This window comes from Malus sylvestris, chromosome 15 (genome assembly GCF_916048215.2).
Source record: "Malus sylvestris chromosome 15, drMalSylv7.2, whole genome shotgun sequence".
In the NCBI taxonomy this organism is placed as follows: domain Eukaryota; kingdom Viridiplantae; phylum Streptophyta; class Magnoliopsida; order Rosales; family Rosaceae; genus Malus; species Malus sylvestris.
Window position 1 is genome coordinate 8028071 of NC_062274.1, and position 143250 is coordinate 8171320.

The 143250-nt window shown below is 36.2% G+C and overlaps 12 protein-coding genes and 1 long non-coding RNA gene across 21 annotated transcripts; 6 read left to right on the top strand and 7 right to left on the bottom strand.

Annotated features, from left to right (window-relative positions):
• Positions 1-22: 22 nt before the first annotated feature.
• On the bottom strand, positions 23-5118 carry LOC126604380 (E3 ubiquitin-protein ligase At1g63170). 3 transcript variants are annotated; one of them, XM_050271611.1, is made up of 6 exons: positions 4935-5118; positions 4150-4190; positions 2296-3045; positions 1321-1446; positions 936-1230; positions 23-551 (listed from the first exon to the last, which is right to left on the bottom strand). In XM_050271611.1, the coding sequence occupies exons 3-6, from the start codon at positions 2901-2903 to the stop codon at positions 360-362; spliced, it is 1221 nt and encodes a 406-aa protein (XP_050127568.1). In that variant the 5' UTR covers positions 2904-3045; positions 4150-4190; positions 4935-5118; the 3' UTR covers positions 23-359. The 3 variants fall into 3 exon arrangements, with proteins under 3 accessions (XP_050127568.1, XP_050127567.1, XP_050127569.1); XM_050271610.1 differs by having other exon boundaries at positions 4150-4268; XM_050271612.1 differs by lacking the exon at positions 4150-4190.
• Positions 5119-10249: 5131 nt separating this feature from the next.
• Positions 10250-13102, top strand: LOC126604377 (serine/threonine protein phosphatase 2A 57 kDa regulatory subunit B' kappa isoform-like). The gene is made up of 2 exons (XM_050271605.1): positions 10250-12085; positions 12328-13102. The coding sequence occupies exons 1-2, from the start codon at positions 10904-10906 to the stop codon at positions 12682-12684; spliced, it is 1539 nt and encodes a 512-aa protein (XP_050127562.1). The 5' UTR covers positions 10250-10903; the 3' UTR covers positions 12685-13102.
• A 781-nt stretch (positions 13103-13883) lies between these two features.
• Positions 13884-18636, bottom strand: LOC126604378 (cyclin-A2-2-like). The gene is made up of 11 exons (XM_050271606.1): positions 18474-18636; positions 17189-17548; positions 16756-17029; positions 16318-16451; positions 15974-16066; positions 15608-15741; positions 15272-15347; positions 14977-15087; positions 14734-14883; positions 14507-14641; positions 13884-14368 (listed from the first exon to the last, which is right to left on the bottom strand). Exons 2-11 carry the CDS (start codon positions 17486-17488, stop codon positions 14306-14308), a joined length of 1470 nt encoding a protein of 489 aa, XP_050127563.1. The 5' UTR covers positions 17489-17548; positions 18474-18636; the 3' UTR covers positions 13884-14305.
• A 4058-nt stretch (positions 18637-22694) lies between these two features.
• Positions 22695-25404, bottom strand: LOC126604392 (photosynthetic NDH subunit of subcomplex B 3, chloroplastic). The gene is made up of 6 exons (XM_050271628.1): positions 25143-25404; positions 24947-25060; positions 24021-24074; positions 23815-23877; positions 23513-23575; positions 22695-22996 (listed from the first exon to the last, which is right to left on the bottom strand). The coding sequence occupies exons 1-6, from the start codon at positions 25335-25337 to the stop codon at positions 22961-22963; spliced, it is 525 nt and encodes a 174-aa protein (XP_050127585.1). The 5' UTR covers positions 25338-25404; the 3' UTR covers positions 22695-22960.
• A 10198-nt stretch (positions 25405-35602) lies between these two features.
• Positions 35603-51476, top strand: LOC126604379 (protein TIFY 8-like). Of its 2 annotated transcripts, none has more exons than XM_050271608.1 (6): positions 35603-36354; positions 37191-37381; positions 37487-37929; positions 38025-38112; positions 50906-51134; positions 51261-51476. In XM_050271608.1, exons 1-6 carry the CDS (start codon positions 36057-36059, stop codon positions 51347-51349), a joined length of 1338 nt encoding a protein of 445 aa, XP_050127565.1. In that variant the 5' UTR covers positions 35603-36056; the 3' UTR covers positions 51350-51476. The 2 variants fall into 2 exon arrangements, with proteins under 2 accessions (XP_050127565.1, XP_050127564.1); XM_050271607.1 differs by lacking the exons at positions 50906-51134; positions 51261-51476 and adding exons at positions 39606-39834; positions 39961-40214 and having other exon boundaries at positions 35618-36354.
• An 8616-nt stretch (positions 51477-60092) lies between these two features.
• LOC126604383 (gibberellin 3-beta-dioxygenase 1-like) lies at positions 60093-62332 on the top strand. Its single transcript, XM_050271615.1, has 2 exons — positions 60093-60958; positions 61342-62332. Exons 1-2 carry the CDS (start codon positions 60489-60491, stop codon positions 61907-61909), a joined length of 1038 nt encoding a protein of 345 aa, XP_050127572.1. The 5' UTR covers positions 60093-60488; the 3' UTR covers positions 61910-62332.
• Positions 62333-64290: 1958 nt separating this feature from the next.
• Positions 64291-67854, bottom strand: LOC126604390 (uncharacterized). Its single transcript, XM_050271624.1, has 8 exons — positions 67681-67854; positions 67443-67556; positions 67180-67350; positions 67012-67091; positions 66427-66574; positions 66148-66228; positions 64992-65114; positions 64291-64697 (listed from the first exon to the last, which is right to left on the bottom strand). The coding sequence occupies exons 1-8, from the start codon at positions 67705-67707 to the stop codon at positions 64635-64637; spliced, it is 807 nt and encodes a 268-aa protein (XP_050127581.1). The 5' UTR covers positions 67708-67854; the 3' UTR covers positions 64291-64634.
• Positions 67855-71821: 3967 nt separating this feature from the next.
• LOC126601634 (loganic acid O-methyltransferase-like) lies at positions 71822-73361 on the top strand. Its single transcript, XM_050268368.1, has 3 exons — positions 71822-71893; positions 72115-72783; positions 72999-73361. The coding sequence occupies exons 1-3, from the start codon at positions 71822-71824 to the stop codon at positions 73359-73361; spliced, it is 1104 nt and encodes a 367-aa protein (XP_050124325.1).
• Positions 73362-87400: 14039 nt separating this feature from the next.
• On the top strand, positions 87401-91021 carry LOC126604382 (fe(2+) transport protein 1-like). The gene is made up of 3 exons (XM_050271613.1): positions 87401-88106; positions 88683-88832; positions 90513-91021. The coding sequence occupies exons 1-3, from the start codon at positions 87498-87500 to the stop codon at positions 90816-90818; spliced, it is 1065 nt and encodes a 354-aa protein (XP_050127570.1). The 5' UTR covers positions 87401-87497; the 3' UTR covers positions 90819-91021.
• A 4232-nt stretch (positions 91022-95253) lies between these two features.
• Positions 95254-97876, bottom strand: LOC126604386 (2-oxoglutarate-dependent dioxygenase AOP2-like). Its single transcript, XM_050271621.1, has 2 exons — positions 97370-97876; positions 95254-96034 (listed from the first exon to the last, which is right to left on the bottom strand). The coding sequence occupies exons 1-2, from the start codon at positions 97744-97746 to the stop codon at positions 95395-95397; spliced, it is 1017 nt and encodes a 338-aa protein (XP_050127578.1). The 5' UTR covers positions 97747-97876; the 3' UTR covers positions 95254-95394.
• An 8189-nt stretch (positions 97877-106065) lies between these two features.
• LOC126604394 (transcriptional corepressor LEUNIG-like) lies at positions 106066-108559 on the bottom strand. The gene is made up of 8 exons (XM_050271634.1): positions 108333-108559; positions 108177-108252; positions 107685-107794; positions 107395-107544; positions 107155-107307; positions 106936-107052; positions 106477-106683; positions 106066-106292 (listed from the first exon to the last, which is right to left on the bottom strand). The coding sequence occupies exons 1-8, from the start codon at positions 108378-108380 to the stop codon at positions 106149-106151; spliced, it is 1005 nt and encodes a 334-aa protein (XP_050127591.1). The 5' UTR covers positions 108381-108559; the 3' UTR covers positions 106066-106148.
• An 817-nt stretch (positions 108560-109376) lies between these two features.
• Positions 109377-117607, bottom strand: LOC126604393 (transcriptional corepressor LEUNIG-like). Of its 5 annotated transcripts, none has more exons than XM_050271632.1 (19): positions 117445-117607; positions 117101-117211; positions 116541-116638; positions 116290-116399; positions 114538-114948; positions 114373-114458; positions 113938-114016; positions 113785-113860; positions 113509-113558; positions 112883-113185; positions 112551-112751; positions 112128-112373; positions 111901-112018; positions 111215-111324; positions 110866-111015; positions 110449-110604; positions 110228-110344; positions 109902-110108; positions 109377-109750 (listed from the first exon to the last, which is right to left on the bottom strand). In XM_050271632.1, exons 2-19 carry the CDS (start codon positions 117130-117132, stop codon positions 109607-109609), a joined length of 2694 nt encoding a protein of 897 aa, XP_050127589.1. In that variant the 5' UTR covers positions 117133-117211; positions 117445-117607; the 3' UTR covers positions 109377-109606. The 5 variants fall into 5 exon arrangements, with proteins under 5 accessions (XP_050127589.1, XP_050127587.1, XP_050127588.1 ...); XM_050271630.1 differs by having other exon boundaries at positions 111901-112045; XM_050271631.1 differs by having other exon boundaries at positions 114373-114461.
• A 9457-nt stretch (positions 117608-127064) lies between these two features.
• LOC126602032 (uncharacterized) lies at positions 127065-137734 on the top strand. Of its 2 annotated transcripts, none has more exons than XR_007615954.1 (2): positions 127065-127387; positions 137530-137734. It is a non-coding gene; the product is annotated as an uncharacterized LOC126602032 (long non-coding RNA). The 2 variants fall into 2 exon arrangements; XR_007615953.1 differs by lacking the exon at positions 127065-127387 and adding an exon at positions 135970-136398.
• The last annotated feature ends 5516 nt before the right edge of the window (positions 137735-143250 follow it).

The following is a 143250-nucleotide window of genomic DNA, read 5'->3' on the forward strand; positions in this document are numbered from 1 at the left end:
GTGAGGAAAAGGAGAATGTATATACAAACAAGAATCCATCTATTATTATCTAACTAAAAATCTCGGAACCTCTGATCTTTACATCCATCTGTCCTTGAAATTCAAAAAAAAAAAAAAAAAAAAAAAAAAAAAATCATTTTTACTTACACCGACGACGTAGGAAACTGTCTGTATATCCACCTAGCTATTCTCACCCAAGATAAAAAGTTAAAAGAATGGGAAGGGATGAGAACTTGGACAATCATCCATCCATCTTAAAACAGAATTCTAGCATCGACGTAGTCCAAGCCACAAAGGAGAAGGTAGTTCACTGCCTAAAACACAGTGTTGGCCACTTCATTGCCCACCCTTCTATCGCCCTATTGATGAATGCTGCTATTGATTGCGGAGAGGGAGCCCAAAAGGCTCTCGCCGACCTCGCTCTTGCAAAGGGGACATGATGCATTGATCTTTAACCACTTATCCACGCAGTCCTTGTGGAAAAAATGAGAGCATGGCAACTCTCTCAGCTCGTCGTTGTTTGCGTATTTAGCCAAGCAGATGCAACAAACCTGTTCAATTTTACGACATAATCAGTAATTATCAAGTATATTAACAGGCAAGCAGATAGGGAAAAATCTAGAATCAAACCACCGTCCACCTAAGTTGTCACTTGTCACTAGAAAGAAGTTTCAAGCATTTAAAATCCAGTCAGCAAATTCATCAGGATCTTGGCTGACTGGATAAAGCAGCAGTACACTCAAGTGAATACGAGAGGAAGTAGGTTTCAAATGGCGTGTTATGTTATGCCAAATATGGGAGGAAGATTTGTAATCACCAAGCTAGTAATATCATGCATTCATTACTCAATTATCACACTAGTACTAATCCGGCAGGCATAGGTTCTACATATTATGACGAAAAGTAATATGCTAAACTCGCTGGATCAAACATACCGCATCCTCTCCAGAGATTGCACGCTCCTTCTCAGTTCCTGCAGCCACAACACCACCTTCAGTGGCACCTGAGCTGCCGCCATCTCTGTTATCGCCATTTTTGTTTTTCTTTATCTTGAACTTGTATGTTGGCAGAGAATTAATTGATTCAGGTGTGGCTCCCCGTGCCTGTGCCAGGTCCTCTCGAAACCCAAGGACTGATATAATGCAAGGAAGACAACAGCAGATTGTTGCACATAAAATGAAAGGCATGGCGTATCCAATACAGCTGAATGTAAGAAATACTATACATAACCTGCACACAGAAAACATGGTATGATATCCCCCACTCTCAACAGCAATGAAATGGTTTACGTAGAAAAACTAATCAAATTGGCAAAAGTACCTGTACAGGTTAGGAGCGTCTGCTGCAGATGAGTGCCCACCAAAAATCCAAACATTGCCAACGACAAACCAAACCGCAAAGAAACAATCCAATGCCATCTTGAAGTATTCCACAAGTGCCTTGATTCTGTAAATGAAAAATGACCTCATGTATCAGACAATTTTTCAAGTACTAAGTTCCAACTTGCAAGTTGCAACTCAAGTTACTTTCTTAAGTTAAGGCACATAGGCTTAAAAACATAAATGATTTCATAAATCGAACAAGATTATGATACAACTGCTAAAGTAGAACTTGAACGGAAAAACTGAAACGTAATTGCCAAATTGAATATAGGATTATACTAAATTGAACAAAATTCATCACTGTCTTTTAGAATTTGCCAATAATAACCACCCTGGAAGATCTTGAAATTAATTTATATTGACACAGACCAAATGGATTTGGCTCAACAAATAGGTATATTCTTTCATGGACAAAAAAGAATTACCAAAAAGAAAGCACCCGTCAATGAGACAGCTACATTGGAACATTGATAATACGTTGTAAACTTGTAATTAAGAGAAGGGAAAAGAAAATTCCAGATACCAATACACTTTCACATAAAGGGCCAGTTTGATAACCATTTTGTCTTAGCCTGCAGCTGTGTTGTGTAACTTCAACATGAGCGATTACAGAATCTTAAACTATGCACACTAGAGTGTTTTCCTCTCTAAAAGGTTTAATGAATCTCTTAAGGGTTGGGAAAGGTGGTTGAGTAGATGTACATAAACCGCTGACCGTTTTAACTTCCAAAGTGTATAGCCACAGCTAATAAAATAGTCTACTGGAATGCCAAGAAACATGCTATGTCCATAATATCAAGTCAAAATGGAGCTTCAATCTTCGTCAATAAAACAAACTGTTTTAAATATGATCGGTCATCATGATGCAACTTAGAAAGAGCATCCAAATAGAAAAACAGCAACAGAAACATACCTTCTGCTCTGTACTGCGGAACTTTGACTGCTTCTTGAAGATGCAGTGCCAGTTTGAAGATCTTCTCCTTCCGCAGCTCTAGAAAAAGAAAAAGAAAATGGTCTTGCTGGCACATTAACCTGAGAATTCTGACGAGCTTGAGCAGAATCTTGTTCTGCAGCCTGGTTGCGGTGACGATAGCGCCAGTAAAGAAGAGGAAGAATAGCAACACATCCAGACGCATAACCAATAATCCAAGCAAACAACGGGGTGTGAGGACGCTCATGCCTTGACAAAGACAAAACAACAATAGATGCAACGATTTGGCTCACTGTAAGAACAAGTTCAATGGAAATCCACAATCCAGAATTCAATGGACTTCTGCGGCGGCGAGTCTCCCCTCTCCTTACCATTGAAGTGTTCCTAGAGTTTGGTCCATTAGATGAAAAGATTGAAGGTTGGAATGCAGGTCCTCTTGGACTAGTTGAAGGTCTGTCCTCTTGCTGTGATGCATTTGAGTTATTTAAAGATCTACCATGAGGCAAGCTAGATGGGGAGGCATCACTACTCCCAGGTATGTCAATAATAATCTGAGTGTGGTTCATATCTTCAGGTCGTGATTGATCCATTAACAAGATCTTCCAAGATTGATATTGGCAACCGTGGTGACAGAAGATTGTTTGACATGCTAGATCAGAACATCAAGTTTCCTGACGCTCCCAGTTCGCTTCTAGCCTTCAAGAGGTGTAACTCCAAAGCTAAACATATAAACTGCGATAGAAGAGAAAAGAAACTGATCAGGACATGTTCTTCCTTTAACAACTAAAAACATACAATGAAAACACAACAAAACTCAGTTCACTAAATTCACAGCAATCTAGACATCAACAATATATAGGACAATACGAAAGAAGAGCAAAGATAGAAATGGAACTAGTGTATCTAACCATTAGGTAGATCTGCAAACCTAATGCATAGCAACCATTTAGAGTACCAAGGGGACACTACTTTCAAACAGTCCTTCCTAATATTATGTAGTTAATAACACAGAAAAAACAGGAACGCTGCTTGTAGTGCTCATATTGAGAGGCTCGATAGGTTTCAAGTCTACAAAATGCACAGGGCTCACTGAACTTCAAGCCTTATAGTAGGAGAACTTACAGGGACACGACCAGAAACATAGTTGTGATTAAGCAAAAATATTAACTCAAATAATTACATCTTTCTGTATCAATCAAATCTTTGAGACTTTCATTCTGTATTCACAATGAACAATACATGTTTAGAACTGATTAGTGCTTTCCTCACAACAACTTCACAACCAAACCGCACAGGGAGAAAAGGTCAGATTTCACACAGTACCCAAATCAAACGATGATGGAAGTTGAATTTAATCTTTCAAAGAAACTTCATGTTGAAGCTATCGATTGTGTATGATAAAACCTCTTTGTAAAACAACCTAAAAAATTGTGCATAAGAAAACTTTCTTTGAGTTTTATATATATCCTCCAAACCTAAAGTACATCTAATTAATTAATGACTTATATTCCCCAATTGCAATGATAGATAATCTATTGCATATGTATTTGAACCCGGAATAATCTTGTAGTGGCTGGGGAATCTGGGCAGCTCAGTAGACAATTATGCTTATTCACATTAAAATTTGAAATTCCATAAACATTCAATTTATTAAGCTGGGATTACTAGTTTTACAAGTTCTCTCTGTTCTCTTGGGGGCCTAAGCACAGGCAACTATCAACAGGGGTGGAAGCCCCCTTACAACCGGTGAAACTGAAACAATCACAAATCCACCGGAGAAAAGACAAGTATTTCAAGCCAGTGGAAAGAAAAAAATCTAGAAGCAGCAAGACCAACCTTATACCAGTTTAGGCAGGGTCTTTTAGCACGCCAGTTTCCTGTGAATCCAAACACACAATTCTTAATCCTTTAGCACAGTTGGCAGAAGAATAATTCAAGCCCCACGGATCAAAACCCTGTGTATCGAAACACTCAATTCTTAATTCTTTAGCGCATTTGGCAGAAGAATAATTCAAGCCCCACAAACCGAAACCAAAATTCAGAAGAACTGATGTAGATATTAATAAGATTAGAGACCAAAATCCGTCCTGAAATCCAACTAAAATATACAATTTATTCGGTCACTCGAATAACATGAAAATACAATCGAAAAAACATCTCGGTGATTTCTTATCAAAAATTGGATTTTCAAACACAAGAAGCTACAATCCAACACTTTCAAAACAAAAATAAAATGTTCCAGAACAGAATTCTACTCCCAGTTCAAACTTCAAACCCCCTACTCTTTTCCCTAGATTTTCTCAGGCAACCAAACAGCAGGAATCAGTCCACCCTTTATTTCTCTATATCACAAAGCTTCAAGAATTTCCCAACAGCAAAGTCAATCTTCACTTCAAACCTTGATTTCATACCATCCCAATAATACATACCAACAAAAATCCTAAAAATTCAAGAACTACCCAACAGTCAAAGAATCCAAAACCCACCAATCCACTTTCGAATTTCACCCCTTAAACCCAAAAATGAAAAATTAAACCTTTTTTTATCAAATCAACAGATATAAATTATCAATTTCCAATCTGTAACAATTATAGATACGTGAAGAGACAGAGAGAGAGTACCAGATTGAAGCAGAGCGAGCGAGAGAGAGAGACGATGGTGAAGAAAACGAGGAGAGCCGTCCTGGGAATCGAGTGATTGCTGTGGAATTTGGGTGGATTTTGTTGTTGAGATTTGGAGGGAGGGAGAAACTTGAGGACGAGCTTTGGACCTTCACTGCGTGCTAAAGAAAAGAATTTCCTTTTTGCTTCTTTTTATTTATTTATATATAATTATCAGCTAATTATATTTCTTTCGGTTTAAACTATTAATCTTTTATTCGTATGATGCAAATATAGCTACGTATCAGACCATATACGGGTTTAAAAGCATTCCCAATAGTATAACTGAGTAGGCAAATTTATTTTGATAAGTCACGTTGGTAAAATTAGCTCCAACAGTATAGACAATTGAATTTGCAAATTTTGATTTTTGCATACTCGTCCAAAGTAGGCAATTTTTTCTTCCGTGGGCAGTTCGGGCTCCCACCTTTTTATAATAAAATATTCTATGTGGGGAAAGATGACAAGACTAAAAGATAAAAGTAGATGTTATAGATGAAAGAAAATAATAAAACATAATTCTGTACACTTGGTTTACGTATACATGATCTATTGGAGCGACAAATTTTTCACAAGGTAATTGAGCCTTTACAGTACAATTTTGCTTGTTCTAAATTTAATTGCTTATATCATTCGAGACGCTCTAACTCACACTGTAACTTTTTTTTATTGAAGGATCAAGCTGACAATAAGACTAGAAATACAAACGGATACAATTATAATATTTTATAAAGAAATATAAAATAAATAAATTTTGTGATTCATTTAAAAAAAGAAAAATTAATGAAAATGGTTTGAAGATTTTGAGTTTTAACATAAAATAAAAACTAAAAATAATATTATAATGATTAACTTTTTAATGTAAAAATATTATTTTTCGTTAAAATAAACAGTACCGAAAACTTAATTTTCAAACAGAATGTGAATTCTGAAATGTAAATAGACTTTATATCCTATTTGCCTTTGAAAAAAAATAAAGATGAACTTGTTAAAAAAAAAAATTAAATAAAGTTGGGTCAGTGTGCAGATACCAGAGCTTCGGTTTCCGTGTGGTCCTTTTAGCAAATATCAGTTTCCACCCCGAACTTTACTGAGACTTGTTGGCTTGTTTGCCCTCCGCATTCCATACTCTCTTCATGCTTTTTTATTTTTGTGATTATAGTTAAGTTACGTTAATATTTTATATTCTTATTATTATTTATCTTATTATTTTTATAAAAAAATTAATATAAAATATTAACGTATCTTAACATTAACAACAGACATGAAAAAAGCTTGAAATGGTGAGAGCAGACAGTTCAAGTCCAAATTTAATATTGCGGCATGCTTATTGCTTACATCAACCTCCACCTGTATCAAAGACTCAAAAAATCTCAAAATCCAACGTGCCTTCCTTTTCTATAAAAAAAAAAACTAATATTGTATATACGCAAATAGCACTCTACCAAATAATTGTTTCGTCCAAACGCATCCAACTATTTATAAATCTAAAACACTACCACTGAGGAAATGAATGTCAACCAGGATTTTAAACAATTATAATGTTCGTTAAAGGCAATAATAATTCATATAAATAATATAGGGTGCCAAATCAATGCTTAGATGAAAAATATTGTCAAAAATTTTCAAAGTGCAAGAAGCGTCTCACACCAGAATTATTTTTTATTGTATTTTAATGAGAGATATCTACAAGCCTATCACGAGTCCACTAAACCAAACTCTTCAACATTAGCATTAACTCCCACTTCAACTTTCATAAATTCAACGATGGGTGGTATATACTTTTGTTTTTTTTAAGAAACGATATAATAATATCGGAGTAACTGAAACAAGACATGAGATCCTCGTCATCAATTGAAAACTGATAAAAGAAATATTAGACGAGCTTAGCTATCCATTAGGTTTAGTCATTGGACTATTCAGTAGCAGTTTACTATCTAACGCACTTAAGGCGTTTAGAAAGAGCCAAGATGCTAAGACCAAAATTGCGTACAACTGGCCTAGTTGGGAGGGCCAGGACATGGCATATTCACGTAGTATATACATGTATAAAAGCTTTTCCCCAAGTGTGGATTCTATGTTCTGGGCCAAAGTATTAGATTGTCCAGGTTGCTGTCCAAGAAACCCAGTCCCTGCTAGTCCGAAAGGCCTAGGCCTGAAACAAGTAAATGCATTACTCATCAATTACATAAGTTATATTTTTGGACTCGGAGCGACTAAAAATGATTAATTCCCCGATAGAACGACTTTCTGTCTCAAAAAATCTTTTTACATTTTAAGCTAAATGCGTCATTCTACGACACACATATTTTTTTTTATTTCGGACAAACAGGAAGCACGACACACATTTTTTCTATTAAAGAATAAATTGACTGCAATCACCTTCCTACAACTATTACCTTTACATCAGTATTGTAATTACCATCATTATTGTTGTCGCCACTGTCGCTGCTACAATCGTCACCACAATCACAACAATCACCGCCACCACCACCATCAATATCATCACAATTGTCACCACTGGCAGCACAACAATCACCACCATCAAAGTTGTCATCACATCAGCCATAATCTACCATCGCCCTCACCACCACTACGACCACAAGCACCACCACCGTCTGCACCCCAACCACTACACCTTGGTATTGGTTCCAACCCCATACGCCCACAACTGTCGAAGCCATCACCTCCATTGCCCCCGTCACCGTTGTTGTTACCACTACCCTGATTATTATGTCCATTTTTTCATTGTATACAATTATTATTTTTACATTAAAACCTATCAAACACTTTTACACTGCTCTTCATACTCACAACAATTTAAATTTTTAGTTTATCAACGCTCAACTACTTTATTTTACATTCGATTATTCTTAAAGCACATTAGAAACATTTTTTTTCAAATAACAAACAATCACAAAATGACCTAAGTGAGGAAGAAATCGACTACAAAAAGGGAATAAAATACACTACATAATCATTACAAGGGCATGTAGAAGAATTTGTAAGTGACTAATTTCTATTTGTAAATCTCTTTCACATGTCTTTGTAATACGCATGAAGTGCATTTTGAATCTCATTTAACATTTCATGATCAATTTCTCCTACTAACGTGGCTTCAAGTCCTCGAGAATTAGAAGTCCTTCACCCAAACATAGTTTAAACATATTTTAGGCTATGTTTCGATGATAGAACTTTTAAGTTTCATTTGATCGAGGTCAAGCTAAAAATGAATGGACTACAAGTCCCCCTTTTATAATTCTTCTGATCCTGGTTAGCATAAATGCCTCGGAACTTAGAAGTATTTCACCCGAATATAATCTTGAAGAGTCTATACTAACATTTTATGACATCTATAACTACTGGGTGGGTTATTATTTTATTTTTTACTAGCAATAATGTGATTCGAATTTGCTTTTGGCGATAATTGAACCTAATATCAAAATAACTGAAATACTATGAATTATATTTATCATGGAGAGTAATTGTTGACCCCATTCTTAACATTTTAATTTCAAGTAAGCAAATATGTTGTTTGCGTAACATTCTTTACATGAAACTTAGACATTCTTCAACCAACAAATAAAAACTGAAGTGAAGATTTTTTAACGTGATTATAAAATCGAGAAATTTTAGAACGATCGTTATACTGTTATTTTGTGTAATAAACCTAAATTTTTTAGTATCATAATCACATTGAGACAGTTTGTTATTAATCCACTGCTTATAATATAATTGGCGATATTATTAACACTTCATGAACTTATGATTTACTATTAATAAATAAATATACATAGTAAATATGAACAAACTAATTAAACCGTGTAATACTATGATGATCCTACCAAAGCCTTTATTTATTTTTTTATAAAGAAAGTACGATATTTATTAATACAAATAAAACGTACTAGAAGATGATAGGATGCTTATATAGGTCTCGATAAAAAACTTGCCGGGAATTTCAACCAAGTTGAAGGGAAAACAAGTCCCGCACTAATAACTATCTTCAACACAACATCATTTACAATTGATTATCTTCTAACAAAGCATCGTTAGCTTGTGATGCGCAAAATTCAGCATTGTGTCATCTGATGTCATAAATTATAGGTACCAAGAAAGAACAGTCGTCCTCAGAACGACTCACCGCTGCAATCACCACCCTCAAATCTCCCTCCAACACCATATTCGAACTAAATCTATGAAGGCCATTTATAAATTCCACTGCTCTTCGAGCCGCAAGCATCTCAGCATGTAGTGGTGAACTACTACTACATGGCAAAAATGCCCAGAAACTGCAGCAATAAAGCTGCCTGAACAGTCGTGCACTACCACACCATAACCTCCCCTCTTTGATCTTTCGCCCCACGCGCCATCAAAATTGAACTTAAACCATCCCGAGCTAGGCTTAGTCCACCGTTGTTTTGCCTTTGCTTTACTTAAATTCAAATTATAACAATACGTGACAGTATGACTTATCTAAAAAAGTTCGTCCTTAAAAACAGTATGACACGTCGCAATCTCCTCTAGTATATTACAATGGGGATATTAAAACTTGTCTCAATTTTATTTATATTCGCAAAATTTATTACATTTTTTTAAAGAAATTTTAACGAAAAACTCATGGTATTGTTCACTTTAATGAAAAATTATATTTTTACGCTAAAAAGTCAATCTTGATACTATTCACTTTACCATTTATTTTGTCTTTATCGTTAAAATTCAAAGTTTTCAAATTTTTTTCATTAGTTTTTTTTTATAGATATATTTCGAAAACCATTTTTTCAGAGAAAGATAATTCCCAAAATAATTCCCAAAACATCATCTGGAGCCGGATCTCTCCCCACCAAATCCTAAGGATCCAGAGATCCGGACTATTGAAATTTGATCAAACGGTAATAAACAGAGGGATCCGTCTAAAAATGATAATAATTGTAATCGTTAGATCAAATTTCAAATGTCCGGTTTTTTGGATCCTTAGAAGTTGGTGGGGTAGATCCGGCTGGATCTCTGTCCCACAAATCCACCTCTATCTGCCTGTCAAAAAAACAGAACGAAGAAACAAACCAAATCAATTCATATTCGTGTTACCACTTTATCAATCCCCTAATCCAGCTCACACTACACGCCAAAACCCCTGTTTTTCACCCACCATTTTTAAAATAAAAAACTATTTTTACCTGTTACTTTTTACTAATTACTACTAATTTCACTTCGTTAACTTACTGTCCTAAAGAGAACACCCTGCATTTCCCGAGAAAATGCCATAATTTTCTCTCCTATCAAACAAAAAAGATAAAAAAATAATAATAATAAATTACCGAGAGAAAAGAAAACAAAAAAAAGTAAAAACCCAGAGATGGGTCCATTTCTCTTTCATGGAGATCACAAACAATAATCTGCAATTCTGCATCCCATAATCACAAACTAAGAAACCCAAAGAATCTCGGTCCTTTCTCTTCATTTTTTTGCGACAAAAATAAAAGGGTGTTCCTTTTTGTTTCAAAGTTCAAATCTTTCCTTCAAATTTTCAGATTCAAACCTTCATCAATCTGAAACTTTGCCCCCACTTTTCAAGTACATTTACATTGCCTCCTCTCTGTCTTCACAGTTATTGGGAGGTTTCATGTTTGATTGGTGAGGTTGCAAATGTAGTTTGAATCCTATCAGAGTTTTGCATTGTTGCTGTTCTTGCTGGTGTTGGTTTTTGGAATCAGAATCCGAGGACCCACATTGCCAAGATTTGATTTTTGATCAATGCCCTCCTCAATTTCAAACATTTCCCTCAAGAAATTTCAGACATCGTCTCTGTTTTACCCCAATTCGAGCTCAGATTTATGAAATGTATATAAATTAAGGGTTTGGTCTTCCCTAATTTCATATGGGTTTGATCTGAAGTCCGTCTTTGATTGATATTTTGATAAATTTTCACAATGCTCAAGCAATTCCTCAGTAAACTGCCGCGGAAGGCCTTGAAATCCGACGAGCGGCCCGAGTCGCCGCGGACAAACACGCCCCGGTCCGGGAGTCGGACTGGGCCGTCGGGCCTGGGCGGTGGCACCCCTCGATCCAACGGCGGAAATAATTCGGGCCCAGGTAAAGCGAACGCACCGAAACGCATGTCGTCCGCGGTGTTTCCGGCGAGCGTGGTGGCCGGAATCGAGCCTTTGGTGCCGTTCAAGGACGTGCCGACGCCAGAGAAGATGAACCTCTTCGTCAGCAAGGTGAGCCTTTGCTGTGTAACGTTTGATTTCACAGACCCAACTAAGAATTCGATAGAGAAAGATGTTAAGAGGCAGACATTGCTTGAACTTGTAGACTTTGTAGCAATTGGGTCGATGAGATTCAGCGAGCCAGCCATTTTAGCAACCTGTAGAATGTGTGCCATTAATCTGTTTAGAGTTTTTCCGCCAAATTACCGGTCCCATTCCAACGGCGGGGCGGGTGAGAACGATGATGATGAGCCCATGTTCGACCCCGCCTGGCCGCATTTGCAGATTGTGTATGAATTGCTGCTTAAATTCGTGACATCTTCGTGTCTTGACGCGAAGGTTGCGAAGAAGTATGTAGACCATTCGTTTATTTTGAGGTTGCTTGAGTTGTTTGATTCCGAGGACCCTAGGGAGAGAGACTGTTTGAAGACCATTCTGCATAGGATTTATGGCAAGTTCATGGTTCATAGGCCGTTTATTCGCAAGGCTATCAACAACATATTCTATCGGTTTTTGTTTGAGACTGACAGACATAATGGGATTGCTGAGTTGCTGGAGATATTTGGGAGTATTATTAGTGGGTTTGCGTTGCCGTTGAAAGAGGAGCACAGGGTATTCTTGTGGAGGGTTTTGATTCCTCTTCATAAGCCGAAGAATCTAGGGTCTTACTTCCAACAGTTGTCCTATTGCGTCACGCAGTTTATAGAGAAGGAGCCGAAGTTGGCTAGTGTTGTTATAAAGGGTTTGTTGAAATACTGGCCGATAACAGGTAGTCAGAAAGAGGTGATGTTCTTGGGTGAGTTAGAAGAGATTTTGGAATCGGTTAACATGGTGGAATTTCAGAAGATCATGGCCCCTTTGTTCTGCCGGATTGCATGCTGCATTAACAGTTCCCACTTCCAGGTAATTTTCCCTCCGAGTTTAGTTTCTCGTTTAATAAGTATTGTGTTTATTCTTCACTTTGCCCTGTATCATGTTTATTTTGAAGTATATTTTGGACCTAGAAGTTTTAGGATGAACTTTTAGGAATGCATAAAGTGGAATTCGATGATTGCTTCTAGTGTTTGTCGTGGATTGTATGAATGCTTGTGTAAGTTCATTCTTGGGAAAAGAATTTGAAACTTATGTATCTTAAAATGTTTCAGGTAGCTGAAAGGGCCCTTTTCTTTTGGAACAATGACAACATTGTGAACTTAATCGCACATAACCGTCAAGTGATTCTGCCGATCATTTTACCAGCCTTGGAGAGGAACTCCCAGAACCACTGGAACCAAGCAGTTCTTAATTTAACTTTAAATGTCCGAAAGATGTTTGTCGAGATGGATGATCAGCTATTCCTCTCCAGCCACGCGCACTACATGGAGGAAGAAGCAAAGCAAAGCTCGGCTGCCAAGAAGCGAAAGGAAGCATGGGAGCAGTTAGAGAATGCAGCTAGTCTCCAGCCAGTAACCGGAAACACTGCAGTTCTGGTAACGCCTATAGCAACCTCAATCGCCTGTTAAAAATTAACTTCCGAACTGATGCTATTGCAACCGATGTTTTCCCTTATTTCCTCTTTTTTACGGTGGTGGGGAGTGACGAGATTAAGAGAAATGTATGGAAAATGGTTGTAGTTTCAGGGGTGGGATTGTATTTTTGTAATGGTCCTTTGACAGCCACTGGTTGGAACCATGTCTTTTGCTTCCCCAGAATGGTGTTTCTTGGGGAGGACGGACCTTCCCACAATTTTCTGTACTACTACTACTAGCTTAATTGGCTAATTCCTTTTTTGCCCTCTGTAACCTTTGATGTTCGAGAACAACTCGCATGTAACGGGTTTACTGCCATGGTGACGTTCCGGTCCATGCAAGTCGTTCTCTTGTTGTTCAGCTTCAGCTATGTCTTTATCAAAACTAATTTATAGATCAATGTTTTTGTCAATGCCAAATTATAGCAGGCACTTTTCAGTTTTAATTATTTAGATCTTCATGATTTAATGGATCCCTATATGCTGCCTGGTATGATGAAAGGGAATAATATTATGGGTAAATATGATTCCACCAACAAAAAGTATGGGCATGATCAGATGTATGAAAAATAAAAGAGGGAACTAGGTAAGGTTGTCACATCATATCCATGATGGGTTCTCCTGTTGGTTGGCATGTGGTTTGAAAAAAATAATAAATTCGCAACGAGAAAAACTTTCATGCACCGTTGCATGAAACATGAGTTGCATTCATTATATTTTGTTACTAGTGTATGATCTTGAATGTGAGAACTATTTTATGTAACAGGTGCATGAAAGTTTTCTTCTCAATGAGGGACACCGTTGATGTGTCCATTGCAATTGCATTAGGTTAAAGGCTCGTAACACAAGGATTTTCAACACCTTGAATTGAGTAGTTGGTTTGTATGAAAAGTTGTTGGATTATATGACTTGTTTGAGATTACTTGTGTGAAAAACACTTATGCTCATAAGTATTTTTGTTAGAAGCGATTTAATTAGAAATATGTGAAACTTTATTTAAAATTCAAGTGCTTTCCAAAAGTACTTAAAAAACAAGTTCATTGAAAGTACTTCTTGAAAAAGCATATAACAGTTGTTTCACCATAAAATGATCCGACAACACAAAAACTCACATATAACCTGCAAACATGTTACCTCAGTTGCTTATTTCGATGAAGATATCAAATAGAATCACAACAGAACGACAGACAACTATTTTTCAACATTTTTCTTTTTCATATATGAAGTTTGTAGATACAAACAATGAAGGAGCTACATTTCATGTTTAAAACTTGCAACCCAAGGCACAGTCGCTCTTAAAACTTCCCCCATGCGATGAGAAGTTTTGGTAAATTATTTTGCCAAGACACCAAATACACAATTGTTTGTCCTAACGGTGTCTTAATCTAGAAAAATTTGAGGCTACAACGACAGATCTGGAAGCACCAGAACGAGATAACATTTAGCAACGAAGGGCGGGCGGACAGACAGACAGACAACAAAGTTAGATGGAAGGTTAAGGAACTTTCATATCGGAGATCTGGATGTCTCTCAAACTCGAAGCACCTGAATGGAGGGAGCTTTTCCTAGCTGATAAACATCCATCCCGATTCAGCTCTTATAGAAGAGTCAGCGAATTATTGATCTTCGAAAGAGTGAACCACCCGTTGTTTGGAGGTCAATGTAGCCACGGACTTGAACTGTCAAGACAAGAATTTGAATCAGAATACTGCATTATCTGTAAATAGACATGACTTTGAACACTGAAGTGCTGTTTATAAGAATCGTCTTCCGACAAACATGACCAATCAGAAAACAAACTCATACAGTCATATTACCTTCTGGTGTTTATACTTCTCGCGAATAGAGTTTAGGGGACAACCGGTGGTGTTCAATTGCAAATCTTCCAGTGCAACTACTGTAGTTTTGAGCTGTGATGTTTTGTACGAGGTGTAGTGCTCTAAAGTAGGGCTCTGCAAGACATAAGCATGACATTTCTTCAGACAATTTTCAACAAGAACAAACGTAAAAACTTCAATTACAAGAGAGGCACAGAATTGCAGACCCATGGATGGTCTGACTGATTGAGTGTCCATCTGGCAAGGAACACAGCAGAGGCGGCTATGAGGGAAGGTAGGAACTTCAGGAAGCTGTATTCAACAAGAGTCAACTCTGCTAAATAATTTGCCAATAACTCCAGTTCAAGACAAGGAACCTGCATAACAAAGTAATTGAAATAGAACTGTTTTCTTGTATGGTAATTGATTTTTCAGAAGCTAAAGTGCGGATGACATTTAATTTAGAATACCTTATAAGAAGCTTGAGCTGCATGAATGAATCTCCTAAGAAATGTTTTTGTGGTGGGAACAGCTAACTGGAAGTGCGAGAAATTTAGAACTTGAATCTCCATTTTTAATACCTGCAAGATTTAATCAGGAAGTTTGTGTATCAGTATGTAACTATACCAATGGAAAAGAGGAAAAATGTAAGGGCATTGCCATGTGAACGAAAGACCAAGTTTTTGCTTTCGAATTATGCTACGGAAACAAATAAAAGTTTTATGAGTCTAAAATAGGCAAAGTCTATGGAGCTTAAGAACATACCTCCTCTCTTGAGTAAGTATTGTCAGTGATGAAGCAAAATTCTTCCACTCGCGGTGCACAAATTTCTTCATACTTCCTTTGAGCCATAACAAAAAATACATACACCTCAAGTAATGTAATGATAAAATAATCAAGCGAGGAATATTGTCATTGTTTCCTCATCTACACTCATATGCCAATGCACATACCACACACATATGTAAAAAAGTTTGTCCATGTCTACCAAAGATGATTCCATCAAATAGCCCGAGTAAGCATCCATAAGGATTTTTTTTATTAAAAGATAAACTATGGTACACTAGAAACCACCATCTATACACCTAATATAGCACTTACGAGGCAATTAACATGCAAGTGACTCCAAGCAGCTGGAGTTTTTGCTTTTCAACATAATTGTGAGAGAGAAACCGATCAATGAGATTTACTGTAAGGTAAAGTGTGTCTGGAACCAGCTTATATTCTTCAGAAACCTGAAAGAGACGTAAGAGATTATCACTAAAGCATCCATTTTATATGGCACGAAAATGGCTCATACTCTGTAAAAGAACAAAAGTTGGACTTTATTCTTTGGGATTGGGACTGATATCCAGGTTTTTCAGTATCCCATTTAAGAAGACATTAGCATGGATGCTTTCAAGCAAAGGCACACCATAACGTCAGAATATTAGAGCCATTTGGATAACGACATCCGATGATACTGACCTCCACAAGCCAATCAACCAAAATTCCTCGCATGCTGGGAGTAATATCTCGCTGCAATCTTTCCATATAATCAGTTGATGGTCTTCGCGCTACCTGAGGAAGAATAAATTTCCTCTACAAGTCAGAATCAATAATGTTCCTGATGTTCTTTTACCAAGTCCAGGGAGCACTTTCATTTACCAAGCTCCACCATAATTGAATAAATTCATCACAGAAATCAGAAACTATTTCATGTTTAAAATTATATAGGAAACTTTTAATTTCTATGTCCTGTCGACACAAGCGAATACGAAATATTGTAATAGTCTTATTAAAATTGATAATGTCATGGCTCAGATACTAACCTCTGCAAGGCATATATTACTGTAAATATCAGGGGCGTACAGGCTGCACGCCAGAGGATCCTTTAAGTTTGAGTCAATATTCACAATGTCTGGGTCATTTGAGGACCCCACTATCTCCCAGGCCACACTTCCTTCTACACAGTCCAATAAAAAAAAAATCATTACGCATTGCTAATATGAACATGAAAACACAAGCCAGTAATTAATTTTTCACTTTCCCTTAAAAGACAATCAAGTTTCCTCATTTATTAATCAATCAAAATTTCAACATTACAGTCGGAGGGCTCAGAGCAAAAAGAATGATTTCAACTTGTCATCTTAAACATTGCAAGCATCACTCTAACCAAGTATAGGCACAGCACAGAAAATTAGCCACTTCAAGAAGATAAGTCATATACTGTTGCACTCTCCTGAACAAAATGAAACAGAAAACTATACCTTTCTTTTTGGGGTTACGAAGTTCAGCCGATTCTGCAGGAACCTGTATTGTAGGCATCAAATCTGCTCCTCTATGCTGTCCCAAAGTACGACATATACCCTGGGGTACTGGCGCTTTTGGCAGAGTGGGCTCTAAGGGTTCTGCCACCCTTATTTTGGATAATTCCTCAGCTAACTTTGCTTTTGCGTCATCTTGAACCATTGGAATTGCTTCAGAGACATTTGAGGCCACCTTAACATTCTTTCCAAGTCCTCTTTTAGCCTGCTTGTTAGTCTGTCAGTACCAACAAATTCTAAATTAGAATTACTTAGGAAGTACAGAGGTGCAGTTAATTAATTCGAAATCATGTGAGATTTCTTGATAAACATTATATTCGTTGACAATTCAGAACTTTTGCATGTAGGGTTAGAAACGGAAACATTCAAATAATACCTGAATCTGAGATGCATTAGTGCAGTTAACATTTGAATCCTCACAGGCGATGTTTCCTACATCTTTAAGCACTGCCCTTCTTTTATGCTGCAAGCCAACAGTAGCAATTGCAGATGCTTTGTTCTCATCTGATGCCGCTCTTTTGGAATTCGCTCGAAGACCACGCTTCTGTTCTTGTTTAGTGAAAAGTATCGAGGAGGAGAGTTCCTCCCCGGATGCGCCAAATGCTTTAGCCCGTGCTCTTGTGATTCGGACATTAGGCTCTTCAACTTTGGAAGCATTTTCATTTTCCTTGTTCATATTTGCCTGCCTTGTAGAAGACCAACAAATGAATTCAGTCCGAATCCTTGTTCATTGAACCTGCATTTTCAAATCAGTTGATGTCAACAAGTGGTACCGTCCAACTCAACACAAACAAGCATAGCAAATCAACCCAACATAGTGTTCCACGCAAACTACGAAGGGATCCAAAAAGAGATGCCCCTTATGGTCATCTACAGAAATTCGATTCCCTTTGACACAACAGAAAGATAAATCTAATCATTTTTCAATTGAAGAAGAAAAATGTATGGTCTTTTACTCTGTTTTCCTTTGACAAAACACACAATAACTTGCAATGTGAAAGCGAAACAGGGGATTAACATGAAACTATCTCAAAAGGGTAACCATAAAACAATTTTCTAGCCTTGCTATTACACTTATTATTTTTGTAAACTAAAAATTTGAGAAAATGGGGAGAAAAAGAAAAGTTTTTTCCCCTAATTTCTAATCAGCCATTGGCTGTTTTTAATTCAATTATGTGAGAAACGTTTTTTTTTTTTTTTGTCAGGTCCAGAATGCATGAAAAACAAATGTTTAGCAATCTTCTATTCCTCTGACACATTTTCCCAGCAACCAAACAGAAAATTAAAACAAAAATTACTACTTTACCAAAAAAGGAAGAGGCCGAAAACACCGCAAAATCCAGCCCCAAAAACCCTAATTTCTTCAAAATTCCCACCTCCCATCCCCATCCGATCGTCAAAAAGCACAAAACAAACAAAATCTCAAACGCATTTAATAAAAAATGCACCAAATTTCTTACGTTAAAAACGTAAAAAATCGAAGGACAAAAAAAAAGACTCCAGCGCCAGATCCATGTAGCGAACCAGCGAGGCGTAAAACGACGTGGTTTCATGAGAATCTGGCAGTGGATAACAGAGCGACGAGGCTCGAACATCTAGAATGCATGAAAAAATTCTCCCTTCACGCAGAGTGGGAGTGAAAAAAGAGTGTGGGAGCTGACCTTGCTCTGTTGGCGGGAGCTCCGACGACGGCGACTGCCGGAAGAGCTCGGAGGAAGAAGGAGGGGTCCGGATGCTCAGCTTCGGACAAGGAATTGTGTAGAAGTGACAGTGGAAAGAGAGGGAGAGAGAGAGTTGATATAAAGGGGGAGGGGGTGGGGAGCGTGAGCGGGACTGGGTTTATTGTTTGAACTTCCAAAATTCCAAACGGAAGCCAAAAAGCAACAATATTTTATGATTTTTTTTTTATTTTTTATTTTGACTTCTTGCTATTTCCTTTTTAACACGATATTGGCAATGACATTCATCGGATTTGCGTTATGAATTTTGGGTCTTTTTTAATACATGGTATGTTATGTTTTTACGTTGTCAATCAGACTTATAACGGTCTAGACATAAATGTAAGACGAAGTATTTTTTACTCTAATTTTAGACATTCACGTCTAAGCGCAAAAAATTATTACCGAAATATTAACCTTATATTGATGAGTTTTATTAACGAAGATATATACATAAGGTAAAGAGTTAACGTGTTTGCATTAGACATAAGAGTATTGAGTATCCAAACAAGTTATACTTTATTCAACAATAATAATATTCTAAGCACATCTTTTAAAAATAAAACGAGTACCACGATTCACGTTGCATTACAAGCACAAAGAACATTACCCAAAAGTTGTTTGTGAAGTCTTTTTCTACTATGTTATAGTCTTTGTTTTTTATCTATGGATTTGTAATATTTAAATAAGGAGTATTAAAATATGATCTGAAATTAGTTAATGTATTTATTATGCTTTACCATATTGAATAACTTCGAACCAATTTGAATTGAGCATTTGAGTGTTCATAAAATAATCAACATTGATCCAAGTTATATTAAATAACATTGACCCTACTACAAGCAACAATGCAAGGGCACGCTGACCTCTAAAAACGTGTCCCACATATGAAATTCAGATTCCTTTGGTTCTCTCGATATGAGATGACAGATCAAGTAATTCAAAACGTTCAAGAAAGAAATAAATATTTAAACTGCATTTATATGAGATGAGTCAATGTAATGAACATACGAAAATTGTAAAACTTCAAACGTGAGATTAAGAGAGAATCTTGATTCTTATGTATGAAAAGGGTTGGAAAGGTCTCAATCACCTGTAAGGTTGTGTGTGCTAGTATGCTAGGTGCCAAGATAAGGGGCAAAAGCCTGCCATCCCCAACTTCCAAGTCGGACTTTGAATTGAAGGAACCCTAGCTACCCTAGTGTATTTTTGGGGACCTCACATACCCATAAGTAGTTGGATTGGAATTCAATGGTTACCATTCAAATGTTCAAATCTCCAAAAAAACATCTTCAAAAAATTAAAAACAAAAAATATAAAATGACGTCCAATTTGAAATTTTGACTCTCGACGATTTATTACACCAAATTTTAGTTACCGATTGATATTGAAATATCTTATTTTGCAATAAATAAGTTCCATAATGAACGAAATATTGTTGCATCAAACCTTTTTTTTTTTTTTTTCGTCGCATAAGAGAGTAATATTATAAAATAAAACCCTTCGCACAACTTACCCAATTAGTATTTTAAAAGTAGGTGCTTCTACAAAAACTACATCCATAATATATATATAAATAAATAAATAATTCTATAATTGCTTACGGGTACAATCTCTTTAGAAAGATCGCCAATAAAATATAGCCAAACAAACATTTGTATTGTCAATTCTATTAAAAAGCAATGAAAAAGTGAGGTTTCACAAAATGATTGATCTTAATCAAGACAAACTGGCATTGTCCATACATTTTATTATTAGTTTCATCTGAGTAAATAATGGTGCTTTCGACAATAACAACAACAAAAAATTTATTCTACTAAGTGATGTTGGCTGTATGAATCCTAAAACACCATTACGCTTGACATTCAAATTTTTTATCCCTTATCCCCTTGTGAAGGAGGAAGTCGACAAGAGTCAAATGAATTTCATATGAAAATCTAAACATTCAATTTCCAGTCTGGTTTTCTTCAACATTGACAAATCAATCAATTAAAACTTAATTAGAAAAGGGTTTTATTGAGATAAGTCCAGCTTAGCACCGTGTTTTAGATCAGGTCCGAATCAATCCAAATCAAATTGTTAATTTTACCAGAAAAGGAAAGTGTTTGAGACGTTTTTGTAATTATTCCCACAAGTTCAGGTGGAAATGTCTCGAATTAATTGCTTAATTATGATAATTAAGCTCATTTATTTGTAAGAAAAAATGGGATCCAATTTATGTTAGTCTAGGTTATGTGTATGATTCTCCATTGAGCCATTTATGGAAACTAATTTATGCTAATTTACTGTTTTTGTCATTTTATCCTTAATGATTAATAAAATTAAAGTAAATAAGGAAACGTTAAACATTCATGTTTCAAATTATAAAGGCAGAAAATATGAGAGTAAGAAATACATTGAAGAATAATATGAGATAGATGATAGGAGAAGAGACTGATTAAAAATATAGAGATAGAGCTACTTGTTCAAGCTTTATTGGGTTAAGTTGTTTTTATGTTTCTGGCTTAAACCGTCCAACCCTGTTGTGTCACAAAGAAGAAAAACATTGTATCGATTTTGAAATTGTTAGTATACATTCTATAAAAGTATTATTAATGGTTTTTTCGACACTGAGGCTTTATTGCAGTTCGTGCTACTGAATCAGTTGCTTGATTTTTGGTACCAACGTTTAAGAATTGAAAAAAAAAATTATTGGTAGTTTTTTATTTATTTATTTTTCTAAATGATAAACTGATTTATTAATGATCACAGACGAACTGATACATTAATATCAGAAGCTAGAATATCGGACAATCAAATTGGCTCCCAATCATCCCACTAAAACACACCGTTTTCGTTACAGACATGAGAAACCACCATGTGAGACTAGTCTTAAATTTTGAGTTGACACGGTCCATATATAATAGCTCACGAGAAAATTTAGTGAGAATTTCCCCCAATCTAGTGAATCAGAGATTTGACAAATCTAATGAAAAGTTACCAAATATGAATAATGCAAGTCATACAGAATATACGAAAGTTTGAGATGGGAAGTAATATCTTATTGTCAACCCTCAACAGATCAGTTTGATTTTTAGTTCTAACAAAAAAAAAATGAAACCGAACCACTCTTACACTAAAAAATCAAATATTCGGTGAAGGTTTATTTATTTGTATTTGAAAAAGAAAATAATAATAATTGTTTGTCATAAAGCCAAACCAGCCCATTTGAAAGTTTGCAGATCTAAAAGCCTAAGTGGTCCACTGTGGCCCTCTACGCTCTTCCGCAAGGTGGGCCCAACAACTTTTCATACCATGAAAGTCGAAATCCAAATCTATATCGGATAAATGTGCTTCCAAATTTCTAATAAAATATTTATTTTTTTGTCAAAAATATTAATTTATTTGAGTGAAGAATGAATAATGAGACCAATACTGACTTCAAAAGGTGGCAATAATAACGAAGAATTTGGATCCCACCGGATGCGCAAAAAGTGCAAACAAAAGATACCAAAATGTTGCAACTTTACGCAACCTAAAGAAACCATGCGTCTCTCCTATTTATCACCTAGAAAAAATATGTATGACGTTATTACGCTCCCGTGACAGTGTTGAGTGATCGTATAGTTTAATTATCAAATGACGTGTGATGGAATTTAGTGATTAATTTCTATTAGTTTCCTGCGGTTTAATAGTGTTGATGAGATGGGTGGGTTCCAACAAGGTGAAGCATGAAAGTGTTAAAAAAACATGGGACATAAATTAGTTTGGAAAAACTAAATTAAATCCTCAGAGATCTACGTTGTTACAACATACGAGATCACATGTAACCTTTATTGATTCTTCTAATAGTACAAATTTATATGTAATATAACTCACATGGCATGTAACGGGATGTATCCTCCTTTTTTCTCTATCTCTTATCTCTCGTGATTTGGGAGCAGCCTCTCCATAAAATGGGGGTAAGGCTAGCCGACATTCACCTCTCCCAGACCTTGCGTAAAGCGGGAGCCTTGTGCACTGGGTACGACTTTTTTTTCTTATCTCTCGTGATAAGTCACAAGAGGAGTGAGATATAGAGAAAGAAAAATATGTAAATCCACCCCGGTCTCAGCAAGTTTTCTACTTACATGACTCGCCCTCGTTATTGGTTTGTTGTATCGTGTTGCAACGTACGAATAAAAGTCAGCACAACAAAGAACTACCTGGTTCCTTTGGATAACTTCTAGGAAATTTGAAGACAAGATATTAACTCTTATCCCCTGTTTAGCATCAAGTAGTCTACAAATGGTATTACAGCAATTAACATACGCGAGAGATATACATATTAATCTGTTCTAAAGCATTTCGAAGTGATTACCGTGAGTTTAGGGAGGAAGCGTCATCATAATTCTCGATTTGCTATATGAATTTATATTCATCAATGTACCATGGCGCCATTGCTCGATCGATTACTTTTTCCACTGGGGAATCCTCTGAACAACAACCTGCAGCAATCCAAAATCCGAAAGATATCTGTTAGAAAAAAGAATGTTTGAGTGCAGAATCGCCGTGCCATCCTATTCTAAGCCGATACAACTTAAGTTTGGTGTCTATATGACCTAATTTCTGAATCCAAGACACAAGCAGTAACATTCTAAATCCTTAAGTTAATAGCATCACATTTCCCACCTGTTTGGGAATCAACTTGATGCAGCAAAACTACATGATGTTGGACAAAGCATCACTGTTATCCGGGAGATTAAAACTCTGGTACACAAAAGAATGTTGGTTTCTTCTACGCCAGCAACATGAAAGGAAAAAGCGCTACATGTAAAGAAAACTCCAAAACCAAATGGAAATGTAGGATGCGACCCAGCTCCTTATACATGCTCCTCAATGAGGATTATACAAGTTGTGAATAAATTATGGATCTTTTAGTGCACCAATCACCACAATAACCAGTACGATTACGATAGCGAGAGATTTGTAAAGAAAAAAGAAAGCAGAGGAGTGACAAGTACCTTGCCAGAATTTTCCTTATTTCCCACTATAGTTTGACAAGCAAGTCTCCAAGATTCCGGTTTCTGCATGTTCAATCAATGTCAAAATAAGCGGACATTTACTAAGTATGTACTTCAAATGGGAACTGAATAAAAACTGAAACGAAGTAATTCAAGCGATTTGAAGTTAAAGAACACTCCGACATACTTTACATGTAAGCAATGGGGTTTGATATTAGTAACCAGTGAGTATGGGAAAAAGTATAGTGTATTTTTAGAGAGAGAGAGAGAGAGAGAGAGAGAGAGAGAGAGAGAGAGGTTGCCTTCTTCAAATATTTGAGTTCAGTATTTGTTCTTTCATTCAAAAGATCCTTCCCATCAATAATCTGCACAAAAACCACAAATGCTTGAGTTCAGTTCTTGCTATTCCATTACTAAACTGAACAAAGAAAATTGACAGCTTTCCTCCACCTTCAACCGAAGAAACTCGAAAAGACGGTTAAGAATGCGGATGTTGGAAAGTTCATACCTCAACTATACAAGTCCCACAGCTTCCACCACCTCCACAGTTCATCAGTTTCCCCTATATTTTAAATTGCAACACCATTTCAAAACACATTCAATCACTTGTATTGTACTTTTCGCAAATTTATCATTCTACCAATATGGTGTGAGAGAGTCAAACTACATTTACAATCCGCACGTAGTTTTTTGGATCTTTCACTTAAGAACCTTGTAGTTTCAGTTCTGGCAATTGAATTCCTGTAGTTTGCTTAAGAATTCAATTAATGATAATCCGCTAAATAAAGCATTCGAACTTGACGTTCTTGTCACATGATAAACATTGTGGAGAGCAAAATTAACCCTTTGGGGCTTAGTAAGTTCACCTCAAATCACCAAATTGTACTCAAATCCGACATGAAAATTCTCGAAATAGTGTTCCAAAGCTGAAGTAATGAAACTGATATTTGGACACACATTTGATGGCCAATTTGCTGATGACTTCTGTAATACAAGTGGGTCCCACATAACGTGTTCAATTAATACGGTCCATAAGCACTCTTGACAAAAATTTTAATTTCCATTTTATAATTAAAAGATTGTCCACAATTGAATATTTAAGCAAACTATGAATTCTGTGACAGATCCGTAAAATCACGTGGTCTGTAAATTTAATTTGGCTATGTGAGAGTATGACACACGGAATTTTAATAATGTGTTAAGTTAGGGAATGGATTTCTGCACTCTCGTTTTCTCTTTTTGCACTCCGTCATTTGTTTTCATCTCTTAATTTTCTTATGTCTTCTTATGTGACCATTTGGTGTTTTTTTTTTGAGTCAGGGTGCACTGATATTGGGCCACAATTAGAAAAGCCCAACATCAAAACGCACGGTAGAAACAGAGGAGAAACAACTAAAGTGCGCAGGATGCAGAGTGAAGTGATAGGAAACTCACATACGTGGCGTAGAGCTCGACCTTGTTATCCGACATGACATCCCTCAGCAGCTTCTCTCCACTTATCGCCTTCGCGCTCTCCACCGGATACGACCCGTCGTTTCCCGGCTTCGGCTAACCAACCAACACAACATCCCAAATAAATATGGGAAAAAAAGGGCAAATAACTGTAATTTAATGGGATTAATGCGCGTACCCCGATGAATTCGAGCTCGATTTCGGGCTTTCCGGGCTGAGTCGGAGACGAATCCGCCGAAATACCGGCGAAACAGACCGAAACGCACTTCCTTCTAGGGAAAAACTCGGTGGGCTGTTGGTAATTTCGGGGGCCGGCGCCGGAGACTTGCGCTGGCCGGAAAGACGCGGCGTTTGCGAATTGCAGGGAAATCATTGTTAGATGCAGCTCAGTCCACACTCGCCTCCCTATAGCCTTTTCATATCGTTCGTTTTACATTGGGGAAAAATAGTTTTCGAAAAGTTTATCCGGGTTTACCACTTTCGTCCATAGAGTTTCCTTTTTTTGCATTTACACCTATATAGTTGCAATTTTATTTTCATTTTGGTCCAATCCGTCTTCTAGATTAATTCTTCTGTCCATTTTTTACTTTATACTTAAGGTTGTGCTATCCACACACCTCTTTTTACTTCTCACACACCATTTGTTAATTTCTGTCCGTTGATCTTCTTCAATTCATCTGATCCAATGATCGAAAATTAAAAGAGTGTGTGAGAAGTAAAAAATGATATGTGTATATTACACCCCTATACTTAATGGATTGACTAATAGTGGAAACAATCATTTAATAGTTTGTCCATTAATCTTATTCAATTCATTCAATTTGATATTTGGAAATTGAAAGAGGTATATGAAATGTAAAAAATAGTGTGGATAGTACCGTCCTTAGAAAAAGCTGAACTTTATATGAAAATCCCCAAGGCAAACGACCTTTACAATGTATATAAGGTCCTTAGAAATTTAAAAAAAAAAGTTTTTCTTAGAAAGTATACGCACGGCTAAAGTTTTGGTACAGGGGAAATGACCATGAAGATAAAGAGTAGCTAGCATGCCATGAAATTGTGACTCCTTTACTTATCAGAAAGAGCTTATTCCATGATTTTGAGTGAACATGTCAGTATTTCAGAAAGTATGAATAATAGTGTGTTAGTTTTACATAATGCCATAATTTGAACATGTGACTGTAACTTTATACGTTTTTTTCTTCCATGTAAGTTAACGTACGAATTGGAGGTAGCTTACTATTGTTGGGCCATGCATGGACTCGTTCCCTAGTATCGTTTGGTATGAAGACGGGACGGGACATGACGGAACGAAATGGGACGGGACAGGACGAGACGGAACGGAAATGGAGCAAAGATGCCCTCGGATGGAAACAAGGAGGAAGAAGAAGGAGGAGATGGAGAGGTTATAATTTTGTGTTTCACAGATGTGGAACGAGTCATTTCAGAGGGGTGAGGCGGAACAAAAATTCACCCAAAACTCGTCCCGTGGAACAGAGCGTTCCATCCGTTTTAGACGCACCAAACGTGGGAAAACGTGGGACGGAACGTCTTGTCTCATTCCATTCCGTCCCGTCCCACGTACCAAACGGTACCTTAGTCCTTCCCAATCTAGATATCAGTAGCGTATTTTGTATGTTTAGTAGTTTTCTCGGCTTACTTTCCAACTTTTGTTGAAGATGTTGTGTGAGGAGAGGCGATTGGATTTGGCAAGGAAATGGGGTCTAGGGGATGGGATATGGATTTAGCTACAAGCTCCATGTCGATTCATTAGCTTTGCAATATGCATAAATTCAAAGAGGCTTTTGAAGAGCGTGAGGACATGATACGGAGGGCTTTAGTTCCTCAGTATCTTACTTTCCAAGGAATGAATGAAATGGCGCGGAAGCTGTGCAAAATGATGTCCTCTGTTCCTCGTTCAACAAACTTGCCGGATACATACGTCAGAGATTAAGACACATCTCGTGCAAAGGGAGAGTCTACAGTTCGCCTGAAAATCTTGTATCAAGAGCAAACCAGTTGATAGAGGATTTTAAGAGAAAACTTCTTACAGTACTTTAGATGTGCAGCATTCTGGATCCTAATGGGCATCTGTTATAAAGTCAAAGTGGTTTGAATACAGGTTCACTACCGGTACAAACTAAATTATGTCTGAATGACCACACTGATTTGTGACACTCATTTTTAGAAACTACGTTGATCCATTTTCAATTTTAAAGACAATCTTGATGAGGTGAGTCAATTTCATAGACCATTTGTGATTAAAACCCTTTTATTTTAGTAATTTGTGCTTGTCAGAGCATTTTCATCATTTGATAAGTTTGGTGTTTAGTGGATTTGTACAATTTGTAGTACTAGATGTTAGAAAAAGTCTCATGCTTGTGGAAGTTTCCGCCAATTTGGATGGATTTCAAAGTGATTTTGCACTTATTTTGATCGTGCTACTCAATCATGCTTGAAGAGACCCTTGTATGGACAATTGGATTGGATATATATATATATATATATATATATATATATATATATGTATGTATGTATAAATATATATGTATGTATGTATGTATGTATGTATGTATGTATATCTCGTCACAATGTGTGATTGCTTAAAATACATCCCATAATGGCATCGCCAACTTATACATATTTCTAAGTTTTCATTGCCTTTCTCTTTGCTTAGTATTTGCTTTAAGGGAAACACAGGATCTTCCCTATTCTGAGACAACTACTTGCTCATTACGGATATTGGTGTTTGAGATCACCGTCATATTAAGTTCTGTTAAATTTAACTTTTGAGATTAGAGGGGTGGAGTGGAATAAGTGAATTAGTTTTTGGTGCGTGGTAGCAAAGATTCCTGAATTTTAGGTCATGTTTAGTTTTTGTTCCTATATTAGTTTCTCTTGTTCTCCAACTAAACTCTGCGTTGCATGAATGGTCATTCCGTCAAATATGCCTTCTTTTTTGTCAAATTTAAGGAGTTACTACTCAAAATACTGTATGGCTTATTTACAGAATTTTGTATTGATGATCAAAACCGTTCATATTACTATTTACAGATCATCTTTGCAAAAATTCAACTAAAACTAAGATCATTTAGTCATTCTTAAGAAATTGCTATCATAAGTACGAAGTTCCGTGACTATGTCACAAGATATTTAAGGAGAAGTTTCATGTTAATCCTTGAGGGACTAAATATTTCTCTTTAAAAAAATCAATCCCTCAACTTAACGGAAAAGTTGACGGAGTTAACAAAAAGGAGTATTAATGCAACAAATGACATAATTCGAAGACGATAGAAACTATTAGTAGAGTTCAAAAATGAAAACTAAACTTGTGGTATAGATCAGGGCCCTTTGTTACAATTTAGCCTAAACTCTTTTCACTAAATTAGTATTTGCAATGATAAAATTCCTATTAGTACTTGTTTTCATTATAACGATAAAGAGAAACGCATAATATAATAACTATTTTAAAGTGTCAATAATAATTTCGGACTTAATTTTTATAAAGATACAGTTGTATTTCTTCTTGACATAGCTTGTAAACAGCGTCTATCATGTATACGATAGTCTACAACAGCATCGAGGCCAACGAGTGAATCTTTGTGTCAACTCACTCACCAGTCACCATTCCTCCATTCAAGATAAATAAGAGTGTGAAGAAAAAGAGAGGAATTGTTATGTCGTTGCCATCACAAACAACTGAGAGAGACGAAGAAAGAATGATAAATAAGTATCCGTTTAATGCACTAATGCATCTTATACACCGGATCGTTGTAAATTTTATCGGAGATGGTTTGAATGAAGAATCTTTTCAGTGAATTGGGGTGGAGCGTCCGGCACGATGCTCGAAGTCGGAAAACGACGGCATTGGGCTTTGGTTCGATGGTGATTTGCTGACAGTAACAAAATTACTCGAGAGAGAAAGAGACAGAGAGAGAGAACCTGTGCTTCAATATTCTTCCCCCACTCCACTCGTCACCTTTGGCTTCCACCACCATTTCAATTCCCTTCTCTCTCCCACTCTTGACTCATTTCTTTGTGTTTTGATTAAATAATGATATCAAGTTCACAAAAAAAAAAAAAAAAAATTTATATCAACCTCAAATATATTTTAGGCAGCAAAAGTGAGTTTTGATGTTTTATTTTATTTTATTTTAATTACACATAAGGATTATACTTCATATCATAATATGATTGAGACATGCATTTGTTTTTTAACCACCAATATATACTTAGGTGCACTTCAATGCGAATCTCTTTATTTATTCAGTTGGACGTAATCTATAAATTGTTATGTTACACATTTATCAGGATTATTTATTTTGTCTATCGCAATTTAAAAATTATGATTGTAAAAAAATTAAACAAATTAGTGATCGTTTAATCATGATGTCACTTAGTATGACAGTCTAGTAGTATTTCTCTTCACTTATAAATAAGAAGTTTTAGATTTAATTTTCGTCAAAAACGAATTTGAACCAAGTTATTATGACTAGTTCATTGTGAAGTTTAGCTTGCTCCACCACCCTCATAATGTAAATACTATTGTATGTAGTAACAAAAAAAAATCATATTGATGATTGTTCATTTATTTTGATATGGACAACTAAACCACCTTCAATTTGATTTTTTTTTTCTGTAGGTATGATTGTCAAATGGTGATTATAAAATAAATGGTTTTGATTGTTACATGCGTATTGTATTAATTAATTAACTACAAATAGGTGAATAAGGAGTGCCTTCGAATCAAAACCTAAGTATTTCACATTTTAATGAATAATATTGTCTTGTTTTGTAGCATCACATGTGACAACCCGTCCCAAATTTTACGATTTTATAAATTTTGAGTGTCGTTATTCATTATTCTATTCATTTATTATGGTTATTGTTATTTTTACTAAGGGAGGAGTTAGAAAGAATGAGGGGAAAATAAAAAGAAGAAAAGAAAAGAGGATGGTTGCCTGATGGTAGCGAAGTGGAGAGGGAGAGAAAGGGATGGGCAATGCCCAATCAGGAAAGGAGGAAAGTGAGAGTGAGTCAGTGACAAATGGAAGAGAAGAACTAGGAGGGAAATGAGGGAGGTGTGGAGCACCCAACCCAGCCGACTCGTGCACCTAAAACAAAACTGGTTTCGACCCCGTTCCAATTTCGGCTAAATCCCACCACTTCTCCGACGAAAGTCACCCATTCTTCACCTTGAAATTATCCCTTGACCTCCCCTCTTCCATTTCCACCCAAAATTAGAAGGAATTTGGTTGAAGTTTGGTGGAAAAACCACCATGGGTGCCACGGGAAAGGTTACTCGAAATCCACCCATTTGTGAAACGTTTTCCTTCAATTACCACTACCAAAACACTCCCCTAGAACCCAGGAACAAAGCCCAAGTAGTGGTGGAGGCATCAAAGCAAGTTTGGAGGTCGAATCGAATCACACCCAATTCTAGGGTTTCGTATTGTTTTAGCAAAATTGGAGCCTTTCTAGGCCAAATGGTACTTGGCCACAGGCATAAAGTTTACTCTACTATTTGAGATCTTCAATTTTGTAAATTTTGAGAATTTTTAAAAATAGTTAAATTTTCCTGCGAGTCAGGACTGCCGACTGCCGACTGCCACCCGTAACGGCACGTGGCCTGTAGGCCAATGATGTTTTTATTTAAGTACTATTATATGCCCTGGGTTCATAATTGATATCCGTATGACGTAATTTCATTATTTGGGCTTAGTTTTATTTCGACACGTGAATAGGTCAAAATATGAATCGACGATCCGATCCTTAGTTCCTCACCAAACTTTAATACCTTATAGTGCATAATATTTGAAGATCATAGGAACTTATGGATGGGGAATCCGACGTACGGATCTTCCCAAATTGGATTTGTAAGTTTATAAAATAAATGTTAACCGTCACTTAATTTTGGGCAATTGACGGAAATCCGACCGTTGGATCGTAATAAAATTTTAGTATGTTATTCTAGAAGCATAATGTGGATCTTTGGAATTTTTGGATTAGAAATCTGATATGCGGATCTTCTGGAGCAAGTTTACAGGGTTCTAGATCCAACCGTCGATCTTTGATCGACAGTTGACTCTTGGTCAATGGGTCTCAAATTATTCTTGAAGGTCCTTGAGGATATGTTTTATGTAAATTAGGTATTCTATAAGTAAGAACTCTGAGACGTGATTTGATACTTGACCACAGGCGACGATAGTTTGTGATGTCTCGACATTTGTGCGAGGGAGTCGTATCGCGGACCTAAGGTGAATAGGTCTTTTCTCTTCTATTATATATATATATACACACACACACGATTGACATCTCCTCAAACGTTTATAAATTGAATATTTCATATAATTACTGTCAATGCTTTGAAGTACTAATGCGAACTACGAATAGCTTGATCCCTGTTTAGGGTACGTAGGCAGTCTAACAAGACGTTAGATGCATCCATATAATAAATGAAACTAAATAATTGGGACAATAGCCTTATTTGGGGAATTGAACAATGTGAGGGACATTGGTGGAAAATGTGAGAATTAACCTTATGATTTGGTAGTTAATTGTTGTTCATAAATCAATGTGTGAAGAATCAAGGAATTGAAGTAAGGAAACGTAAGTAATGTTAGTTAATTAAACTAGTGTCTAATTGGGCTTATCACCAATAATTATTCCCAAAAGTAAATGGTTTGACAGTGGGGCGTTACGGTTATTGCATTTTAAGCCATTTGTTTATGTGTTTATATATCTGGAAATATTATGATATGGTTGAAATTCAGATTTACATCCTGATACATCCATATGTATATTCCTTGCACATAATTATTGCGAACGCTTTGGAGTGCAAAAATGAACAAAGAACACACAGGTAAGTTCAGGTAAGTATACGGTATTAGTTGAACTGATGGGGTTATGGTATGACTACATTTATGTTTTAAGTAACTCCGACACGGTCTTACAGGTTGCAATAGTAGGCAACTCCGACATTGTCGTACATGTTGCTTATGAGTCGTACATGTGGTATTAGATGCATTTAAAGCTCATAAACCTGCACCTCGGTGTTAGTGCTCCCGCCTGTGGCCAGGGCACAGTCCTTCACGTAATGTTCACCTCCTGCACTATACGCTCACCTTGAATTCAAGGTAGGTGCACATGCCTGTTGTACAGACCAATAGAGGTGGTTCCAACTTGTATGTGACTCTTTACGTGATCGTAGCACTTGAGTGTATTCATTTACACCCAGTCCTGTCGTACAGACCACTACAGTGGTTCTGACTTGTGAGATATGGGTAAGTCCTATCGGTCACCATAGGTGACTTCGACTTGCGTACTAGTATGAGTTATTAATCATATGATTATTTAATATTGCTGACGAGATGCTGTATTGTGGTATATTTATGATATTTTCTGGAAATTATACAGGTGTTGTAGCGAGGGGTTATAATGTTTTATATGGGTTCTATTAAAATTTTATTTACAGGGCCACTCACCTTTGTCTTGTCTTCACCCTCCAGGTCTTATTAGTTAAGCTTTCTTATCGTTGAAGATTCGTGCGATTCTTAGTATTGAAGATTATTTCGAGGATACGATTCTTAATTCACTTTTCTGTAATTGCTTATGCTCTAACGTCACGTGTGAAGTGAGTTCATTCCCACTCACCGGTGCACTCTGGTACTTAGGCACTTTTAGGTTTAAATTTATTCACATTTTTCCACATCATCACACTTTATGGCTTCGTCACCTTCCAGGTGTCGGTCAGCACAGCTCGATTTGGAGTCCTAGTGAACATTCCGGATCGAGGTGTGTCATCACATATTTGAGTGGTTTTATCATTTGACTTGATTTCATGTGTGAGCACAACATGGATGTGAATTATATGCATGCCAAATAAAACTGTAAGTTGGAATGGTTTTTCCAATTCCAAACTCAAAAATTCTGATTTCGAATATTTTCTGAAAAATTTGGAAGAGAATTATAATGCATTTAGAGATTTCGAGAATTCTAAATTTTTGACCCAAATTTTTTCGAAGTGTTCCAAACTTATTTTGATCTTTTGAAATATTTCGATTTTATAATTATTTACTCCAATTATATATTTTGTAATCAACTTTTGTATTTTATTGCTAGTTTCAGATACATTTTCTTCATTGTTTTTTTTTTATATTAAACATACACTTATATATTAAAAAAAGAAAAGATAAGCATACTATTATACTACAAAATTTACTTGAATTTATACATAAGCATATACCAAATATTAAGAAAAAAGAATAAATTTCATGTACGAAAAAGCTTGAAAACATTCAAAAACTTGTAAAATATATGAGTTTTCGAAATTTCGAATTTTAAAATTACGATTTGATCCGACCCGATGCCAAAATTTGGGTACATAAATCGAAAAGGTCATTTCCAATTCGATCCTTTCCGCCCCCCCCCCCCCCCCCCCCCCCCCCCCCCCAACACACACAAAAAAACCCTAACGTCAAACAATTTTATGGCTGCAATTGGTTTGTGTTAAGTGTTTTAGGATTATAGTTTCAGTCTTATTTCCAAGAAGCTAAAACCTAGTATTCATCAAATTTTCTTCTTCCAGTGGGTAGAAACAAAAATTGATAACACGTGAAGGAATGTACAAGGTTAGAACCAAACACATTTGCAAACTTTAGATTGCCATAAGGACAACTCATATGCCTGTATTGATACAATTTTTGAAGGTATATGTGGAATTACTTGCAAATTGTTTAGATATATGTCACTTAATACTACGGTCTAATGATATTCTGTACTTGTAAGTGAGAGGTTTGAAGTTCTTTTCTCGTCAAAAACGAATTTGAATCACATTATGGCTAGCCTATTGTAAGGCTAAACTCATCTCCTCTTCTTAGTGTAGATAATGTTTGTTAATATATATATATATATATATATATATATATATTTTTTTTTTTGAAGCTATAACCTATTTCATACTCACTATTTTATAATTAGATAATATGCAGCGAACATTTTGTTAGGTATGCTCTTCATATAGTGAATATAAAATAAATGGTGTTGATTGTTACATGTACGTACGATAAAAATTAATTAACTACTGAACAAGGATGTGCATTCGAACCTAAACCAGAGTATTTCACATTTTTAATGAATAATCCTGTCTTGTTTTGTATCATCACATATCTGAGTGGTTTTATCATTTGATTTGATTTTTTTTTTTTTGAAAGACTCATTTGATTTGATTTCATGTGTGATATAATCACAACATGGTTACATGGGTGTGAATTATATGCATGCCGAATAGGGCTGCAAGTTGGAATGCTATTTCCAATTCCGAATTCAAAAATTCTGAATTCGAATATTTTTATTATTATAAAAAGAACGGAAATTAGAAGAAAAAAAAGAAAAGAAAGAACGGAAATTAGAATGTATTTAAAGAATATTAAAAAACTTATAAAATATATGAGTTTCTGAATTTTTGAGATTAATCCGATTCCAAATTTTTTTAATATGCCAAAAATTTCCAGTTTAAAAATTGTGATTTGATCCGATCCAATTTCAAGTTTTTGGAACTCCGAAAAACACCCCTAATGTCAAACCATTTTATGGCTGCAGTTGGTTTGTATTAAGTGTTTAAGGACTAAGTTTCACTCTGTTTTTTCAAGAGCTAAAACCTAGTATTCATCAAATTTTCTTCTTCCAATGGGTAGAAACAAAAAATTGATAACAAATTGATAACAACTTAACAAGTGAAGGAACGTGCAAGGTTACAACCAAACAAATCCCAAATACATCTTAATCCTTGTCAACTTTAGACTGCCCTAAGGACAACTCATATACCTATATTGATACAACTTTTGAAGGTAAATGCTAGATATTTGTAATGGAGGCAGATTCTCTACCCTCTTACTTTCCGTGCCTTTTTGTTTTGTGTAGTCATGGTTAAGTCACGTTAATATTTTATATTATTTTTTTATAGAGATAATAAAACAAAAATGAATAATAATATAAAATATTGACATGGCTTAACTGTGACTACACAAACAGCAGGGCACGGGAAGTGGGAGGGTAGATAATCTGCCTCCATTTGTAATTACTTGCAAGTGATTTAATGTTTTTTATAATTTTATTTGAAACTATAATCGATTTTTTACTCACTTTTTTAATTAGATAATATATACTGGATCTTTATTTTTTACTCTATTTATTGAGAAAAAATTCAAACTTTGGTGCAAGAAGACGGAGACATGCCATCACATGAAAATTGTACCATCAAAACATGTACTTTCAAAACATTAAAGAAGATATGGGTTTTTGTTGAAGAAGATATGTTTTATTAAAGAGAACTTTAATGAAAAGTATCCGGTACTGTTCATTTTAACGAAAAACCACATTTTTACACTAAAAAGTCAATCCTGGTACTATTCACTTTACCATTTATTTTATCCTTATCATTAAAACTCAAAGTTTTCAATCCATTTTCATTAGTTTTCCTTTTATTAAATGCAAAGAACATTTATGAAAAACAAAAAAATACAGAAACAAAAGGATGCTTCATTAAGTGGCCATGAAAAGGTAGGCAGTGGGAGAGAGCCACGTTAGTGCATACACAAAGAGACAGAAAACCCATCATCAGACTCTATCTGAGCTCTCGATTGCTTCTTTCTTTTCCTCTCCCTATGCAATAACACAACAGAAATATCAAATAATTGCCAGAAAAAAACACACCTTCCAACCCCAACATATATTCCCACACAACCAAACAACCAAACAACCAAACAACTCAACACCCACACTCAGAGACACACCCATTCAATCTACAGAGAGAAAGAGAAACTCAAGCGCGAGTCGCAACACTTGCTCAAGAACCTCCGCTTTTATTTGCTCTCTCACTCTTTCTCTCTCTCTCTCTCTCTCTCTCTCTCTCTCGGTCTCTGCTCATAAAAGAGCCCCAAAGATTCTCTCTTTTTCTTTTCAAGTCCTCATTCTTTTTCCTTTTCTGAAAATCGAGCTCTCTTTTTCTTCTCTTTTCACAAAAACACCATCTCTCTCTTGCTAGCAGATAAGTAGCAGCTATGCAGAGTGGTGGAATGGGGATGGAGATGGAATGGCTGTTCTGAAAATGGCCCAGCAAGGCATCCCCAACAGCAATGCCACAACTCTCAGCAGCCAACAGCAAAAGCAGCAGCCGCAGAAGCAGAAGCTAGAGGAGCAGCAGCAGGGGAAGCACACCATCTTCCATGATTTTCTGGGCATGAAGCCTGGAGATTCCCCTGTGGTTTTAGCCCCTAAAACCTCCACCGATTGTAGGCTCTCTGAGCCTTCTCCCTCCGCCTCCGCTTCCCTTGGGGCTTCCTCCGGCGGTGGCCGTGGCCCCATCTCCACCACCTCTGATCTGGGTTCCGGTGAGTTCCTCCCCATTTATGCTGTTTTTTACTACCTATGATTTTAGTTGAGTTCATAACAAAAACCCGTCATTTCCTATTAAAGATAAGTGCTTTTATATAATTTTGTAATCAGCTTGAAAAAGTTCATATCTTTACTATTTTTTGTAGAGGGTTTTTTTTTTATTGTTGTTTTGGATTGCTTGTGTAAATGCAAATGAGAAAGATGGGGGTGGGATTATATTCTCTATGTTATGTGAGTGGATTTATCTTTTTCAGTTTTTGATGCAGTTAGTGATGTTAGTAAGGAGTTGTGTACTTTATACTTTTGTATGTTATGGATTAGTTAGTGAAGGAGTTTGGTAGCTGTTGTGGTCTCTCTCTTTTTCCTCTATGCATTTGATTTGTTAAATTGTTCATTTTTATGGATAGATTGAATTAAGGGCAAGCTTTTCACTTGCTTTGTTGGCTCTCTTAATTTGTGTATTATTGGAGCATTTGGAATTAGGCTTGAGAAATATGATGCTAAAATGGTTTTGTGTATTTGTTGTCATTTATAATGTGGCGGGATCTTTTTCCATTTTTGATGCTGTTAACGATTGGGTAGTGCAAAAGTTGAGAGTGTTTGTCAAAAGTTATCATTATAAAGTGAGACTTTGAGCATTTGTTTATGACTTTGTGTTGATGTTTATGTTATATTATTGGCCTTTTTGTCTGTGACTTTGGTGAATGCACATTAACTACTAATCTTGGTTATCTGTTATGATTGTTTTACTGAAAATTCAACACGCTTACAGTGTGTCCTTTGTTATCTGGATTAGATATGAGTTTGATTATTGTCTCATTAAATTTGGTAGAAAGACAGGCTGGAAATCATCTTGAGGGGGTTCCATTCTATGGCCCGAGGAGTGATATTTCTGGGCCTGAGATAAGTAACAGGTTACTAGGAAGTAAGCGGAGTAATTCGGACTCGACTTTTATGGGTTCATCCAGAGATGGTGTCCCTCATATGGGTCCTGATCACCTTGAGAGGTCACATTTGATGAAGGTGTGAGTGTGACATGATACGATACTGATATTCTATTCTTGCATAAGGAAAAAGCCCCACCCTATGTTTTATTAATCTGATGCATTTTAGTTATCCTGAAATCAGATGCTTCGACATGGACCAGGGGGAGAGCGACCTCGAAGGTCCAATGACGATGAAGCAGTCTTTGCTACACAGCCACCGAGGCCAACTTCTGGTTCTCTCATTTTTCAGTCTCCACTTGGTGGTAGAGTTGATACCAAATGGGAACGACCTACTCCCATGAATATGGGTGCTGCAGTACAGTACCCTCCACGAGGGGGTCATTTTGTACCCATGGTGCATCAATTACCTTCAAACCGATTTAGGGATGCCAATGCCAGTCCAAACAATATTTCTCAATCAGCAGCAGATGAGGGATCTAGAACTGGAATTAAGGGCCCGGGAATTTTGAGTTCTATTAATGCCGGTAGTGATGCTCCAGAAAGAAACTCGTCTGGTGTGCTGCCAAGTGGCAGCAGGCAGAAATCTGGGACTCATATTGTAGAGTCAGAACCTTCTAATCCAAGGTACAAGATATAGTACATGTCTGTTACTTTTTTTTCGCTCTTCTTTCAAGTAAGAGGAAACTTGATGCCTCATCTTTTTTATTCTGTTGTGGCAGTCAACATGGATTTATATCAGCTGGTCGGCAGATGACCATATTTTATGGTGGTCAAGCTCATGTTTTTGACGATGTCCATCCGAACAAGGTTTGTTTTCTTACTGTTTGATTGTAGTAGAGCGGTCTTCCTTGATTTATGAGCTTATTCCTATTATAGCAAACATATGAGGACAGTCTCTTTAAAGAATATATATATTATGGATGTCAACATTGGCTAACTCATGTAGTCATTGCATATGGATGAGTAAATTTGGTGTTGCCTGTAAATTGCAGGATTAGTGTGATCTGATCTTATCGTAGGTATAGCGAAAGTGTTCTAGAGAATGTGGTTTTGGCTTACTGAATTATTTTCTAGTCATAAAAGTTTCTTGATATTATTAAAAGCTTGACCTTTAGATGTCTATATGGGGTCATTATAAAAGAGTCGATTTTAGTATTTGAGAATGTGCCTAGCTAGGATTAGCACGGTAGTGTTTTAAGATTGTGCGGAAGTTGCTTTCTCCGTCAGTCCCTGATTGTGGGAGGTGACGAGTTAATAACAAGAAGTCCCTGAAATTGGGTATGAAGATATTTATCAAGGCTGTAAAAGACTCGAATTTGTTTTCTCTTGGTATGCAGCAGTTTAGAGTCACACTTTCTTGTTCATTATGGTCACACTTGACTTTATAGTATACGACTGCATTCCTGACCTATTTAGTTTTTATCTGCTCTTTGCCCCTGAACCGGAGTTGTTGTGACTATTTCTTCCTCATTGGTGCTGGTTTCACTTGTCATTGTAGTCAGGTTTACCACTTCCATTAATACTACGACTTTGGTTGGATCAGTGATCATCATTTTGAGTGCCTTCAAAAGTCAAACAATCTTTGTTAGCAATAAAAATGTAACATGGTCTTAGATTCCTTGTTATTATATCAAATTGGTGGAAATTACAATGTGGATGGGTGTAACAAAGAAAAACTATATCATCTTATGGTGCTTGTCATGATTGATGTGGGGAAGTTCACTTGTACATCATTTTCATTTTGTGTGGGGAGGTTCTTCGGTTGCTGTTTCTCATTCAGGTGGTATGGAGTAGCCATTGGTATTTTTCACATGAAATATGCAGCAGTGGTTTTCCATGCCAATCAGTTATGACGTAATATTTGCTTTCAGTTATGTTAGTATTGGCCCTTTTATTGTCTTTTGTAGTGATTCATATGTGAAATTGAGTTCCTAATTAAGAAAGAGACAGAAAAGGGAGGGAGTGTTCTATGTTTGGTTTGACTGAAGACGTGTACACCTAAGCTTTGTGATTGTTCTTTTGTGATTTTACTTAGGCTAAAGTCTCTCATACACTCGATTATGTCACATAGGCCATGGATGGTGTAGGGGAGGGAGGGAGGGAGGGAGGGAGGGAGGAATTGAGTCTGTTCTTGTAGAGTTGAATTGAAAACTATGAATGTTTCTTTGTCATTGATGTCTGAAAAATTGATAATTCCCTTTTCTTCACGATCTTTTCGATCAGCAACATAGTATTCAAATATCATTTCCCCTTTCGCAGTTTATTGTCATGTGACATTGTTGTGACTTGGTACTTTTCAGGCAGATGTTATAATGGCTTTAGCTGGATCAAATGGAGGATCTTGGTCAACAACCTACTCGCTAAAACCTAATGTGAGGCCAGGCAGTGAAAGTCGCATGCCTAGTGGAGAGATTGAAACCGGTACAGCAATTAACAACGCATTGTTGCGAGAAAACCGTGGGAGGTTATCTATTCCTGGGAATTCTAGTCAAGCCGCGGGTTTTGCTGATCAAACATTGACACCGGCAGGTAATCTTCTAACTCCATTATGGTTGCATGCATATCCAGTGGGGTGTTTGACATCTAGAGATCGATGAGGACACATATGCCCACAACCTTGTATTCAATGGTTCCTTTGGTTTCTTTGTGTTGTAGGTGGCCACCAAGGCAGCAATTTAGCCAAAGATACAAGAAACATGATTCAACCAGCGGAACCCAGTCCAAAAGAGAAAAATGAGCTGTGATGTTAGAGAGTTTTCATATTTCGAATCCAGGATACAGTATTTATTCGCAATTGTAGTTTCCTTGATGTTTCAGTTTCGTCTCGACTTCTCCAATTGAACAATATTTAATCCTATAATTTTGAATATCTGTCGAAGCCTTCGGCTGAACGACATCCCGCCATGAAAGCCAGTGATAGCAGAGCTTCTCCCCTCAAGTTCACTTATGGGTCACGGCAAAGGGAATGCTTGGGAATACCTTTAACAAAAGTGTGTTTTAAGGATAAATATTCATTTTTTTAGTGCTTTTGTTAAAATCACTTTTTATTGCTCAGTCAAGAAGCGCTTCCAGATAGAAAGCAATTGGGTTCTTAATAGTTGGGTCGTGGGCTGGGCACCACCATATCCCTTGCATAATGTAAGCAATGACACTTTTAGGGAAGTCTTTAAGTGTAGACAGGGCTACAGCTTATAGACACAATTTTGATCACTTTAAGCGGGTTCAAGCACTACTCAAGGTGGCATTGAGTGACTACTCTGAAAAGCTTTCAAAATAAAGGGGTTTGATTTATCGACACCAATATGGTGAACAAATAAAATTTAGCAGAACCTCAATAGGGCTACAACTTATAGACACAATTTTGATTGCTTGAAGAGGTTTTGACAATTTTGAAAAGAACTCAAGGTCGTAACGAGTGACTATTTTGAAGAGTTTTCAAAATAAAGGGGTTTGGTTTATCGACATCGATATCGTGAGCAGTCAAAATTTAGTAGAACCTCGACAGGGTTATAACTTATAGACAAAATTTTGATCTCTTGAAGGGGTTCGAGCACTACTCAAGGTGGCATTGAGTGACAATTTTGAAAAGAACTCAAGGTGGCAACGAGTGACTATTTTGAAAAGTTTTCAAAATAAAGGGGTTTGGTTTATTGACATCTATATGGTGATCAGTCAAAATTTAGTAGAACCTCTACATGGCTACATCTTATAGACAAAATTTTGATCTCTTGAAGGGGTTCGAGCACTACTCAAGGTGGCATTGAGTGACTTTTTTCAAAGTAAAGGGTTTTGGTTTATCGACTCCGATATGGTGAGTAGTAAAAAATTTAGCAGAACCTTGACAGGGCTACATCTTATAGACACAATTTTGATCACTTGAAGGGGGTTCGAGCACTACTCAGGTGGCATCGGGTGACTATTTTCAAAAGTTTTTCAAAATAAAGGGGTTTGATTGGTTGACACCGATATGGTGTGCAGTCAAAATTTAGCTAAACCTTAAAGATTTAGGTTCCATACAAGGCAACTGTTTAGACCAATGTAGTGATCGCTTGACTAGAACAAGAACTCACCCTTGGTGCTTTCGGGAAAATTACAACCAGTCGGAGCTAGTTCAAAGATCGGTCGGACTGTGATTTGAACTTAGAAATTTTCATACCTTTCAGTGATATGATGGTGTCATTTTACCTCGAAGGTTTGACATGGAATATGTTACATTGAAATAACTTGACAAACATGTTCGAAGCATTTGAATTATAATTATCAAGTAGAAAAAGGACACTTAATCCTTTATAATAGAGAAGGAATTCCCGCAAGAAATAACCACTTCATTCACACAGATCATAGATAGTTGTTTTACATAAAGGCTTTCCTATTTCCTTCACATTTCCATACAAAAACAAATAACTAAGAACAAATTTATGAGCTTTACTTGAGTCACCTTGTTCATTTCTTGGTGTGTTTGAGATTTGTCTTTAGATACTACGTGCCTTAAAGCAATCATATATCCTACATAGCTATAACGCTCCCACAAACTTCATATCAACAATTATATTTCTATTTATTTAAAAAATGGCTAAAAATCTTTAGAGTGCGATTGTTGCATCAGACTATCTCATACTGGACTAGCTTCAAGGAGTAAACTGGATAGTCTTAGACTAGACTAAGCTGGACTAATTTAGTGAAGCGTTTGGTGACACACCCCGACCCGGAATATCCACTAGGATTCTGAATCGAGCCATACTGGCCGACACCTGGAAGGTGACGAAGCCATAAAGTGTGATCATGTGAAAAAATGTGAATAAATTTAAACCTAAGAGTGCCTAAATACCAGAGTGCGCTAGTGAGCGGGAATGAACCCACTTCACGATTGGCGTTAGAACATAAGTAAATATAGTAGAGGTAAGATAATAATTATACCATCACAAGGAGCCACCTGAAGTGGGAGCGCCACACATCCTCGTTGATATGGAACTTTGCTACTAGAACCTGAAGGGGTGCAAAATAAAAAGTGTGAGTGGGCAAAATAAAGACTTTCAAAATCATTTCAATTATCAGAGGTAGTAACCCCTCGCCGTAAAACCTATATAGTTTCTAGAAAATCATACTATGTATACGTATGAAATCAAAAGTATACTAACAGTAAATCCAGAAGTATACCACGACACAACATCTCATTAGCAATATAAATAATCATGTGCTTAATAACCCATATTAGCACGCCAGTCGGAGTCACCTATGGTGACCTGTACGACTACAACCATATCTCATCAATCAATGCTAGTACATAAGTCGGAGTCACCTATATGACTCATTCATATCTCATCAATCAATGCTAGCTCATAAGTCGGAGTCACTTATAGTGACCTGTACGACTTATTTATATCTCATCAATCAATATCCTAGTAATATGTCGGCCGGATCCATCTCTTGTGGCCTGTACGGCTGAACCCATAGCTCATCACATATCCTTGCACACGAGTCGAAACCACCTCTAGTGGTCTGTACGATAGGCTGGGTGTAAAAAATTACGCTCAAGTGCTACGATCACGTGAAGGCTGTGCGAAGTATCGCAAGTCACCTACGAGTCGGAACCACCTAATGTGGTATGTATGACAGGTTGGCACCTACCTTGAATCCAAGGTGAGCGTGTGGTGTGGGAGGTGAACAATCACGTGAAGGCTAGACCCTATCCTCAGGTGAGAACACTAACACCGACGTTTAGGGTATGAGCTATAATTACATCTCAACATAACCATACCCACTGCAATCACTATCACCAACATGTACTCATCTGAACTTATCTGTGCATCCTGCGTTCACCTTCGTACTTTAAAGCATTCATAATAATTATGCGCAATAATATATTTATGGACATGCCCTGATGCAATCCAAAACTTAACCATATCGTAGTGCTTCCAAATATATATATACATCAATAATGTAGCGTAAAATGCACAATCTATATCGCCCTACTCCCGAACTATTAATTTTCGGGAATAATTATCGTTGAAAAGCTCAACTAAACACTAGTTTAACTATCAGTACTTATGATTCTTTACTTCAATTTCTCAATCCTTCACACACTGATTTATGACCATCATCTAATCACTAAATCATAAGGTTAAATCTCATATTTTTCATCAATGTCCCTCACATTGCACAATTTCCCAAACAAGGCTATTGTCTCACTTATTTAGTCTCATTTATGGTACGACTGCATCTAACGTCTCATTAGACTGCTTACGTCCCCTAAACAGGAATAAAAAATCAAGTGGCGATCAACATTTTATTTTATGAACTTACAAATCTAATTCGGGAATATCCGTACGTCAGATTCTCAATCCGTAAGTTTCTATGGTTCTCAAATATTATGTACTATAATGTACTAAAGTTTGGTGACGATCCAACGGTCAGATCATCAATTCATACAATGACCTATTAACGTATCGTAGAGAATTTAGGTTCCAACCATCAACCTATGACATAGAATTACCAAGACTGAACTCAAGGCATCTAATTTAGCTTAAAAATGACATCAACAGCCCCTTGGCCACGCGCCGCCGCATATGCCGCCGTGGGTGGCGGTCGGCCGCCCTGACTTACCGGAAAATTCAACTATTTTTAAAAATTCTCAACAATTCCAGAAATGAAGATCTTAAAGACTAGAGCAAATTTTATACCTGCGGCCAAGTCCAATTTGGCTTAGAAAGGCTACCATTTGCCTCAAACCCGTTAGAAACCCTAGTTTTGGGTGTGCTCGATTCAACTCCAAGGATGCTCCGACGTCCCTAATATTGTTTGGGATTTGTTCCAGACCTCAAGGGGGTACTAAAGGTGGTGGCAATTGAGCAAGAACATTTCAGATTTAATGGATCTCCACCTAAGGCCGACGCACCCACTGTGGGTATTCTCTTCAAAATTAAACTCTTCTTCGTCGTTTTTAGTGTAAAAATGGAAGAGGGACCGATTGGCCACGAGGTAAGGATCATTTTGACACAAAGATCACCATCCATGGTGACTGGAGTTGGGAGATAGACTCAGGTTGGGTCACGGTTCCTTAAAGGACCCGGCCGATCCCCTTCATCTTCTCCTCCATCATTTCTCTCCTGGTTCTTCTCTCCCATTCGTCACACTCTCTCTCCTTATTTCCTGATTGGGCAGCGCCTATCTTCTTTCTCTCCCTCTCATTCGCTGCTGTCACAACCCGTCCTGAATATTTAATTATGACAATGTGAATTGACTATGATACCCTTGAACGTGAGTGTTGTGGTGTGTATTACGCATGATAGAGGTGGTTCAAACTTGCATTTCTCCTTAATCATTGGACAAAACTTGGACTGAGTTTATGTGATTTTGGTTGGTGAACCACGTGGACCACTCATACACACACACCCTTCTTCTTTCCTATGTTCTCTCATCTTTCGGACTCTCTCTCTCTCTCCTTCCCTCATGTACGGACAACATCAAATTCAGAAGAAAACTTGCGGATCAAAGGTTTAAAGGACACCAGTGTGTTCCTGAGGTCTATACGAGTTGAATGGCACCATTTTTAGGTAAGGACTCATTCGAAAACCTTAGTTTCCTCAATCTCCGATTATAGCACTATTCATGCAAATGTAAAATCTTATGTTTTTGGGAATTTGGAGCTTATAGTAGCTTAAAGAGGTCCTCACGAGGCTAGGAGTGGTTCGTTGGAAGAAATTGGACGTCGGAATAGCGAGAACGGCGAGTTGCAGGTTTTGGCCGGAATATCAATGAGTTTTCGGGCGAATCTCGTGGGATTTAGGTCCTAAAATTGGTATGGGTTTGCTCTAATTGTTCTAAGCTTCATTTTGACATAAAATTCGTGAAATTTGGTTGAATATCGAGTGAGATATAAAGGTTGCAAGTTTTGCCCAGTTTCTAGTGCCGACGACAGTCGTCGGAGGTTTAAGGTTAAGGACGACGGAATATTCCATGGCGTCAGTTAACTTTAACGGTTTCTGTTACTATTTAATGGAATATTCCACGAAATATTCCTAACGGCGTCACTGTTGCCGTTGGTGTGCCAGGCACGTGCCAGCGTGTGGGTGGTCAGAAAATTATTCTAAAAATATGGGGGATGTTCGTGGAGTTGTGTAGATCACATTGGTATATTCAAACACACCATTTGAGCATTGTATGAGAAGTTATTAGCTAGTTTTGTCTATGTGCTTTAAATAACGTTTTTATAGTTAATTCGCATATATGTGAGACTTATCCCGAGGACGAGCGTGTTCAAGGACGACTCGGGGGCTACAACCCTTCGACATACCAGTGAGTGGGCTTTTGGTTTTAGTATATATTAATATACTTGATATTTTCCCAGAAAATATGTTTAAATAAGAGTATGCCTTGAATGCCATGCATATAAATTTATAATTCGTATATGAATTGATATATGATGCATTATATATATAATTGTGGAGCTGTGGACGCTCAGGTAAGCTCAGGTGAGTTATGTTTGGTTATGTGAATTATCAATGATGTGATATGTGATTGAATAACGTTGAACTCATAAAACTGCACCTAGGGTGATAGTGATTTAGCCAGAGATATGGCACATGCCTGTTTATAATGCCACATTACACACCATATGCTCATATTGGATCCAATTTAGGTGCACAGTCTTGTCGTACAGACCTTTACTATGGTTCCGACTTGTAGGTGACCGACGTTTTATCGCCCAGCTATTATGTGAGAGTAGTATTGAGCATAATTATATTACACCCAACATTGTCGTACAGACCTTTTCATTTGGTTCCGACTCTTGTGCAATATAGTGCTGTATAGGTCATTGTAGTGACTCCGACTAGATTGACTTTTGAGCTATGAATTCAGTCGTACAGACTACCATAAGGGTTCCGGCTAATATATTACATTTCTATGAAATTATTCTCACCTGAATTACTTACTCTGTTATATCTTGGCATGACATAAATATGAATATGATTATGTGAAGCATTATTTGAATTGAGATATTTACATATATATTTATGTATATGTTTATATTCTGATTCTGGGAACAATTATACATGTTTGACAACGAGGGGTTAGAAATGTTGATAAATGAATTGGTTTTGTAAAAAATTTGTTTTTGCCCACTCACGTTTTCTGTTTTGCGCCCCTCCAGGTTTTAGGTAAGCTTGCTGTTGGTGGCCTTGAGGATTTCGGCGGTTCTGACATATCAAAATAATTGTAGGACATCTTATGGTACTGTATAACTAGTACTTGTCCTACTAGACTGCACCTAGACTTTCTATGCTCTGATTAGGAGTACTTACTTTTGTATCTTACTCCTAACACCTCTCGTTTTCTAGTGCACTTTAGTAGTTTCAATTTTTAATTATTCGTATATTTCTTATCCTTAATGCTTCTGCACTGTGTACATGGCTACGTCACCCTCACGTGACGGCCAGCATGCCTTGATCTCGGTCAGGGTGTGTCAGCTGCCATCAGGCGGCCTTTCCTTCTCCCCCCCCTAATTTTTTTTCTTTTTTCATTACTCTCAAATAACCTTATATCATAATATAGTTTGAATGCAAAGATATAAAGAAAATATAAAATAGTAATATACCCATCTTGGATCGCTATAGAAATATATCGTATGTCTCACTAAACGTTGGTCCACGAAAGTCATTACCCTCGCCTCTAAGGCCCTTTTCATAAAATCACGCTTTTAAAATTTGTAAAAACATAGAATTAGGGACGGGGCATCACATTCGATGCTGTATCAGACTAAAAAATAGGACTCATATATTATATTACTTAATCTATATTTACAATATTTTATTATTCATTTAATCTATATATACTAATATTTTATTATTAAATGGCTTACTATATTAGCACCTCACAAATTGTTGAAGAAACCTCACATACTTAATACACCCCACATTTGCTTTTTTAATTAAAAATTATCTTAATACACTCCACATGCTTTCCCATAATACCCTCACACCCCACATTCTTAATATACACCTTACATTTTCTATATGCAATGCACCCCATATTTTCTATACACCCCACATTTCTCAAATCTTACAAAGCTTTTAAATTGGACAAATAATGCCTACTAAAAGTTTGACAAAAGATGCGTTTGGGATTTAAACCATATGTGGGGGTTTTTTTTAATTCCACCATTAAAATTCATGTCGTCTATTTTTAATATTTGGTGGTAATTTTAGATGTTTAATTCTTCATGTAATCCCTGTGATCCCTAAAAGATGAATACGAACAGAGAAGCTTGAATAACGCATCAAAAGCAAGATTAAATAATTATCGATGTTGTCAAAATCACTAAAACAATAAATAATATGAAGTCTACCGCATGTGAACCTTCCGAAACATCGCTTTCGTGTTTCATTCCTCAAAAATATTTTTTCTCAATCAACATGTTTGTAGTTTCATTGGTTAGAGTTTTATTCAACAATGGAGGGTCGGAGAGGTTTTGATAGTTGAAGAAGATAAATAATACGTTAAAAGTGATTTGAGGTGTATATAAAATTTTTATTATTTATTTTAACCTAACAAGGTCAAAATTGTCATTGCATAGTAGGATAAATAAGTTATTTAATATTAAATTTTAATGTGGGGTGCATTTAACATTTTGTGGGATGCTAATATAAAAAGCCTATTAAATTATCTTTTTCATTTCTAAATCATTTTCCATCTTTTTATTCTGGGCAAACTTTCAATCATCTTCCTTCTCATTTTTTTTCTCCGGCCATTGCATCCCTCCCTCTCCCCTTTCTCTACCCTTTTTTGTACCACTGTCTCTTTCCCCTTTCTCTTTTCTGTCCCGTTTCACCTCCAATCACTTACTCCTACCCATTTTTTTCCCGACTGACTTCAAATTACTTTGGCCTTCTTCTTTTTCTTCAAATTATGAAACTTTGTATTTATTTTGTTTCACATGAAACGGCTTGGCGCTGGAGCTACGGTATAGCAGATGAATATGAAATTGTGGAGATTGTTTTTGGATTCAAGTCCTTGAGGTCGAGATCGTTATCTTTGTTTTCTGGGTCTGGTTCGAGTGCAATTGACGAAAATGGAGAACCCAATTCCGCATATCGAATCAACTGTTCCTTCTTGAAGCAAATAGGGGAAATCTGGGTTGTGGGTTCTTCGGGAAGTAAGTAGGGAGTTGGGTTGTGGGTTCGTCGGCGTGAAGGCAGAATTTTGGTGACTGGGTTCGCGGGACGTTGGTGACTGGGTTCCTGTAGTCTAGCAGGACGATGAGAGAAGAAGAGAGTGTGGCGGTCTGGTGGTGTGATTTCGTGAGGACATAAAGCTAGCAACGCAAGCAGTAGCAGAGAGAGGTTTTAGCAGTCCCATGGTTATTGGGGGGTCTCGCTAAGACCTCTTAGCGAAGGGTTTTGTCCATGCGAGTCCCATTTAGTCTCATTAATGTTAATCCCATCACGGAACAAACAGGGTATTGGACTAACAGTTAGTCCAGTCTAGTCCAGTCCGACTTAGTGTTTTCTTACTGTTTGATTGTAGTAGAGCGGTCTTCCTTGATTTATGAGCTTATATTTCCTATTATAGCAAACATACGAGGACAGTCTCTTTAAAGAATATATATATTATGGATATCAACATTGGCTAACTCATGTAGTCATTGCATACAAATGAGTAAAATTGGTGTTGCCTGTAAATTGCAAGACTAGTGTGATCTGATCTTATCGTAGGTATAGCGAAAGTGTTCTAGAGAATGTGGTTATTTTCTAGTTATAAAAGTTTCTTGATATTATTAAAAGCTTGACCTTTAGATGTCTATATGGAGTCATTATAAAATAGTCGATTTTAGTTTTTGAGAATATGCCTAGCTAGGATTAGCATGGTATTGTTTGAAGATTGTGCGGAAGTTGCTTTCTCTGTCAGTCACTGATTGTGGGAGGTGACGAGTTCATAACAAGAAGTCCCTGAAGTTGGGTATGAAGAGATTTATCAAGGCTGTAAAAGACTCGAATTTGTTTTCTCTTGGTATGCGGCAGTTTAGAGTCACACTTTCTTGTTCATTATAGTCACACTTTCTTGTTCATTATGGTCACACTTGACTTTACAGTATACGACTGCATTCCTGACCTATTTAGTTTTTATCTGCTCTTTGCCCCTGAACCGGAGTTGTTGTGACTATTTCTTCCTCATTGGTGCTGGTTTCACCTGTCATTGTAGGCAGGTTTACCACTTCCATTAATACTACGACTTTGGTTGGATCAGTGATCATCATTTTGAGTGTTTCAAAAGTCAAACAAACTTTGTTAGCAATAAAAATGTAACATGGTCTTAGATTCCTTGTTATTATATCAAATTGGTGGAAATTACAATGTGGATGGGTGTAACAAAGAAAAAGTATATCATCCTATGGTGCTTTTCATGATTAATGTGAGGAAGTTCACTTGTACATCATTTTCATTTTGTGTGGGGAGGTTCTTCGGTTGCTGTTTCTCATTCAGGTGGTATGGAGTAGCCATTGGTATTTTTCACATGAAATATGCAGCAGTGGTTTTCCGTGCCGATCAGTCATGACGTAATATTTGCTTTCAGTTTTACGTTGTAATATGTTAGTATTGGCCCTTTTATTGTATTTTGTAGTGATTCATATGTGAGATTGAGTTCCTAATTAAGAAAGAGACAGAAAAAGGGAGGGAGTGTTCTATGTTTGGTTTGACTGAAGACTTGTACACCTAAGCTTTGTGATTGTTCTTTTGTGATTTTACGTTGGGATGGTTTGGTATTGCTGTGCTTTGAAAAAAAGCTGCTTCTGCTGTGCTGTGAGAATAAGCAGCTGTGAAATAAAGCAGCAGAGTGCTTGGTAAACTTTTTTGTAAAGGTGATTTTGAAAAAAAAAAAAGCAGTATTATAGTGTTTTGTAAACTTTTATGTAAAACAAATGTGAAAAAAGTCAGTTTTCAAAGCTGGGTTTTGCAACTTTTTGTTTTTGGCTTTTTTTTTTACTCAAAACTGTGAAAAAAAACTGAAGCTGAATGTTTACCAAACACAAAAAAGCTCCAAGGTTTTTTTGATACCCACTTTTTTCAGAATCACCTCAGTATGAAACCAGGTCTTAGGCTAAAGTCTCTCATACACTCGATTATGTCACATAGGCCATGGATGGTGTAGGGGAGGGAGGGAGAGAGGGAGGGAAGACTTGTACACCTAAGCTTTGTGATTGTTCTTTTGTGATTTTGCTTAGGCTAAAGTCTCTCATACACTCGATTATGTCACATAGGCCATGGATGGTGTAGGGCGATTATGTCACACAGGCCATGGATGGTGGGGGGGGGGGGGGGGGGAGGGAGGGAGGGAGGGAGGGAGGGATGGTGTAGGGCGATTATGTCACATAGGCCATGGATGGTGTAGGGGAGGGAGGGAGGGAGGGAGGGAGGGAGGAATTGAGTCTGTTCTTGTAGAGTTGAATTGAAAACTATGAATGTTTCTTTGTCATTGATGTCTGAAAAAATGATAATTCCCTTTTCTTCACCGATCTTTTCTATCAGCAACATAGTATTCAAATATCGTTTCCCCTTTCGCAGTTTATTGTCATGTGACATTGTTGTGACTTGGTACTTTTCAGGCAGATGTTATAATGGCTTTAGCTGGATCAAATGGAGGATCTTGGTCAACAACCTACTCGCTAAAACCTAATGCGAGGCCAGGCAGTGAAAGTCGCATGCCTAGTGGAGAGGTTGAAACCGGTACAGCAATTAACAACGCATTGTTGCGAGAATACCGTGGGAGGTTATCTATTCCTGGGAATTCTAGTCAAGCCGCGGGTTTTGCTGATCGAACATTGACACCGGCAGGTAATCTTCTAACTCCATTATGGTTGCATGCATATCCAGCTGGGTGTTTGACACTGAGAGATCGATGAGGAAACATATGCCCACAACCTTCTATTCAATGGTTCCTTTGGTTTCTTTGTGTTGTAGGTGGCCACCAAAGCAGCAATTTAGCCAAAGATACAAGAAACATGATTCAACCAGCGGAACCCAGTCCAAAAGAGAAAAATGAGCTGTGATGTTAGAGAGTTTTCATATTTCGAATCCAGTATACATTATTTATTTGCAATTGTAGTTTCCTTGATGTTTCAGTTTGGTCTCAACTTCTCCAGTTGAACAATATTTAATCCTATAATTTTGAATCTCTGTCGAAGCCTTCGGCTGAACTACATCCCGCCATGAAAGCCAGTGATAGCAGAGCTTCTCCCCTCAAGTTCACTTAGGTACCGTTTGGTACGTTTGGTGCGCCTAAAACGGGTGGAATGTGCTGTTTCATGGGACGAATTTTGGGTGAATTTTCATTCTGCCTCACCTCTCTGGAACGACTCGTTCCAAATCCGTGAAATACAAAATTATAACCTCTCCGTCTCCTTCTTCTTCCTCCTTGTTTCCATCCGAAGGTATCTTTGCTTCCTCTCCGTTCCGTCCCGTCTGCATACCAAACGATACCATGGGCCACGGCAAAGGGAATGCTTGGGAATACCTTTAACAAAAGTGTGTTTTAAGGATAAATATTCATTTTTTTTAGTGCTTTTGTTAAAATCACTTTTTAGTGCTAAGTCAAGAAGCACTTTCAGATAGAAAGCAATTGGGTTCTTAATAGTTGGGTCGTGGGCTGGGCACCACCATATCCCTTGCATAATGTAAGCAATGACACATTTTTAGGGTAGTCTTTAAATGTAGATAGGGCTACAGCTTATAGACACAATTTTGATCACTTGAACCAGGTTCGAGCACTACTCAAGGTGGCATTGAGTGACTACCTTGAAAAGTTTTCAAATTAAAGGGGTTTGGTTTATCGACACCGATATGGTGAACAAATAAAATTTAGTAGAACCTCAACAGGGCTACAACTTATAGACACAATTTTGATCGCTTGAAGGGGTTTTGAGCACTACTCAAGGCGGCATCGAGTGACAATTTTGAAAAGAACTCAAGGTGGTAACGAGTGACTATTTTGAAGAGTTTTCAAAATAAAGGGGTTTGGTTTATTGACATTGATATGGTGAGTGGTCAAAATTTAGTAGAACCTCGACAAGGCTACAACTTATAGACAAAATTTTGATTGCTTGAAGGGGTTTGAGCACTACTCAAGGCTGCATCGAGTGACAATTTTGAAAAGAACTCAAGGTGGCAACGAGTGACTATTTTGAAAAGTTTTCAAAATAAAGGGGTTTGGTTTATTGACATTGATATGGTGAGCAGTCAAAATTTAGTAGAACCTCGACAGGGCTACATCTTATAGACAAAATTTTGATTGCTTGAAGGGGTTCGAGCACTACTCAAGGTGGCATCGAGTGACCTTTTTTTTTCAAAGTAAAGGGGTTTGGTTTATCGACTCCAATATGGTGAGCAGTCAAAATTTAGCAGAACCTCAACAGGGCTACATCTTATAGACACAATTTTGATCGCTTGAAGGGGGTTTGAGCACTACTCAAGTGGCATCGGGTGACTATTTAAAAAAAAAATTCAAAATAAAAGGGTTTGATTGGTCGACACTGATATGGTGAGCAGTCAAATTTAGCAGAACCTCAAAGATTTAGGTTCCATACAGGGCAACTGTTTAAACTTTAGACCAATGTAGTGATCGCTTGACTAGAACAAAAACTCACCCTTGACGGTCGAACTGTGATTTGAACTTGAAATTTTCATACCTTTCAGTGATATGATAGTGTCATTTTACCTCGAAGGTTTGATATGGAATATGTTACATTGAAATAACTTGACAAACATGTTCGAAGCATTTGAATTATAATTATCAAGTAGAAAAAGGACACTTAATCCGTTATACTAGAGAAGGAATTCCCGCAAGAAATAAGCACTGCATTCACACATATCATAGATAGTTGTTTTACACAAAGGCTTTCCTATTTCCTTCACATTTCCATACAAAAACAAATAACTAAGAACAAATTTATGAGCTTTACTTGAGTCACCTTGTTCATTTCTTGGTGTGTTTGAGGTTTGTCTTAGATACTACGTGCCTTAAAGCAAGTCATATATCCTACATAGCTATAACGCTCCCACAAACTTCATATCAACAACTATATTTCTATTTCTTGAAAAAATGGCTAAAAATCTTTAATGTGTTAGAACATCTCCAACCTTTGGATTAAAACCTAAAATTTTTAACCAAACAAATTTAGGTTTTAACCTACAAACAATTTTTATCCTCCAACCCTTATGGGTTAAATTTTTAGCCCGAGATTATTAAAGAATGAATTTAGGATATTTTTTTTTCTTAAAGTAACTTAAAAAAAATATGTGGATCATCCTAATTTAATTTTTTGAACATTTTAACCAAAAAATATTAGATTCCGATAAATATTGAAAAATCACTAAACCGACATCATGAAACTCGTGAAACACTATGAAAGAATATGAAACACATACAAGAATTTCTTTTAATTGCTTTAGCTGTTTGGACCATCAGATATATATTTTTTTACCGTTGGATTTGGTCATATCTGACCTTAGCCGTTGAATTTAATGAATTTATAAATTTAAAACTAAAAACAATATACATATATGGTAGGCCAACCCCACTAATCCAGAGGGGAATCCTGGCTTAAATTTTCCCTAGAAATGAGTTTGGGTTAAAACTTATATTTGCCCCAAGGATTAGAGCAAGTTGGGATGAGTTTAGTACCTAAAATTTGAGTTTTACTCCAAGGGTTGGAGTAGATCTTAGAAGAAAAAAAGAAAACTAATAAAAAGGGTTTGAAAACTTTGAGTTTTAATGATAAAGACAAAATAAAGGGTAAAGTGAATAGTATCATGATTGACTTTTTAGCATAAAAATGTGATTTTCCGTTAAAGTGAATAGTACCGGAAGCTTTTCGTTAAAGTTGTCTTAGAAAAAAAAGAGGTATATTTCCAAATTTCCTTAGATTCTGGACATTTTACATTAAGTTATTTTTGTCGATGCAAAGGAGAGAATTTGAACTCAATACACCTTTGAATAGATAATTACCACTAGATGAAAAGGTGGTTGGTTAATTAAAATGATTCATATTATATATAGGCAGAGGGATCTGCCGTCCATATGCTCTTATTGAAATGAATCGGCTCCCATAAAATGATACTAAAGCAAATAAAAGGGTGGGGCTAGTCTTGACGTAACAAAAATGTTGTTTCTTTGTGACTAAAATGTCACATGTTCGAGTCGTGGAAACAATTTTTTTGCAAAATAAGGGTAAGACTGCATAAGATAGACGTTCCCCTTAACTATCACAAAACAAAAGAACCTTGTTGGTTTGGGATCACATTTGTTTAGAAGAAAGGGTTGGTTGAATTAAAGTCTGAATATATATTTATTTCTTTGATTAATGATTAAGTCCCTTGAAATCGAACTTGATTATACAAAGTTATCTCTCTTCTCATTATTCCTCGCTTGACTTGAGCTTCACATTTTATTTTTTTCCGTGAGATGATTGGCACGTGGTGGGAATATTGTAATTTTGGAGGCATTTTTTCCATTTGCAAAATCTTCAAAACCTCCAATGGAACGTGGTCAACTAGAGAGCTTCTAACTTCATCAACAGCAATGGGCCACCGACGACTAAACGTCTGGTTGACTGTTCCCCGCATGGAATTGGAATTAACTTCTGTCAACCATCTTCTCATTTATCGTCGGCAAACAAAGAAAATAAGCACAAATTTTTGTGTTAGTTCTACTCAGTGACGAACTCATGAACTTTTATTTACGAGTGATAGGAAAAGAAAACGTGTTGATAATGTATCTTACAATTTTGGAAGAAAAATTTATGCATGTGTTTATAAGTAAGTTGAGTTATTTCCCATATTGCCAATTAATTTTATGGTAGACCTTCAACATCCTTCATTGTATCAGAGCAAGTTGTCCTACATGTGCTCTACGTCATTTTATTTGTGTTATCCACGTGTTTGACTTAAAAATTCGACACACGTGAGATGACGTGTTGAGAATGACTCACATTGATGGAAGAAAATACCTTGTATGAGCTTATATGTAAGTTGTGCTACTAACCATTTGCCAATTAATTTTATGGTAAAACATCAACTTCCATCAAGAAGGTGCCATATTTTTCTAGACTTTGGTAGCTAATTATATATGTTAATTACATTAATTTCCCATGAAGGTTCAATTTCAAAAGATGCAATCATGCAAATATTACAGCACAATTAGCAAAAGGGTATATCAAATCCATCTTTACTCTACCGACGCAAGTTTTGGATGTTATAATGTCAATTGTAACACAATATTGGCCTGCAGAATGTTAACATTAATTTCACCTCAAACTTGATTTCATGGTTTTAATTATTTGATTTTCAGTATCTAACCTACTTTTGTTCAATATTCTCACCTTGTATTTTGGGAAAATCAGAAAAGGGCACAAAATATTAAAAGGAAAATTTTATTTAAAGCTAAATAACCTCTCTTTACACCTAATTTAAACTTTAAATGTGAATTGTCTTTTTTATTCTATTGCATAATTATCATAAAGTACAAGATGAAGTTAACAAAAAAACTAAAATTTATGAATAAACTCACACCCTATAATTAAGGGAACTTTAGCGAAAAGCACCTGGTACTGTTCACTTTAATGAAAAATCATATTTTTACACTAAAAAGTCAATCCTGGTACTATTCACTTTACCCTTTATTTTGTCCTTATCATTAAAACTCAAAGTTTTCAAGCCCTTTTCATTAGTTTTCCTTATAATTAAACCATACCATTACTTCTTGTTTATCCTACATTCATTTCAGCAAAACCCCTGATAGCTCTTATAATAAAAACAAAACTTTAAGAAAAAAGATCAAATCATGAAATCTTTCTGCAATCATTGGTATCTGCTGGGTTGGGTTTTCAAAAATCCATTTGGAAATTTGAAACTTCAGGAAAAAGATAAAAAAAAAATTCATTAAAGCAATTGATGGTAAAATTAAAAAAAAAAAAGTAGAAATCTCTATTTTTAAAGAGCTAAAAACTCAAAGAAATTTTAAACCCATAGAACCATAGATCTTCCAGCTCTAAAAATGACATTAAGTTGAAATAATTTGAAATTTTGAAGGAGGACCTTTTGAAGTTTTGTTGTGGGTTTGATATTTGAAATAATTTGGGGTTGCCTTGCCTGTAGATGCAGATATTGGGCATGAGGCAGTGCTACATTGATAGGTTATGCAAAATTGAAGGCAGAGATTTTGGCAACTGCATTGTAGATAAATGGGCGTATGGCTAAATTTACAATTGAATTGGGTTTGTAAGAACATTTTAGGTAATAAATTTGGGTTTAAAGAAATATTTGTATCTTAATTAAAAGTAATATGAGTATAGAAAGAGGTTGTATGAGTTCAAATAAAATATTTGATATTAAAAAGATTTGAAGCCATGCATGTTCCTTTTAGTTAAGTTTAAAATTTTCTGTTCATATTTTTCGTTTGTTATATATTCAATTATGACTTTTCTCTTCCCATTTTGTTATCTTTCTAATGCAAAACTAAACAATAAGCTCTACATTACATTCTCAACTGAATATCTATAAGCACAACATAAATTATTAGAGAATCATATTTCCCCTTAGTTCTAGAGAATAGTTCTTGATAGAATAATAAAAACGAAAAAAGAGGTTAGGCTTAGGATCAAAGATTTGACTCCTCCGTTGAGACCAAAAAAAAAAAAAAAAAATAAAATAAAAATCATTAAAATGATCAGAAACTAAATCTTGATTGTCAAATTGATCAGATACCATTATAGACCCGGAGGAGGATTGTCTGCCCTCCAAGTTTCGGTGCCCTTCCATGCCCTCCTGTTTTGTGTGGTCACGGTTAAGCCACGTTAATATTTTATATTCTTTTTTTATAAAGATAATAAAACAAAAATAAATAATAATATAAAATATTAACGTGGTTTAACCGTGACCACACAATCAGAAGGGCATGGGAGGGCACGGGAACTTGGAGGGCAGACAATCCTCCTCCTATAGACCCACCATATCACCCATTTGTTAGTTTAGCACGGACTCAGATCCTCTCCGGATCATTTCCGTGGGATCCTCCTGACCGATTAATCTCATCCATTGATACTAATCCTTGCGCTCTTCCCCTCAACTCCTCTTTCTCACTCAATTCGAAACACCCGACGCGCCGCCACCAAGTTACGAACTGGATTTGAACCAGCATCCCAAACTTCGCCGTAAAACTTCCATTTTTCTTTTGATCCTGACTATGGTCTTCCAACGAGTGTTGGATCCTTCTACTAGCCCTTAAAGAAATAGTCATTTGAGCCAATTCTAAAGCTAATCTCCAATAGATGTATAAATCTTACACAACCCAGCAACCCCCAACCTCCCCTGCTGCAAATTGAATAAAGTCCGAATTCAAAGGACCTACAAAAATATCACTGAACATACTGCAAAAATTAAAGATTCAGAGATAAGAAATACAAAAGTTAACAAGGAATTTAATTGGGGTGAGCTGGGCCTGAAGAAGATTGAGAAGATGCAGGTGTGGCCGTGGTGGGTGCTTCTAAGTGGAGGAGAAAGAGGAAGAGTCGAGGGGAAAAGAGAGAGAGAAACAGGTGAAAATACTTTGGCCGTTGGATTTGTACCAACGGTTGATATCAATTGGTCAGAGGATCCTTATGGAAATGATCCGGAGAGGATCTGAGTCTTAGATGTTGTAGAATCTTTAGAACAGTGGCATGAAAAAGACACTTTTTTGGCTTATTTGAAATTTCAAAATTTCGAAATTTCGAAATTTGAAAATGAAAATAATTTCTATTTCTTTAAAGTTTGGAGCAAGGTCGTTATCTCTGCCTAATGAATTTTTTAGGGCAATGAACTATAATGATCCAAAACTAAATTTTGATTACCAAATTAATTTCTTTTTATTTTATTTTATAAAATTGATTAGTTCAGCACTTAAACATATAAAATCATTTGTCCCCAACTTGATAATTATCAATTGCTAACTCGTTCGGTGTTGATTTTATCATAAAATAGCTGAATTTTAATTAAAATACGGTAATCATATTTAAACTCTTATTTCTTTCTTTCTTTCTTTCTTTCCCTCACCGATATAGAATACCCAATGACAACATGTTCCTCAATCCAATCTCTCTCCTTACTCATTTATTTTTTTCCCACTTGTGGACAAGGCATAATTTCATTTGTCCACAAAAGCAAAAAAGAATGTCCTCCTTATCATGGGACAACGAAACTGTTCAATTTATAATCTTTGAATATGTTACGCCTTGTTGAATTGTTGTTCCTTCTTTTGTCTCCATTCAACTATAAATATTATCCCACAATACCTCCAAAACCACAACGGACATACTTCGTGAACAACAGCCGCCCTTACCACTGTGCATCATTGGACGTAATCCCCTCCAACTCCAATTTTTAATTCTAGTATTATTAGTTTGTGTCATTGAACCCTTAATACGACAAAAACTTGGATTATGTAAGCAAATAACTGAGTGGATTTGAATCTCATCCAGATCCTTTTTGTAAAGATCCTAAGCATCTTATTCGTTTATCATATAGTGCGACCATAAATCATTTAAATTTTTTTATTTAAATTGACCGAACGATGCACGGTGAACGAATTGGATGTGAGGACCCCTGAGATCCTCACAAAGAGGATTTAGAGAGCATCCTCATCCTAAGTGATTGAGTAACGTTAGATGTCACATCCTGGCCCGGGCCCCCACCACATCCTGGGCTCGATTCCACCGTAGCACGATATTGTCCGCTTTGGACCCCAACCACGCGTTCACGGTTTTGTTTCTGGAAACTCACACGAGAACTTCCTAGTGGGTCACCCATCATAGGATTGCTCTCGTGCGAACTCGCTTAACTTCGGAGTTCCGATGGAACCCGAAGCTAATGAACGCCCAAAAGACCTCGTGTTAGGTAGAGATGAGAATATACATATAAGGCTTACATGATCCACACTCCTGGGCGATGTGGGATCTTACATTAGACCGACTACATATTTGTACCATATTAATATATTATATGATGTGATAAATGATATATACGATTAGTATTCAATAAAATCAGAGGGGACGTTGAGGGAGAGCAAAAAGTGCAGTCGCACATGGCTCCAAATTTGAAAGGGCCCCAAAATTTTTGTCATCTAATATTTATATGTAATAATGTTCTATATTTAAAAATTATTTTTGTTAGCACTTTAAATTTCATTGTGCACTCCTTATAAGCGTAATTTTTTCCTTTAAGTATAAAAAATTGTAGTATAATGAGATATTTTGAGTGCGAATAACACCTTAAAATGGTTTTTTTTTTCAATTTTATTATACAATAATGTTACATATTCAAGTGAAACTTTAAAGTTAGAGCTTTTGAAGACTTTTGATTATTTAGTGAACGTTATGTTTGTAGCTCTTTATACTTATTATGAATGATATTTTTAAACTTACAATTAGTGAGTGCTAAACTTTACTTTGATTTAAGTGATTGTTTTCTAGCATCAATACATTGTCCTACCTTTTTAAAACTATCTTAAGGAATGACCCTTTTATAAATTTCGCATAGAACCCCCAAAATCTCAGAAACAGTCCTGAATAAAATAAACTCATTATTTGACAGAAAACAATTGTCACATCAAACAACATTTTTCATTAGATTATCTTTGAGTTTCATCCAAACCAAGAATGTGGTATGTGCACATGAATTCATATGTATGTAAATGCGATCTATGTGGTATGTGCACATGAATTCATATGCTATATATACATTGAACATACATTGGACGCGATCTAGACAAATTACATTTCATATCAGACGACTAAAAGCATTATAATTAAAAACCTAAGCAATCATCTATATATAGAATGTCATTTGTCCCTATTGGATATCACATTCCGTATGGGTTTTTCATATTTCATAATATTAATTAACATGCATGTACATGATACATGTATATGTTTATATCTATAGAAGGTAATCTATATATAAGATTATCTTCCATAAAAGATCAGATACCCTTCCATGTCAGGTCATGAGTCATACATATTTCTCTCTTATCTTCATGTATATATAAATCTCTGTGCCAACAAATTGATAAATCCAATCAACAAACACCAACAAATTGATCTCACCAAACCTTGACCTTTTCTCATCCTAACTTTGTTGTTTCTCCTTATAGAATTTCCAATGGGTGCTATAGCAGATCCCTATAGAGCTCATCTCCATCATATCATCCCTATCGACTTTAATTCAGTCCAGAAATTGCCTGAATCTCATGTATGGCATGATAAATCTCACGAATCTTTGTTCGGGGTCCCCTCCGCCGACCCGTTACCGGTACCTGTCATCGACCTCATGGACTCGGAGGCTTCAAGTCTCATGATCCAGGCATGTGAGACATGGGGTATTTTTCAGGTGATAGGCCATGGCCTTACAAAGTTTACGGAGGATGTGGAGTCTGAAGCTGAAAAATTGTTTGGTCTCCCTGTTGACCAAAAACTGAAAGCCCTAAGATCTCCAGGTGGGGCCACTGGGTACGGTCGTCCTCATATATCGCCATTTTTTGACAGACATATGTGGCAGGAAGGGTTTACCATCATGGGATCTCCAATCGATCATGCTAAGCAACTTTGGCCCCAAGACTATCAAGGCTTTTGGTAAGTCCTCCATGCATTTTCATGCACGTAGGCAAAATGACAAAATTAATTTTATCTTAATTATGAAGTTTGCATATCATGCTTTTTGTTTGGGATATGTTGGAAGCAACTTTGTGTAAAAGTTTGTTTTTGAGAGGGTATATATGTTTATATTTAGAAACGATATTTACTTTGTTCAATAATTTATTTAAAAATAAATTGTCATTTACCCTCCGAACTTTTACCCAATTGTCAATTTACTTTCTGAAATATATTTTATTGAATTTACTCCCTAAAATTTTAAAGTTTCATCTAACTTTCTAGAAAATTGAAAGATATATTATCCCTTAAGTGTTATATTTAATCAAAATACAACTTACATTAAGTTTTCTATGTGTTTGCAGTGACACAATAGATGATTACCAGAACCAAATGAAGGCTTTAGCAGAGAAAATAATCCGCATTTTCTTCAAATCCTTGAACATTAATTTTGAGGAACTGAATTGGCTTAATGACAGTGGGTTAAGTAGTCCAGGTACTGCTTTGCAACTAAACTCCTACCCCCCCTGCCCCGACCCGACCCGAGCCATGGGCATGGCAGCACACACAGACACATCCCTTGTCACCATTGTCCAACAATCCAAAACCAGCGGCCTCCAAGTCTTCAAAGATGGAGTCGGGTGGGTTCTGGTGCAACCAGTACCTGGTGCCCTAACAGTTAACCTTGGTGACTATCTCCACATTCTCTCCAATGGCATGTATACAAATGTTCTTCATCGTGCGGTGGTGAACCAGCAGATCCAACGGTTTTCCATGGCCTACTTTTATGCTCCCCCAAGAGATTTTACAGTTTCCCCGGTTCTCTCTAGGGTTACGGGACAAATGCCCAAGTACCGTTCACTCACAGTAAAGGAGTATGTTGACCTCAAGGGCAAGCATCTTGAAAAGGCACTGTCTTTGATTCAAATTTAGTCATGTGGATCTAGGGTTTCTAGGTCAAATTAGTACGCAGCCTTTCATTTCTCTATTAGCCATACAAGTATGCATGCTGCTGATTAATCTTGTTTACATTTCATAACAACTTTGATTTGAGGGAGGCTAATTTATTAGAAGTTTTCCTTCGCTCTCTATCATACACAGATTGGAGAGATATTTTAATGTGATCGGAACACGAGGTGGTACACCACGTGTCCTTATGGTGAGGTTTTTGTGTAAAAAAGTAATAACATTCTACCACTTATATAACAGCATGTGGTGTACTATTTGTATTACAGGCACAAGGAAAATTTTCTCCACAGATTATTAGCCTTTGTATTTCTTTTAGGAATCCAATTGGTCAGAGATACCTATTCTTGATTGTCAGCCGGATTCCATATTTACAATGGATATAGGGTTATATTGCAATGTTTAATTATTTTACTAGTCTAAAAAGGTAGCATATTATTGTGTTTTTTTTTTTATTGAACCAAAAAACAAGCGGCATCAAAGATAGAGAGAATCAAACACATGATTTCGGGTATCAGAATCAAGCATAAGTCAATTTAGCTACATGATAAGAATGCTAAACAAACATGTCAAAAAAATTAAAGATATCATTTGTACATGTTCTTCTCTCAACTTCCGAAGATTTTATACCTATGAATGCACCGCATGCAATGAAGGTAAAGAGGAATGAAGGCGACCACCTTACAAACTCTCTTGGAAAAGGCAAAAAGTAGCCATGTTCTCATGCAAAGGTATAATACCAGGTTTAACTCATTCTCTAACTTTTTGGTCGAAATTTTAATTAAAAAACCTAGTGTAATTACTATATTTTATTAGTTTAGTGACAAGTAACCTAAACGGTTATTCAAATGTTACACATTATCTTGCTTGTAATACGCTAAATTTAGAAAAAAAAATTGTTAAAGCAAAGGACAAGTCGTCGGGTAAAACTTTACGGAGGGGTATTTAAACCACGTCATATAGAGATAAACTTATAAACGTATATGTATTTTGGTTCAACCTAAATTTTTTATGGCATATAAGAGATGCCTAATCAATATGTTTTATTCAAGTTTTTCTCTTTCCAGCAACTATAAAATAATAAAATTGTAGTTTGAATGGCCTTTAGTTTTCTAGTGTTAATTTTGAGAGGTGTGTTCGAAATCCCTCACTCAGTGTTAGAAAAACTTATCATTAGAGTCTATCACGCATGAGGAGCCAAAAATTTCATGACGCATTATTCTTTTTGTTAACGATTGCATAGATATAATTTATGTCTTTATTTTATGTTTTTGTTTAAAGTCTTTTCTTATATAATGTTCTTGTTTTATACATCAAATCACATTAATGCGTCCAAAGAAAAAGCCTCATAGATTATGCAGAAAGGAATCTTACAAAACATGCCACATGATTGACAAGTATTTATATGTTTTACGTTTTCTTTGTTTTTTGATATGATACTTTACACTAGCGATGAGAAAATAAATTGGAATCGATCAAACTTGTTATTCACAAATTCAAATATAAGAATTGTCATTTATATATATATATATATATATATATATAAATGAATATGCTCTTAACAATAATCTAACTCACTGGTCTTCTAAATTTAAAATGTGTATTTGCTAACCAATGATATTTTGTCCGTCAATACTTAATTTTCATTTTATTGAAAAGATCCGAAGTTCAAATCTCGAAAAAAAAGAAGAAGTTAATTAATTAAAAGAAGCGTACATATGTAAATGAAGATGATTACAATGATGATAGATAATATGTGCACTTAAATTTGAAGGCGGATATGAGTTTAGCTAAATTAGTTAGAATATTGTGTTATCTCTTATGCTCCTAAATTTGAATTATCTTCCTCATAATTCAAAAATATTAGTGTAAATTGTCTTATCATTTGTAAAAAAATGATATTAGAAGTGCACAGTGGATCCAAGCAAAGATGCAATCAATTAATTAGTTAAATTGGACTTATATAGTTGACACAGGTAGTAGTAATGCCAATGTGTCATCATATAATTGCTGACTGTGCCCTAATCAAAGTATATGAAGATGGATGGAAACAAAAATGTCAATGTTGCTTCATTGTCATTGATGTCGTATCAACATACTTCAAGCCTGACTTTGAACGGAAGCACCTCCAAAGAGTAAGCCATCAAACCCTCGTCGGTATGGAAAAAGATAAGTTCACTTTTTACATCAAGCTGATTTTCCTATTCATTGTTTATATCTTGGTAATCACTATTCACTAATTGTTTTACTATTCACAAATAACGGAGATAGCCACCCCATTTTTAGCGGGATTTAGTCTCTACTTTGTTAGGGGAGATCATCATTTCAAATCTCATAAACTAAAACTCTTGAACAAAATAACAAATAACATAGATAACTTCATCAGTATATACAACATATACGAAACTCACTGGGGAGAATTTTTACACACAAAATTCATTGAGTAAGCATTCGACTGATGGTCGATGGCATGAGGAACTGACTCAACTGAGAATGGTTGAACTCCTCAACTTCACATGTTGCGGAGATGTTCTAAAAGGAACCTCTTCCGAGTACGTCAACGGGGAAAATGTTTACAAACAAAAAAAATTGATTTTTAATTTACAAGTCATACGGTGAACGAGTTCCTCATATCAATTCAGCAGGTAAAGCATTTGACTGATAGGCAATGGCATGAGGATGGTTGAACACTTCATTCTTCGGAGATGTTCGAAACAGAATGTCTTCGGAGTACCTCATTCTTTGCACATTCTTCCTGTATGTTTAAAGATCTATATCAGTAATTTCGAGGGACTTTGGAGTACTGATTAGATATAGTTTGGCAAGAGCCAGGAAAATGACCACCAATTCCCGCCAAACTGCTAACCAACACTCTTACATTTGTGTAGTAGTGGCCAATGAAGGTGACAATGCTCGGAAATTGTATTTTTCTAGATACTGCAATATAACATTACAAGACTAGCATACCCGGCATTCTCTTGAACTAGCAATGAACTTATGTGCCGCAAACACTAACCGTTAACTGTGGTGTCATGATTACAATGCTTACCTGAAAAGCTTTTAAGAGTGAATAACAGTGCCTTTGCTTTGCATTTGCTGCAACATACTTTTCCTTGAGAGAATCACAAACTTTCTGCTCTTCTTGAAGCCCAAGCTGTACCTTTCGAAGTTTCTGTAAGATGGATTTAGCAGCAACCTTCAGAACAACTAGAAGCACCGCAGGAAAAGTATGTACAGAAGTTGAACATGAGTTCAGTTAAAGAAAATGACATACTCGGTCTGTGCAATGTTGAATCCTTCTAAGAATTGACAAAGCACAAATATTGTTTCCTTAAAGAGCATACAAAATTCATTTAATCTGAAATACACTTGATACAGAACTTGGTTAATTATATCAGTTTTCTCTTATTAGTCTCTATAAAAGGCTAATAGCTCAAGCTTTATCTCATTTCTCTCTTCACTTGGTGGGCACATCTGTTCGGTTGCAATCCCTTTCCTAAACTATAGATGACAATAGTGATCACATAGCCATACCTATACCTATGTAATGTTTTTGTCTTGACGCTTAACAAATTTGTAGTGCTGAAGTTGTATAAAATTTACTTTGATACTAATCTCTATGATACTACCAAGGAGCTTCATTGTTAAAGATTCATTATCAACCAAGAGGACTGGCCACACAGTAGCTGTGTTCACCAGGTGGCTGCAAGGCATAATTTAGTCCTCTCCAAAGCTATGTATACCTTCAATGTTAGTTAGAAATTTAACCGGCCTTTCCTCGAGCAAGGAGTAAAAAGGCCATTAACTCGTGCCCGTGTAAGGTCATACTGATCAAAAGGCTAGCTGACTGGATGCTAGTAAATGATTACGGGAATGTTAAGGGGACAAAATCATCATTTAAATAAAAGATCGAAGGTGCCATTCACCAGCACCTGTTATTTGGTTCTCTTTGAGGAGAACCATCCTCCTAGGCTAGAAAAATGAATACAGAAACTATGGATCTCCAAGGACGCATAAATAAAGTTGTAATATGGAAAGAGAGAAACAATGCTCTTAGAACCAACAAAATCATACTTTCCAAGGTTAGGGAGCTAAATTTCTTCTTTTACTAGGATTGCAAAATTTGTTTCAAGGCAGAATGGGGGTTTTCTCTTTTGATTCCCGACAGAATATATGCATACAATTTGATTATATTTGGAGAATACCTGTTGACTGCCCTTTATGATCCCCTCCATGGAGTTGACAAGTTTCATGCTACCGTCAGTGGTAGAGGATGCTTCTTGAAACTATACAAAGTTTACAAGCAAAACAAGCGATGGTAATGAGAAAATATAATAACAGCCAGGACTCAAAGTACCTCCTGCTTAAAATCAAATTATTCCGAAGAAATCACAACCACAACCATGATAAGGTTACGGAAATACATCTACCAAGAAAACAGAGCAAATAAAGTACTGATGGAAAAATTCACAGCAGTCACATACCTGTGAACTTATTGAATTTAACAAGGATGTTTCCTTTAGTATCAATTCCTTGATCTCCAAAAGTGCATTATAAGTGGCATAGTACTTCCGAGTTTGTTGAAGTTTTCCCTGAATTTGAGCATTCAATTCTGACAACCGGCATTCATACCTGCAGACCCAAGGTTGAGTAAGTGCTATTTTTTATGCCCTGTTTGGATATGCTTCTCTAGAATGTACTGATGCTGATAAGCTGATAAGCGCTTTTACTGGAACCCCTTCTATTAGAAGCACGTCGAAGTTTTAATAAAAATCTAAGTGCTTCCCGAGAAAGTACTTAAAATTCTTTCTAAAAGAAGCACTTTCCCAACATTGTCAGAAGTGCTTTTGGACATCTAAAATGCTTTTAGCTATTCTAAATGCACTTCCAAACATGCCTTATTCTATCCTAAATGCAGACACAATAATCATAGACAATATATATAAAATTCCCTGAATTCCAAGTCTCATACTTGTACCAATTCACCAAAATTGATTGAGTAACCAACAAGAATCAAAATGCTATAGAAACCAAAAATCTCATAAACAGAGAAAATAATGAGGACATACTGGACTAGTTCGGACTGCGAAGGAACCTCATCAATCCGGCGCTGCACTGCCAACAGTGCCCTTAATCTAGCTGCAAGTTCCTACACACATTACTATTTTCATCACTACAAAAATAAAATTTGCAGCAAGCAATCTTAGTGTTGTGACTTGTGAGCAACAGAAAATGACCATTTTCGCCAAATCGATTTTCACCAGAGCTTCACTCAACAAACAATTCAGTTCATCAGGGACATCCTCACTATCAACCCCATTTGCTATTTGGTCCTCCAATCTACAAACTTCAGCTTCCAATCCGGAATTGCTCAGAAACTGGATTTCAAGCTCTTGCCTTTCCTGCTCCTGCAATAATAATGTCGAATTTCAATCAAAACCCATCACCGAAAAACGACGAAGCTTCGAGGGTGAACAGAGATTTGAGGAAAACTCTGAACCTTCAGTGACTGCTTAAGCGATACCAACTTTTCAACCGCAGCTTCAACGCCTTCCTTTTCGATCTTCTCTCTCAAACTTTGCAATTCGTTCGTGAATTTAAACTTCTTCTCAATCTGTAATTAATAAAAATAATAATAAAAAACCACAACTTTAGTAAAAACAAATTTTGATTTGCCAGAAAAACTGAAAAACAAAAAACAAACCATCTTTTTGCTGCACAATGCAGACTTTACTGACCAATTCGTTGAGATTGTTTTCTGCCATTGTCGATCTTTTTAGTTTCGCTACAAAACTACAGAAGCTCAGGGAAATGAAGGCGTTTTCTTCTGGTGCGTCAGGGCTTCGTTGCGAACAATGGCGGATTGGGAGGTGGAGGGAGTTGACAGTTGGGGACGGCGATGACACCAGGCGACTTAACGAACTTTTCACTGTTTTTGTTTTGGTATCCCAAACGACGAGCCGTATTAGGCCTTAAAAGTTGGGCTTCTGGGTTGGACTGATCTTATCCTTGCGAGCTAAAAAAAGTTGGGCTTCATAGAGATTTTGAGGTATTCTGTTAGCAAGTTACGATTTTTTTATTATAGCGAAAACGTTAGTTAGTGAGTTAATTCATTAATTGTTTGGGAGGAAAATTGATGGAGATCAAAGTTTTTATTGTAGTAATGTGTCATTTGCGTTAGCAAGTTAGGGTTTAAGTATCGATTGATAAGATATGATACAATACGATCTTTGTAGTTTATATACAATTTATTATTGGTTTACATATGAATACAAAGTCGAGTAATACCATGAAAGAGTTAATACATTGTAGTTTACATGCGACCTATTGTCGATTTAATATTCCTCCAGTTTTGTTTTTAACTCGTAGTTTATAATCATTGCTATTTGTATGTGTTTTCCAATGTTGCTTATATACTCATCGTCAATGTTTATGCGTTCCAAAATGTCCAAAAGTAGCGATGATACCAAACTAGTTTAATTTTTTAAACTCTCTTGCACACAACTAATTTTTTTTTCTTTTTTTTAAACGATACTATCTATACTGGGTTGGTCTTACAATGAGCTAGCAATAATGTTGTATAAATTCGCTTTTAGCGAGAATCGAATCTAAGAATTCTCCCTCGCAAGTGAAGATAAATATCACTGGACCGTATGACAAAGTGGCTACAACTCGTTTGTTAGCTAATCATAATACCTTAAGTCTAGGAATTGGATCAACTATTGCCTTTTAAAATACGACCAAGTACATTAAGTGCAATAATACAATTGGTTGGAATTTAAAAAAAAAAAAAAACTTCGAACCAATTATATTATGACATTTGTTGTACCGAGTCATGTTCTTGTACAATAATCGCGTCGAAAAGGGAAGAGTATAGAAAAATAGTTTTTTTAGTTAATTCTACCCTTACTTAAGCCAACAAGTTCCTCTCCAGATCCTTTTGGTGAAGATCATGAGAATCTATAAATCATGTGATCAATTTTTATCAGGAACTGTTTATATTTAATTTTAAATAAAAATATTTAAAATAATTTTTGACCGGATGATGTACGATGAACGAGTATAATTCACGGATTTTTGAAATCCTCACAAAGAGGATCGGGCGAGGGTTGGATTCTTACTTAAGAAACTAAATTCATAATAAAAAAAACACAGGCTTGTCACGGCGTCGGTGTCAACGACCAGCTCGATTGCCGGCCTCCCTCCCTCTCGCTAAAGCATTCAAAGTAGGACAATATTTACCGTATGAGGAGATGCTTGATCTCTTGTCCCATATGCCTCTCCTTTTCACTCAACCTTTTCACTGAGTTTCTTTTGTTTTTTAATGAAGTAGGGATCGGTATCAAGGTTGTATTGGATCTCTGAAGTTCGCAACAACCGAATCCACAAAAACAACAAACTAAATTAAGAAGACAACAAGAGAGAAGAAAACTGAACCCCAATTCCAATATTGAATTGAAGAACTCAATGGAGGGAGGGAGGAACAGAGAGAGAGAGAGAGAGGGAAAACTCTACAAAAAAAAAAAAACGATTTGGCTGTTTCATAGAAGTTCTGAAACCTAAAAACCAAATTAGAAAAACTTGGCTTCTCAAGATTGAGGAGTTCCTCCTTAATTTACTTAATGGCCGATTTATAGAACTTCATGCTTATAATTGGAACCGTTCATACGATAAATTATTTTGCAAATATCATCTCTACAAAAAAAAAAAAAATCATTTAAAACTAAGGTTGATTAGTCAATTAATTATCATAAATAGATGGACGGTTCGTAGTTCCTTTATCAAATTCGTCACAGTTCGATGACTAAATGGTCTCATATTGGATGATTTTTTGTAGAGATAATTTGTACATGATGATTTATAATATGAACAATTTCGATCATAAGTATGAAGTTTGTGAGTAGACCACATATTGAATTGAGAAGTCAAGTTATTTCCAAACCAAATACATAGTGAACTTCTAGGTTTTTTTTTTCACCTCATAATGTGCTTGGAGATTTCTTCCTAGTTTTCTGTTTCTGAAGTTTTGTGCTCTTTTGAGCTCTTGGACACCATATTATTGTATTAAAATAAGTGAGCTCTAATTAAAAGGACTTCAACAAATTTTGATTAATCAAAAGCACATAGAAACCTTTATTTAATATCAAAGACACAAATTTAATAGGGATGTGCTATCCACATATACCTTTTTACTTCTCACACACCTCTTGTTAATTTCTATCCGTTGATCTTTTTTAATTCATCCGATCCAACGGCCGAAAACCAAAAAAGTATGAGAGAAGTAAAATAAGGTGTGTGGATATCACACCCCATTTAATAATTCACAAGTTTTGTGCTCTTTCAGAGAGAAATCGGGTTTTTATCACAAATACTCCCTGACATTGATCAAACACATCATTTTGGTCCCTGACATTGAAAATCAATAGAAATGGTCCCTGACATTGATCAAACACATCACAAATGGTCCTTCCGTTAAAAACTCTTTGGGCAATTTTCAAAGCTTCGTAACTCAATCGTTTCTTAACCAAATTCGACCCATGATATATCAAAATGAAGATAGGAAAGTGTAGAACAAGATTATACCTATTTGGAAGCCCAATGGTTGCCGGAGATGGCCTGAAAATAGCCTCAAATGTGACTGGTCCGCGAAAAAACTGGAAAACTCGCCTGAAATGGGGTAAACTTTAAACATTCATAACTTCTTCAATACTCAACGAAATTGAGTGATTCAAAAATGAAAATCATACTTCTCAACGAGAAAAAGAGAATGGTACCTTTATTGACTGCTAATTTACCGTGGTTTGACCGGAAAATGGCTCGAACTTGGATAACCATTTTCGAGTTAGCCAATTTCGAGTCGTTTTCCGGCCAAACTATGATGAGTTAGCCATAAAAAAAGATACCTTTCTCTTAGTCTCATCGAGAAGTATGATTTTCATTTTTGAATCACTCGATTTCGTTGATTATTAAAGAAGTTATGAATGTTTAAAGTTTACCCCATTTCAGGCGAGTTTTCCAGTTTTTTCACGGACCAGTCACATTTGAGGCTATTTTCTGGCCATCCCCGGCAACCATTGGGTTTCCAAATAGGTATAATCTTGTTCTACACTTTCCTATCTTCATTTTGATATATCATGGGTCGAATATGGTTAAGAAACGATTGAGTTACGAATCTTTGAAAATTGCCCAAAAAGTTTTTAACGGAATGACCATTTGTGATGTGTTTGATCAATGTCAGGGACCATTTCTATTGATTTTCAATGTTAGGGACCAAAATGATGTGTTTAATCAGTGTCAGGGATATTGACCAAAAAAAAAAAAATCAATGTCAGGGACCATTTGTGATAAAAACCCGAGAGAAATCTGATGGGCCGGTGAAAGAAGAGAGAGATAGAGACCCACAAGAAAGAGGAGAGAGAGCTGATGGACTCGCACGTGTGCGTGTGTCAATCTTGCAAAGTGTGTGGCAGAGAGTATGATTTTCTCCTATTTTATTATGCTCAATTTCTTCTTTTCTCTCACATTTTGTTATTTGTCTTATTGTTTCTATAAAAAAAATTAATATAAGATGTTAATGTGACTTAATCGTAACTATTCAAGTAGGAAGAGAAGGGAGGGAGAGAGATGAAAAAATGTTCTTAATTGGCTAACGGAAATAAACACAATACCAAATTGGCCAAATTGAAAACAAAATGACTAAATTAACCTAATAGCTAAATCACATGAATCATTTTAACTACTAACAATGTAGCATCGAGAATTATATATTTTGGTAATTTTCTTACTATGAAGGATGTATATAGCAAGCCATGGGCGGGACTAAAATACTGACTTTCCAACATAAAGAGGCAAATTAAGTTAAGATTCGAGTACAAGGACATGGAGAACGAGTCCTTTGCAATGAACGGTGGGGATGGCCTCAACAGCTACAAGAAGAACTCCAAGTTTCAGGTTTGAATCTATCTGTATGTTCTTGTGTTGAACTAGCTAGCTGAGCAGAATCTAGCCTAGCTAACTGTTAACTAGTTCAGTCCAAAGTATGTAAAGGGTGAAAAAGGTTGCAGAAATCACTTCCCTTAAATAAATTCCGAGAGATTTTCATATTTGATTTTCTTGAAAATTCGAGACTAGCTATGAATTCATGATGATTGAAACAGTTACAATTATGGCAGAGACAGGGATTCGAAGCATCAAAGATCTTGTTGAGAGACAGCATTCAAGAAAACTTCACAATTCAAAACAATTTGAATGGCAATATCACAACAATATTGAGAATTGCAGACCTTGGATGTTCAGTTGGACCCAACACTTTCGCTTGCGTCAAAACCATCATAGAAGCTGTGAAGCTCAAGTTCGAAACTCATCAGGATTTCAAAACCCAATTGCCTGAGTTCCAGGTCTTCTTCAATGACCAGGTCTCTAACGATTTCAACACGCTATTCAAGGGGTTCCCGGTCGATAGGAATTACATGGTGGCCGGAGTTCCAGGCTCGTTCCATGGCCGGCTCTTCCCTAAGGCCTCGATGAACGTGATGCACACCTCCTTTTCCCTTCACTGGCTGAGTAGGGTTCCGGAACAAGTCACCAAAGAAGGGTCTCCTGCATGGAATAAAGGAAGAGTCAGTTACGTGAGCAGATCTGATGAAGTTGTGGAGGCCTTCTCAGCTCAGTTTGTGAGGGACATGGAGGGTTTCTTTGCTGCAAGGTCGGTAGAGTTGGTGGATGATGGGTTATTGGCCCTTCTCATACCCTGCCGGCAAGAGTCAACTCTCCCTTCGGACTCAATTTTAGCGCATATTTACGAGTGTGTGGGACTTTCACTTGCAGATATGGCCAAAGAGGTAAACCTAAAATAATACTTGTATCCACTCCATGTCCATCCTTTGCGAATGATGTATTTTCTTCATACAAATTTTATAATCAAAACTATCCAATTCTTAATCATCATATAAAGATCATCCTACAAAAAAATTATTCGAATTAGAGATCGTTAGTCATCCAATTATATGGAAAATTTTTACTTTCTTTTTTGGCTAATGGTTTTAACAAATTGCAGGGGTTGGTGAGTGAGGATCTTCTGGACTCGTTTAATGTACCAATTTACATTCCAAGTCCGTCTGAAGTTAAAAATTTGGTGTTGGGAATGAAGAGCCTGTTTAGTATCGAGAGGTTAGAGGAACTGTTATTCCCAACAAATCTTAGTACTCCTAATGATATTCGAGCTTGCGTCTCTCATATAAGAGCTACGGTTGAAGGCGTTGTATGCAAGCATTTCGGATCCGAACTCAATACTGAAGAACTTTTCGAAAGATACTTTCACAAGATAGAAGAATTCTCAAAGACACCTCGGTTTACTAACATTGAGAATGTGGCAAATTTGTTTATGCTTGTTAAGCGCAATGCTGTGAATTCCATATGATGAAGTGATCCATCGATTATCGTTTAGACTCGTTCTATGTATAATATATGGTTTAATATCTGTTTGGTTTGAAGTTTTAAAGTAGGCTAAAAAAATCATACTTGTTGTTAAATGAGAGACGACTTCGGCGTGTGTGTTTTTGTGTGTGTAATATTTTGTATAGTGAATGACCAAATTTATGATGGGATCCATCATCGCAAGGAAGAAGGAAGAGGGAGAAGCAGAGAGAAAAGGGAAAAGAAGATAAATTTAAGCATTCGATTCATAATTTTCAATTGAGAAAGAAGAGACCTAAATACGTAGAAGTTTTGAAAACTACAACCCGAAATACCTAAATAGGCTTATCTTTAATCTTTAATCTTTAATATTAGAAAGCTAGAATGAGAGTTTGGTGTCTCAAGGCTTTACCAAAAAGTTTTGGACTAAAAAGCCCCCCAAACAAAAAAGTTACAACTAACAATATCAAAAGGGTTATAATCTGCAAGGACATTTTGGTACAAAAACATATCAGATAATCATAGGAAAAAAGATTAAAAAATTAGATAAAAAAATTAAAAAAGAAAAAAATAATAACGTGGGAGGAAGAATCACCATGTTCTGTATGTTTAATTTTCAAATTACATAGCAGTTTCCGTTCAGTTTTTAAACTCTCACAGCCTTTCATCATCAGTTCTCGTTCAAAATTAAAAGATTACAGGAAAAAGGAGATAATTGCCAACGGAAACCAACCCACCCACGTCTATCTTCTATCCCCCATTTTCTGATCAAACTTCTTCCTCACACAAACCTCTCTATACAATCGATCATTCCAGAGACTTTGTAACCTTCCACAATTCCACGTACAACTCTATTCTTTTTGTTTTCTGACTGCAGTCTACCACTCCATATTCTCTCTTTTTCTTTCCCTACTCTTTCTCTACAAGTTTTAGTTCTCACCCATTTGCATGCTAAGAATGTACACAAATCGGTAAGTCTCTCTCCCATGCATTTTCTTTAAATTCAGTTTGGTTTTCTATAATTTGATAATTTTTGGGTTTTTATTTTATAGTAAAATGTAAAATCTAATTTTGGGCGTTTGAAATTCTTTCAGGTAGAAAGAACTGCTGTGAAATTCTTCCAATTTTGGCAAGGCAACTTTTTCCAGATCGATGAACGTATATATACGCATCAATTCTTTCTTTGTTTTGGTTTCACATACTTTTCGTTCTATTAATTTGAAATGTCAAGTGTCCCTTTTTTCCTGTGTTGCCAGGTAGATAAAATGGAGGAGGTTGCAAAGGGAGTGTTTGGACTGGTGAGGATGCACCTACACGTGGTTTAGTTAATGCTATTGGTTCTAATATGGTTATTTAAGAGAGAAAGAGACGAGAGGAAGAAAGAGAATGAAAGCTCAGAATGGAATCACAAAATCATAAGAAGAGTAATCGAACAAATGGAAAAGAAAACACCATGAAAGACTAGCGGAACACACTATGTTCGTGTCCATTTTTGTAAGATCATCCTCACATATTATAAATTATAAAGCATAATTTTTGGAATTTAGTAAAAAACTGTTGTAAACTTCTTTTGTCTGTTTCTCTATAAATGAGTTTGTTTTTTCTAAGAGTTAAAGAAAAGCTGTTATAATTATAAAACATAACAAAACTTGAGTTTTTCCCACACATATTATGTGAGCATTTTGCTAAACAACGATCGTTGCTAATGTTTGAAGTTTTAAATCCATTATTTGGCTTTTTTAAATCTTTGCAAGGGTCAATTTTGTAGGTACTAAAGGAACTTAAAGACGTTTGAATTTCAAGGCCAAAAGAGTGTATGGTTCATCTGGGAACTTCCAGTTTTGTCTTCTCCAAACTATGCCACTACCATGCAAATCGAGTCTCAATAGCTTTATCACCACATTCGAAATTGTTCTAGATGGAATAATGCATTTCAAGACATTAAATTCTACTGTATGTGCTATGCTCATTAGGACGTTTTGTAGATTCGATTTTAATTTCAGCTTCACCGTAAGTTTACACAAGTTTCCCTTAGTTTATTTGTGTTGTTTCGATTTCAATATATTGGGATTGCTAATATATTATGTGTTGTAACTTGATTTGAGTATTTCATGCATCAGAAAATATGAGGATTGTGAACCCAATAGAGAGGAGATTTTTTAGTAAGAAAAAGGTGAACTGTCTATTTGTCAGGAAGGAAAACGGTTGATGCTTCATGCATGGATATCCACTGCATTTCACAAGCATGAATGTGACTGCAAAATCAAAGGGCTGTTTTAATATTAGTAACTACCAAAGGTAAACGACCGTTGTTATTTCTTTATTCCTAGCTCTGCCAAAGGCATGGGTATATATGTTTTTATATTTTTTTTATCAAACATCTATAACAATATTTGAAGTTACATCAAACGTTTTTTCTTAGACGATATTATTGCATCTTTCTTCTTCATGATAATTTTCTTAAACGTTTAATCATCTTTTTGTAACATCTACATTGACCAACGGAGGGGGGTGATGTGCCTTATATGTACATGTCCACCTCCTATAGCATGAGGCCACGCCCAAAACGGACAATATCGTGCTACGGCGGAGTCGAGACTGGGATGTGACACTTTCTTTGTATAACAAGTTTCAATGCTGAGATATAAATTTGAAAAGAAAAAAGAAACAAACAACCATGTCTTTGCATTTTTAGATGTCTAACAATTCCTTAATTTAGTTTTTTTTGTGTCGTGGTTTTTTGCAGATCAATACACAACGATCTACATTCTGATTTGGATATAATTGCAAACATGAATGTACCACAATACATTGCGACTGTAAGGGTGAACAAACATTTTTTTGGTTCTTCCAATTTCTTTTTTTCATTGCTCGACAAAATGTATTTAATTATGTTGTATACATTTTTAAAGTAAAGGAAGAAACAAAAATTGATATTGCGATTTGTTGTGAAATGGTAAATAAATTGTCTTCTTTTCATTTATTCTGACATCTTATCTATTATTTTCCTTCAACTGAAGACTATAATTTTAGGCACTAGAAGAAACAAGAGCAGCAAATTCTAAACAAAAGAAAAATGTAGTATGATGATGTTGATGATATGCCATGTTCAATGACAACCCTAATGCCCTAATGATCTCAATCATTTGAATTTTTTTTACAGACCTCTCAACCAAATATATATTCTTTAGGTAAATAAAAGGCCTTTAACAAAAGAAGAAATTGGTAAAGACATTACGTATTGTGGATTAATCTAAAGTAAAGGATAGAAAGACATAGAGTAAGATTACAAATAAACGTCGTATATTTAAAAGAATTTTAGGGGCACGCAACACCTTGATTAATGAAACTCTATATGCCGCACATAGCGGGTCAAGATGTAAAAAAAGTCTTTCGCACGCGCAAGGCGGGTGCAGAAGGGTTAGTTTTACATAAACGAGTTAAGCCCAATAGGTTAGGAACCTAACAAATTATTGTGATGATATTGTTTATCTAATGTGATAAGTAGAGGTAGTGTCATTGCGACCAAATTAAAGGGTGAACATTACTCTAATATGAGTGCAAAGTTACGTGTGTGAATTGATCTTTGTACGTCCCACAAACGTAAATGTCCATAATTATTGGGCTTGCCTTTATATATAGAGAATAAGAGTTCACCCGGATTGCAAATTTGCAATATATTTTAGTTGTTCTAATAACCTAAGATATGACTAGGGATGAGCATTTTGACGACCCAAGGTACGTAATAGATGGAATCAAATGGCTCTAGTTTTCTTTTTTATTAAGTTCCATTACGCCATGGGTATTTTATTACTTGAGATCTATATAAGAAGTCATGGGAGGGGGAAAATTGAAACAATATCTGAGTTTCTAAAATAAAATAGGCAAAGTCAAGATTCAAGTACAAGAGCGTGAAGGGCGAGTCCTTTGCAATGAACGATGGGGATGGCCTCAACAGCTACAAGAAGAATTCCAAGTTACAGTTTTATATCCATCTCTCTCCCTTTCATTACCTCACCAATATAGTGTACTTGTTTTGTACAGAGGACTAATATTGTGGAGGAGGAGCTCGGGACCTCGGATAAACTAGCTGAACAGAACCAAGGCTAGCTAATTTCACACACATTTTTTACTTTCTCTGGGCACTATTATAATCCGGGAGGTTTTTATATTTGATTTTCTTGAACATTCACACTATCAAATTATTATGATGATTATAAAATTTACAATTATGGCAGGCAGAGCAATTTGATGCCGCAAAGATCTTGTTAAGAAACAGCATCCAAGAAAACCTCACAATTCACAACAATATCGCACCAGTATTGAGAATTGCAGGCCTTGGATAATGTTGGACCCAACACCTTTGCTTGCGTCCAGACTATCATAGAAGCTGTGAAGCTCAAGTTCAAAAATCAATTGCCTGAACTCCACGTCTTCTTCATCGACCATGTTGCCAACGACTTCAACACGCTATTCAAAGAGTTCCTGATTGACAGGACTTACATGGTGGCCAGAGTTCCAGGTTCGTTCCATGGCCAGCTCTTCCTAAGGCCTCGATGAACTTGATGCACACCGCTTTTTGCCTTCACTGGCTAAGTAGGGTTCCTGAACAAGTCACCAAAGTAGGATCTTGTGCATGGAATAAAGGAAGAATAAGCTACGTGAGTAGCTCTGATGAAGTTGTGGAGGCGTTTTGTGCTCAATTTGAGAGTGACGCGGAGGGTTTCTTTGCTGCAAGGTCAGCAGAGTTGGTAGATGATACCCTTGAGTGTTTGGGATGTGCATTTGCAGACATGGCCAAAGAGGTAAACCTAAAACAAATCTATTTGCTTTGTCCTTAATTTTCCCCCATATTCCTAAGATGTGACATCAATTGTAGGTTCAAAGACTAATAACAGAAATGCAGAAGGAGCATGTATCGAAGAAATGCAGAGAGAGAGAGAGAGAGAGAGAGGAGAGAGAGAGAGAGAGAGAGAGATTGATTACATTTGTTGATGCACAAAATCAGCGAGGACTTTGGTACAACAGAAAGTGTTAAGTTTGTGACCTTCGCTAGATTGCTCTGGTCACTAGTGTGGATAAGTAAGTAAACGGATAGGGACAGGGAAGCAAACACAAGATGTACGTGGTTCACCCAGATTGGCTACGTCCACGGAGTAGACGAGTTCTCATTAATTGTGAAGGGTTTACACAAGTACATAGGTTAAAACTCTCCTTTAGCGAGTACTAGTGAATGATTTAGTACAAATGACATTAGGAAATATTGTGAGAGAATGATCTTTATTTATAGAAGCATTCTGACATTGACACGTGTTGTGTTGTGATTGGCTTCTGATGTTGACACGTGTCGTGCTATGATTGGCTTATGATGTCGACACGTGTCGCGTTGTAATTAGCCTCCTGGTTGGAGGGAAACTTTTCTGGGTCCTTGACGGTATAACGTTGACCGGTGTTCAGTAGTTTCGAGATTGGTTAAGTATGGTACAAACAGTGATCCCCTAAGTTCCTGAGTGAGGGAAGCTCCTCGGTTGGGGACTTGCAAGATCCAAGCCATTGAGTAATCACGAAACTTCTAAGTACCGAAGTGTGGTATCATTTTCACTTGCCTTATCTGTCTCATACGTAGCTGTGGCATCTTCTCTGGAAGTATTTTTCCTCCATCCAGGGGTGGTATCTTTAACCGATGAAGATGCACAAGGTAATGTATCAATTTCACTTGAAGCTTACTTGTAGTTTCGGGCTTGGTCAAGTGCGAAACAAAACCCTATAGTAGGAGTCCCCCAAGTCGTCGAGCTAGGAAATTTACTGAAAGAGGTAACATACAAGGTAAGCAATCAGACTTCCAAGCAAGCAACCTAGATCAGAGGTTCGACTTCGGCTTCCGGTTAATTGTTCTCATTCTTCTTGTGTCGTAAACAGCAACAAGGATAAGGAGAAGAGATAATATGAGATAATTTTGCTTTTGAAGAAGTAACTTTCCACAGGCTTATTCTTGAACTGGGCTTGAGGGTTTTCTGGTTTCCTCTAGAGTATAAGGCCGACTCAAGAATTTGAGGGTTAAAACAAGTCCATCAAATCAAGAGTGCGTTCGACCTTGATGATATGGGATACTTTTGCTGTTAACGAAGTAATAAATGAATCGGCACGTGTTCCATTGCGCTTATCTCCACATGCTTCCTTGTATCCTTCTCACTTACCCTATCTGTTCTCAGGCAGATGTGATATCTTTTCTGGAAGCATAAGATGTTGAAGATGAGTACTCGAGAGCAATGCCAGGTAAGTAATCAGGCAAAGGGTTCCAGTCAATCAGTTCCTGATTAGAAGCTTGATTCCAAGTGCTGATTGATTGTTCTCTTTCTCATTGTCTTGCAGGTAAGAATAAGGGCAAAGGAAAAGACAGGGAAAAAGCATGATATGGGATACTCTTGCTTTTGACCCTGATGATATGAGATACTCTTGCTCTGGTGTGGCTGGTTTGCATAGGTATTATTGGGGGGGGAGAAAGCTGAGTATTTCGAGAGGCTTCGTTGGGAATGCCCTCTCAGATATGAGGAAGAGTTGAGCATTTTGCAGGTCTACCTGTCCGTGGATGATGGATGTCAACATATATAGGAGTCTCCCTAACAACAAGTAATACTATTCCTTTACCCTTCCTGGTCGTAGCAATGTAGTGGGAGCTGCAAGCTTCACGTGTTTTAACTTTGTCAGAGCACTTTGAAAAAGTGGTATGTGGTATCTGGAAAACTGATGTTACGTGTGAAGATTGCAAACAAACTTTATCCAAGGAAATCTAGCTCTCGAAGTTCGGAGAGCAGTGCCTCTTCGATTTTCGAACAAGCAATCATGTCGGGGATCTGGCTCTCGAGATTCAGATAATGGTGCCTCTTCGATTTTTGAGAAAGCAATCATGTTGGGAGTCTGACTCTTGAGATTCTGAGAGCAGTGTCTCTTCGATTTTTGAGAAAGTAATCATGTTGGGAGTCTAGCTCTTGAGATTCGGAGAGTGGTGCTTCTTCGATTTTTGAGCAAGCAATCTTGTTGGGAGTGTTTTCTCGAATGTGAGTAAAGGTTAGGCATTTTTGCTAGTCTGCCTTGCCACGAAGCACGGAGGTTGACACATATTAGGACTTTCTAGTTATCAAGCAGTGGTGTTATTCCTTTACCCTTGTGGGTAATAGTAGAGTAGTTAGATCTTCAAAATTTATGTGTCTAAACTTTATCAGAGATCTTTGGCAAAGTTATATGTGGTACCCGAGGAGCTGATGTTGCGTGTGGAAAGTGGTGCCTCTTCGAAATCCAGAGAGTGGTGCCTCTTCGATTTTTGAACCAACGGCCATGTTGCCCTTTCTTTTATAAGGGCACCAATTGTGTGCAAGAAGTACATTTAGAGAGTTATTGCTTGTAGGAATTTTCCCCTTACTTCAGAGATTTATTGCACCTCATTTCTCCTTCATCATTTCTGAGAATGTCTGGCCCATCCGACCGTCGTTTTGACTTGAACTTTGGTGAAGAGGCAGCAATGCCTTCTCAAGACAACATATGGCGCCCATCCTTCTTATCTCCTACTGGTCCTCTTACCGTTGGGAATTCTGTGATGAAGAATGATATGACCATTGCGGTGGTGGCCAGCAACCTTCTCACTCCCAAAGATAACAGAATACTTTCCAAACGGTCTGATGAGTTGGCTGTTAAGGATTCTCTGGCTTTCAGTGTTCAGTGTGCAGGTTCTGTGTCTAATATGGCCCAACGCCTATTTGCTCGAACCCGCCAAGTTGAATCATTGGCGGCTGAAGTGATAAGTCTCAAACAGGAGATCAGAGGGCTCAAGCATGAGAATATACAGTTGCACAGGCTCGCACATGACTATGCTACAAACATGAAGAGGAAGCTCGACCAGCTGCAGGAATCTGATGATCAGATTTTACTTGATCATCAGAGGTTTGTGGGTTTGTTCCAAAGACATTTATTGTCTTCGTCTTCTGGGGCTGTACCGCGTAATGAAGCTCCAAATGATCAACCTTCGGTGCCTCCTCCTTCTGGGGTTCTGCCTAGTACTGAGGTTCCGAATAATCACCCTCTGGTGCCTCCTCTTTCTGGGGCTCTGCCGACTGCTGAGACTTCTCCTGAGCAACCTTTGTGAATGCTCCCTCTTGTTTGTTTATTTTGATTCATGTATATGTACATATTTTTAACTTATCGGAGATATCAATAAACAAGCTTTGCTTCATTTCAACGTATTGTTTTAAATACACCGAGACCTTCTTCACTAAGTTCTTTGAATTTTTCCTTTTGTTGAATCTTGTATGTTGAAGCTTTGTGAGTGAAGCATGTAAGTTGAGGTAGTGCTCCCTTAATTTCCCGAGTGAAGAAAACTTCTCGTTTGGAGACTTGAAAAATCCAAGTCACTGAGTGGTCGTGATACTTCCGAGTATCAAGTTGCAGTAGCATATGGTAGGAGTCCCCCAAGTCTCCGGTCGAGGTAGTTGACGAATAAGGCATTTCCTTTCTAAGTGGTAGCCCAAAACTCCTTCTTCATATATATTTGTTATGAAAGTTGTTAGGCCCAAAGAAGAGGAGGCCTAACTCACAAACCCTAAGCCTCTCCGATCTAGGGCAAAGCTCTCACTTTCTCTCCCTCACTTCTTAGAGAAATATAATACAATCAGTGTGGAAGTAGCCCAAACCTTGGGGTGAACCACGATACATCTTGTGTTATTTACATTTCATGCATATTCATGGTCGGATTTACATTGTTTCAAGACCTCCGGTTTTGTGCATCAACAACATTGATACCGAATTAATTTTTACAACTATGAGAATACAGCTTATATAGCCGTCATGAGAGAGAGAGAGAGAGAGAGAGAGAGAGAAAAAAAAAAGATTGATTACATTGATACTGAATTAATTTTTACAACTATGAGAATACAGTTTATATAGCCATCATGACTAGCTTGCAGCATAAGCTATTTAACTAACTAATTCGATAACAGCTATAACAACACAGCCACATTCTCAATTGTCTAACTAACTATTGTTGAGCTGGAATGATATATTCAACATCCCCCCTCAATCTCAACTGGGTTTCCCAGTTTGAGATTGAATGAATGCTTGAGAAATGCAAAACAATGAAATCCTTCTTGTCCATGTACTTCTAGCCCTGCTCCCATCATCAATTAATCCTCTGTTCTTGGTGTTTAAAGGTGTCTTCATGCATCAACGAGGATTAGTGCCCTCCCTTGCAGCAGAAGGTGATCTCGATACGATACTAGCATAGCTTCCAAGCCTCAACACACTCCTTCCACCTTTAGGAGTAGTAAACCCTGGACTTGAACCTTGGTAACTGGCACGAAGAGTTTCATCAATAAAAGATGAGGACTTGCCCATTGCATTTCTTACAAACTTCTGAGGAGCAAGGGAGAGTGTCCGCACACTTGGACTGGCACTGCCACCTCTAGAAGGCGACGACCGAGGTGGCTTGTGAAACAATTTTGACATTTCCCTCAATTCGCGTGCAGCTTCCCTTGACATCGAGTGAGCCTTTTCATTATTAACAGAAATCAAGAAACATACCCCTCTTCGACAATCGACCTTCAATGAAGAAAATGAACAAGAACTGCACTCCGGCAATCTGCCTTAATGGAGTTGCACATAATAACAACAAACAAAACTTTTCAAGAACGTTACTCTGGCTATCGGCCTTTAAGGAGTAACACACAATATCTGAGACATAACTTTTCACTCCGGCTATCAGCCATATGGAGGAAACAAATTGCATTCAACACACTCTTAGCAATCAGCCTTTTTCGAGTGTACAAATCTCAAACAACCAAGAACTAATCACGCAACAGAAAAGAATGGCTATCGGCCTTTGTATTCCTTCAACAATCTTGTAGAAAATGGCTATCGGCCTTATTAGAGAAACTTGCATACAAGAAATCCCATCGAAGAAACAAATTTTTTCACTGCAACATTTAAGCAAACAGATAGAGTGCAGAATTTAGAAACAAAACCTGAGACTCGAGTTCATGATCGGAAAACCCCATTGCAGAAACTCCAACAAATCATTCCAGCTACCAGAAAGAGTTCATGATAGAGTTCATGATAAGCAAGCAGAAACTCCAACAAATCATTCCAGCTACCAGAAAGAGTTCATGATAGAGTGCAGAAACTCCAACAAATTTTTTCACTGCAACATTTAAGCAAACAGATAGAGTGCAGAATTTAGAAACAAAACCTGAGACTCGAGTTCATGATCGGAAAACCCCATTGCAGAAACTCCAACAAATCATTCCAGCTACCAGAAAACCCCAGCAAATCAGAAAGAAACACTCAACGATCACAGCGGAAGAACAGTCCCAAAGATTGAAACCCTCTGCGATGATACCATATTAACAGAAATGCAGAAAGAGCATGTATCGAAGAAATGCAGAGAGAGAAAGAGAGAGAGAGTGATTGATTACATTGATACTGAATTAATTTTTACAACTATGAGAATACAGTTTATATAGCCATCATGACTAGCTTGCAGCATAACAACGCAGCCACATTCTCAACTGTCTAACTAACTATTGTTCAGCTGGAATGATATATTCAACAAAGACAACATATATATATATATATTTTTTTTTTGAAAAAGTCACACAACGTCATGAATTCAGTAGAGAAATGTATGGTTGAAATTGACTTAAATACAGAACATTGGAGACGCTGATTACTACTGAACAGAAGAAATTGGAGATGCTGATTGATTTGGTTATGGCAGTAAGTGGGAGCCGCTCTTTTTCTTTCGCGATTCAAATGTTTTGTTTTACAGATGCCAAACTTACCGCATTATATTTTTTTCTCTCCATATTGATTCATGTATGTTGAATGGTGATGAACGGAATTCCAATCTTCCAATTAAAAAATATATATAAAATATAAAACTCTAACCCATAAAATACCCTACTGCATAAGAATTATATATCGCTTGCTTGTTTGGATTATACCACAGCTAAAATAGCCCAAATTTCGACCTACATCAAGAAATCGTTGCTAGAAGAGAAACTTTTAGGTATCAAGTTAATAACTAAGAGAGCGTCATGTATAATATTTTAGAACTTATTGATTACACTTTATATTATATATATAGTATTTGTTAATTGTATATATGATGCATTTTTCATTTGTCTTTTCACATTATTGTTTTACTTAATGGCCATAACAAATTGTAGGGTTTGGTAAGTGAGGATCTTCTGGACTCGTTTAATGTACCCATTTACATTCCAAGTCCGTCTGAAATTAAAAGAGTGGTGTTGGGAGGTTAGAGGTACTGTACTACACAACAAATCTCAGTACTCCTGATGATGTTCGAGGTCGCGTCTTTCATATAAGAGCGACGATTGAAGGCATTCTAGTGAAGCACTTCGTATCCGAGCTCAATACTAATGAACTTTTTGAGAGATATATTCACAAGATTGAATAATTCTCAAAGACCCTTCGGTTTACAAACTCTGAGAAGATGGCAAATTTGTTTATTCTTGTTAAGCGGATCAAGTGGCCTATTTTATAGTAGGCTAAACAAGCATCTGCATATTTGTTGTTAAGTGATACACGACTGTGGCTGTCTGTGTGATTTTTATGTAATGTTTTAAAGTGAATAACCAAGTGTCTTCTGTTGATATTGTTTGTCTAATATAATAAGATTATCGTCATTGCGACCAAGAACGACTACTAGAAAAAATGCAAGTAAACGAATAGCGGTGTTATTTAATTATATCGTACATGCACACCAGCTATTTTAACTGTTGTAATTATGCTAAAGCCGCAACATTTTTCTACAAAAACGTTGTTTTTGGTTAAACACACGGCTTTGTAGTAAAAACTTTCATGCTTTTATCACAAGAACTATTGTAGTTCTTGGATGTTTACAACAATTTTCTTGAACAATTGTCTAATTTGGCATCAACGGTTATTCTTAATTTGTATTCCATAACACTTAGACCACTGTTTAAATACTAAAACCGTTGCACAAAATTTCTAAATTACTTCCATTTATTAGTGTCAGCATTCATAAATCATTACATTCGAAATTGTACTTGTTGGGCCTTGGCCCATTCGTCAGCGCGGAAATGAAATTCAGATTACAACCTCACCAAAGTCATCCACAGTTGAACATAAAAAAATACAAGAAATAAAGACATCGAAGAATTTACGAGGTTCGGCAAAAAATCTGCCTACGTCCCCGAAGAGATGTTGCTCTTCACTATAAGAATAACAGTACAAATTACACATGAGTTAGATCGACATAACTCAATCCCAAATCCCGAATCCCTTGTACGTCCACTCACATAATCTTCACAAGAGTCTCACTCTATCCCAAGAGTTCTTTCACCATAGACTTTTTACTCTAGCTCTCTTGATTTCTCTCAACCCATGTTCAACCTTTCCATGGGAGAGCCGAATGCTCTCCCCTTTGGATGCTTCTCTGATGCTTGCCCTCTCACTCGGTAAGCATACTAAATGCATAAAATTGCATCTAGTCATACACTAGCAACTATGCCAACAATCAAGGCCAAAAAGTCTTAAGTTCACATGACATAATCAACACCTAGCCTACCTAGCATGCAACCCTTTTCTCCATTTGCCATTTAATGCATAGAAGAGAAAGCATGCAAAATTTAAAGCGACCGACTTTGCAACCCACAAAGTCAAGACATGCTTCCAACTTTGCTTGTAGCAGTGATCATGTCTTCTCTTGAACGAAGACTTCCTCGCCACAACTGAAAGCATTCGCTTGATCTTCAATTGTTGTCAACACATAACTCATAATTACTCAAAAATGAACGAGCCAAACACAACAGTAATCCACTGCCATAACATGCAAAGATTCCAAATAGACTTAGATATAAAGAAAAACTAATGAAAATGGTTTGAAAACTTTAAGTTTTAACGATAAGGACAAAATAAAGGATAAGTGAATAGTACCAAAATTAACTTAACTTCATCAAGCCTTAGAACAATGCATAAGAGATACTGACTAGTGGCCCAGCCCACTAGTTTCTCATCACCTGTTGAAGAATAGATAATATAAAGAACGGCATAAGTGAATATTATAGTTATTCCCTGCAAAATTGCACAATGATATAGATGTGATCCGAAGTCATGAACAAACAAAAATTGAGAGAGAGAGAGAGAGAGAGAGAGAGAGAGAGAGAGAGAGAGAGAGAGAGTTCAACATAAATCAAACATGAATTAAATTAACCGGATAGAAAAATAGTTCTAGAGTAAAAATTAAAGAAATCATCTCTCACCAAAGCGAAGAAATTAATGCACTTTGCATTTTTGTCATGATCTAAAATCTAAATAAGATTCAATGTGATTACAGACAATGATGAAGATGCGCTGATACTCTCAACAGAATATTTATATAAGATATGTCACTCAAGTGTTTGCGTATTGATTTTTGTAAGTCTTACAAGAACGAATATGTATATTTAGTGGCTCTTCAGCTTTTATGTTTAAAAACTGTGCATTTACCCACATTTCACTCCATCTTAACCTCCTCACTACAAATATGATTTCAACGTACGTTTAAATAAAATGGTGGTCAGCGCATTTGGTGGATAAAAACACATATATACTCCAACATTAACGTATTGAAGAAAATACTAAGACACATCAACAACTTACGTGTAAATTAACAATGGTTTTATTGTTTAAACAAACTTAAGTTTATAAAGAAAAAACACTGTTTCCACAAAAGTGAAGTGGGACGAGGGGGCTGTGGTGGGCAAGAGGAGCCGCTTACAGGCCGCGCCGAGGTGCAAGGACGGACCACGTTGGCGCACGTCATCCATGCAGCTGACTAGGACGAGTTCAACTGATGATGTAGCACAGAATTTTCAGCCAAACTCTGTGTAGGCCAAAACTCACCACATGCGCGCCACAGTTATTCTTCATCCCAGTCCGCGCCCTCCAAAATTACCCTTCTTCACCCCCAACATTCACCACCCCGAACCAACTAAAACAAAGCCTCTTCTCCCAAACTCCAATCATGGGCATTCTAGACATTTCACCACCATGTTTGAACCTGTACAAACTCGTCCTAACCTATTTGTGTTCAACTGAATCAGCTCCAACAAATTCAGTTACTTTCACCATGGCTACCAAACTCTATGTTCTCACCATCTTCATCCTTCTCATCAGCATTGCCGGCAATGCAGCCGCAGCAGAGTCACAACAATGTGAGTCTAAATCCAAAGGAGAATGCCATGACAAAGCACAATCCCTAAAACTGAAGCTCATTGCCATAAGCTCTATTCTAGTCACAAGCATGATTGGTATCTGCTTACCCATTCTTTCACGCAAAGTTTCGGCTCTTCAGCCCGACAAAGACTTGTTCGTAGTTGTCAAAGCATTTGCCTCCGGCGTCATTCTTGCAACGGGTTACATGCACGTTTTACCCGACTCGTTTGATTGCTTGAGATCCGAATGTCTGCCTGAATCGCCTTGGAGGAAGTTCCCATTCACAACGTTTGTGGCTATGCTTTCGGCTTTGCTGGCTATGATGGTCGACTCGTTTTCGATGAGTTACTCTAGGAAATCTTTCCTTCGCAGAGCCGCCGCGCGCGAGGAAGATGAGGAGAGTGCTAAAAATAGTAGGTGCCCTGATCAATTAGAGCATTTTGGTCATGGCCATGGGATTAAGACTGAGGATGGGCTCAATGGTAAGGATTCACAGTTGCTGAAGCATCGTGTTGTCGCGCAGGTACGAATATTACGAATTTTGTGGTGTCTTTTTTCCTTTTTCCTTTTTCACGTTAGGTAGGGTCATAAATACTCTTAAAACCACTTGAACAACAATATTCTAAAAGGTAATACTTGTGTTTCTCTTATGGAGAACTTACTTGTCCCCACTTATGAATAACGCATTTTTGCCATACAAACAAATATCATTTGATTTGTAGACCATTTAGCTATCTATATGTGTCAAACCAATCAATGATTTTGGTAATAAGTAGTATTCTTATAATGAATTGTCCATTTGTTTGATGCATATGAATATGGCTAAAAAATCTCTAAATCGAATAAGCTTTTGCATATATGATCTTTAGATGACGATAAAGATAATGAATGGTTCCAATTATAATCTTTGCACAATAAAATTCATTAACCATAAATGAGAGGATAAGTAGGTTCCTCCGAAGAGAAAACACAAGCATTATGCAATCTGATCTTGCATACTATATTTGAATCAATTTAACCAATTAATAATCTGGCATTACTTTAAATTAAGTTAGGGTTTGAATCATTTTTATTTGAGTACATTTGAATGTTGATGCAGGTATTGGAACTAGGGATCGTAGTGCACTCGGTAGTGATTGGATTGTCAATGGGGGCATCTGATAATCCATGCACAATGAGACCACTCATTGCTGCCATTTGTTTCCATCAATTCTTTGAAGGAATGGGTCTAGGTGGATGCATACTACAGGTTAGATTATTAATCTGCAAATATGATTTTAGCCCTTGAAACTCAAGTTTCTTTACATAAAACCCGACATAGTCTTTTTACTTGAATAAAACCCAATGACTAGGCTCCACATAAGCAAATTCATTAATTTTGTTTGACTTTACACATTTTGCATCTTTCAGATGCCTAAAATACCCTTAATTACAATTTTAATGTATACATTTAATTCTATGCAGATTTGAAGGGAGGGATTAATGAAAAAATATGTATTAATGTTTAAATTCATTGTATATTAATATATCATAACAAATTGTATGTTAATGCTTCTGGCAAAAAATAAATAAACATTAATGTTATACTTTCCTTTAAATAAATAAATAAATAACAATTTTAACTTAATCTTGTCATTTTCTTACCAAATGGAAACTGAAAGAGAACTATGGAGTAATTTACATAAAAACATAGGTAAATTATTTGGACATATGTGTTAGTAATAAAATATTTCCAGTATATGTAATAATACATGTAAAATAATTTATCTACAAAATAAAAAAAATGTTATTTGATTCAATATTAATTTATCTACATTTGATATAATAAAGTATAATTGCGCATATATATTACTCAAATGTGCCCAATATATGTAATAATGCATGTAAAATTATTTACCTACAAAATAAAGGTATGTAAGTTGATTAAAAAAATATATATATCTACTACCTTTTTTTTATGAATTTTAATTTACCTTTTTTTTTTGTACAAATGTAATGTACCTACAATATATAATTCCTACTAAAACTAATATATATTTGCACACATATATATATATATATATATATATATATATATATATATATATATATATATTAGTACTAAAATGTGCCCGGTATATGTAACAATGCTTTAAAAAAATTATCTACAAAATAAAGGAATGTAATTTGATTGAAAATATAATATATGTACTACTTTTTGTTTATAAATTTCAATTTTTCTTTAAAAAAAAAACATATTGTACCTACAATATAATTTACCTATTATTTAATTCTTATAAAAAATTAATTTACTTATACTTTACATATAAATATAGATAAAATATTTTTGACACGCATATATAATAACAAATCAAAATGGCTAATGTATGTAATAATCTGTGTAAAATAATTTACCTACAAAATAAAAGAATGTTAATTGATTCTTGTTTTTTTTTATTTATCAAACAATATTATTTGATGCAAAATAACTGATTATACAAAGGATCCTTTTTTTTATACAAAAAATATGCCTATAATTGTTTATGAATATGGGTAAATTAATATATATATATATATATATATATGTTAATAATATTTATGAAACAAAAAAGGTAAAATTTTCATATGGGGTTAATTGCTAATCATAATTAGGGTGAGTAATAATATTTATTAACATAATTAGGGTTTTGTGGCATAATTTGTAAATATGTTGTAATAATTGGTTATATATTTATCTACATGGTAGTCTATTTGAAATTTGGGTTTTATTTGAATGTTTAATATTAATTGGGTTTTTGTTTGAAAAATAGGAATTTCAAGGACCTTTCTCTAAAGAACCCATTATTAATTCATTAATCACCAATTAAACTTTGATGCCTTGTATTTAATCAACTAATGCATAATTAATACTAGGACCACAATTTTTTTCTCTTTTATGGTTCGATTGCAGACTGAATATGGGAGCAAGATTAAGGCAGTAATGGTGTTCTTCTTCTCAACCACAACACCGTTTGGGATTGCACTAGGAATCGCTCTGTCGAATGTATACAGCGACCACAGTCCAACAGCTCTAATTGTTGTAGGGCTGCTAGATGCTGCATCTGCAGGGCTACTAAACTACATGGCACTGGTTGATCTCCTAGCAGCTGATTTCATGGGTCGTAAACTGCAGGCAAATGTGAAGCTCCAAACATGGTCTTGCATTGCAGTTCTATTAGGTATAGGAGGGATGTCATTAATGGCCAAATGGGCATAAAAATTTAGCCGTAGCAGTTCAACAATAATGTCAGATGGATTAAGAAGCCAGATAGGATTGTGCTGCTTTTTGTAGTGACTGTTTGGAATGTAGAGTAGGGACAAACATTTTGAGATAATTTTATTCAATTTTTTTTTTTTTACTGTGGCAACAAGTTTGAAACCTTGGTATTTATATTAAAATTATAAATTGACGGTTAATCATTTTGATATTATTCATCCATGCAATCAATTAGTGTGAGGTTTTATGTGGAAAAGGTCTCGATCGAATTAGAGGTATTATCCAACATTGTCCAACCAATTTCTTTTTAGGTCTTCTTTCACAACATTAGTCTCTATCGTAACATGATAGCAATGAAGACAGTAAAGAAACCAAGAATTCATAATTTCAGTAAATGAACACTAACAAATCAAAGAACCAACCAACCACACAACAACAACAACAATCAAGCGCATTTTCTCATTAGATGGGATCAGCTGAAAAGTACTAACCAAGCCCCAAGAAAAATAAAAAATAAAACAACCAACAAAACACAATAGACGAAATTAACACATAAAAACATGAACAAGGAACGACTAACGAACAAGAACAATGAACAAACAGAAGTTGAAGCCTAACAAAATATGCAAGCAGAAGCCAAATGAAAACAAAAACGAACCCACAATGAAATTAAAATTTTTTTACGGAGTATTAGAGAAATCATACAAAAGGAGAAGTGGTAGAGATGAAGAGGCGACAAATAAATCGATACTAAACAAGAGAGGATTGAACTCAGAGAGATCAAACCCACTCTAATATCAGGTTAGCAAATCAAGGACGAGAAAAAGAAGAATAAATTGCAAACTCTGAATCTTATTCTACAGACAAAATTAAAGGAGAACACTACAAAATCTCCAAGATGGCTTAATCTGAGGAAAACTACATGTTGTTGGAGTTAGTTCCTATAAAATTACAAGAGAAAACTACATGTTGTTGGACTTAGTTCCTATAAAATTACAAGAGTGTACATAAAGGCTAATAAAACAAATAGGAAATCAATCATAAACCCTAACAACAAACGGAAAAACAATCATAATCCGTATTCTATTAAAAAAAAAGAGAAATTTTATTTAAACTCATTTAACCTATTTCTACACCTAATTTACTCTTTGCACCCATTTGATTTTTAACTAAACTATTAATATCTCTTTAAACCCAAATTTGATACCTAATATACCCCCATAAACCCAATTCAATATGTGAATTTATTTTTACACCCATTTGATTTTTAGAAGCTAAATTTGATGTGTTTAGACCTAAGTTCTTTGCATGGTTTTCCACAACTCAAAAGCTAATAATTCAATTGTTACTTGCAGAATATGCATGCATGCTAAAAAATCACTGCGAAAAGCGATGTGTATAGTTATGGGGTTGTTATTTTGGAGATCATAACTGGGAAAAGGCCAGTGAACCCATCATTCATAGACAACCCCAAGATCAGCACGCATGCCATATCATCCTTGTTGATGTCTCCATCCATTCTAGAGTCAACAGCTTCAAGGATCCTTCCTTTGCTATAAAGATCCCACAGCCAATACACTATGTTGTTGTTATAGTTGTTCTGTTCGTTTTGATTACCGGGCCTTCGTCCACAGACAACTTCTAGCATAAGAACACCAAATGCATAAACATCCGTCTCAACAGTAGCCCCTCCAGTAAGAAATGTCTCCGGAGCCATGTAGCCTAGCGTTCCTACTATCTCATCTTCTAAACTCTAAAAAATTGAAATCAAATGAACAAAAAATTCATAAATTGAGTCATACCTTGGTTGGAGGATTCAAAACTTCAAAATCACCATCCATCAATTGAAAAACTTATTTTCTATGAGAGCTATTAGGGTTTTAGCCGGAATGAACGTAGGATAAACAAAGAATGATTGTAGGGTTTAATTATAGTGTTTGGGTTTATTGATAAATTTGAGTTTTATTATTAATTTCATTTTATACTTAATAGTAATTATGCAATAGGGTAAAATAGACAATTAACATATAAAATTTTAAATTGGGTGTAAAAAGAGGTTGAATGAGTTTAAATAAAATTCTAATGTGTACTAGAATACCCTAACATGATTAGGGGTGCAACTTGGGTTGGGCCAACCCGAACCCGCCCATGTCCAACCCGACTTTAAACTCGAACAAGGGGTTTTTTTTTTAGTTATAACTCGTCCGAACCCAACCCCATTTCAACCCGTTCATTGATTGGGTTGATCATTTGCCCAACCCAATCCAACCCGATTAACCAAACCCGATTGGGTTAAGCTGTGGAACATGTTTCTCAATGATCTTTGCACCTTTGCACCTTCATGAAAATCTACTGATATGAAAATCTACCAAGGTATGACTCAATTCATAGAAAATAAGTTGTTCTTGTTGAGAGCTGTCCCACATCGGTGAGGGACAAGGTTTGCTATGTGCTTATGATCTTGGGCTACTCCCCATATTGCCAATTGGTTTTATGGTGGAACCCCAATTTCATCATGGTATTAGAGCAAGGTTGTCCACGTGTGAAGCCCAACGGCCACACGCGCTCCACATCACCCAGTTGTTGTCCACGTGTAGGCTTGAAAATCAGCCACACGTGCGGGGGCGTGTTGAGAGCTGTCCCACATCGGTGAGGGACAAGGTTTGCTATGTGCTTATGATCTTGGGCTACTCCCCATATTGCCAATTGGTTTTATGGTGGAACCCCAATTTCATCAATTCTACATGATGTGATGTGAAAAGCAGAGTAAACTTAAGATGTGGATATATACATGCCTGTACGGGTGATTTCAGAAAAATAGGATTTAAAATTCGAAGCTAATGCCCGATTAAAACTTGAAAAAGTTAGGCAATCCGAATCTAACCCAAGTAAACCTGAACCCAATCCCGAATTGTAAAAGTTGGGTTAGAATTAGGTTGACCTTCCAACCCGCCCAAGTTGCACCCCTAAACATGATAGATTCCTAACTTGCTAACTTTTCCATCAATAATCACTCAAGGCCATTGTCAAGTCAAGTCAACCAATTAGATTCTCAATATTGAGTGCGAAATGCAAGAGAGCGATTGGCCTAGCCCCGATTTTTCATCGTATGAAAAACAAGCTGACTTCCCCCCTCTATTCAGATAATGGCTCTTGGCAAAATATACCGACTCTTCATTTTCACACGATAAAATATAAGAGCCAGGCAAGTCGCTCTGAAAACGCACAGGCAAAGAAGATCAAAGTTTGTGTTTGTGGATTGGGACGCAAATCGGGTCTCACCATAAATTGGCCTTACGAAAATTTTCTTTGCGTGACCATATAAATACAAGAAAAGCAATATTCACGACCACATTTGATGGACTAATGAGCCGATTAAGAGTCAACGAAATCTGTCTTGTCATCATGATTCACGACTAAGCATGCATGAAGTTGAAAGTTGAGTATGATACAGGCTTAGCCAGCTATGATTACAAAACATGATGTTGATTCTTTTCATGTAAGTTAAAGCAACATCTATTTACAGGCTTGAAGTTCAAAGCTTAGCCTGTGTCACATTAAATCACGAGATTAAGATGTATAGGGTGGGGTTGGAGTTTTCATAATTTGTAAACTGCTAATGGCTATCAGAGCTTTAGGTTTATCTTTTTTTCTACGATCCGTCAAGAACTTCAAATCTAATTTAAAAATCAAATTAGTATGACAAAAAAAAAAATGATGAAAACTCTAATTAGTTAATTAATATTCAACTTAGATGGCGCGAGATCATATTCAATACCAACATTGATGGAGCACTGTCTCTGCACTCTTCTTGGAGGATTGTAAAAAAAAAAAATATTTCGTGCTGTAAAGTGTAAACTGACCAACATTTTTTTTTTTATTCTAAAAGTCATCTTAATCAAGCCCTTATGTCCAAAAAGTCCTTTATTCAATTTATATATAATGTTATGAAACATAATTTTTAATGTATTGCAATTTTTAAATGTGGACATATCACGTCAATATTGTTATGATATTATTAACTTACAAGTATCATTTTTGTACGTGATTGTGAATTGAATAGTTAATGAATTTGAATTACATAAAAGAATAAAGAATGATTAATACATGATCCATATGTAGTCGATATTTTGTTTGCAACTGTAGTTAACTACAACGTAAAATGATGGATGAAACATGTGTGCTGGTGCCATCATTGATCTTAACTCATAACAAAACCAACCATGTATAACTTTTTTTCCACCAAACAAGATGCAAGATAATTCTATATACTAAAGTCTTAGCCAATACAAATTAAGATTATTGTCTTTCAATAAAGTAAAACATACGACACAAGGACATATATAGAAACCTTGTTGCAAAACACACATCCCCTTAACCAACATAGATATTATGACATAATAGCAACTATGTATAACTTTTTCTCCACCAAACAAGATGCAAGATACTTCCATATACTAAAGTCTTAGGCAATACAAATTAAGATTATTGTCTTTCAATAAAATAAAACATACGACACAAAGACATATATAGAAACCTTGTTTCAAAACACACATCCCCTTAACCAACATAGATCTTATGACATAATATCAACTCCAGCATATAATTCGAGTGCATCCTCACGAACATTGGACGTGAAGTATGTAAAGTATTCGGCAAAGTTGAATGGCTTGTACAACAAAGGATGCTCCTTGTCTATAAATTCCTGTGGCACTTCAATCACCACCTCCTCTTTTGGCACAGAAAATAGGGAATAAGAGTACCTCTCTTTGTCCCCACTCATCATAACCCTGTGCATCACTGCATGAAGCCTCCCATTGCTCCAGGCCTTAAGTGCATCACCAACAAAGACCACAACAGCTCCCTCTGGGACCATCACTTCAACCCATTTGCCTTGTTTGGTCAGAATCTCTAGGCCTTGCACATCGTTTTGGCACAGAATGGTTAGGGTATTTTTGTCAGTATGAGGCACAAGGCCCAGGGCAGCTGATGGGGACGCCGACGGTGATGCTGTTGATGAGCCAACATTAATATTGATGTTGCTTGGAGTTGGAGGAGGAGGAGGAGGAGCTTTGTACTTCATGAAACGAAAAGCACTGGTGGTGTTTTGGACATGAGTGTCATAGTGGTTCCCCAAACCAAAGCTCTCTAAGATCATCCAAAGGATGGTGATATTCAAGTCCATCATCTTGGAGCACATGGATTTCATTGCCTCACTACATCATTACAACACAAAATACATATATATATATATATATAGTCATTGATAAAACAACATATATCATCTTCTCATTCAGCGAATTTATTAGTGCAAAGGCGACCTAAGAAATTATAATCAAGAGGCGTAGTAGTCAACTGAAATATCAGATACCCATTACTTACTATCATCAACATACGACAAATGTAGCATGAATTCGAACATGAGTGTAGAGAGGAAATAAACAACTTTAGCCAATTTGGTTAAATCCACTTTTCAAAAGATTTAATTTTTACTCTCACTCAAATTCGCTTAACTTTCATAATTTGAATTGTTTCATAGTTAGAAGAGAAATGCTAGGGACTCTCTTAAAAGTAGAACTTTCTATAAAAATTTTACCACGTTATAATTTAATATCAATTTCCGTGCAACATTATACAAAATTTGCAAAAAAATATAAAACAATGAAGAGTCTATAAATAATCTCAGAGTATAAATTTACATATTGCAAAAACCGTGATCTTGTTTTTAAAAAAACTGATGATCTTTCCCTCTTTCCCTGTGCTGGAGTTCTACAAGGACATGTGGCACCATGATAGCCAGGACGATATAACAATCATATAAAGCTGACACTCCTTTAATTCAATCTGTTTTGAAGGGATAAGCCTTATTAAATGAGACATTGGCTGGTAGCGAGGTTGTTGGGTAGCAGCCATTGTCATGTCAAATTTTGGAGTTTTATGTCGTCAAATTTAAACTGACATTGCTTCGTTTGAATATGAGATAACTTGTTAAGGAAAGATTCTCAATCATATGTACCAGTAAACCCCTAAGCTAGCACAACTATTTTCTAATTTATCCAAGACAGGTAGTGATTATTCTTCTTTTTAGTTGCAATAGTTTAACTTATAATTAATTAATTATCTCCTAACTATTCAAATCTTTCAAGCTATGCATGCACGATCTATGACCTTCATCAGATTCAACTCTTGGGAATCGAAAGTATCTATAAAATGAGAGAAAGTTTAGAGATGATAGAAAATGGGACTAAAACTTATTTTCGATCTTAAGTTTGTCATTTTGTTCTCTTCCGACGAGTGCTTTAAAATCAATAGAACGCTGATTTAAGTGCAAAACGCAAATTGAGAGTGAGATTAGCAGATGTCCTGGAAAACAAAATGAAAACTCGACCTTGTGGGTTTAAATTTTTTTTTAGGGTGCATATATATCTTGATGAGAGTTATGCATGCATATGCACACAGAAAAAGTCTAATATTGCAAGCTGTGATCAAAGTTAAAGCAACATGTTTATATATAATTTCAAAGTTTAACTAGAAAGACAAGAAAATCTCACCAAAATGCAGGGTTTCCTTGAGGCCACATGAGGTTGGTGAAGGCCTGAGCTGCGTCGAGGCGGCAAGCGTCATCGATGCCGAAGCTTTCGTTCAAGGGAATGACCGGGCTCTTGCCTTCGTAGCTCTGATAAGGCTTGGGACTCGTGTGCTTCTGCTTGGTCTCTTCAGGCAGATCAAACAAAGCTTTCATGGCCGTCACCATTTCTTCACGCAACTTCATGGGGATCTCATCCCTCACTAGCAAAAGAAAGCAACCATAATCCTCACATGCCTCTCTCACTTTGTTACTCATAGCTTTCCACTCCTCGCTCCCTTGCTTAAACACTAGACCCTCTGAAAAATCAAGAATTGGGAGTACTTGATCATCCATCTCCATCTCTCTCACACACTCTCTCTCTCTCTCTCTCTGTCTCCCACTCTCCGACTCCTCTCATAGTTTTTTAAGAGAAAGGCATCACTCAATTTATAGGAAGCTGGTTCCATGTAATGTAACTCTCCATCCCCCCACCAAAAAAGTCCAAAAATTAAATGTGTCTCCTCTTTTAGCTGGTTATTTGCGCAGCATTCCACTTTCTATCTTATTTTTTCTTTGGCTTGGATATAGATCTTATGTCACAGTGGCATGTCATCACTTTTGTTGTACACGCATTTTAGTAGGAAGAGTAACGTTTGAGGGATAATAAAAAATAAAAATAAAAAGGTCCCCGCGGCTAAAGTATAGCAAAGAGACAAAAACCCTAGCCGCCGACTCTTGCCTTTGGTGTTGAGGTCGGTGGCAATCCTTCTTGATCTTTTTTTTCTTCTTCTTTGTTTCTTTTTGTAGTCCTGTCTTGCACGATCGAGGAGATCCTTCATTTCATGGTTGTGGTCTCTCTCTCGCTTTGTCGAGGAGAGACTTTGTGAGGTCAAGTTTGATCAATCTCGGATTCTAGAGGGGTGATTGTTGTTCAAATATGAGGTGGTGGTGCTTGTGGTTTGTGCGCTCGGTAACTAACCATGAGAAGGAAACTCGATGTTTGTTGGAGGGGACTCATAGTAGGGCTTCTTTGCCAACGATTGCAAAATCATTAGAGGTTGATGCAGACTTTTCTTTGTGGAGCCTTTACGATAGTTCTCAGGCTTGCAATGTTTTAGTCCTCATGATTAGGGTTTAGGGTTTAGGACTAAGGGTTCTCCATGATTGAAGAATCGTATTATATTTTAGGGTAAAAGACTGTTTACTACCCTCATGTTTCATGGTTTTCAACATTTAGTACATCAAGTTTTTTTCGTCTCTGAGTTATACCTAAAGTGTAAATTTTGGGACAGTCTCATACATCCGTTAGTCAAATTGTTAAGTCTCCCATTAACTATGACGTGGCACCCATGTGGACAATGACTGGACACCACGTGGAAATTAAAAAAATTATAAAATAAAAAAAATTATATATATATATATATTAAAAATAAAATAAATAAAATAAAATAACCCTTCATCTTCCCTAGATTCGGAGGAAGAAGAAGAAGAAGAAGAAGGAAGAAAGGAAGGAAGAAGGAGAAGAAAAAGAAAAACCGAATCTGCAACCCAGATTCAGAGGAAGAAGAAGAAAAAGAAGAAGAAGAAGAGGAAGGAAGAAAAAGGAAGGAGAAGGAAGAAGGAGGAAGAAGGAAAAAAAAAACTTCATCTTCCTCAGATTCGGAGGAGGAAGAAGAAGAAGAAGAAGAAAAGAAAAAAAATTAAAAATAAAAACTTCATCTTCCCCAGATTCGGAAGAAGGAGAAGAAGAAGAAGAAAGATAAGGAAGAATAAGGAAGAAGGAGAAGAAGGGGAAGGAAGAAGGTGAAGAAAATAAAAAAAGTTGCAGAAGAAGAAGAAGAAGAAGGAAGAAGAACAAAAAAAAAAAAAAAACCGAATCTGTAACCCAGATTCAGAGGAAGAAGAAGAAGAAGAGGAAGGAAGAAGAAAAAATAAAAAATAAATAAAAAAAACTTCATCTTCCCCAGATTCGGAGGAAGAAGAAGAAGGAGAAGGAAGGAGAAGGAAGGAGAAGGAGGAAGGAAGAAGGTGAAGAAAAAAAAAAGTTGCAGATTCAGAGGAAGAAGAAGAAGAAGAAGAAGAAGAAGGAAGAAGGAAAAGAAAAAAAAAACTTCATCTTCCCCAGATTCGAAGGAAGAATGAAGAAGAAGAAGGAAGAAGGAGAAGAAGGGGAAGGAAGAAGGAAAAAAAAAATTGCAGATTCGAAAGAAGAAGAAGAAGAAGAAAATATTTTTAATTTCCACGTGGATGGCATGTGGTGCCCAGTCATTGTCCACATAGGCGCCACATCACAGTTAACGGGAGACTTAACAGTTTGACTAACGGATGTATGAGACTGTCCCAAAATTTACACTTTAGGTATGACTCTGAGACGAAAAAAACTTGATGTATTAAATGTTGAAAACCACAAAACATGAGAGTAGTAAACAGTCTTTTACCCTATATTTTAATATGTAGGGTTGTGATACTTTTTTGACATGTATAGTCTCTTGAATGTTCTAAGAGACACGTTTAACATAGCTTCATATATACTTTTTTTTGTTGAGCAAATTCGTATATACATTTTTACTATTTTTAATGAAATTCCATTCGCTAAAAAAGCGTTAGAAGGATCATCTTATTTTATACCACAATAAAATGTTACGTTCACTTTACAGTTTCATCGGTATATATCGTAAACATTATATATATGGTCCCCTTATTCTTTGATATATTATTACAAGAATTAAGGATAAGAAACCAACAGTTCAAATATTTTTAAAATGTGTATAATTTTTAGTGTTGTTGTAGCTTATTTTATATGATAAGGGGAAGGGGCCGGCGGCAAGGAGAGATTGGAGAGAGAGATGTGTTTGTAAAATTGTAGGGGAATGTGTGTGTTATTTTCTCCTACGTAATGCTTTTATTTATAGTAACAAGAGGAAGAAGAAATTCATCATCCCTAAGGAATACAAGTTAATATAAGAAAGAATAACTAGAATCAAATCTTACATAATTACACTTAAACTCGAAAATTTACATTCTAACCCAAAAAAAAAAAAAAAAAAAGTCCTGTAGTTCAGAGGATTAATGGGATTATTACCTGCGCGGTTTTTGTTCGAATCCCTCCTCTTCAATAATGTTTGACAAATAATATAAATAAATAAAAGCACTTAACAAAAGTAGACGTAGAATACCTATCTTGTTGAAATTTTAAAATGCATAACAGAACTTCTTGAAATTTTAACCAACAAAAATGAATACATACTACTCGAAATCTCAACCATTCACATTGTTTTCAAAGTGTGCCTATTGCCACTTAGATATGGTTCAAGCAGTACTGTTTGGGCACCAAATTAGCACGGTACTATCTTTTGTTGCTCAATGCATACCGTACTTGACCTTTACGCACTGAAAAAGTTGGAGTGGCAAATGTGCATTGTTAAGAAACAACACTACAATCAAGTTTGTCTAGCTTGTTAAGAGTGTGACTCTTATACCAAATAATTAAGGAATTTTGCATGTTCTTATAAGAGTACTTAGGCTATTCCTCATATGCCAATTGATTTTATTGAGGAACATTAACTTCCTTAACGGTATCACAGTAGTTTAACCCATGTGTTGAGCCTAACATCTCATATGTTCTCACGTCACCCAATATGTGTTATCCATGTGTTGGCTTAATTGACGCCACACGTGAGGTAGCGTGTTGATACATGAATCTCGCACCAAAGAATTAAAGGATCTTGCATGTACTTATAAGAAACTAATTACCCTATATATTATCAATTAATTTTATAGTAAGATCTCAACTTTCTATTGGTAACCTTTTTGTCTCTATTGTTAAGAATTTTATTAGCGATGGTAAAGTATAAGTAGATATAAGCCTTTTGGTGTTATCTCAATTTGTGAAGGTGAGTGGAAATTTGGGTTACTTAAGACTAAGTTAGCAATTAAAAAAAGTAAGTAGAATTATGTACAAAGAAAAAAGTAAGGGTAGCTCTATCCACAAATATTTTTTACCTTTCACACACTCTGTAATTTCATGTTCTTAAATTATTTTCAATTCATTCGATCCAATAACCTAAAATTAAAAAACAAGTGTAAAAAATAAAAATGTGTGTAAATAGTATTATCCAAAATTAACTACGTACAAAGAAATAATTGCTAAATTTCCAGTTATATGATTAAGTACGAAGAAAGAATCACGTACAGGCCACAGCTCTCTGAGTTGAACTGTTGAAGAGTGGAGAAGTACGAATTCACATGGGCGCAGGGCAGGGTGCAGATTCTCATATAAAAGACATGGCGTTGCCCAATAAATATTGGTTGAAGTTCAATTTAATGTAAAGTCTATCATTTACAACTGCCTCGGTTCAATAATTAAAAAATAAAACCACATTTTACAATCAATGCTTATTTTGTTCTTATGTACTAACCTGTAACTAGAATATGGCTCGTCCTTTTTGTTCTGAAAAAAAGTTGAAGTTTCATTATAATTAATTGACAATATGAAGAGTAATTTAATTTTTTATAAGTTTTTACATAGTTTGATCCTCACCGATATGAGACTTTATTCTCATATTATCTCTTTTTTATTTACAAATTTATTTTGGAAATATTGAAAATTATTAGTGAGTTTAATGCGATGTACTATAAGTTGGAAACTATACTTATGAACAGAATAAGATATGTAGAACCCACAAAACCACACACAAAAAACTTCAAAGTATTTTTATTGATGATACGAAAGCTAACAAACATAACGTCCTATACTTCCAAATAGGAAAAGATATCATCAATTAACAAAATACCATAAGCGTTCCTAAAACTAAAACTCTAATAAAATACTTTAATAATGATTTCAACAGTGAGTTTAATATTCATCATCGTTTTTTCTAAACAAATCTCACAAATCCAAATCAAACACCAGAATCTAATTCAGCAAAACTTTACTCTTATTGCCAGATCTACAAAGCTTTATTCTTTTGGAAACATTGACAATAATTAGTGAGTTTAATGTGATGTACGTACGATAAGTTGGAAATGATATGTATGAATAGATTGAAAATGCCTAGTAGAATCAGAAGCCACAAATTAAACCACAAAAACTGAATTCAGATGATTAGACATGCACCAAGAACTATACATGCATGCATGACTCGACATTCGACAAGTCGGCAAGCTACACATGGTGCAGTGTACGTAACATAAATTGTTCTATTGTATTGAGGACTAATCGACACAATGAATTTGGTTTCCAAGTCGGTCCAACCACCATGTGCTCTCGAACTCACTACATTTATAGGAATACATATTAGAAAGTTCATCCAAATTGTGGGCTAAATTAAGATTTAGCTACTAGATCAATCAATCAAGGTATCTTATTCTTGAAAATCCTTGAGCTGTGAACTAAATAATGGAACCTAATTGTTCCTCAGTGCGTTCACTTTTTGTTAGGGTCCTGGGTCATTTAATGTCACAATTATATGACATTGATATCTCCCTCTTGTTTACTAGATTAAGAACTCAATTTCCTTTGAACCAAAAAAAAAGAAAAAAAAAACAACTCAATTTGCTGACAAGGTAGGCCATTTGTAATGTACTGAAAAATTTTGGACTCATTTAACCGTTTAAATAAATAAATCCAAGCATATTCAATGCATCAAAGACTTAAAACTTATGTATAAATCTCAGACCAAAGTGAATCTCAAATTTGGATTTCAATACGAATTTGAGGCCAAAGTAGAGCTCGTTACAACAAGAAAAATTCAACCAAAGAAAATATGATTGTAGATGACGAGATAAATGACGTTGAAATTTCTATTGTCCAAGGAACTAGCTACACAAATTGTCAAAACTAAAAATATGACTCCAATGTCTAACGTAATAACTCAAATCTTTAAATTTAAAAAAATAAGAATACAAGTCCAAAAATATAATTAGTTTACGCATTAGAAGAGAAAACCAAAAAACTCAAATCTGCCACCTTTTCTAAACTCATGTATAAATTTAAAAATATAAATCTTTGTATAGTTGGCTTGGCAAATATACATAACAGATTTTACTACAATACTTACAAGTATTTAATAGAATCATCATCTCAACAATTAGATGGTGTTTGTATTAAATACATGCATTCACATAAATTATATGTAAATATTGTACCCAATCCAATATAATTCTCAAAATTTGTATAACTTATGTGAATTATTTTATTATTATTTAAGGTTGGGAATTATTTTGGAGGGAAAAGGATCATCGTTGGATCCTCTTTGTGGGGATCTGGCGAATCAAGCAATCACAGCCGTTCATCGTATATCATGCGGTCAATTTTCGTTAGATACTATTTATATTCAATTTTGAATTTTGAATTTAAAATGATTTCTGACCGCACGATATACAATGAACGGCCGTGATTGCTTGATTCCCCGGATCCCCACAAAGAGGATCCGGCGAGGATCCTTTTCTGTTTTGGAGTAGAGATTTTTAGGATTTATGTGTAGCCCACAAATGGAATAAGGTTTCACGTAGTTACACATATGGCAAATTGTTCAGGGATCAATTAATCCATGTTATAACATGTATTGCAAATGGCGTTTTATTGTAGTGGTGGAAAAATAATAATGTCTATGCACCCTAATACGGATTCATTCTCACCGAGTTTCATTCATCCTAACAACTAACTATTTAACTCACTAACGTTATCACTATACTAAAAAAAATTATACCACATATTTTATCTATGAATAATATAACCTAAAAGAAAAAATTTATTGTATATTTATATTATAACACGTATATTAAGACATAATGAGTGTTGCAACCACAACCCAAGAACTCTTTTTTAAGAACCAAGACATTGGTTAGAGTTCTTACTGAAACAAATGTGATCAGAGCGAGAGGCTGTCACTTGATTTAAATTTGGTTGCCAAAACATGTGCAATATGAAGATATCTAGTGCATCTTACTATGTCTCCTGGGTGATCATAATTCATACAGTATGGAACTATGTCTTTATTTGAGTGGTCCAAAAACAGACACTACGCAATTTTTTGTTGCTTCAATATATATTAGGCCTTTCACATTAGATCATAAGAAAAGTGGTGGAAAATTCAGTTAGGGTGTGGACCATCATCATTGGTCACATACTCATAGCCATGCTAGGGTTGCACCCATATTCAGAACCCTTTGCCCATCCTACCAAGGTATATTCACAACCATATATTCAAAAGCTTTAACAATCATGAAGGAACCTTTGACATGAATGCGAAGAAAAAAGGGAAAAAAACATTAATTTAGACAAAATATTATGTACACTTGGGAGCAAACAAATTATTCTTTTACTTTTCTTCTTCTTTCTTTTCCTTAATGTTTTCTCTTCTAGGCAATTTGATGGTTCTTGTGTGGACCAAAGTCCACTTCATGACAATTATATATTATACTGTGCCATAATATAGAGGCAGTCTATGTTGAAACACATCAAAGCCTACCACATGGTGTCACCCGCTCACTTTGGTTGATTAAATATCCTCCAATTTGAATTTTTATGAACCCTCATGATGACTTCCCTAGTCCACTTTGAAGGTTGCTTGTAGCACAAAGCACATACATTAGCACATTACAAAAAAAGTGCCCCTTTGGGATATAATAAAGCATTGCAAAACATGTGAACAAATATCCATTTTATAGTCGCATGCGTTCAATGACCAAAGATTTAGAGTTATAAATTAATTGATCAATTTGTTAGGTTTATGCTTTTGATTTCAGAAAATGGATAAGAGTTGCTAGATATGCTTTGTACATTAAGGGGTATGTTTCAAACCAAAAAAAAAACTCTTTACTTTACAAATTTATCACATGCAATATTTCATGGTTACTATAAGGAAATGGCAGATACAAAGTGTAGAGAGCTGAGAGTACCTTCCAACTCTAAGTGCTAATTCCAGCAAATGCAAAAACTTGCATTGCTGAGTCGATGACCATTTCTTCCTCTGAAAAAGAAAACCTAACAAAATCCAAAAAAACAAAGAAAAAAAAAACAAAACTAATTTGGGGATGTTTTTCATTTGTCAACTCCTTAGGTGGCTTCACGATGGTACCCTTGGCTGGATCCGGAAATTCTCCTAACGAAAGGATCGCTGTCTCTCCACGCGTCGTCGTTTGATGCCCATCATTAGTGATTGTTAACTTTTGTTTAGCTTTTGGTCATCGAAGTTTAAGTCAATTGATTGACATGGTCTAATTGTATTTTCAGTTTAAAAAAAAGTTAATGGTTGTTATCAAAATGTATGTTCTAGATTCACATTTGACAACATATATAATTCTTCGTCTAACTGACAACAGAACATTTCCCGGGAATGGGAAATACAAGAAAATTTATTACCGAAAGTTTTCTAGGCCAGACTAGTTCTCTGAACCTTCCAACAATTCAAAGTTGGAGGAATCTCAAGGCTCTCATACAAGGGAGCAACTGGGTACCCTCCACATTAACCATGGAAGGCTTTGGATTTGTATCTTCTAAATCTAATTCAATGGGGTTTTGTCATTGAACTAGTAAATTACAAAGATTGAACACCTTTTTTATTTAGCAGATTTAAACTCTTATTAGAAGCATGTATCAACGGCTGGAATTGAAAGTCGTCAGCTAATCGATGATCAATACTCTTGCGCGGCGAATATCTGGTTCCAGGCTCCAAATTAACCAAATTTTATAACTCCCTGGAATTTAACATTACATTAATAATACAAGTCAAAGTTCTTTGATCAGAGTAACAACCATTTCACTTCCAGATCTTGACAAACTTATCGTGACCAGCCGAAGCAATCAAACCTGTAACATTTGACACCGCCAAAGAAGCAATGAGTCCTTCATGTGCTGGTAGAGTCATTACCTTGTTCTCTGTCATGTTCCATAACTCCAGTGTCTGCAATTATTTTCCCCAAATAAAAATCAAAATATGATATCTTGCAGCAACACTAGTACCAGTAAAGGATTGTTTCTCTCGTGTAAAATGGGAACAAATATCCGAACGGCTTAAGAGAGTAGTGGTCTCCAAGCAAAAAATGTAACAAACATTACATAAGCGCAATAATGGAGAATTTACTTGCCTGATAACAGCCAATGACAAGCAGTGAAGTATATGTATGATGGAAAACACACGATTGAAATTTATTTCCGCTGCAGCTCAACTCATGAACACATTCACCTTCGCCTCCTGCTCCAAGTGCCCAAACTCTAACAGAGTCGTCACTGACAGATGCGAGGAACTCACCAGAAGGATCCCAGCACACAGAATGGATAGGCTTAGTATGCCCCTGCATACAACGCATGCTTTTAGAACATTGCTAAGTACCTAATCCTACAAAAACCACAATTTCCCAGTGAAACAAGCGTCTCAACATGCAATAGCATTTCCAGGACTTTTAAAGGACCCGAAGGCTCATCAATGTTGCATATACAGAACTCAAAAGATAATGTCGCGTGCACAAACAATGTCAACATAGCGTTACATGATAGCATAACTCTCAGAATGATCATACAGAATATTATGTATATGTAAAGTTGACCTGTAATGAATGCCGACAAGCTTCTGTCTCCACATCCAGTATATGTACAACATTCTCTGCAGCTGTAGCAATAAATCTTCCAAGACGGGGTTGAAATCTCAACTGCCTCTTACCACCCTAATATGTTCAAACTTACTAATAACGAATATACCAAACAGTGCACAATCAAATAAAAAACCACTAGCTCACCCCACTCAACTTCTGTACACAAGATTCTACCTTAAACACGCTTGCACAAAAGCCATTGTTAATTCTCCAGTACCGTATCTCACCACTCGCATCACACGAACAGATAAGGTCATCATTGTTTGGGTGAAAATCTACTGACAGGACAGGAGCAGAATGTCCCATAAAGGTGCAAAATGAAACAGGCTGCAGATTTAAGACATATAAAAAGTTTTACAAGGCGAGATTACAGAATATATACGATCCACGGGACAGAAGAATGTTTCCACTAACATTGTCAGCATCCCAGATCTTGACAGTTTTGTCGAATGAAGATGTTGCAAGACGTGGCATGCTCGGACTGAAACGAACATCAGTTATCAACAATGAATGTTCTCCGAGAACAGCTTTTGGCGTTAAACTATCTGTGTACCACAGTATGGCCTGCAACACACAGATATCAAGCAATTCCACATTTATGTTCAGATATACATATAAGAATAGCAGCATTGCTCAATATGTATAGGAGCATTGAATTCTGCTCACAGAAGCTATTGGAAAATAGGAAATCATCACTCGCTCACCTTCTTATCAAGGCCACCACTAGCAAGAACTTTTCCATCTGATGAGATGTGGCAACTCACAACCTTGCTTGCACTTGCTCTAGCAGAGTTTTTTTCCGTAAATGTGAATCCTAAAGTCATATCGAAATTCCAAGTCTCAAAACAACCATCCATGTTTAATTTAGAGCCCCGTCTGGTAACCATTTCATTTTTAGTTTTTAGCTTTCAGTTCTCTTCGTTAGAGATAGAGGGAAATACACGGGAGAAAGGAAAGATGAAGAACGGTGGAGGAAGGATGGTGGGTGGAATGTAGAAGAAATGTATATGGAACGGTGCACAGAACGAAAACCTATATCTCTATACAATTTTTCTACTGGATACATCCTCTATCGCTAGCGCACAAAATAAAACCGAAATAGTTATCAAACGGGGTCCATAAAAAATAAAAAAAAAAACAGAGAATTGTCCACAATGTTTCAAAACAACTAAATAACAAAGTATTCACTAATGCACCTGTAGATTGTGCATCATCAAGAAGTTCATCATCTTCTGCATTTTCTGCATCGTCTGCAAATTGATCCACATCCGTCTGCAAACGAACATGTTTATCATCCCATTACCAAAATCATCAATTCCTTGTGATACCAAGAAGATGAAGAGATTACTCACCAACTGAACTGAGAGTGATGAAAGAGCAGCATCAGCACCAGACATCATCAGAGGCTTAAGGAGTTGTGGATGTGCTGGAGCAAAAGCTTTCTTTCTCTATTCCTCAACTCTTTTCCTTGATCATCTGTTTTCCTTGATCATCTTTCCACTTTCTAACAATTTTCATGTTTGGCGGTGGAGTTGACGCCCAAGTCCGCTTGAAAATTATTTTTTAAATGCTTTATGATTCAATTAGATAACTTTCTTTTTTATTTATTTATAAACAATAGTTATATTCTAAACTAATGAGAGGATAGAAAGTGAACAGGAAACACAACGAATTTAAAATTAGGCAATCCACCACTTTAAACTTGACAGAAGCCATCATCCAAACTTTTGATCTAAATATTCCAAATTTTATACTGAAATAACGTAGAAATCTTAAATTTCAGGTAGACGGGCCATGAGCTCATTCCAACAACATCGATATTGTTCCCACTTGGTCAAGTGCAGATGTGGAGTTTTAATACAAAAGGTCACAATGATAGTTAGAGTGGGGTAATTCTATATAAATTGCTTGTTCTCCAACCTTCTGGCTGATGTGGGACAGAGAAATTCTATCAAAAATAATTTCGTTCGTCTATGTTGAACTTTAGAGAATCCAATCTTCCAAACTTGTTTTAGTTTTATCCGCGACTGACGGCGAAGTTCCCATCAACATGCCACGTGAAGTTACCGTTACGCCGAACAATTTCTCCCTTTCAAGCCTATCAACCCTTATGCTGCACGTTAAAACTGGGAGACTGGACCTTGATGACAAAAGAACTATCTCAAAGAGACTCGGCTGAACAAAAATGAAACGGGACATGATAATCACACCCATTTTCTCCACCTGCACACCCCTGTTTTATTACGTCCCATGTTTTCGTTCGATCCTATGCCCAGAAACAAGGGTGGGTGTGTGGCAAGAGGAAAAAAATATGTGATTTATCATTTTCCCGAATGAAACACGATGAGAATGATAAAATTTCTATCCTACCGTCCGAAAACGTTACAAGAGCAGCATGAAGCAATTGAGAGATGTCCCAGTTTTTACTGTTACAGTAATAAGCATACAAATACAACAATAATGTTACAAGGACAGTTTCCGGGGGTCCTGTGGAGACAGTTCGATATCCCAAAAAACAAAAGTTGAAGATCAATCGAGCAACCAAAGACATAAACTACAAGCGTTGACCAAGACTGGCTGAAACCTATTCCTAATCTGTGAAGTTCAGTTAATCACAGTGACCATTTCACTTCCAGAGCTTGACAAACTTATCGTGACTAGCCGAAGCAACCAAACCCGTAACAGTTGACACAGACAAGGCAGCAATAAGTCCGTCATGTGCCGATAGAGTCATTGTCTTGTTCTCTGTCATGTTCCATAACTCCAGTGACTGCATTTTACCCAGATAAAACTATCAGTACAGGATCATTTTTCCAGGTGGTAAAATGGGAGCACGCATCCCAACAGTTTAAGTGAATAGTGACCTCCAAGCAAAAATGTAAAGAACATTATATAAGAACAATAATGCAGAATTGACTTGCCTGATAACAGCCAATGACCAGCAGTGAAGTATACGTAGGATGGAAAACGCATGAATGAAATTTATTTCCGTTGCAGCTTAACTCATGAACGCATTCCCCTTCGCCTCCCGCTCCAAATGTCCAAACTCTTACAGAGTCCTCGCTGACAGATGCAAGGAATTCGCCAGAAGGATCCCAACACACAGAATGGATAGGCTTAGTATGCCCCTGCATTCAAATCCAAATTCCAAGTAATGCAGTTGAGAATTCACATGAAAATATTACATGATCCGTTTAAATTACAACTATGAAAGAAAAATTATAGTGAGACATAATGTTAGACTGACCTGTAAAGAATGCCGACAAGTCTGAGTCTCAACATCCAGTATAGATACAACATTCTCTGCGGCTGCAGCAAGAAATCTTCCAAGACGGGGTTGAAATCTCATTTGTGCCGTACCACCCTAATACATTCAAGCATATCAGAATCACCAAAACGTATATAATATGAAAACCACCACTACCCCACCCCCATCAACTTCCTACATCCCAGAAGACAAGATTCTACCTTAGACACGCATGAGCAGCTGCCTTTGTTAATACTCCAGTAGCGTATCTGACCATCCCCGTCACAAGAACAGATGAGGTCGTCTTTATTTGGGTGGAAATCTAATGACATAACAGAGGCCGAATGTCCCATAAAGGTACGGAGAGAATAATCAGGCTGCAGAATAAAAACATAAAGAAGGCTTGATACAACATGTCACAAAAGATAAATCATCTTTTTACGAATAGAAGCACAAACTCAGCACCCAAGCAATGAAGCATATAGATGAACTCATAATGGCAAAGATATGATAGAAATCAAACTAGAAGTAGGTATACTTAGTTTGATTACTTAAACAAGTCTTCAAATCTCGAATCAATAGGTTAAAATCAGAGTATAAGCTAAGTAGATGACAAGGACAGAAGAATTTTCACTAACATTGTCGGCATCCCAAACCCTGACAGTCTTGTCGAATGAAGACGTTGCAACACGTGGCATGCTCGGACTAAAACGAACATCAGTTATCAAAGCTGAATGTTCTTCTAGCGTACTTTTTAGCTTTAATGTATCTGTGTACCACAATACAGCCTGCATAATACACATGTCAAGAACACTATAAATAAGTACAAGCATCAACCAACAAAGTAAACGTTATAGCTTTTAAGAAGTAAACTAAACAAACAATTTCACATGTTAATGTTTGGGAAGAATCAATTAGCCAATATGTAGCAGCAGTTCTTAATCCTCCCACAGAAGTTATTAGCAATTTCAACATTCATTCACTCACCTTTTTATCATGGCCCCCACTAGCAAGAAACTTTCCATCTGATGAGAAGTGACAGCTTGTAACCTTGCTTACGCTTGCTCTAGTACAGTTTACTTCCGTAAATGTGAACCCTGCAGTCAAATTCAAATTCTGAGCCCTCAAAGTAAACAATAGTAGCTGCAAACAACCAGGTTTACTTATTTTAATTATTTTAAAAAGAAATTATTTAAAAAGAAAAAAAAATAACTATGATGAACAAAATAACACTTACAAATGCAATTCCCTGAAACCAAGTACATGACCAAAAAGATGTAGTTGAAAAGTAAGGTTGCAGAAAAATTGGTTGACAGATTTTTTATTAGTTGACCGTTTGCTATTTACTTCCTATGATAAGCTACATCTACATTCTCTCTTTTGAATGTTTACGAAGATAAGAAGAACGAGTATTGACATTGTTTGTGTGTTTGTGGACAACACAATTATATATGTGAGATAAAAATTGACAAAAGAAAAAAGACAAAGATCATTAATTGAGACTTGTGATTCAATACCGATGACTTGCACTGTCCTGGTTTTTATGAATGTATATATCTAATATTCAAGAAAATACGAAAGAATTGCATTGTAGGTGAGAAAATACTGGCAGATACTACGTTCAGGATGATGTTAAACAAAGAATTCATTCAACAACATGGCACCCACCGCACCTTTGCTGACATCCATACATCGACCAACAGCATCTCTATGATCCACATCATCAGGGGATAAAAATGACTCGACATTATCATCAAGAGACCCATCCTCTACAAATCGATCCATATCAGCCTGCAATTCAAGATCTTTATCATCCCACTGCCAAAATGGAATCCCAATGAGAATCCGTGCAAGGAATTGCCAATTCCTTCTAAGACAAGAAGATGAAGAAATCACTCACCAACTGATGTGATGGTGATGTAAGAGTACCAGTACCATCAGCACCAAACATCATCAGAGGCTTGGAGGAGCTACCATTGTGGGGCAAGGCAGGCATTGAGATTACATCTCCAGGAGTGTGAGTCGAGGGAGTTGAGGGGGCTGAACTCGGGGAAGGCCCAGCTGTGTTTGCTGTTCCTGTGCTATTGGCAGGCCCTGAAGATGACACTGGCTGCTTTCTCTTTCTCCCTGGCTGGTTTTTTGAAACCTTAAATTGCATAGGCAAAACTGTATAAGGAGCTTCCCCAAGAATTCTCGACAATGTGTAAATAAAAAATTGAACAATTACTATTCTCCAAGGTTGTAAGTTTGATAAGCAATACGAGCCTGAGTTAATTGACCAAGAAAAAGTTCATAATAAATAACCATAAAGGGACAGACAGACCTGATCATTTCCTCGAAAAGAGTTCGACATGCTACCATCCATAGTGATGCTGCCAGCACCCCCCATTTTATCTTGCTGATGGGGATTGAGATTTGAATTTTGTGACTGCTGATTAGAAAGAGCGTGCTGTTGAAGCTGTTGCTGTTGCTGTTGCTGTTGAGGATTGCTGTTTTGTTGCTGCTGAAGTTGAGCCATTTTTAACTACAAACAAACAAACACTCTCAGAAGCCAAAGAGAATGAACTGTTTGATAATATGTCGAAGTACAGAGGGGGTAAACTCCACCACCATAACAATTACAACTACAAGTGAAATAGACGGTGATTGGAGCACCTTAATCAGCATATCTGTATCTCCACGAGGCAAAATAGGGCCACCAGCTTGAAGAGGTGATCCTATATTTGGTACCACGTCACCAACAGAATTTGCAAGGCCATCCTTCCCAGGACCGCGATTCAATAGCATTCTTAGTCTTCTACTTTCATCGTTGGCAGCAGACGGTGATGTCATATTTTGCTGAGCAAGCATAAGTTGCTGGTGTTGTGGTGTCAACATCTGCAGCTGATGAAAGGGCTGGGGAGCTTGTATGAAAGGTTTCTGTTGCTGAAGAAGTCCAGAGCGAAGCTGCTCCAAACCCTAACGTGGAGAAAAACGGTTGTAGAGTATTAATGGGTGATACTCCAAGCTTCAGAAATGCAACCAAATAGACGATAGAGATTTTAAATTTAAACGAACATTGGTCGCTTCGAGATTCTAAACTTCAGAGATGGACAACAAATGAACTAATATAGTTTCCAAATTCAGAAACAATGTAATTTTGATGCATTTAGCGCATCTATTACCATTGTTTTAATACAGGACCGGAAACTCAAGAAAAGAAATGGTCCAAATAGACATAAGAAATTTACTAACAAAGGCTAAGAAACAAACAGAAAATTATCCAGCCATCAAAAACTTACTGTGAGCGGCCATCCTTTTAAAGTCAAATTGTTTCCACCCTGATTTGATCCTGAAAAAGAGTCTTACATGTAAGGTACAAGCATCATTATACAATATCGTCAAAACCTACAAAATCTTTCAACTCTATAATTACTAACTCACAAATTACTTTAGTGTAGCAGGCTTCCAATATAAAAATAGAATACATTAAGCAGCACAGCGGATCAATATGTGCACATAATATTTCAGAGTGAGACATGGTCAATCAAACGTCGAGAAAGACAATACAAGAATACCAGGAATTCCTATTAATGATCCCTCAGGACCTGCAGCTCTGGGATTCAATACTGGATTGATTTCAGTCTTTATGTCCTGATTCCATATACAAGTCAGAACAGATAAACATGATCCAAAACACATAATGGAATTCCAAATAAAACTAATCATACCGGTGTAGACCCTGCCAATTGCTGATTTCGAGCTTGGACTTGTTGAGTCATCCCACCAGCTGTACCATGCAAAACTTGCCTGCAAAAAAGCGTTCACTATTTTATAATTAATGTTGATAACAGGATTAAGTAACAGCTTCCACATCTAAAACCCTATCAGTAAGTAGTTATGCGGGCACAGCATACGAACTAACATTTTACAGTTTTCTGAGACAAATGCAGGTCGCACTTTACTCTAAATCCTAAAAATACATAGCAGAGCAATCCCATCAATATGAAACCGTTTTCTCCAAGCCATAAATTTCTGTGCATTTAGTTGATTTGAAGATAAATTCCTAAGCATAAATAAACAAGTCCACATCATTTCTCAATGTATCGAGAAGCTCAACAAGCAAATAAGAATAGTGGAAGATACAAAGTCCTAGAGAAATGCACCCTGAAGGCTGGCCGGTTGCTGCAGCTGACTTCAATATTGAAGCATGATTTTGATCCAAAATCTGGCCCACATTTTCACCAAATCTCTGCTGCAGATTGTTCCTAATACGGGTCAGAAAACTGTTAAAGTCATTCTATTAAAAAAAATAAGGATAATTCACGTACCTTCATAGATGCATCATCCATAGCATCTCTCTGAAGAGGAAGTTTTAATCTTTCCTCATACATCTTTGTAGCCATGGCATTCGCTGTTCCAGGATTTTGTCGCATGAGAGGATCATTTCCAACAAGCCCATTTGTAGTTCCATTGAGAAGATGTGCCCCATCTCTTCTCTGCTGCGGCTGTGGCGGTTGCTGTTGCTGCTGTGGTTGCTGCTGTTGCTGCTGTTGTTGTTGCTGCTGCTGCTGCTGCTGCTGTTGTTGCTGCTGCTGCTGCTGTTGTTGCCTTTGCATCATGAGTTGCTGCATTTGCATTTGCTGCTGCTGTTGTTGTGAGTTTTGCGGTTGCTGGGAATGTTGTTGCTGTTGTTGTTGCTGCTGCTGCTGTTGCTGCTCCCTTGCCTTAATCAACTGAGTCTGCAGTTTGAATATTCATGAGCTTCCAAAAGGCACTACACTTGTTTATAAGAACTATAAGAAATACCCTTGGAAAGCTTGTGATTACCGGTACATATCACACGCATTACAAACAACAACAACAACAACAACAAAGCCTTTTCCCACTAAGTGGGGACACGCATTACAAACAAAGACATAAAATTAATATGGCTAATTCACTATAAGTAACGATTGTAGAAATATACACTTAGTTATAGTAGACAAACAAACAGTGTTTGTCACGACTATTTGATGCCTCCAGTGAAAAAGATCATGCTTATTAGTTAGTATCAAGCGTGAGGTTGAGTGTGTTCATCCAACTTAGGCATTTTAGTCAAATTAAGGGCTATACCTATGCCATTAGTGTGGAAGACCAACAGATATTGGCCTACACATATTCAACCATCATGCACTGAAACAAAAAGAAAAAGCACCCTTAACCAGGCCAATACTTTAATTATAAGCTCAACAAAACAACCCATAAAGCAATTAGAAGTTTGAAAAAATGGCTGAAAGATACAAAGTACTTGTTACTCAAGAATGCAAAACAATCAAAAGTTTAATACTCATCTGAAATTGTACCAGTCAGCATATTTTCAGTTCACATACAACCATCAGGGGTTTAAGCCTTATGACCGTCAAGCAAATTGTGAACACAAAGTTTGGTGATGGGCAGAATGCAGCATAGCTAGAACCTTTGAGTTTTAATAATTGTTTGCCAAAATTGCAACAAAGGAATAAAATGTCTTCAGAGAGAACAAAAAGCAGATAGAAAATCAGAAGCAAAGAAGTCAAAACAACTTTTTCAGTGATACGACATAGATCAGAAATCCAGGGTGAAAACTGAATGTTCTATTATATAAACAGTAGTACGAGAATTAGAGTAAATCTTTATCAAAAGAAGAATCAGAGTAAAACATGAGATAACAAAGGGATCAACTGCAGTAGACAGCCAGAGAATGATGTAACTGAGCATATAAGAAATCACATATAAACTAGAGAAAGAAAAAGCAAGAACAAAAATCTCAAAATCTACCCTGACATAGGAGCTCCATTTTGTTCTGTGAAAAAAAAAATCAAAATGAACTCCCCTGGCATGAGAGTAGAAGTGCATTCCATTTGAATTGGCTTGTGAAGAAAACATAAAGCATGAAACAAGTCTCAACATTAACCAACTGCAAATTCCTTCTATTTAAAGCTGGGGAATATCAACGACGCAAAACACACCCTTTTCTCCACTCTTAAAATCTCTCATTGCAAATGATATATGGCCTACAGTATATACCAAGCTAGTACGTGATAAAGCATTCTCAAACTAACCTCAATGTAAGATGCCGCAACCTCTGAATGTTTCTCATTAGTCCTAGCAATGAATATATCCCAGAAAACCGACCACCATTCAAATAGGAAACCTCCCGGCGCATCAATAGCTGTAAAACCCATAGCCAAAAGAAAAATCAAAATGCAAGTTCAGCAAAGTAAAAAAAAACTCATTTAAAAAGTAATAAGAAAGATAATGTCCATTACTCAAAAGATTTTTGCACCCCTTAGGTCAACATTTCTGTGCTTACCAACGGGATCTGAGGATACTTTTCCTTCTGCTTGGAAAGCTTGTGCAGAGGCTTTTAAATCCCGCTTCACTAGATAATCATGGATATACACATCCAGCCTGTTAATGACAAACAGATATTATCAGTCACACGAGTAGAAGGAGAAAAACAGTGAAAGACTATATTTTGGTTAACGAAAACTCAAATATTACTAAAAATAACAGAAATTATAGAGAGATAAGTGATGTAATAAACAAGGCTCAGTCCAGAAACCCAATTTCTACTGTAAAAAGTGAAGTAAAAGATTCATCAAAATAAAAAATTGGCCAAAAGCATACCCATTATAACAACAAACCCTAAATCCGCACAAATGAAATCAACATACAAAAATAAAAAATAAAAAAAGGTTAAAGAACCAAACTTTAATCCAAACTATGCAAAAACTAACAAACCCCAGAGAATCCCAGAAACCCAGAATACAGCAAGGAGTCACTAAACTTGGAAAGAAAAAAAAAACAGAAACCCAGATAGGAAACTAAGGCTGAAAGTGAAGAACTAAACAATTTACAGCAAAAACTTACATTTTATCAGCTTCCCAGTTGGTATGAGACATGCTGCTGAATGATAAAATCTCACCCAACACTGGATAATAATGTCAGATTCTCAATGGCAACTTCTTCTGCTTTTCAGCTCTGAAGTAAATCAAACCCACAAGAGAGAAGCAATAAATTTTTGGTACAAAACATGGAAGTTCATAAATACAAAAAGGAATGTGCAGAAAGAGGGGGGAATAGAAGCAGAACAACCTTTGATTTTTATCAAACAAAATATAAAGAGACTAAAATAAATAAATTGCAAATTTATAATTTTCAGCTGATGTTAAATTTAATAAATTAATATAGAAAGGGAAAGATGATAGGGATACCTTCAAACCCCTTTTTTGTGAGGTTTAATACGGTGGTTTAAATCTTTTCTTTTGTTTTTATTTTTTCTTTTCTTCTCAGGGAACTAGGAATTTTTCTGAAAGAGTTGAAGTTGAACTGTTGGTGGATTTTGAGCTGCTGTTGCAGATATCATAATGGTTTTCCTCATTGAATTTACTTAATCAGCCCTCAAACCCTATCAAATTTTCAACCTAATACCACTGAGTTTGTGCAAAGCTTTTTATTGGAATGACTGAATTACCCTTTCATATTGTCTGAAAGTAATGTGTTTATCAAATAAATAAATAAATAACAAAAAAGGTTCTGTGGTCAAATTGTAATTTTGTATAGGTCACCAGGAGTAATTTGCAATTTTCACATGTACCGATTGCTTATTTAACAAAAGGGATAAGGTTGTTATCTTCTGGGTAAAACCCAAAAGTCAATCTGATTGTTTTTTCGGTTATTATTGGAAGTGACAATAAGGTAAAAAACTTTATGAAGAAAATATAAGAATCATTTAGAAGTGATTTTTGAATAGATTGAAATTGTTTTTAAAAAAATATTTTAAGTTTCAAGAGCACTTGAAGTGTTTTTTGCATAAATCAATTCAAATGTTTTCTAAAATTCACTTGCATATTTACTAAGAATCTGATTATATAAACATTGTCATCAAAAACGTTTTCAGCTATATTAAAAGTACGCCCTTAATTTTTTTCATTACACCAAGAAGTAATTTTATTAGTCTAGTTATATCTTACATGATTAATATATTATATTATGATACTACTACTTAAATTGCGTGGTTTCTCTTCACTTGTAAGTGAGAGGTTTTAATTTTGATTTTTACCAAAGGCAAATTTGAATCATATTATTGCTAACTCATTGTAAGGTTTAACTAACTCCCTCTTAGGGTAGATAATATCGTTTGAACAAAAATATAAACAAATATAAATTATGTATTATGTATTATGTATTATGTTATGATATTAAAAAAACTAATGAAAATTGTTTGAAAACTTTGAGTTTTACTAAGAAGAACAAAATAAAGGGTAAAGTGAATAGTACCATGATTGACTTTTTAGTGTAAAAATATAATTTTTCGTTAAAATAAATAGTACTGAAAACTTTTCGTTAAAGTTCCCATTAAAAAATGCATTCATGTTAATCTTAATAAGTCCTTCAAGAAATGGATTTTCTTGAGCTTTGATCATTTTGATTCTTCCTCCAAACTTTATAGATTTCTGTAAACTGATCTCATCATGTATGGTGGCTTGCCTAACTCTAACTTGATTATATATTAAATTATAAAATATTGCTGACCCCAAAAAATTGATGGTCATTGGGGTTAGAGTATATTGCATATAATTGAAGATAATGGTAGCTTGAGATCATCCAAATGGGTAATCCTAGATTCCAAGTTCCTAAACAACCCTATAATTTTCATTCTTGTGTCAAATCTCATGATTGAAGAGATATCTTCAAAAGCATACATCTTTTAAGTATAAACGTGTATAAGATTTTCTTAATAAAAAATCAAGTGCTTTTTGAAAAAGCACGTATTAATTGTTCTTTTAAAAAAAAAGTTTTCATATTCATTTTTAAGTATTTCAGTCAAGCATATCTAAAAACGTTTTTATAGTCATATAATAACACTTTTAACTGTTTCAAAAACAGTCTAAAACAGGTCTTGTAGTAAAGATATATATATATATATATATATATATATATATATATATATTGACACTCTAAAAAGTCGGCATGCACTACTCAAACTTCAGTTTCAATCTACTTGTAAAATATATAAAAAGTAGGAGAAACAAAATGAGAAGGGCTTTGGATGAGATTGCAAGGTGGCTTTTGAATCAAGACATTCAATTGTTTGATAATATGATATAAGCCAATTACTTTTTAAAGGCTTCGCGCATTAGATTTAGTTCATATGAACTTTAACTGAAAACTAATAAATTTAAAATTTGACGTTTCAGAATCAATGTAAGACAGAAAGAAAAGGATAAGCACATGAACTTTTGGTACATGAACAGCATGCAAGACCAACTCATCTCATCTTATCTCATTCCATTAGTACCGTTTTATTTTTACCTTTTTCATGGGACAAAGTAATTTTTGCAAATTTTTAGAGGCTTGATAATGTTTTGTTGGATGTGTGAACACACAATAATAGATCAAATTAAGAATGAAGACATCTTAAGCAAAAGTAAATTATAGCAATGGTTCCTCAACTTTAACTCAATTTGAGCAATAATCCATCAACTAAAAACTATTACCACTAGTCCCTCAACTCATTAAAACGTGCAACTATGGTCATTTTCGTTAACTCCGTTAGAAACTTCCATCAAAATGAGTCACGAGCCATGCACGCGAGGCTAAATCAATGAGCAAATATGGAAAATCAAATCAAAACAATTGTGTCAATGGTCCTTTAACTTTAATTCAACTAAAGAAATGGTCTTTAACTTTAACCCAATTAGAGCAATAGTCCCTCAACTTTAACTCATTTTGATAGAATTTTGACGGAGTTGACGAAAAGGACAATAGATACATGTTTGATGAGTTGAGGGACCAATGGTAATGAATTTTTAGTTGATGGACCATTGTTTCAATTTGATTAAAGTTGAGAGACCATTGTTTCAATTTGACTAAAATTGATGGATCATTGCTACAATTTACTCCTGAAGCAAAGTAGGAATAGCCGCCATTGAAGATAAAATACTATTTAAAAAATTAAAAGTGATAAAGTTAATCCTCATGCATGTATATGAAATCTCTAGAAGGGAGGAATTACAAGATTGCTTTTCACGTCACTTGGAAAAACATTCATTACAAGATTGCCCACATTATAAAATAAAATTTAAGAAAAAAATACACTTTTTAAGTAAAAAAAAATCAATATAAGGGAATTCGTGATTCAAGGGAGTCAAAAATAGAAAAGAAAAGGAATGAGAAGGGGATCGATACTCTCATTTTTAATTTTTCAAGTATTGGATTACAGTGAGCACAAAAAAATAAACAATCATAATGTTCTGATGAATTGAAATAATTCTAACATTCATTTCTGAAATCTCCAACCATCTAGTTGTATTCTCAAAAACATAATTCAGTGAACAAAACCTACTGCTCTTTTGATATAATTTATTGGGATATTCACATATAAACTCCCAACAACATCACATTTTATAAAATGTACTTCAAACTCAATACTAAATGTGATAGCCATCCCGAAGTAAGAATATTGTATTTGCGATGACGTGAAATGTCTATTTTACCCTTGAGCATTGTGCGGTGTTGTGTGGTTTAAGTTTTGGATGTGGACCAAATATGTTAAGTCCTAATTGTTTTGACCCAATTGGAACTAAGTTTTTTTTTCCTTGTTTTTGGTTGGCTGCAACCTGGACCACACACTCACACACACACATCAACCCGTTGACTCTCTCTCTTTCTCTCCCTCTCGGATTTCTTCCATTTTCCGTACAGTTGTACTGTCATCTTCTCAAATCTACCTTTTCATGCACGGATCGAGACTATGAAGGTGGTTTTCGTGTTCCTTACAAGCTCAAGAGTTGATTTATACCCTTGGTTGGGCATGAGGACTCGTAGAACTCAAGTTACCCGAGCTCCGGTGAGGGGTGAATTTTCTCCAACGTGATCGCGAAGGGTTTAGGTTGTTTTGAGACCTAAGAAGGTATTATTCTTGCTTTTCTAGCACGTTGGATCAATTTTGGAGTGGTTTTGACGTAAGAACATTCGGGTTTAGTGAGTTGCAGGGTGGCCGGATTATCGTGACTTTTTCCGGCGATTTTCCAATGGATTTAGGACCTAAAAGTGGTAAGGATTTGTTCCTTTTGTCCTAAGCTTCATTTTGGTTCAAATTTTATGGATTTTGGTTGAGAAATGAGTGAGAATTAAGCTTAGAAAATTTTCCATAATTTGGTAATCGCAGCGGTGCCGGCGCCGGACTCCGGCTAACCAAGGAAGAATGAGGCGAATATTCCGTCAAAGTTGACGAAATATTCTAACGGCGTCAGGTATCTTTAACGGTATATGCTGATTTTTAACGGAATATTCCTTAAAGCTATTAAGGATTCCGTTTAGTGTGCCAGGCATGTGGCAATGTGTATGGCCGTGCCTTAGCTGACGCGTGGGACATTGGAAATTTTTTCTTAAAATATGGGGTCGTTCGTGGGGTTGAGTAGATCATGTTGGTATATTCATGCACCCCAATTGAGTAACGTATGAGAAGTTATTACCTAATTTTGTTTATGTGCTTTAAAATAACGTTTAAATAGTTGTTTAGCATATAGGTGAGACCTATCCAAAGGATGAGTGTAATCAAGCGAGACTCGGGGGCTACGACCCTTCCACATATCAGTAAGTGACCTTTTGGTTTTCAGTATATACTTATATGCTTGGTATTTTTCCCAGAAAATGTGTTTAAATGAAATTATGTTTTGAAATGTCATGCCTATTGATTTATACTTAAATTATGATTTAGTATAGTAATTGCATATATTTATGTTCGACGTTATGGATGCTCAGGTAAGTGCCAGGTGAGTTGTAGATTGTTAATGTGTGTTGATGATTATTTTGAGATGCATTGAGAGCTCATAAACCTGCATCCCAGTGTTAGTGCTCCCGCCCGTGGTTAGGGCACAGTCCTTCACGTGATGTTCACCTCCCGCACCATACGCTCACCTTGGATCTAAGTTAGGTGCACAGTCTTGTCGTACAGACCACTATAGGTGGTTCCGACTCGTAGGTGACTCGCGATTATTCACACAGTTTTCACGTGATCGTAATACTTGAGCGTATTTATTTACACTCAGTCCTGTCGTACAAACCACTATAGATGGTTCCAACTCATGTGCAAGCATACTTGTTGAGCTATAGGTTTAGCCATACAGGCCACTTTAGGTGGATCCGGCTGATATGTTATTTCTCATGAGTTTATTTCACCTGAGTTACTTATTCTGTTATTTTGAGATATTTGGCATGACATACTTATGAATATCGCTTTTCTGAGCATGGTTTTGAGTTATGATATATTCTATTTTCTGGGAAATTATACAAGTTTTACAGTGAGGGGTTACTACCTTTGATAAAAAGAAATGTGTTTTCAAAACCTTTGTTTTTGCCCACTCACACTTTCTGTTTTGTACCCTTCCAGGTTTTAGGTAGGAGTGCGTGTTGGTGGCTTACGAGGATTTGACAGAGGTTCTGACAGATTATCACCAATGTAGGATCTCCTTTGGGTATTGTATAATTAGTATTGGTCCTGCCGGACTGCACTTAGGCTACTTATGCTCTGGTTATGTGTAATCACACATAATCTCGTCACTTGCATTTTATCTTATCTAGTACTCTTAGTTAGTTTGGTTTTTATCTATTCGTATTTCTCTATGTCAATTTCATTTCCGCGCTGCGCACATGGTTACGTCACTCTCACGTGATGGCCAACATGCCTCGATCTAGGTCGGGGTGTGTCACTAAAGGAAAATCCAATTACTTTGCAACACCAAACTAATTTTGTAGCTACGAATACAAGTGGATACAGGAGAGTTTTTTTCTTCTAATTTGTCACTTGAAGTGTTTTTCTATAAAACATTGTTTATCAAAGTGTTTTTCTAAATTATTTATTAATGTACGGAGAAGAAAAGGCCCAAGCAAATATATTAGGAAGTTTTAATGAAATACTCCTAAAATAGGGACTTTTCGTTAGTTTTCCTAAGATATTACCTTTAGTAATGTTAGCTATGTTTTTTGATACTTTGACAAAAGAAAACATGTAACTCAGCCAAGAAAAACACACCAAAGCAAACTGCTTCAGTTTATTCTCCTCGTCAAAATAATTCAAACTTAGACTGCCAAAGAGAAAAGACTTCAATTATAGACTCGAAAAAAAGACCTATGAAGAAACTACCAATTTTGTTACAATGATCGATACATTTACACTACAGAGACGAAGAATAAATTAGTCACAAACTCGTCTTTTAAGAGTATCGAACATAAAATCTCTTACTCACAAGTTAAAATAACCATGACTAGACCTAAATAACGAGAAAATAACCTCCTATAATCTTATATTATGACAAAACCGCCCCAATTCAATAAGAAATTTCACTGGTTTTTTTTTAAAGAAATGAATGGTTTTTACACATGAATCTTCTAATAACATTGCACTCTGAAAATATAACTAAAACTTATCAATAGAAACCAAAGAATTTTACAATAAAAATTCAATTAAAACATGACAAGTGCATCAAGTCAGAGAAAGAGTTTCTTTCTCCAATTCTTATTGAAATATTTTTGTGTAAAATTTATGATTGTAAAGATGGTTTTTCTATTTTTTTTATTTTTATTTTATTTATTTTAGAGTTTTTCATTTGTGGAGATCAAGGGCATGACCCAAAAAAAAAAAAAAACTAAAAGGGCCACAAGGGTGCTACAAAGTGAAAACAAGTTTGGGTCATTGCTGAAGAAAATAAAATGGCTGGTTGGGTCATCATTGGGTTTTGGGATAGCTGGGCTTTCAACTAAGCTTGTTGGCGGGCCCTAACAATTGAGCAATTTCCTTTTGAAATTCGGCCAATTTTTGTCCTTTGCATAGGTTCTAGAGACGACCAGAACCAGTCGTTTACAAATGACGTATCAAACAACCCTAATCACAAAAAACCCAAATACAAATAGAACAAGTACAATCAACTACAAGTAGGGATGGACAACGGTTATGATGGGCAGGTAATCGCGGTTATTTACCTATAACCATGTATGTTCATACCCGCATAACCGTTTACCCGTTGAGTAATTGCATAAAAGGTTATACTCATACCCATAACAGTTTATAAATAGTTAACCATACCCATAACCGTGTACCCATTTAACCATAATCGTTTACCCATTTAACCATAACCATTTACCCGTTTTTGAACCCATTTATCCTTTTTTTTACCCATTTACCCATTTTTCACCCGTCTATATGTTTTGTTTTTTTTTTTTACAACTTGAAAATTACAAATGAAAAATTTATCATAATTTTCGTTTCCTGACAATTAAACACCATTATAGGTACATTTTAGCATGCATTTTCCTATTTTAATCATTTAAGTCCTCATACAATTCCAATAATTGAAATAATAGTTTACAAATGATATTTTTCTGCTACACCCGAGCAAGTCTTTAATTATAATCCATATGATTACAAAGTAAAGCTTCTAAAAACAAATTGTAGTTATTATCTTGAATACTAGATGATTCAAAGCTCCAAAATATTCTGAAACTAAACACTTTCGAACACTGATGCTTTAGCACGTTCAATCCCAAAGTCTCATCAACTCGTTGTCACCAAAAGAGGCCTACAAAAAAATGTATAAATTGAATCAGTATCCCATTTAGGAACACTGACACCAATTAGCATGAATCCAACAGAGGTAAGTGATCGCAAAAGGCTTATATTGTACACTCAGTTATCCAAAAAAAAAAAAAGCTGAGTACCAAATCAATTTAGTATCACCATTCATCAATATGCATAAACAGAAGGTTTACATTCCATGATTTTTCACACACCCATATGCATAAATTGAATTAGTATTGCTGATGCACAAATAAATTAAATGGGTAAATGGATACCCGTTATAACCGCGGATAATAGCCATAACTGCCCATTTAACGGTTACCCATAACCGTAACCATGAACTTTAAATGGACGGGTAACCGCGGTTACCCAAACCCATAGATATTTTGCCCATCCTTAACTACAAGTATACCAACACCTTATGTATTTTAAATTCAAATTTGAATGTTTTATGCATATCCTCTTAGTAAAGATTAATGTATAATATCGTTTGTAATAAAATAAAATAAAAAAACTCATTAGAAATTGTTATTTTAGTTTGAAAATTGCTAGGAATACCATCTTTTTCAGACCATGTGTTATAAACCACATGATATGGTGGTTGATAGTTAGACTCATTTTTTTAATGATTTAAAGAAATTTGAAGAGGAATTAGATAAGTAGAATGATCATGATAAACTAGGTTTTTTTTTTTTGGTCAAAAGAGTCGGAGACTCAGAATTCATTAAAGATAAAACACATTACAAAGCCAACCAACAGCTCAAGATAAAAACAGTGGGAGGCCCAACCCACACCGACAAAAGCCTAGAACAGAATACAAACGACAAAAAGAAAACCTAATCTTCATCAAGGATGAGTAGTCCACCGCCGCCAAACTCTCGCTAGCAACCACCAGAGTGACCGCCATGTAGGAACCAAACAGAAGGTGGATCCGCAAAGAGTCCAGCACAGCCAAAGTAACCCATAAAGAAAAAGAAATTCCATAACAAAAATCAAATCTCAGAGTACCGCAACCAACCGAGCCATGTAGATCCGTACCACCAACCACCACACCTGCAGGAAGAGAACCAAGTAGACACAATACGAGGGGGGAGGAGGGCCAAAGGGATGTGTAAATCACCCTTACTATGACGGAGGCCGCAGAACACTTCGCCCAAATTTTTCGGCATGCCGGTAAAACAAGGGGCAGTGGCGTAGAGATTTACATCCCAAATTGACTCCAAAACTTGAAGATTTGATTTTTGGTAGGAATAAAGGGGAAGTGATGAAGAGGTTGAAGGTGGAGGTGCCGGGGGAAGGAAGGGGAAATCTGAGAAATAGATGTGAGGGAAAACAACTGAATAATTGAAATTTGGGTTTGTAAAGAAGGCAAGATGTCGGAGGAAAAGAAAGAAGAGCTGGTAAACAGCGAAGGACACCGGAAAAATAGGTCTTGACCTCACAATTACAACCATAGACAGCGGAAGGGCAGGTCTGATAGGAGCATATTTATGCGACTTAGTTGGCTTGTTCTAGTGCATTTATGTCGTGTTTCCTTAGTTATTTTAATGTTTAAAGTCATTTTCGTGTGTTTTCAGATTTTATGGACAAAGTAGGCAAGAAGATGCATTTTGGAGGCCTTTGGAGCATGTTTCGGGCTTGGAATGGATAGCAAATGCATGGGCCAAGTGGATGGACGAATTTGAGAACTAAAGAGGCCAAGAATATGAAGAATTATGGTCCAAAAGATGAAGAAAACAGCCCAAAAATCTGTCACCCCAACTTGCATTCCTTGCCATGCAAACCACATAGAATTCCCTTTGGATTCCATGCCATGCTTGATCACTCTTGTCCCCTACATAATTTCTAATTTCATGCTTCAATTCATTTAATTATTACACTCAATTGCTTGATACCTCTTGTTCCCTTCACTCATTAGATTTTAGACAACATTTACATCCATTACATGCACCAATTGATGCTCCATCATTCACATTTGGAATCCAATGCCATGTGCAACACATGTTGTTGCACCTTTGACCCATTTGTTGACACATTTCACCTCCCTTTCCATTTCTATGCAATGTACACAATCATTCATGCTCCCTAGCTACAACACCACTCCATTTTACCCTTCACACTTTGCATCATTACTTCATTTTCACCCTTGGACCATTGCACACCACACACACAAATTGCCATGCATTTCATCCTTAACCTAACCTGATTTTCTAAGGTTTTTGGGGCCTATAAATACATATTTACACCCCTTGGCAAAGGGTTCACACTCTCATATTCATCATTCATCACAGAAAATTCGTCCATACAACCTCTAGGTAGCAAAACACCCCAAAAACACCATTCTAGTGCCTAGAAAACATAACAGCCACTCCACCTTCTTCCACCCTCTTTGCCTAGCTCTCCACCACCCTCCAACCCTCAAACACTCCTCCACACTTACCCTAAACCTTTCCATACCATTCCCCATCCATTCTACATCATAAAACTACCCAAAAATCCGTCCACAAAGCAATCTGCCGCAAGCAAGCAAAGGAGAATTCTTGGATGCACTTGCTACCCAAGTTGGAGCATTTTAGGTGTTTTCTTTCCTTTAATTTTAATGTCTAATTTTATGTATCTTTGCTTTGTGAGTATGAGGAACTAAACCCCTCTTAGTTAGGGGGTGATTCGAAACCATGTTCATACTTGCAATATGATTTGATTACATCCAGTTGTGATTCATAAGTTGTGAATTCAATTTACTTATCCGATCGTATAAAAAATGATTTGTGTATGTTGGTTGAGAGTGCACGCTTAATTTTCATGCATGAATTTAACGCTAGAATATAAGGGAGTTTCACCTAATCGTTATGAACTTATATTCACAAGTAGTGAAGGTTGCTAGTCACAATCACGTTAAGTAAATTCTTGGCATAAGTTTCATGCAAATCATAGTAACGAGTGTCTCGTCAATGCTTATGTTTTTCATAGAACTTAATGATTCTTGCTTGTATCTCTATTATGCAATTCATGTAGGGAACTTGTAGGGAATGTTTTGGGTTGTCGTATGCAATCATCCAATCCAATAACTTGTGGAAAAACTGAGGGTTAATTAGTGCAATTCACGGTTAATTTGGGGCATTGAGTATTCATAGCTTATCGAAAAGCAACTGGAAATCGTTTTGTATGCAAGTGTGACATGTGTGGAGAAAAACCTCCTAGCTAGCCTTCCATCCATAAGTTTCATTCAAATTCATTTTACAATCTGTTTTGATTCACTTAAATTTGTCTAAGAATTTGTTTACTTTGTTCTTGTCTTAATTTAATTATTTTCGTCCAAAATCAACCCCATCTTATTTCTTTGAGTCATATTAATTAGAACTTGTCTTAGATTATGTTTTTAAGTGTTTTAGTTCATTAGAAAACCAAAATTCGTCCAAGTTTGTGTTAGAGTCCCAAAACTGCCCAGATTGTGTGTTTAAGGTAGTTTTAAGTGTTTAGGGGCTGTTTTGAGTCTTTTGGTTTGTTTTAGTGTTTTAAAGTATAGTTTTGCATTCTTTGAGTCTAGTTAGTGTTTTAAACTTTGTTTTTACGTTTTCAAGTCTGTTTCCAAGTGATTTAGCAATCCCTCCTAATCCCCGGCCTAGAACGATCCCTACTTACATACTTTACTACAATTGATAAAAAGAGGGTTTAATTTTGTGTGTTAACTTATTTTTCACATCAAATTTTGGCGCCGTTGCCGGGGATTAGCAACTTTGCTAATCTCTTGGATTGTTTTCTTTCGAATTATTGTATTTTTTTTAAGTTTCTGTTTAAGTTGCTGATTTGTTTTGTTTTCTTTGTTTTTAGGTACTACTTTATGACCCGTAGCTCACAACCTGTTCGTGAGCATATCTCCGACTTTGACGGTGATTTTGAGAGGACTTTGAGAAGGAAAAAGAAATTGCAAGAGTCTAATCCTCCTAGTCCCGAGCCTGAATTAGAAGAGCAAGAAGTTGAGGTTGAAGAGAAGCCCACGACACAAGTGGGTGGAGAAGAGCAAGGTATAGCCATGGACAACCGTACGCTCAAGGAGCTCGCCGCTTCGGGATTAGATAATGCCGCACCTTTGTGTATCCAATATCCGGCGGCTGCCCAAGGAAAGACCGAGGAATTCGAGTTGAAGTCAAGTTTGCTCCACCACATTCCAAAATATCATGGTCTGTCTATGGAGGATCCGAACAAGCATTTAAAAGAATTTGAAGTGGTGTGTTCAAGCATGACTCCGGTTAACGTCGACGGAAGTATTTTGAAGATGAAGGCTTTTCCATTCTCTTTAATGGACAAAGCCAAGGATTGGTTATACGAGTTGGCTCCCGGTACAGTTACATCTTGGGAGAGTATGAAGAGGGCGTTTCTGGAGAAGTTTTTCCCAACTTCTCGCATCATTCTTCTTCGTAAAAAAATAAGTGGAATTCAACAAGATGAAGGTGAGTCTTTTCCTACATATTATGAACGATTTAAATCACTTGTTGCTTCTTGTCCACAACATCAGATGAATGAGGAATTGCTTTTGCAATACTTCTATGAAGGGCTCCTACCACTAGAACGTCAAATGCTCGATGCCTCGGCGGGTGGAGCATTGGTAGACAAAACGCCCATGGCTGCAAAAATCTTGATTGCTAATAGAGCATTGAACGCTCAACAATACGAAGGTGTAGGCCAAAGTGGACCCCCACGGCAACAAGTGTATGAGGTAAGTTCCGCATCCAATATTCAATCTCAGTTAGCTAATCTTACTTCTATTATTTCACAGATGGCCGAGGGAATGAAGATTCAAGGACCCATGGTGTGTGGCGTATGTTCTATCCAAGGACATGCTTCCGAAAAGTGTCCTCAACTCATCGAGAAGGGTGGATGGGAGAGTGCTAATGCCATTGGGTTTCAAAGCCAAAATCAGCCAAGACATGATCCATACTCCAACACGTATAATCCGGGGTGGAGGGACCATCCAAACTTCAAATGGAGAGAGCCACAACAAGCCCAACCACAAGGAGGCTTTAGGCAACAACCCCCGGGCTTCTACAACAACCCATACGCACCCCCTCAAGTCCAACCACAATCGGCCCCAAATAATTCAGGTAATGCTTTGGATAATGATACACTTGTTAAGTTACTAACCACTTTGACTAATGGGCAGGAAAATCAAAACAAAAGAGTGGACCAACTAGAGAAACAAATGGGGCAGATTGCCGACGTTGTTGGGCAGATTAGAGACCAAGGAAGGCTTCCTAGTTCTACCATTCCAAACCCGAAGGGAGGCTTTGAAAGTGCAAAGGCCATACCCTTGAGAAGTGGAAAAGAGATTGGGGCAGGTTCTTCATCAAAAACAGGTCACAAAGAGGATGAAAAACTTCAATTTGAGGAGGAGGAAGCATGCCCACCCACGGCAAAGGTGGACACGCCTATGCCGCAAGTGTCCATGGCCCCTAAACCTTCAAATCTGTCCAATAAGGGTAAGAATGTGTTAAATTCAATTCCTACTAATGTTTTTCCTTTGAATGTCCCATTTCCTAGCAGATTTTTGCAATCAAAGAACGAAGAGGAGGAAAAAGATGTTCTAGAGACGTTTAGAAAGGTGCAAGTCAACATTCCCCTCCTTGATGCCATAAAGCAAATCCCGAAGTATGCCAAGTGTTTAAAGAAGCTTTGAACAACAAAGAAACGTGTCCGGGAGAAAGAGGTGGTACATGTAAGTGAGAATGTCTCTGCCATCTTGCAACATAAACTACCCCCCAAATGCAAAGATCCGGGAAGTTTTACAATTCCGTGTGTCATTGGTAATACCCGTTTCAAATCTGCCATGCTTGATTTAGGTGCTTCTATAAATGTTATGTCATATTCCATTTATGCATCTATGAACTTAGGAGCATTGAAAAATGATGGTGTAATCATACAATTGGCCGATAGATCTAACGCTTATCCAAATGGAGTTTTGGAAGACGTTTTAGTGCAGGTTGATCATTTAATCTTCCCAGCGGATTTCTATGTTCTCGAAATGGATGAATCAGACCATGCCCCTTCATTGCCCATCCTCCTTGGAAGGCCATTCATGAAAACGGCTCAAACGAAGATTGATGTGGCCAAAGGATTAGTAACTATGGCATTTAGTGGTGACATGATTAGTTTTAAAATTTCTGAATCCATTGAGACTCCTAATGTTATTCATTCTTGTTGTGCCATTGATAAAATAGAAAATATAGTACCGGACCATTCAGCACTAGGCACAAAGGATGCATCAAGAACCATGCAAGACGAGGGAATTGGAGTGGCGCACAAGGACCATACGGCCACTGCTCTCAAAATGCTCAAATTGGTCGAACGCACCATGGGGAAGAATGTTCACATTGCTGCCACTTCATCACAACACATAGGTAAGCCACCTAATCCAAATCCAATTTCCATTAAAGTTGATAGGTGGTTCCCTTCTTTGGTGCAGGTACCCAAGCAAATCCTCGATGGTGGGCGTATGAACATGAACCTTAGGCAACACAACGCACCCATCAACGAACATTACTATCCATTTCCGTTCAAGGATGTAATCTATGAGAACTTTGTTGAGCATGTGGTGGATGACATTCCCTTGCATGCCGTGGGCTCCAGTGGGGAGTAATTGTGTTCATCGTCCGGCTGGAAGACGTTAAAGCAAGCGCTTTAAGGGAGGCAACCCATTTATTCTGCTTGATTGTCAATTTTATTACTTGTTTAATTATTTTTGGTTGTGATTTTCTATTTTGAAACATTAACAAATATGCAAAGGATTTTAACATTAAACTTCGTGGAAATGAACAGCAAACTGGGAAGTAAAGAAACATAGCATAATACAAGAGAAAGCCTTCACAAAGGCTGCTTGGGAGAGGTCGCAGTAGTCGGCGGAGTTGCAGTAGTCGGCGGAGTCTCAGCAGTCGGTGGGGCCACGGAAGGAGGAGGTATCGGAGGTTGATCAGTTGGAGCTTCAATACGCGGTGCCGCCCCAGAAGACGAAGGCAGATGCGGTTGGAACAAACCCACAAACCTCCGGTGATCAAGTAAAATCTAACCATCAGTTTCCTGCAGCTGGTCAATTTTCCTCTTCATGTTTGTGGCATAATTGTGTGCAAGCTTGTGCAATTGTTTATTTTCATGCTTGAGTCCTCTAATCTCCTCTTTGAGACTCTGTATTTCAGCCGCCAACGATTCAACGTGACGGGTTCGAGCAAATAGGCGTTGGGCCATGTTGGACACAGAACCCGCACATTGTACGCTAAGAGCCAGAGACTCCTTAACCGCCAATTCATCAGACCGTCTAGCGAGCAGTCTGTTATCTTTGGGGGTGACAAGGTTCCGGGCCACCACCGCAGCGGTCATGTCATTTTTCATCACCGAATCCCCAACGGTAAGAGGACCAGTAGGGGATATGAGGGACGGGCGCCATATGTTGTCTGGAGAAGGAGGGGCTGCTCCTTCACTAAGGTTCAAGTCAAAACGACGGTCGGAATGGCCAGACATTTTTCAGAGGTGTTAAAGAAAGAGGAGATCGGACAAGTCAAGATCGTAGAAGTGCAAAACGGGAGTTTTTACAGGCAGAAATTCAAGAGTGCTTTGAACGTCATGCATACCTCTATAAAAATCAGCACGCGATGGGATTTCAGAGATCGAAGAGGTGAGCTCAGAAATCGAAGAAGCCATTCGGAGATCGAAGAGGCGCCAGCTTTCTCAAAAGTTGGGCTTGCTCACAAACCACCAATTCCAGATACCGAAGAGTGTCAACTGTCTCAGCTTCGTCAGCACCCATCACACGCAACTCAGCTTTGCGAAAATCACGGGCAGTCTGTCGAAGCACCGATTCCAACCATCTGTCTCTCTCAGCCTCGTTAGCACTTGTCACATGCAATCTCTGCCCTCAACGAAGCTCAGAACTCGAAGCGTAAATTCCGGATATTAAAGAGGCCTCTGCTTTATTGAGACGTGTCAGCATCTGTCAATTTGCACATCTGCGTTGCGTAAATCACGCGCAATCTGTCGAAATTTTTTGGAGAAGTGGAATGCACGTGGAAACTACTGTTAAATTATCCCAGGCTTGCCGACACGAGTAATGGAACAATGCCTTCCCAGCCATTAAGAAAATTCTATAAATGTTGAACTTCAAAGTGAAACAGTCTCACCCAACTTTCAGCCTCACTTAACCCTTCATCCTCTCTGAAATGGCTTTCCAACAAACACTCTCGAGTCACTCTGTATTTTTCATCCCCTGGGATACCCCTGCAAACAACCCATCCAAAGCACAAGTATTTCATATCATAAGGGTTGAGAGCAAGAGTATCTCATATCATGCTTTCTCCCTGTCCTTTCTCCAGCCAGCTCTTGCTCTCGAGTACTCATCATCTTATGCTTTCGCTTCGTCTCTCACTTATAAGGGAAGTGAAGATGATACCTCGAAGCATGTGGAGACAACGTGCTGATTCATCCTCAACTAAGGACAAGGAGAAAGAGAGCAAGAGGTGGGCACTTGGAAAGATTGAAGAAAGAAACAGACCAACACCTCTACCTCGTGCCTGCCCACCGTGCAGAAGAAACAAGCAGAGAAGAATGCAGACTGCACTCTGATATTCCCCGCTCAGAATTCCAAACTAGTTCAAGATCAAAGCTGTGGAAAGTCAACAAGATCAACTATCTCCAAAACCAGATTTGCGTTCTTAAACTCTACTCTGTCTGGTTTTTACTTTGCCATATTTGTCATGTTTATTTGTCGTTTGTTATTTGCTTGTTTTTAGTGTGAGTATATGCTTGAAACATTGAGGACAATGTTTGATTTAAGTGTGGGGGGGTAACCATTCTTTTGCATGAAATTCGTATAAATTTATCACCCATTACTTCTAGTGTTGTTCCTTGTTGTTTTAAGTATTTTTTTTAAGCTGTTTTGGAGTGTTTCAGTGTGTTTTGACATAAAAATCCGAAAATTCATAAAAATTTGAAAAATTGTTTTTGAAAATCCCAAAAAGAGTTGTTTTTGTGTGCTTATTTGTGTCTTAGGGTACCTTCCAACATAATGATGAGGATTTGGTTTGTAATTGCATGACTGTTAAAGAAAGTTATAAACATGGATGAAAGTTTGATTTACTCTTTATTTATGCGTGGTTGTGGTTATAACTTATGAAATCACATGTAATCATAAAAGAAAAAATTAGTTTTTGTAACATGCTTGAAGGAAAGAACTCAAACTAACGCTACAACCTTGTGAGACTTGAGCCTAAACGTTATTTGGAGAGTTGATAATCTGTGCATTATTGTTTTCTAAAGTCGTTGCATGATCTCATTTTTCTTTGCTTGGTTACTACTTAGAAGGCGTTTCATCATTTAGTTCCAAATGCTAGAACTCATGCCCATTTCATTCAAAGCATGATATTGATTTGCATAACACATATTCAAGATGAAGTTGTGTAGTTACCACCACCAAAGCCAAACTGCCATGTATCCCATATCGTTATATGTTTAAGTTAACCCCATTGAGCCTTGATAGCCTACATTCTTTGTTAAACCACATTATCCTTACCTAGCCTAGTTTAGGACCATCCATACCATTGTTCTTGAAGCATAGTAAAGCATGATTCAAATTGAATTTCTTTTGATTAATGTATGGCAGAAAACAAGTGTGGGGGAAGTGTGAGTTATTATGCTTGTTGAAAAGAAAAGAAGAGTTGAAAAAAATAAAAAATAAAAAATGCGAAAAAGAGTTTTAAAGTGCTGCTTGTTGAAGAAAGGGTCCAAAACATAAAATTCGGCCCTAAATATTGTTTGAATTTTCCCTTCGTTTCTAAAAGCTAATTTCTGCAATCTAAGTGAATTCTAAGTTTCAATTTCATTACTTTACTTGCTATTGCTTTAAGAACGATTGTTATCCTTATCCTTCATTTGTTAGCCATCACCCCAAGCCCCGTTACAACCCTTAACTTCATCTTGAGTGTCATGCGTTTCAATATGTGGAGTTTGAAATTGATATGAGCATATGGTGTCACCGGTTCTCGCATCTAAGTAGTAGCATTCCATTCATGAGATCATATCTAAACATGCTTATTAACTCCAGAAATTGCTTTCTTTGTGATACATATATGTGAGCGTTCGTTTTCATATCTACATCAATCTTCTCACATATAACTAGTATAGGGTGTGTAGTTAGAAAATCTGAGTGAAAATTGAGTGCATATCTTGTAAGGAATTGAGTGATTTCTCTAATGCATGTTACTACATCAAAAACATTGTTTTAATCGATTAATTGTGAACAAGTAAGTAGTGACTATGATTAAGTACATGTTTAAGTGTGAAGATGATTCAAATCTGTGGGGATAATGATTTTTAACATGTCATATGCATTGGAATCCCTGAGGCAAATGTTGAAAGGTTTAGGTTGTATTTTATTTGTTTTGTTTTGTTTCGTTTTATTTCTTTGTTTGCTCGAGGACTAGCAAAAGCTAAGTGTGGGGGAATTTGATAGGAGCATATTTATGCGACTTAGTTGGCTTGTTCTAGTGCATTTATGTCGTGTTTCCTTAGTTATTTTAATGTTTAAAGTCATTTTCGTGTGTTTTCAGATTTTATGGACAAAGTAGGCAAGAAGATGCATTTTTGAGGCCTTTGGAGCATGTTTCGGGCTTGGAATGGATAGCAAATGCATGGGCCAAGTGGATGGACGAATTTGAGAACTAAAGAGGCCAAGAATATGAAGAATTATGGTCTAAAAGATGAAGAAAACAGCCCAAAAATCTGTCACCCCAACTTGCATTCCTTGCCATGCAAACCACATAGAATTCCCTTTGGATTCCATGCCATGCTTGATCACTCTTGTCCCCTACATAATTTCTAATTTCATGCTTCAATTCATTTAATTATTACACTCAATTGCTTGATACCTCTTGTTCCCTTCACTCATTAGATTTTAGACAACATTTACATCCATTACATGCACCAATTGATTCTCCATCATTCACATTTGGAATCCAATGCCATGTGCAACACATGTTGTTGCACCTTTGACCCATTTGTTGACACATTTCACCTCCCTTTCCATCTCTATGCAATGTACACAATCATTCATGCTCCCTAGCTACAACACCACTCCATTTTACCCTTCACACTTTGCATCATTACTTCATTTTCACCCTTGGACCATTGCACACCACACACACAAATTGCCATGCATTTCATCCTTAACCTAACCTGATTTTCTAAGGTTTTTGGGGCCTATAAATTCATGTTTACACCCCTTGGCAAAGGGTTCACACTCTCATATTCATCATTCATCACAGAAAATTCGTCCATACAACCTCTAGGTAGCAAAACACCCAAAAACACCATTCTAGTGCCTAGAAAACATAACAGCCACTCCACCTTCTTCCACCCTCTTTGCCTAGCTCTCCACCACCCTCCAACCCTCAAACACTCCTCCACACTTACCCTAAACCTTTCCATACCATTCCCCATCCATTCTACATCATAAAACTACCCAAAAATCCGTCCACAAAGCAATCTGCCGCAAGCAAGCAAAGGAGAATTCTTGGATGCACTTGCTACCCAAGTTGGAGCATTTTAGGTGTTTTCTTTCCTTTAATTTTAATGTCTAATTTTATGTATCTTTGCTTTGTGAGTATGAGGAACTAAACCCCTCTTAGTTAGGGGGTGATTCGAAACCATGTTCATACTTGCAATATGATTTGATTACATCCAGTTGTGATTCATAAGTTGTGAATTCAATTTACTTATCCGATCGTATAAAAAATGATTTGTGTATGTTGGTTGAGAGTGCACGCTTAATTTTCATGCATGAATTTAACGCTAGAATATAAGGGAGTTTCACCTAATCGTTATGAACTTATATTCACAAGTAGTGAAGGTTGCTAGTCACAATCACGTTAAGTAAATTATTGGCATAAGTTTCATGCAAATCATAGTAACGAGTGCCTCGTCAATGCTTATGTTTTTCATAGAACTTAATGATTCTTGCTTGTATCTCTATTATGCAATTCATGTAGGGAACTTGTAGGGAATGTTTTGGGTTGTCGTATGCAATCATCCAATCCAATAACTTGTGGAAAAACTGAGGGTTAATTAGTGCAATTCACGGTTAATTTGGGGCGTTGAGTATTCATAGCTTATCGAAAAGCAACTGGAAATCGTTTTGTATGCAAGTGTGACATGTGTGGAGAAAAACCTCCTAGCTAGCCTTCCATCCATAAGTTTCATTCAAATTCATTTTACAATCTGTTTTGATTCACTTAAATTTGTCTAAGAATTTGTTTACTTTGTTCTTGTCTTAATTTAATTATTTTCGTCCAAAATCAACCCCATCTTATTTCTTTGAGTCATATTAATTAGAACTTGTCTTAGATTATGTTTTTAAGTGTTTTAGTTCATTAGAAAACCAAAATTCGTCCAAGTTTGTGTTAGAGTCCCAAAACTGCCCAGATTGTGTGTTTAAGGTAGTTTTAAGTGTTTAGGGGCTGTTTTGAGTCTTTTGGTTTGTTTTAGTGTTTTAAAGTATAGTTTTGCATTCTTTGAGTCTAGTTAGTGTTTTAAACTTTGTTTTTACGTTTTCAAGTCAGTTTCCAAGTGATTTAGCAATCCATCCTAATCCCCGGCCTAGAACGATCCCTACTTACATACTTTACTACAATTGATAAAAAGAGGGTTTAATTTTGTGTGTTAACTTATTTTTCACATTAAGGTCACAGACATAATGAAAGCAAAAGAGAAAGAAAAGGAAGAAGAGAAATGAGGACTGCCTGTCGACCCCAACCAAAGGAAAGAGTCGGAAACGAAGAGCTGGGGAATTTGGGTGATCTCTGCGAGAGAGATAATGTGGGTATTTATTGCTAAAATACTCTCTTAAATATAAACTTGTCGCCAACTCATATTACATGACCATATTAGTACGATATGTAGTAGCATTATAATTAATCAAGCATGAGGATCCGAAGACCTCTTCGGATCCTTTTTGTGAGGATCTCAGGGATCCTTATATTATGTCTGTTTACCGTACATCTTGTAGTCAATTTTCATCAGGTACTATTTATGTTTAATTTTAAATAAAAAAATTAAAATAATTTCTAACCGCACGATGTATGATAAACGAACTCGATGTAAGAATCTCCGGAATCCTCACAAAGTGGATCCGGAGAGGATCCTCGTTCATCAATCAATATGATACAATAGTATTTCACATAAAGAGTATAAGCTTAAACAAAAAGAATTAGGTAAGCCATTGGAGATCTGTCTCTTACCCTAGGCCTGGCAAACGGGTCGTGTCAGTCGTGTTCGTGTCGTTTTCGTGTAACACCTGTTATCTTAACGGGTCATGTTGTGTCACACCCGTTATCTTAACGGGTCCTTAACAGGTCGTGTCACTTTACCCAACCCGACCCGTTATGACCCGTTAAGAAAAATATATTTTTTTTCTTAAATTTGCACATACCACACATTGCCACATAAATATTACTTCAAAACATTAGAACACATTTGTCGTTTAAGTACTACATCTACACTCGAAAATAAGAGCCTAATAAAAAAATAATACATACACTACTAATCTATTACAAATTTTAAATGTGCAAGGATATGCAAAATGAAACAGTTTTTGTTTTCAAGGTTGTGAAATCTTTCTCAAAAGTTTAAACCTCAATTTACAAAATCCTCGATTTACATCGATCATCATGAAATTGCATTGGAACTTTGGCTTGATCTATTGCCTTCAAGAGTTATGTTGATGATGTTTTCAGTAAGGTTTTCCACGTCATAACTATCTTCTGCATAAACTAAGCATAGAAAAACCAAACATTAAAAATCATTCAAATTATGAGAAGTTTACCAAAATAATTATGAAAAAAAATAAAACAATAGTATTATACCATACTTTTATTAAGTATAAACATAAGATTTTGTGGTATCCACTAGTGTAAATATTTTAAATTGAAGATCGAATTCAATCATTGTATTCATATAAGGTCAAGGAGTGTAGTTGTAAAAAATCATCAAAATCGGAGTTAAATTAACCGTTAAATCGTTATTTTTCGTTTATAACCATCGAAAAGTTTTGTCCCGTTACGTGCTCTCTGAATGTTTGTTTTTTGCAATTTTTGGCGTATGCGATCTCGAAATATATACAAACGTGTTTGACAGTTGGATCATTGAAACTAGTTTCGTAGAATGAGTATCCCATCAAAACAATAGATTCACTAATACTTAAGAGTTTATTCATACTTTTATTAAGTATAACATAAGATTTTGTGGTTTCCACTAGTGTAAATATTTTAAATTGAAGATCAAATTCAATCATTGTATTCATATAGGGTCAAGGAGGGTAGTTGTAAAAAATCATCAAAATCGGAGTTAAAATGACCGTTAAATCGTGATTTTTCGTTTATAACCGTCGAAAAGTTTTGTCCCGTTACTTGATCTCTGAATGTTTATTTTTTACAATTTTTGGCGTATGCAATCTCGAAGTATATATAAACATGTTTGACGGTTGGATCATTGAAACTAGTTTCGTAAAATGAGTATCCCATCAAAACAATAGATTCACTAATACTTAATAGTTTATTCATACTTTTATTAAGTATAGTATAAGATTTTGTGGTATCCATTAGTGTAAATATTTTAAATTGAAGATCGAATTCAATCATTGTATTCATATAGGGTCAAGGATTGTGGTTGTAAAAAACCATCAAAATTGGAGTTAAAATGACCGTTAAATCGTGATTTTTCGTTTATAACCGTCGAAAAGTTTTGTCCCGTTACTTGATCTCTGAATGTTTGTTTTTTGTAATTTTTGACGTATGCGATCTTGAAGTATATACAAACATGTTTGACGGTTGGATCTTTGAAACTAGTTTCGTAGAATGAGTATCCCATCAAAACAATAGATTCACTAATACGTAATAGTTTATTCATACTTTTATTAAGTATAATATAAGATTTTGTGGTTTCCACTAGTGTAAATATTTTAAATTGAAGATCGAATTCAATCATTGTATTCATATAAGGTCAAGGAGTGTAACTGCAAAAAATCATCAAAATCAGAGTTAAAATGACCGTTAAATCGTGATTTTTCTTTTTATAACCGTCGAAAAGTTTTGTCCCGTTAATTGATCTCTGAATGTTTGTTTTTTGTAATTTTTGACGTATGCGATCTCGAAGTATATACAAACATGTTTGACGGTTGGATCTTTGAAACTAGTTTCGTAGAATGAGTATCCCATCAAAACAATAGATTCACTAATACTTAATAGTTTATTCATACTTTTATTAAGTATAACATAAGATTTTGTGGTATCCACTAGTGTAAATATTTTAAATTGAAGATCGAATTCAATCATTGTATTCATATAAGGTCAAGGAGTGTAGTTGTAAAAAATCATCAAAATCGGAGTTAAATTAACCGTTAAATCGTGATTTTTCGTTTATAACCGTCGAAAAGTTTTGTCCCGTTACTTGCTCTCTTAATGTTTTTTTTTTGCAATTTTTGGCGTATGCGATCTCGAAATATATACAAACATGTTTGACGGTTGGATCATTGAAACTAGTTTCGTAGAATGAGTATCCCATTAAAACAATAAATTCACTAATACTTAAGAGTTTATTCATACTTTTATTAAGTATAACATAAGATTTTGTGGTATCCACTAGTGTAAATATTTTAAATTGAAGATCGAATTCAATCATTGTATTCATATAAGGTCAAGGAGTGTAGTTGTAAAAAATCATCAAAATCGGAGTTAAATTAACCGTTAAATCGTGATTTTTCGTTTATAACCGTCGAAAAGTTTTGTCCCGTTACTTGCTCTCTTAATGGTTTTTTTTTGCAATTTTTGGCGTATGCGATCTCGAAATATATAAAAACATGTTTGACGGTTGGATCATTGAAACTAGTTTCGTAGAATGAGTATCCCATCAAAACAATAGATTCACTAATACTTAAGAGTTTATTCATGCTTTTATTAAGTATAACATAAGATTTTGTGGTATCCACTAGTGTAAATATTTTAAATTGAAGATCGAATTCAATCATTGTATTCATATAGGGTCAAGGAGTGTAGTTGTAAAAAATCATCAAAATTGGAGTTAAAATGACCGCTACATCGTGATTTTTTGTTTATAACCATCGAAATGTTTTGTCCCGTTACTTAATCTCTTAATGTTTGTTTTTTGCAATTTTTGGCGTATGCGATTTCGAAGTATATATAAACATGTTTGACGGTTGATCATTGAAACTAGTTTCGTAGAATGAGTATCCCATCAAAACAATAGATTCACTAATACTTAATAGTTTATTCATACTTTTATTAAGTATAATATAAGATTTTGTGGTATCCACTAGTGTAAATATTTTAAATTGAAGATCGAATTCAATCATTGTATTCATATAAGGTCAAGGAGTGTAGCTGCAAAACATCATCAAAATCAGAGTTAAAATGACCGTTAAATCGTGATTTTTCTTTTTATAACTGTCGAAAAGTTTTGTCCCGTTAATTGATCTCTGAATGTTTGTTTTTTTTAATTTTTGACGTATGCGATCTCGAAGTATATACAAACATGTTTGACGGTTGGATCTTTGAAACTAGTTTCGTAGAATGAGTATCCCATCAAAACAATAGATTCACTAATACTTAATAGTTTATTCATACTTTTATTAAGTATAACATAAGATTTTGTGGTATCCACTAGTGTAAATATTTTAAATTGAAGATCGAATTCATTACTTGTTTTCATATAGGGTCATGGAGTGTAGTTGTAAAAAATCATCAAAATCGGAGTTAAAATAACCGTTAAATCGTGATTTTTCGTTTATAACCGTCGAAAACTTTTGTCCCATTACTTGATCTCTGAATGTTTGTTTTTTGCAATTTTTGGCGTATGCGATCTCGAAGTATATACAAACATGTTTGACGGTTGGATCATTGAAACTAGTTTTGTAGAATGAGTATCCCATCAAAACAATAGATTCACTAATACTTAAGGGTTTATTCATACTTTTATTAAGTATAACATAAGATTTTGTGGTATCCACTAGTGTAAATATTTTAAATTGAAGATCGAATTCAATCACTGTATTCATATAGGGTCAATGAGTGTGGTTGTAAAAAATCATCAAAATTGGAGTTAAAATGACCGTTAAATCGTGATTTTTCGTTTATAACCGTCAAAAAGTTTTGTCCCATTACTTGCTCTCTGAATGTTTGTTTTTTGCAATTTTTGGCGTATGCGATCTCAAAGTATATACAAACATGTTTGCTGGTTGGATTGTTGAAATTAGTTTCGTATAATTCGTATCCCATGAAGTTCAATGGTGTGTGTGTATATATATATATATTTATTTATTTATTAAGTAGATTTAAATCTATTTATTTTGTATGTATAATTATTATAGTTTTTAGGGGTATAAAATTTAATATATATATATATATATATAAAATTATTATAGTTAATATTTTGGGTATAATTATTATAGTATATATAATTATTATAATTATTATAGTTAATTTAATATATATATATATAATTATTATAGTTTTTAGGGGTATAAAATTGTTAAATTAATATATATATATATAATTATTATAGTATTTTTTTAGGGTTATAAATTATTAAATTAATATTCTGCTTATCGTGTATCGTGTTACCCACGTGTATACCCGAACAAACCCGTTATCTTAACAGGTGCTTATCGGGTTACCCGATAACGACCCGTTTCGTTATCGTGTTGACCCGAACACCTGTTAATTTCGTATCGTGTCGTGTTGGGTTATCGGGTCGTGTCAGGAATTGTCAGGCCTATCTTACCCCATAACATTCCTTTGGTCGTCAGCAAAACAAGAAAAAGGGAAAAAGGGTAAAAAAATCAGAGTACTGATATGCATAAAGTAATTAACAGAATTAACCATATCATAAAAAGTTGGAATAAATATGATATTGTTAAAGATAATATTATCCACATACTCGTTTTACTTTATCACATATATTCTCTTAATTTTAAAGTCGTTGAATAGATAAATTAAAGAAGATCAATGAACAAAAATTAATAAAGATGTATAAAAGGTAAAAAAAAATATGCATAGCATTACCTTCTTGTTATTTCAATTTGTTGAAAGAGAATGAAATATTAGGGTATGACAAGGAACAAGTCAAGAAGGTTGGTCACTGAGAGGTCCTTCTCTTCCAACGTTACGATATGCATTCCCGTATAGCTCCTACTGTGTTCTTGTATATATCTGTAATGTGTGTGTCAGCTTGAGCTAAGCTGCTGCAAAAGCAACATGCCACTGAGATCAAGTGGGCCCCAACAATGCAGAAGAGATTTCTCTCTGATCTTTTGATCATCTGGGGAACTTTTTGTTTTTTTCGTGTGTGTACATGAAGACTTGATCATGTCATATATGAATACAGTACAGTA

Bases quoted from the DNA above. Each gene is read 5' to 3' on its own strand.
- LOC126604383 (XM_050271615.1), top strand. From the start codon at position 60,489: ATGGGTGCTATAGCAGATCCCTATAGAGCTCATCTCCATCATATCATC. The intron at 60,959-61,341 runs GTAAGTCCTCCA...ATGTGTTTGCAG, and splicing joins CAAGACTATCAAGGCTTTTG to TGACACAATAGATGATTACC.
- LOC126604393 (XM_050271629.1), bottom strand. From the start codon at position 117,132: ATGTCTCATACCAACTGGGAAGCTGATAAAAT. The intron at 114,017-114,372 runs GTGCATTTCTCT...GCTTTTTTGCAG, and splicing joins GCAACCGGCCAGCCTTCAGG to GCAAGTTTTGCATGGTACAG. The intron at 112,374-112,550 runs GTCTGTCTGTCC...ATGCAATTTAAG, and splicing joins CTTTTCGAGGAAATGATCAG to GTTTCAAAAAACCAGCCAGG.
- LOC126604380 (XM_050271612.1), bottom strand. From the start codon at position 2,903: ATGGATCAATCACGACCTGAAGATATGAACCACACTCAGATTATTATT. The intron at 1,447-2,295 runs GTATGTTTCTGT...TTTCATTTACAG, and splicing joins TCCGCAGTACAGAGCAGAAG to AATCAAGGCACTTGTGGAAT. The intron at 552-935 runs GTATGTTTGATC...AAAATTGAACAG, and splicing joins CAATCTCTGGAGAGGATGCG to GTTTGTTGCATCTGCTTGGC.
- LOC126604378 (XM_050271606.1), bottom strand. From the start codon at position 17,488: ATGAACAAGGAAAATGAAAATGCTTCCAAAGTTGAAGAGCCTAATGTC. The intron at 16,452-16,755 runs GTATAGTTTTCT...TGGACTGTGTAG, and splicing joins TCGTAACCCCAAAAAGAAAG to AAGGAAGTGTGGCCTGGGAG. The intron at 15,088-15,271 runs GTATGTTCTTAA...TAAATCTTGCAG, and splicing joins ATACTTACTCAAGAGAGGAG to GTATTAAAAATGGAGATTCA.
- LOC126604379 (XM_050271608.1), top strand. From the start codon at position 36,057: ATGGCTGTTCTGAAAATGGCCCAGCAAGGCATCCCCAACAGCAATGCC. The intron at 36,355-37,190 runs GTGAGTTCCTCC...TAAATTTGGTAG, and splicing joins CACCTCTGATCTGGGTTCCG to AAAGACAGGCTGGAAATCAT. The intron at 37,382-37,486 runs GTGTGAGTGTGA...TCCTGAAATCAG, and splicing joins AGAGGTCACATTTGATGAAG to ATGCTTCGACATGGACCAGG.
- LOC126604392 (XM_050271628.1), bottom strand. From the start codon at position 25,337: ATGATTTCCCTGCAATTCGCAAACGCCGCGTCTTTCCGGCCAGCGCAA. The intron at 24,075-24,946 runs GTGAGTTTCCTA...TTTAAAATATAG, and splicing joins TCGAGCTCTACGCCACGTAT to GGGAAACTGATGAACTGTGG. The intron at 23,576-23,814 runs GCAACCTCTCTC...TTGAACATGCAG, and splicing joins AACTCAAATATTTGAAGAAG to AAACCGGAATCTTGGAGACT.
- LOC126601634 (XM_050268368.1), top strand. From the start codon at position 71,822: ATGGAGAACGAGTCCTTTGCAATGAACGGTGGGGATGGCCTCAACAGC. The intron at 71,894-72,114 runs GTTTGAATCTAT...CAATTATGGCAG, and splicing joins AGAAGAACTCCAAGTTTCAG to AGACAGGGATTCGAAGCATC. The intron at 72,784-72,998 runs GTAAACCTAAAA...AACAAATTGCAG, and splicing joins TTGCAGATATGGCCAAAGAG to GGGTTGGTGAGTGAGGATCT.
- LOC126604377 (XM_050271605.1), top strand. From the start codon at position 10,904: ATGCTCAAGCAATTCCTCAGTAAACTGCCGCGGAAGGCCTTGAAATCC. The intron at 12,086-12,327 runs GTAATTTTCCCT...AAAATGTTTCAG, and splicing joins TTAACAGTTCCCACTTCCAG to GTAGCTGAAAGGGCCCTTTT.
- LOC126604390 (XM_050271624.1), bottom strand. From the start codon at position 67,707: ATGGCAGAAAACAATCTCAACGAATTG. The intron at 66,229-66,426 runs GTATGTGACTGC...AACTTTGTATAG, and splicing joins TAAATTCAATAAGTTCACAG to TTTCAAGAAGCATCCTCTAC. The intron at 65,115-66,147 runs GTATTCTCCAAA...TCCATCTTACAG, and splicing joins TCATAAAGGGCAGTCAACAG to AAACTTCGAAAGGTACAGCT.
- LOC126604382 (XM_050271613.1), top strand. From the start codon at position 87,498: ATGGCTACCAAACTCTATGTTCTCACCATCTTCATCCTTCTCATCAGC. The intron at 88,107-88,682 runs GTACGAATATTA...ATGTTGATGCAG, and splicing joins AGCATCGTGTTGTCGCGCAG to GTATTGGAACTAGGGATCGT. The intron at 88,833-90,512 runs GTTAGATTATTA...GTTCGATTGCAG, and splicing joins TAGGTGGATGCATACTACAG to ACTGAATATGGGAGCAAGAT.
- LOC126604394 (XM_050271634.1), bottom strand. From the start codon at position 108,380: ATGATGTCTGGTGCTGATGCTGCTCTTTCATCACTCTCAGTTCAGTTG. The intron at 107,545-107,684 runs GTGAGCGAGTGA...TGTGTGTTGCAG, and splicing joins GTGGTGGCCTTGATAAGAAG to GCCATACTGTGGTACACAGA. The intron at 106,293-106,476 runs GCAAGTAAATTC...AAATAATTGCAG, and splicing joins TTGTCATTGGCTGTTATCAG to ACACTGGAGTTATGGAACAT.
- LOC126604386 (XM_050271621.1), bottom strand. From the start codon at position 97,746: ATGGAGATGGATGATCAAGTACTCCCAATTCTTGATTTTTCAGAGGGT. The intron at 96,035-97,369 runs GTGAGATTTTCT...GTAATGATGTAG, and splicing joins CAAGGAAACCCTGCATTTTG to TGAGGCAATGAAATCCATGT.